The following is a 123,524-nucleotide window of genomic DNA, read 5'->3' as shown; positions in this document are numbered from 1 at the left end:
GTCAACTGCAGATCCAGGTGTAATTATCTCTATAGCAATGACAGACCAGATATGAAATCAAACCATCTTATTCTATTTCATTGGATCACTTTAGGGGACACCTTTATCTTCATATTGTATTTACTACCCCTTTTGCTAGCTTAGGCCCTTGACCAAAATTTGAATCAGTACTTTCTGTTCACTAGCAGTGAGCAAAGGCATTTTATTTGAATGCCATTCTTCCAGCTTCCATTTAGAAATGGCAAGCTATTACTTTTAAAAAAAAAATCAACTTCCATTTCATACAACTATATTCATACCAGTTTCATTTTCCCATACAGTTCCCCAGCCTCCATTTGATAGGTGTCCAGAATGAAATGAATACAATCCAATCGGCATAACATTCCTAATTAGCCCACTACAATAAAGTTTGTTTTGTAAATTTTGTACACTGCTGCAGACTACAAGATATGCAATTTTTATTGAAAAAAAGCACCTTGAGAATTTTCATATTTTTGTTCATCTCTGCAGATCTACATATTTAGCAGTTTTCACAAAAAATCCATAAAGTATCAGTGATTCAATATAACGTAATAAAGTGTTAATTTACAACAGACTCAAATTTTTTTTAGCCAAGATTTTTCTTTTGTGGTTGTGTAATCGTCAGTGGGCCTCCTGACCACAATTAAATGAATTCTGTGGATGACATTCACCTAATAATGTATGTAAGTGTGTAAGGGACTCTGGGAACTAATAAGACTTTTGGGATGAAACTGATTGAACTGTGTACATCAAATTCACTCGGCAAAAAATTCAGTGAGTACTTTACAAAACTCTATCAATGCACAAAATTTACCTTTGGGAAGACAAGTGTGACATGTTCAAATGGAGTCAACACAAACACAATGAATGAGACCAATGTGCTACATTGTTGTTGCATTAGCCAGTAAGAATCTTCTACATAGAAACATTTTTACTTCTGTGTGACTGATGTACAATATTAGTGTTCTGGCAGGCACAGGTGTATAATAATGCTGCTGTTAAGCTAATAGACTGGGGATCCATATGTAAGCCTGGGCTGATAATTTACACACTGGTTCAAATCAGACCATGATCATTTCAAATCCAGTGTAGAAACAAACCTGGAAAAAAAAAATCAAACATGCACACAGTCATAAAAACTCTGGTTTGCTAATATTCTTTAGGGGGAAAACCTATTATCCTTACCTGGTCTGGTCCACTGGCAACTGCAGTATATCACCTATATGATCGATTTAGGTGCCTTCCTAGTATGTAGAACACTTAAAACACCATCTCAGTGTGAAAAATTATGTCCATAACAATGGCAGTGTCAAGACAATTAGCATCACAAGAATGAATTGAAAATGTAGTTTGAAAGGGAACAAGAGCAGACTTTGTCGGCTTGGATGATGAACTTCATACCACCACTGACCTACTTAGTCTAAGCAGCCAAGAAACCAAACAACATTTCCGACCCCAAAGATTACATACTTTGTTAAAGCAAAATAGGACTGTTCACCTCAGGCTGTCAATTGTCAAATGTGATTAGGAGCTTGCTAAGTGCAATACGTCAAATATTACTTGACATATTCAAATAGGTGACATTAATGATTTTAAAAACATTTACAATGGACACGATTAAAAGTTGAACATTTTGAATTGGACACTATTTGACATCAGATGTCTCTAGATGGACTGATCTCAGATTAGCTAGATGGTAACTTGGCAAAGCAGGTTTTATGTTGTACCGTACTTCTCCCATCCAAACAAAATCAAAAACACAAACTTGCATGAACAGCTCCAAGGACTGTAGTGAAATTCACCAATGCATCCATTCCTACACACAAACAATTTGAGAAGAGCAAAATTTGAACATTTTGGAATCAAAATTCCAACAGAAATAGTGAAAACCCAAGCAATTTTATTTCCAAAATTACCAAATCTATAAAATCCTAGTCAATTGTAGTATCAAAATACTAGTAGAAATACATCCATACCAGAACAATGAAATCCTAACATATGCCTTGAAAAACACAACTGTTTTAGTCACAGAATACAAAAGGTACTTTCTTCTGCCATTTTTCAGTATCAATTTTGAACTGTTCTTCTGAAAACTCTAACTTAAGCTGGTATTGAACACCATCCAGCACACGTACATGACTACTTTTCATCCGTGTCTTGATGAGCATTAGTACAGTAACTGGCAAACAAACTTTAAACCTAACAATGCAATGTAGTGAATTTTAGGAAAAAAGATGTTCAAGCAGCACAGATACAAAGAACAGAATTGGCAGAGGACCACTCGGGAGTGACAGCAGGCTCACCACTTCCAATGTTGAGAAAATGTGGGTTAGCAATTTGAAGAGCAAAAAAATGTGATACATACCATGAATAATGGATTACAAGTCTACAAATATCACATGATGTTTTATAATGCATGGAACAATGTCCTGCAATATCAGGTACAATTCTGGTTACATTTTAAAATTGATACAGATGCACTAACAAGGATGCAGAGAACAGCAACAAGACTTACACAGCAAGATGTAAAGTGGATGAGCTATAAGGAAAGATTAGAGAAGTTTACGTTCATCAAGGGAATAAAAATGCTGCATTGTAAAAATAAATATCAACCTTTTGTTAGATTAGCAGGTGTTTAGTGCAAAATAAATTCAAAATAGATCCAGGGATGGAATAATGGATGATAAACTAATGAAATGATCTGTGGAAAAGACAAAAAACAAACACATCAGGACGTTCAAGTCACAGTTAAACATTAGGTTGGATGAATTAAAAAACTAAAAAGGGTCAAACTTAATGGGCTGGTTGGCCTTTTCTTATTCCTGATGGAAAATATTTGATGTCTACCCTTCAAATTGACTTCCATTCTACCCCAAGTTGTCTGACCAATGGAAATAGATCAAAGTATCAAATAACTTAAATTTTACTTTTTTTTTTAAAACTTGAACAGTTGTTTCCATTCATAACTTGTTTTTCCCAAGTGCCAAAAGAATACTTGGAGTTGTCTCCAAAATTTATTTGCTTAAATTGACAAGGCAGAAGAAATTACTTTTATGACAATGGAATTAATATATCAGGTCTGAAATTTGATAGCATTTAGCCAACTGTAAAAACTTTGCTGGCAAATCAGTAATTTTTTGATCTTGAATGCCAATTGACTGCAAAACTGCTCAATATCCGAGTTCATAACCAATATCAGGTTAACAATTCAAGGGGGATTAGCACTAAAAATAAAATTCACTAATTTTTTAAAAAATACTTCACGTCGGAAGCACTTCCCTTATTTCTAGAATATTTAGAGCTGAGGCGAATATAGGTGGAAATAGATTCAAGGCAATGACTATTTATATTTTAAAGAAATTACACTCATTTGAGTCTTATACCCATGACGAAATGATTGTCAGTGTGATGCAGCATATTGTATTCTTCTGAATCACAGGGTCTTGGTTCCAGCATCACGCGGGACATAAAACACACACGCCCTAGACTGATAGTTAAGGAAACACTGAGCAGACTGCTGCATTGCTGAAGGTGAAGCAACAGCTTTGTTAGATGGTCTGCAAAAAAAAAAGAAAATTCATGGTACTGCTTACAGGATGCTCGCCTGATTTCCGGACCAACAAAATCTCCATTAAAAGCAATCTCATTTGCAACCAGCTAACATATTTTGATATATAACAGTTACTATATTTCAAAAGCAACGCATTGATTGTGAAGCACTTTGGAGAGTCCACAAGATATAAAACATATTAAGCAGTTGGCTTTGAGACTGTGACCATGGCGCCATAGAATCTGCTCACTAAATGAGCTCAGCCCTCCAACTCTGAAGGGGAAGGAGGTAGCCATATTAACATTAGAAGACAAAGACCCAGTCTGACGAGACATGCACATAGACTATGGAGGGACAGAGGACAATCTTAATACAGCACTCTCTTTTTCCCCTATTCTGGTCTATGTTCAATGTTTGCCATTTTAGTATACCCAAAGAGGCTATAAAGCTATTTTATATTGAATGCCCTATTCATATTTGTTAACATACATGTGGCCACTAACTTGTCAAACTCTGTCCCAATGTCCCAAATGCCAAACTTGAGATCCTTTATATTAACTTTCAGTGAAAAGACAGCAGTCTTGCACCATAGAACACTGGACCAAAATCCATAGGACTACAACTCTCTACTAACTTACAAACAGCTTTTTTGCAGCTTGAATGTAACAGACGTGGCATCAGTATGTTCGGGACAGATTAAGAACAAATTACACTTTATATACAACTTTTCACTTTTAACATGAAATAAAAAATAAACCACTGGAGCAACAAATAACCAAAAAAATTGAACTATCACTTGTGGAAGTATTGTAACTATTAAAAAAAGCTGGGAACATGTTTCAACATACAAAAGCAGTGCTTTTTGAGGGAAAAATCATACAAAATTAATGCAATACTTAAATGGCCACATTTCTAGTTCAGTTAATAGCAGAACCTCATTTATCAGGTGTCAGTGTATCCATTAAACTTCAGTTTTCACTCAAGTGGCAAAGCAAATCTACCAGATATTACTAAATACTGTTTTATTAAAATGATTGAAAAAATAAAGCTATGTTTAACATATCTGTAATGTTGTATGTATTGCAGACAGAGCAGAAGCTACTTAAAGCTTCTGATTTTTCTTTTGAAGTACACTGGGATGCTCCAATATCACAATGCCGTAAGAGATGATATGAAAGAATATCACAATTTTGGAAATGTGATAGCAGCCACAATCTGATTGCAGTGGTAATCCTGAGAATTCAGAACAAAAAATAACCCTTTTGGTATTAAGTAAGAGGAAGAACCAGTTGAACAGCACAAAAAGCAGCAAAATGTGAATTAAAGTGTAGTCAATTGAGTTGTCACAATGCTAAATTTTTTAAAAGGAGATGTACACTAACTGGTATTGCATTTACCCACAATGTTACTGTGCATTAAAACTATTTAAAGAAAGCTTGAAACTGTATGTATGACTCCCCTTATGTGACATCATGATGTTCTGTCATAAATTGGCTTGTGTTATTGTACAAAATATTAAGATATCACACGAGGTGGAGCATACCAAAAATTACCCATTACCAACCTGCTTCAAACCAGTGGTTTTTAAACACACAGCAGATCGGCAACTGAGACATCAGTAAGCATACAGACACCTAAGTTATTGCTGCGCGCTCTGCATAGTTGAGTACACACCCCTTTAAGGTGATAGATTTGAAGTAACTTAATCTTAACACAAGGCTTGCAATACACTAATTTTTCAAACTTATCACTAGAATCAAAGATGTAATTTACTTTTCCTTTGTCTGTTCTGTTTCAGCAGAGGAACCAGCTTACATCGGTGTTTAGATTGCCTTTGTGTAACAGATCATATTTAGCCAGATTGACTTTAGTGCTTCTTTGTTTTTTAAATTATGATAAAGATCATGATATTGTAACTGATTTTTGTCCCAAATCATTAAGGTATCATATTGAGACATCCATTAAGTACAGTAATGCAGATTGACAGATAATCATAAAAATAAGGTTCTCCCCTCAAACACCACCTTCAATTGATAATAAAGTCACAACTTGCTTTTTTTAAAAAAAAATAAAAATTAGGACAGTTCCAGCCAGTGACCAAAATATAGGTCTTTACTGGTATAGTAGGTGATGAGAATATACAGCAAGGTCAGGCCTGGAACCTGGATACTTCAGAGCCCATTGCTCATAGGAAGAAAATATAAACTATTTGGTAACAAAAGTGTACTATATGTATAATACAAAAAAGGTATGGTGAAACTGTACCTCCACTAAAGCTTATACAAGTTTCTTGGTCCGTAGAAACTATGTTATTTTTGTATGCATTCTCTAGTCTTCTTTACCAACATCCCACCCAAATTCTTTATATCTTGCCCTTGCTTTAAACAGCTGAAAAATAGATTCATTTTAGCTCTTTATAAAGTTTTATACATGGGTGTATTTTCTTAATGTGGTAACACCTCTTGCAGATTATCAATGCTTGACATGTCCACCATCTGAACAAAGGTGATTTCCACAATACCACAAGAATTGATGATACTAGTAGGGGTTTTCTTTGCAGCACTTCAACAGTTTTGCATCCTCTCCCTTCCCAAGAGTTGGTCACTGTCTCTAAACCACTTTAGTAGTTAGGAGACTACCGTTGCTGCTGACGTGACAATAGTTGAGTTTGTGCTGACAGTTGTGTAACTTCCCTCACTGTTTGTGTTCGAGTCATTTGATGCCATCAAGCTGGAATTAGCTCTAAGGATGGCTCCAGCAGCACTGCAGTGTGGTCTTGGTCCAGGTTCTGGTGTGTATGTGAAAGTAAGGCTCGTAGAGTAGATAATCCCATCGTTTCGAACCAGTGTGACTGGGACTTGAACAGGTTGACGTACCCATCGCCAACCCTCTCGGAATGCAGAAATATCTGGAACAACACAGAGCATACTCTCTGCGCACCTTTTAAGAAAATAGGTAAAGCGGTTTAGCAAATGGTTCGTTAAATGATTTTCATTTCAGCTACATCATGATTGTTTTTAAAGGTACAGTATCTGCATTGAACAACAGTTATGCACTGAGGGAATAAAACTTCATTCGATGTCGTTGAAATTGCTTTTATTGTAGGAGAGACTGAGATACCCAAAAATACAAGTACATCCCAAACTGTGACATGAGAATCGAACTGCACCTATTCAAATATTAGAATTCTCACACACAGCCAGTTTGAATCACATAAGAGTACACACCTGAAATATTTATGTCCAGTGGATCAAATGCAACATTACTAGATCCCATTGCAAGAAGTGAAAACAGCTTACTCATTCAGGCTGAAGATTACTTAAAAGTAAAACACACCCAAATCTAAATTCTATTGTGCAATATATAATTACATTAAAAAATAATGAGGTTGCACTGCACCACTAAGCACAGAATATTTCAATACACTTGTTTATTTGGCAGAGGCTGACTGATTTTTTTTTCCAATATTGAGGTTTCATCTTGCTATAGAATTTGCCCAGAAGTGGTTCAATAAAATTCTGTTTCAATTAAATACCGTTGCTATCACACAGCCCCACATTTGTACGCCACAAATACGACACTGCATTGGTATTCTTACAGCTGCAGCTCAGCTTTGAGCAGTTCAGAAGTTGTCTAAGAGATATCAAAAATTCACATTAAAAAAAATACAAAGGCAGAAAAGATGTTTATTTCTGGCTTTGGATAAGTGTGGAAAGCTGGCCAAATTTGCCCTCTCCTCTTGCACTGTGTCAAGATCAGCAGTGCTCTAACATGACTTGATGCCGTTATATGTAAGGAGTGTAGGCAAAGACCAAAGCAACAGACAAATAACTATGATAACAAAGTGTGAGGCTGGATGAACACAGCAGGCCCAGCAGCATCTCAGGAGCACAAAAGCTGACCTTTCGGGCCTAGACCCTTCATCAGAGAGGGGGATGGGGTGAGGGTTCTGGAATAAATAGGGAGAGGGGGGGAGGTGGACCGAAGATGGAGAGAAAAGAAGATAGGTGGAGAGGAGAGTATAGGTGGGGAGGGGATAGGTCAGTCCAGGGAAGACGGACAGGTCAAGGAGGTGGGATGAGGTTAGTAGGTAGGAGATGGAGGTGCGGCTTGGGGTGGGAGGAAGGGATGGGTGAGGAAGAACCGGTTAGAGAGGCAGAGACAGGCTGGACTGGTTTTGGGATGCAGTGGGTGGAGGGAAAGAGCTGGGCTGGTTGTGTGGTGCAGTGGGGGGAGGGGACAAACTGGGCTGGTTTTGGGATGCGGTGGGGAAGGGGAGATTTTGAAGCTGGTGAAGTCCACATTGTACCATTGGGCTGCAGGGTTCCCAAGCGGAATATAAGTTGCTGTTCCTGCAACCTTCGGGTGGCATCATTGTGGCACTGCAGGAGGCCCAAGATGGACATGTCATCTAAAGAATGGGAGGGGGAGTGGAAATGGTTTGCGACTGGGAGGTGCAGTTGTTTATTGTGAACCGAGCGGAGATGTTCTGCAAAGCGGTCCCCAAGCCTCCGCTTGGTTTCCCCAATGTAGAGGTAGCCACACTGGGTACAATGGATATACTGCATCCATTGTACCTGGTGTGGCTACCTCTACATTGGGGAAACCAAGCGGAGGCTTGGGGACCGCTTTGCAGAACACCTCCGCTCGGTTCGCAATAAACAACTGTACTTCCCAGTCACACACCATTTCCATTTCCACTCCCCCTCCCATTCTTTAGATGACATGTCCATCATGGGCCTCCTGCAGTGCCACAACGATGCCACTGAAGGTTGCAGGAACAGCAACTCATATTCCGCTTGGGAACCCTGCAGCCCAATGGTATCAATGTGGACTTCACCAGCTTCAAAATCTCCCCTTCCCCCACCGCATCCCAAAACCAGCCCAGTTCGTCCCCTCCCCCCACTGCACCACACAACCAGCCCAGCTCTTCCCTGCCACCCACTGCATCCCAAAACCAGTCTCTGCCTCCCTAAACTGTTCTTCCTCTCACCCATCCCTTCCTCCCACCCCAAGCAGCACCTCCATCTCCTACCTACTAACCTCATCCCACCTCCTTGACCTGTCCATCTTCCCTGGACTGACCTATCCACTTATCTTCTTTTCTCTCCATCTTCGGTCTGCCTCCCCCATCCCCCTCTCTGATGGAGGGTCTAGGCCCGAAACGTCAGCTTTTGTGCTCCTGAGATGCTGCTTGGCCTGCTGTGTTCATCCAGCTTCACACTTTATTATCTTGGATTCTCCAGCATCTGCAGTTCCCATTATCTCTGAGACAAATAACCATGCAATGAGAATAAAGACGAAATGTTCCACAGGTAAAGATGAAGCTGCACACAGGTATAGATGATTTACAATTGTTTGGCCTGCAAACTAATCCTACTTTTAGTTTTGGCAGTTTTTAAGCATAGCTTCCCAGCTTCAAAGGCATTCTGGATTTGCAAGTCACTAAATTTAAACGTTGCTCAAAATCAACATTTCAGTGCTACATTGACTGAATTATTTTGTTCATTGTGTTTGCTAAATTGAATTACAACATGATCCACTGGTTTAGAAAACTGCAAAATAGCTAAATGTCAAAGACAAAAATTTAATCATGAATTAGATCATTAGACCATTACTATGCAGAATGATGTCAATTGGCTCAGTGCTAATACAGTTGGGCACTTAGGGATTGCTTGGGCATTCAAATGATACTAAAAGTTGCTTACACAATACTTCACCACAACTTCCCTCAAAAAGTTTGAACAGTCTATCCCAATGACTGCTAACACAAATTCAAATGTCAGTATGTCTCCCTGAGCAGTGCTTTCATAAAATTAACATTTAGCAATGGAGATAAGCACAGCCTCCAATTTAACCTGCTCCAGGCTTGATCAGCAAGTATTACTAAATGGTGGTTTAACAAAAGAAAAACAAACAAAAAAATTGCCACAACCTTCAGAGCCAGAGAACAAAATAAACTTTGGTTCCCTTATCCCAAAAAGTTTCTATCCGTTTGATTTCCAGGACTACTTTATGTATTCCATGAATACATAAAGATTCCTCTATTCAATGTGTGTAAACATTAACAATATGAGTGCGTTGACAGACATCGTGCCTATAGCCAAAGAATGAAGCTGACAGAATACAGATGGGAACAGGTTTAAGGACAGAAGAATGAAGTAGCAGCATTGAACAAATAAGCGTTAATAAGATGAACATGAAGGAAAACCAGTAACTCCTTTAAATTAAGATAAAGTGTCAGTGTATATGGACAAGTCGTAAGTAATCAGCCAGGCACTAATATTTAAATCGGACTTGGTTACCTCCAGTGACACAGAAGAGCAAAACAAAGTAAAACAATCTTTTCTCCCCCCACTGAATGCAATACAACCAATTAAACTCAAAGTAACAGTCTATAAAATTTTTTACTAAATTTTTTTACCTGTACATGGTTTCAGCTTCCACATCACCGAACCAAACTCGCAGATTAGGTGTAAAATTCTGTCCCGTGAGCTCAAGCATTGCAACATCCCCACCTCCATTTAACTATAAAAAAAAAACTCAGTTGTACATAGCCGTCTCTTGCATGCACATCCACAAAGAACTGCAAAGTTATGTTACCATATTTAACAATTAAACACATTGCTTTGGGCACCAACAGTTCAGTTTAAGGCCATGAGTAGACTTTGCTAGGTTATACAAGGCTTATTCAAAACACTCACCAGTATTAAAAACAGTAGTTATTCCACCGCTGAAAAACAATCCTTCAGCTCAGAATCAGCCGTGATATAACAGACTCCCTCATAGCCAAGAAAAGTAATTTTGACAATCTCAACTTTGTAGATGCTGTTGCAATAAATTTCTACTTCACAGTAATCCAAGAGGGTGAATCCTGCTGAATTTAAATTACTAGGATTCATTTATGTTTTCCAAACTGCATGGCTTGCGCATTAAAGCATTTTATAGAGAATGCAGGCATCACTGGCTAAGTCAGTATTTATTGCCTATCACTAATTAAACTGGAGGTGGTGACGGGTAAGCTGTCTCCTTAAATGTAGGCATAAGGAGTGCACTTCCTGAAACGAAATTCCAGGATTTCAATGCAGCAACAGTGCACAAACAGCATTACAGTTCAAAGTCAGGATGTTTTATTGCTCAGAGTGGAAATTGCCGATGATATCCCCATGGATGTGCTGCTCTTGTCTTCTTCAGTGGTAGAGTTTTGTGTTTAGAAGGTGCTGTTGGGAGGTGCCTTGAATTGTTGTAGCGCATCTTGTGCATCATGCACACTACGGCCACTGTTCCTTGGTAGTGAAGGAATTGAATGCCGAAGGTGGAGAAAGTGCCAATCACTTAAATGGAGAAAACTTCAGAAAGCTGCAACACAAAAGGAACTTAGAGGCACTCAAACGAAACACAAAAGCTGGAACACTGGTGCAGCAGGTAATCAGGAAGGATAATGGAATTTTGGCTTTTATTTCAAGGGCATTAGAGTTCAAGAATAGCAAAGTCTTACTGCTGTGCAAGGCGCCAGTGAGACCACATCTGGAGTACTAAGGGCAGTGTGGTTGCTTATTTAACTCAACATATTATTTCATTGGACACAGTTAAAGGAAGGTTCAGTAGCTTGATCCCCTGATATGGAGGATCTGTGTTATGAGCAAAACCTAAATAAATTAGCATTCTAGTCTCTGGACTTTAGAAGAATAAGAGGTGATCTCATTGATGGGCCTGATGGGATAAATGCCGAGAGGATATTTCTTCATGTAGAGTCTAGGACCAGAGGGCATAGTCTCAGAAAAAAAAAGCACCAATTTAAGATTGAGTTGAAGAGGTATTTACCAAAGGTTGAAGTGCCTTTGGAACTCCTTGCCACAGAGTTGTGGGGGCAGAGTCCTGTGTATGTTAACATTGAGATAAATAGATTCTGGAATAGTCAAGGAATTGAGGGTTATAGAGGGGAAAGAAAAAGCAGGGAAGTGGATACAAGGAATGATGGATCTAAATACTGAATGGCAGAACAGGCTCAAGGGGACAAACGGCCCACTCCTGTTCCTGTTTCTTATGACCTTTGCTCTGGATAGTATTAAGCATCTCAAGTGTTGTTGGCACTGCACTCATCCAGGCAAGTGGAGATTATTCATTACACTTCCGAATTGCGCCCTTTGGAATCTAGATAAACTTTAAGGAATCAAGTGGCGAGTTGCCTCCTTAACCACAGTATTTATACAGCTGTTCCACTTCAGTTTCTGGCCAATGGTGACCCTGAAGATGTTGACAGTGGTGAACTCATCTGTGGCAATGTCATTCAATGTCAAGGGTTGATAACTGCATTGTCTGTTTGAGATGATTTTGCTTGGCATTTGTGTATTGCTGGATGTTACGTGCTACCGATCAGGTGAGGCCTGAATGTTGCCTAGATCTTCTTAGTTTGGAGCAGTCTTCAGTACTACTGCTGGAATCTTGTCAGGGAACGCAAATGTTGCAGTACCTAGTGATTTCAGCCATTTCTTGATGTTAATTAAAATGGCTGACGACTGCTATCTGGGGAGCTTGAGAGGTGGAGATGGATCATTTACACAGCACTTCCGGATGAAGATGCTTGCAAAACATTCAGTCTTGTCTTTTATACTAATGTGACTCAGTAATCATAGAGTATGGGAATATTTGAGGAGCCTCATCCTCTGCAAGGATTTTAATAATCTACCATAATTCATGCCTGCAAAAACTCAATCAGGCTTCAACAGCACCATTCAAGCCCAGAAACAACCAGAGGAAGGTAAGGGCAGAAGATCTATAGGAACACCATGATCTGCTAGGTCATAAGTCACAAGACACCAGGTTATAAATCCAACAAGTTAATTTGGAATCACAAGCTTTGAGTGTTGCTCCTTCATCTCACCAGACGAAGATCAGCTCTCCAAAAGCTCGTGATTTCAAGTAAGCCTGTTGGACTATGACCCGGTGTCAAGTGACTGACTTTGTTCACCCAGTCCAAACACTGGCACCTCCATGTCATGAACAGCCAGTTCTCCAAATCTTATACCATCCACACATGAAAATGTACTCCCACTCCTTCATTGAGTCAAACCTCAAACGTTCGTAATCATACTATCTGTTGCTCTCTTTGGTTGGTTGGTGTGTGTGTGTGTGTGTGTGTGTGTGTGTGTGTGTGTGTGTGTGTGTGTGTGTGTGTGTGTGTGTGTGTGTGTGTGTGTGTGTGTGTGTGTGTGTGTGGGGGGGGGGGGGGGGGGGGGGGGGGGGGGGGGAGAGGCAGCAAAAGGAAGGTGCAGGCAAGGCAGGTTATTGTCGTCAGGCAAGGGGGTTTCTCTTTGCCCAGTGAAGGCCCCCTCCAGCCCTTTCCAAGATCAGACCCTTGACCTCCCCAACCACATGCTGAGGTGTCCAAACCCAGCCCATCTAAAATACAAAACGGCCTCTGGGCTCAGTCTTGATGACTTTTCCCACAGAGACAGCTTGTGGTCTCAGGAACAGTCAATGATCTACTATACTGCAGCCAATCAAATTTGTCTAAAGTGGAATATTCTCCCAAATGCTTGAGCCTTCACAGCAATTAAGGCTCCTGCCAGGGTAATGTTACTGACAGGTATTCAGTTCTGCATCAGCTGGCTGACAACTTACTTTCCTATCACTTTGAATGAAGGCACATTTACCATAAAATCTACCCCATAAACAAAAGTGAACAATAGTTCTCACAATTCTGACATGAACATCCCTGTGCTGCAGCCTTGTAACAGATTTTGGTTTTTCCTTTCTTCTATACATTATGCCCACAGTTCCAACTAAGATTCATCAAATGAGATCTTATTGAAAAATTAAGAATTTATTTAAATTTGTGACAACAGATTTAAACAGAAACATTACAAGTTTGAGAGAGAGAGAAAAAGAAATTCTCAGTAATTTACTCCATATTCAGAAAGTACCACCTGCATTGCGAAAGAATGACAACAGATGAGGATTCCAGCACACTTTTTAAATTAAAAATCAAAAATCTGTAAAGGGAAATGTCTTATTACATACTCCTTACATCCCTTAGTCATGTTCCAAAGATGCCCAAAAGACAAAATTTAAATAATCTGAAGTTAGAAAAGACTTCGTGAATAACCATAAGTTTATATCAGCTGAGGGAAATTCTGGGAAAAGGAAACCAGGAACATCAGGTTGTTTTTGTGTGTCATGTTTGGACATAAACAACAGATGAATGAATAGGACAAAACAGATACGATATATTAAAAAAACTCAATCCAATAAGACATGGCTTTAAAAGACCCTCACATGAAGCAGGCAACCCAGGGGAACAGGTGCAGAGAGTGAAGTGCGGGCCTGGCCTACATTAACCTGTTACTACAAACCCTGGGTGGGCACTTGCCTATTCTTGGAAGGCATGGCTTTACTGGAGCTTCATACAAGGATTAGGATTACAATTTTAAAAATTGGTGACAAGCAACCTTTTATGTAGTTTGTTTTATCTGGAACATGAAGGTGCAAGCAAGTTATCTTTCCATAGTGTACATAATTTTGACTTGAGCACAAAAGGCAGAGTCATAGAGTTGTACAGTGTGGAAATTCATCCATGCCAACCAGATGTTCTAAATTAATCTAGTCCCATTTGGCAGCATTTGGCCCATTTCCCTCTAAACCCTTCCTATTCATATACCCATCCAGATGTAGTTCAAACCCTCTAATCCTGGTAACATCCTTGTAAACTTTTTCTGAATCCTTTCAAGTTTAGCACCACTCTTCCTATCGCAGGGAACGAAGATTTGAACATCATAATCAAAAACTGGCCTAACCAATAACCTGTACAGCCACACTACCACTCATTTTGCCTGGTATCTACCTTAATTGCTGAACAAAACAACTGCTATTACCCATACATCTGTTACAGTGGATAAAACACCTCTGTGTTATGGTCATCACTGCATTCCACTAACATCTCGGAACAAGTTATGTCACTTATCGTGCTTTCAATGCCTTTGGGCTACAATGTGCATTGTAAATTACAAAAACAGAAGTTGCTGGAAAAGCTCAGCTTCACATCTGTGAAGAAAAGATCAGAATTAACCTTTCTGGTCTGGTGACTCTTCCTCAGAATAACACCTCATTTTCCATTTGGGCACCCTGCAGACCTCCAGACTCTATATCAAGTTCAACAATTTTAGGGCCTAAACTCTCCCATGTCATAGCTCCCTACCCCAGGCCTTGTTATCACACAGTCTGCCATTATATATACCTATTGTTCGTCACTAACAGTCCCCATTAACAGCTGTTCACCCTCCTAGCCAGATTGTTATCAACAACTTTGTCTATCCAACCACTCTTAGGGCTCTACCCTTTATCCTATTGCTTACTCCCTCTCCCATCCCCTACTTTCTGATATAAATTGACATCTTCCCAGCTACCATCAGTTCTGAGGAAGGGTCACCAGGCCAGAAACATTAACTCTGATTTCTTCAGAGATGTTGCCAGACCTGCTAATGTTTTCCAGTAACTACTGTTTTTGTTCATGATTTATAGCATTCGCAGTTCTTTCAGTTTGCATTGTAAATTGGTTTGAGGCTATCCTGCAAAACATGGAGAAGGAAGGGGTGCAATTAAGCATTCGGTGGTCCACGATTAGCTCCAAGCATTAGGAATTTATCTAACGTTTGGAAATTCATCCTAGTAGATAGACGGAAAGAATTTACTGCACTCTGTCATATCTTCTCATTTCCTTATGAACTCTTAGTCAATTCCTCCACATCTGTGCTGCCTATACCTAAGATCCAAAAATGAACCATCTCCACTTTCTAACTCACTCACCTACCCTCAAGATATGTGAATTTGCTTATGGGACAGCTTGCTTTTATCCCATTCTCATTAAACTGACGATCAAACTTCCTCCCGTGTCCAAAATGGTTCTTTCAAATCTTTCAGTTTCCCAAGGTGCTTACCCACCCTCTTAAATCTGACAGCTGTTCTTTTGAATTGCCCATGTTTGCAAACTACCAAAACCCCCAAACTCTATACTCCCTATTTCCATTTCTCAATGAATTTCAGGAATAATGTCTTGAAAATTCTTATCCATTTTCCTGAAACATTAACTGTCTAAACAGGATTTTGCCTTGCTACATTACTGACCATGTCAAAATTGCATGACCTATGTTCTTGCGTCCGTGAGAAATTATCCCTTCTTATTCTCTGCAATTACTGATATCGTCAGTCCTCCTTCAAATGGCATACAGCATTCTTCTGCAATGCCATATCCACTACCTCTCCGATTAGTGGACAGCCTTCATTTTGTTTAGCAAACAAACACAGAAGCATAGGTAGGCCACTCGGCTCTGAGTCTGCTCAGTCATTCTAGATCATGGCTGATCATCTACCTTAATGCCATATTCCCATGCGATCCCTATCTCTGATGTCATTAGTAAATAGGAAATCTACATTTGAACTTGATGACTGAATTTTCAAAACATACTGGAGCAAAAGTCCCTCAATCTCAGTCCCAAATGCCTTGCCTTTTACTCTGAAAGTGCCGCTCCTGGTTCCAGATCCCACAGCCAGGGAAACATCCTTTCTGTATCTCAACTGCAGTCACAAAATTGCTAACAATAGCTTACTTTGCAATGCTGTCTCAAGTTGCTCAATGCATACTCTTGAACATTTATCATTGTCATCCAAATGACAACCTCTGCAAACATGGAGGTATCCACTGATTACATCAACTTCAACATTTTTGCTGCCCATGTTATCTAAATGACTCCCCAACTGCAATACTTCAATTACCTACTATTTCATCCAATTAAGCAGATCAAATTTAAGTTTGAAAACCATTTTTTAGCTCAGGACACTTTTTACCAATTCAGCAAGCCCTTGGTTAGCTGATGACCAAGGTTGCTCATCCTATTTGGCCCGAGCCAAACTTCCAATCATGTATCATCTGTAATAATGACTGATTTCTACTTGTGTAATATTGTCAAATCCCATTCTTCCTTAGTCCATTTGTTTTTAAAACCTTTAATCTTCCCTTTGCCACCTTCAGATTTAACTATTCCAGCTGCCCCTTTGCTGTGCAAACAACATATCCAAAACTGTGTAACTTGTATTTCAACAAGCATGTCCTCCTCATCCAACACTTACCCCAACTGATCTGCCTCGAGTCCTAGCCTCCCCATTATCTCCAATTTAAAATACTCACCTTTGTGTTTCAGTACTTTAATGCATCACCCTTCCTTGTATCCACAATCCGCTCAGGGAAATGGCCATCCTTTTAACTTTGGCCTCTAATTTGCATCCCTCTTTCTTTACTCTACCACTGATGCAATCAGCCAATTAAACTTAATATGCTGCAATTTCCCTTAAATCTCTCCAACCTAATCTGTTCTTTAAATGTCTTTTAAAAACCAACCTTGGAAAGCTTTTGGCAACCAGTAGTTTTTTTTTGTCATCTTAACAATTGATTTTTTCAGATTGCATCTTTGAAGCAACTTGGGATGAGGTCTGTGTTGGAAGATACTATACAAGTGCAAGTTGTAGTCAGTTGTGCCTGCAGGGTCTTTTTGAGGTCAACTGACTTGAGGATAACATGCCTGTTACAGATTAAAGCAAAGTTGTGCATGTGTAGCCAAGTCTGCAATATGATACACAGGCTGAACAAGCACACAACTTTCCAAGGTGCTGCTGACAACCGACCAACTTCCTTGAAGTTGTACTATATCAGTAACAGAGATCTAGGCCTCTTGCCACTTAGTTCTGAAAGCTAATTTGCCAAGTACACTGATGGGCAAGAAATAAGAAGATTGTCACTCCTCTGTGATACAAGCACAAGTTTCAGTTGAACTTCAGAAATACTCAAATATGCAGAACTAGTGTTTCCTAAGACTAGTCTTTTGCCAGCACCTACCCAAGTTATTTATCTTTAAAGACGTTAGACTTGCTGGATCACGTGCAAATAAAAATTGTATTTTTTTTCAATAACTGGGTTCAAAGACTTAAGCATAGTGTTATATTCTGTTTATTGGATATCTGGCAGAGCCAAAAAAATCTTCCCCCGTAAAAGTCAAACACCTAATTTTTTACTGCAGCTTGATTGCCAGTTTCTTCAGGTGATGGCTAGTTCTTCTCAAGCACGCCTTAAAACCATAGCATTTTCAAAAAGAAAATTTGCACTGCACATTAAGGGCAAGAATGTATCAGAGATTTAGCCACTGTAATCTAAATGTAAACAAGCAAACCTATAAATGTTTTACGTCCTGTTACCTGAAGACTTTCTACAACAGGTACAGGTGTCACAGGTGCATGTACGGGCCCCATCCCCTCGTAGAAAGTATATTCAGCCTTATCTGTGCTTATGATTGTCCAAGAGGCTCCATCGTTTATCATTTCTTTGTTTGGTTCTTTTGGACATGGAGTTGCCTGTTAGGGGAGGGAGGGAGTGGGCAAAATTAAATTAAAACAGACAACCGTGACCATGACACACAAACTAAATCCAAGTTGCATTGACTGACTTAATGGAGATAAGTTTTTAAATAATGAAAGATCAGTTCAGTTTTCAAAGTACAAAGTACAGTGGAACTTGTATTATTCACACTCCAATTGTGTCATTACCTTCACTGATCAAAACATACTGTTTCTTTAATTTACCTATGACCAATCTCTGGCATGACAAAAATTAAACTGTTGAAACAGTCATCAATTGGTGTTGTGCTTACTGTGGGTTTTAAAACCATGTCTACTGTCATTGATATACCAGAGTTTTGTAATGTTTTCATAATAGGCCCAATACATGTACCAAATAGTACATGTACACGAAGAGTGTTTTGAGATTCTCAAATGCCTTTTTAATTTCAATTCTGCAACCAAAGTCAATTATGGCACTAATAGAAGTTCCACCGCTAATACACTTGTATGTTTAACTTCACGGAATTTAAATCTACACAGCATAAAACTTTTAAAATATTTCAAAAAATAATTTTGGTGCAATTTCCTGACTGCAAATATGTTTGATGCAATCAGTCATAGAAAGTTCAGGTTAAAAATAAAAAACCTAATGTATTTCAACAAGGAAGCAACAGAATGCATTCTTCCCAAAATATATCCAACTGCACTAAAATCTAAATTTAAGTTGTGTTCGCAGTGACATACCAGCTGCCATCTGTGCCATTCCAAAAAAACAGATGTGCATTCAAATTGCAGCCAATGATTTTAGTTATTAAAAAAGCTAAATTCTGAGCATTAATTTTCATCTGTTAACATCCAGAATTGAAGAAACGATTACCGCAAAGATTTACATCCTTTTGCTTTAGTGATAACATTCTAACATCTGAAAGATAGATTAGATTCAAGATCCATAGCAGGAACTTGAATCAATGATATAGGTCAACATTTCAGCATGATACTGAGGGAGATCAGCATTATTAGAAGCTTAGTATTTGGGCAAGTCAAATCTACAATTTCTGTCTGCCACATGAACAGAAATTTATTCAAAATCCGATCAGCCGGCTCTTTTAACACGTTGCCTAACACTTATTCCCTCAACTACCAACAAAAACAGGCTGGTAGTACATTTTATTGTTTGTGAATTCTTATAATTGGCAATTCATTTGTGTTTGCCAACAAAAGAACAGAGACTGACCATTAAGAAATGATTCTTTGAGACATCCCATAGATTAAGAGGACAACCATTTATAAGGCTTTTTCATATAAATTTACACCCAAGTAGTATTTAGGTGAATTAAGTTCAACAGATTTTTAGGTGGGTGCAGGCAATAATAAGTTATACTGGTAGCACACTTCATAAATTGCATCTTTGTTTAAATGTTCTAATGAATTTCAGAACACTTGTAGTATTTTCAAAAGCCAGAAGTATGCCACATCTCAGATGGAAAACACTGCAATTTGTCAAGTTAGAATCTTAACTTGAGTACTGAGTGAATACAAAGTTCTGAAACCAGTACATTTAACAAGTACAGATAAACCTTCAAAGTATATTGTCAATTCAATTTTCAATTAACCAGGGTTCTGGACCCAAGTTTAAATCGTTTGCAGCATGAATTTATCTGCATCAGTCACAGGGTCCAGGAAAGGGAATGGAATGGTTATGAGAAACAAAGAATCACTATTGCTCAGGTCAAAGGAATGGCACTTTAAAAGCCAGCTCCTTCAGCATTTGAAGGGTGAAGAAAACGGGTGAGATGTAGAGAAAATATAAAATTTGCTACCAGGAAATGAAGGAGTCACCAAAATCTATTGTGACCTCTTCTCATATAACAACCTTGGGCAACAGGGAAAATATGTTAATAAAATGTGAGGCTGGATGAATACAGCAGGCCAAGCAGCATCTCAGGAGCACAAGAGCTGACGTTTCGGGCCTAGACCCTTCAAAGAAAATGTTATTTGCTTGAGCTTCTGTCATGTTACATGGAAGCCAGCAGCTACAAAATTGTTGCCAAACCAAACATTTGAGCCGATCCCTTTACATGGTAACACGGAATTCCTTTTCACAATCATCTGATGACAAAGTAGATATCAGATACTAATTCTGGTCTAATGCAAATCCTTTAATTTGAAAGAAATTCTCACAAAATGTGAGCATTGCTGGCAAGTCAGCATTTATTGCTCAATCTTAGCTGCCATGCATAATTGGCACTGTAGAATAGTGCCACACACTGTACAAACTGGTCTCTTAAAACTACTCAAACAAATCCATATATAAGACAAACGTGTGCTCTTCCCAACTGACCACATTGTCGAGACAAACTTAATTTGAAAATCAAGTTTAGCAAATGAACTACTCTGAACAGTTTGAAATCACAAGTACACCATTTGAGAAATCGTTGTGCTCCTGAGATGCTGCTTGGCCTGCTGTGTTCATTCAGCTTTGTTATCTTGGATTCTCCAGCATCTGCAGTTCCCATTATTTCTGATACAGCAATAACAGCACATTTGGTTTTATGCTGCTAGAACATTAAGCACAAAGGATATCAGTAGCAAAATCATATAGATGCTTTAAGTTTCTACGCTGCCCATTTGTGCATGACATTTAGCAATTTCAGCTGAATGGCTTTGGTAAGAATGGCAATTAATGATGAGTATTCAGTATTTGCAGCTTCATCATTCAATGAAATTATGAACTCTTTCATAAGCAAAAGAACATGAAGTTGAAATGAAAAGCAGCAAAGAGACTCTTTTGCTGTAGTATAACCTTGTGTAGCAGACATATGTATTGGGTTACTGCAATATTTACAACACAGCAGACTGCTACATAATTTAATATTACCAATGTACAAGAAAATGACTTGTTGAGGAAGACACCGTATTTCTGTCCATCTGACTTACAGGGATTGCTCAATTTAACTCTGCTTTTCGATTCAATAATTATTGCTGAGCTATGAGTGGAAATTAGTAATAAAGGCTGATCGTGGTTTGAAAATTCAAGAATAATACTTCATTTTAAATGGGTCATATTTATTTTGTTTGACAACATGACTACCCTGTGCTACATGGTCTATCCCATGACTGAATTAATTTCCTATACATCCAAGAGATCAGTTTTCTCAGGCTGCAATCAAAACAATGAGATGTGTGCTCTTGACATAGTGCTATGTGGCTTGCTTCTAACTTCGCTCCAGAGGTTACATTACCTGAGATGTATAGAATTTCAAATGCAGGGATAATTATCACTTGGAGAACCATAGCTACTGCAGCATGCTTTTGAAAAATACATCAGCAAACATGGCCAACTGATTCATTAATGTAATTTCTCAATTCTTATCATACCCATAATCCAAGATGGATTGAAGAAATATGACTAATTTGCCCAGAGCTAACTACACACAATTGTTTGATATAACAGTCAAAATAATTCATTTTCTTACTTGAAATTGGATTATCCTTTCTTGAGAAAGGCACAGATACATTCTTTCAGTATCTTTCAGGTAAAATGCACACTTATGGAGCTGTGATACTGGGTCATCTGCATCTAATAAAGCTGTTTGTTTATCCACTTTACGAATTATCTGTAAAAATCAAAGATATTTAATGTCAGTTTACTGAATTCTACAGTGATGTTGTGAACATTTGTACATTTGATATCCAAGCATCAGCTTGCTTTTAACTGAAGTAAATATTGTATCACCAATATAAACAATAATAAAAATGAAATAGCCGGTCCTTCTCCAACTTACAGACTACCAGGAGCATTTTGGGCCAGAGCTCCTAATTGTGTAATGATAGTCTCTGTAACACTTGACCTAAGAAGTTTGTAATCAATATGTTGTCAGCATTTATGTTCCATCATCAACTTTGTTAAAGATAAGTTCTATGCTTGAAGAAGTCTCCACTACCTCACCAAAACACAAAATCATCATGGGGTCATGCTCGATAGTGCATGCAGCCATAACTCAGATACATTCAGAGGAAACACTGATCAATAAACCAGGTGAGAAAAGCCAATACAAGTGATGTTCTCCTGCTCACGAAGTATGCTTAGCCTGCTCTTGTTATAACAAACACACACTTTTTTCTGGTAGAACAACAAATCCAAAAACACATGGAGGCTTAAATCCCATGAACAAGTAGGCCATTTGTCCCCTTAAGCAAGCTCCATCAGTCAAGGTCACGGCTGATCTCATTCTGGCTTTAATGTCACCTACTTGCAATAACCTGACTATTCTTCGTCAATGATTTATCGCTACTTAAAAATACTCAACGACTTTACCTCCACAGGTCTCTGGAACTCCCTCTTTCCCCAAGCCCTGAAGTTCAAAAGTTAAACTTGCATCTCCATCTTAAATTGAGATTAGATTAGATTCCTTACAGTGATTGAGATTGGATTGCCTACAGTGTGGAAACAGGCCCTTCAGCCCAACAAGTCCACACTGCCCCTTGGAGCATCCCACCCAGACCCATCCCCCCCATAACACACAAACCCCTGAACACTACGGGCAATTTAGTATGGCTGAGCCACCTAGCCTGCACATCTTTGGACTGTGGGAAGAAACCGGAGCACCTGGAGGAAACCCATACAGACACGGGGAGAATGTTCAAACTCCACACAGACAGTTACCCGAGGTTGGAATTGAACCCAGGTCCCTGGCGCTGTGAGGCTGCAGTGCTAACAACTGAGCCACCCCAAAAATTGAAGACCCCTTTTTTGTTTAAACTGTGTCCCCTAATTCTAATCTCTATATCAAGGGAAATATCTTTACAGCATTTCCACCTTATCAAGTCTCCTTAGGAAATTGTATATCACTTCTTCTGAACACCTTTAGAAATAGCCTCAGCCTGTCCACCTGTTCCACGCAAAATAACGCACGCTGGATTGGGAACAGGACAGTCGTCAGATAATCATAGTCACAGAGTCCTACCGCACAGAGACAGGCCCTTTGGTCCAGCCCGATCCATGCTGACCCCATTTCCCTGCACTTGACCCATATCCTTCTAAACCTTTCTTATCCATATATTTGTCCAAATGTCCAAATCAAGTGAATTTTCTCAGAGCCAATACAATGCACTTATACCCACTCTTAAGACAATCAAAACTCCACACTACTCCAGATGTGGTCTTACTAACATCTTGCATATCCTACTTTAATAATCAATTTCTTTTGCAATAAACAACATACTACTGTTCTTAGGAAGGATCACTCGACCCAAAAAGTAAACTGATTTCTCTCCGCAAATGCTGCCATAGCTGCTAAGCTTTTCCAGCAATTTCCGTTGCTGTTTCCAAGATACAGCATCTGCACTTCTTTTGATTTTTAATAACATGCAATTTGTTTTACCATCATTTGTTGCTCCTGCATACTAACCCTAGGTAATTCATATAGCAGGGCATCTATTTACCTCAATCTTTCTAGAAACAAGCCTACACTTCCCACAAAAGAGGACAATTTCGCATTTTACCTCATCTGACCAAATTTTGCACACTCATTAAACATACCATTTGTGCAGATTCCTTATGTTCTTTGTCCTGCATAGATGAAAATCTGATTAACCTCTGTCATCAATGTCTCAAATCCAAACTAACTGCCAAGGATACGAGGGTCTATTTTTCAGATGAGTACAATATCATTGCCATTCAGCAGATTTGCAGTGTTTGCCACCTGGCTGGTCCTTGAATGTTACAAAAATAAAAAAGTCACATGAACCCTCATAGTAGGAACTGCAGATGCTGGAGAACCTGAGATAATAAGGTGTGTAGAGTTGGATGAACACAGCAGGCCAAGCAGCAGAGGAGCAAGACGACCGACGTTTCGGGCATAGACCCTCCTTCTGGAGGAGGGTCTAGGCCCAAAACATCGGCCTTCCTGCTCCTCTGATGCTGCTTGGCCTGCTGCGGTCATCCAACTCTACACACCTTGTTGTCTCATATATGAACCCTCATCTGGTCACCTAAATATTTTATTTCCTGAATGGTAAAACTTTCAAAACCATTGAATACTTACAATATCCTGGAAGCAACCTTTCTCAAACAGCTGCTTTTGTTGAGAATACGCAACACTGGATTAGTTGTGCCACCTCAGCCTTCCACTGAATTCAGCAACTAATGATTGACAATGAATTGCTGTCACCACACTCCCACATTGCAATGAGTTGTGGATTATATAATCAGTAACAAATGATAAAACTCAAGATTCTCTACGTTTCTGCTACACTCTGCACTGAAAGCCAAATTCACGAACATTCAAGGAAAACTCCTCCAAAAACAAGTTAAATTCAAGCATGCATCCATCCAACTACGCCGTAATCAGAAGTCACATATTTCCACGGTCACTGCAGAAACAGCAATAGGCCAAACAAGCTTGCTCCACCATTGACCAGATCGTGCCTAATTGTTTACCTTAAATGACACTTTTATGCTACTGCCATCTCTTGATGTCATCAGTCCCAGAAATCTATCAATTACTGGTCTGATGTTTAATATTGAACATTCACAGCCCTCAGAGATCCAAAGAATCGCCACCCTCTGAACAAGTTTTCTTCATCTCAATCCTCAATGGTCAAACTGTGTCTATGTTGCTCCCTGGACTTTTTGGGGGCTCACAACTATTTAAAAAAGTCAATTTTACCCCCTTAGGTCAAAAAATACATTGAGGCAAGAATCAGATGAAAAAAGTGACCTTGAACAAATTGCCAAAGTGCTGCATACAGTCATACAACTGTACTGTCCAACATGTTTCACTGCCTTTGATAAAGTGCCAAATATTTAGGCTTGAACACTAAACTATTAAAAGATATGTAAAAAAGAAAGCCACTGTACCAGTCTGGGGAGTGCCATCCCAGTAACAGAACACACCAGCTTCACTGTCTGACCATAATGAATGTATCCATCGCGCACTGTGAATTCTTCTCCCTCCGATTCTTCATCATCCACTGTAGATAATAAATATATTTACCTTACATATTTGGACTACAAATTAGTTTCATACTCAGTTGCTACCATACAAAGAATACATGTGCTGCACATACATGGCTACTGAAGAACAACAAAACATTTATTCTCTTCATGCCAAGAACTAAAAGCTCATAATTGCACTTTGCTTGCAATGAGTATCTTTCACAACCATATGTATTACACTAATTTGCAACTTCACTCAATAAGACAGACATGTTTTAGGGCTAATGTTACATTGCAGGAGCAGATCCACAGGAGAACAAAGACACTGAATACTTCTGATCACAAGTACTTTCCTTTACACATCCAATGGAGTAAGTTTGAAGATAATCACGCAAACTAGACAAAAGGTATGGTCAATCCTTGGAGAAACTTGCTACTTCCAATGTTTTTGTGATGAAACTGATCAGTGCAATTTCAGAGATAACTGTGATTGAATTAGTTACAAAGGTCATGAGGAATTAAAGTATTAGAAGATCAAGTATTAAAAGTAACAAATTGCAGATTCAGAACAGAGTAAGCAATAACGAGCAAAATGGTGTTTATAGTTTATGTTTATTAGAGCTAGCACTGAAATTTGCAACCAGTTTTCACAAAAAGCAAAGGCAAATTAGAATGCACATTATATACAAAACCATGGGCTACTGAGTCGACTGGCTCCTTGTTGTGATGGGTGCTCAAGCCAGTTTTTCCCCACTGCTTCATTTTTCTCCCCAGTTAAATATTTACATGGAATATTTCTGAAAAGAGACATGTTACCAAGACTTTGTCTTGTACTCAAAATAAATATTAGAATGCCAAATTTGAAATAATCACAACAATTTATACTACATGGGGAGAGAGTGCAGAGAACAGCAAGTCTACTCTGATTGGCCAGAGAATTGCTATGGAGGAACCCAGGATTCCAAACTCCAGGGTAAATTAAAATAAAATCTTTTCACTAATTTGCAATGCTTTAAAATCTGTTCTTCTTGGGCATTTAGTGGCAGTAAACATGCCGGAGTCAGGTATTATGATCAACTGAAAAATTTCCTTCTACTCTATCTTGAGCTCTGGACCAGGACCTTAGTAGTAGCAGCCAAGCTGCATTCAATTAATCTAACTTAGACTTGAACCTAGGCCTGAAATAAAGGTCACTGTCTAACCTGCCACATGCTACAGTTTTCTCTTATGATTGCTCAAGCCTTTCCCTCAACTCATTCCCAAAGGACAATTTGCATTATCACATTTTAGTTTTTTTTAAAAACATTATGTAAATTTGTGTCTTTGATATACGCACTGTGGTAGAAGTACACTTAGCAATAAATTTCTATTCTATTCATCCCACTTCAGAAATTTAAGATGTTACAGATCTTAAGATCTAAGATGTTATATACAACATAGCTCACAAAATTACCACAAAGCAGAGGAAAATCAAAAGAAAGACTGGCAAGGATCAAACACAAACATAGAAAATAGGACTGCTTTTCTCTTCCTTCAGGTACCAGGCCTGGTCTACCATTCAATAGGATCAGGACTGATCATCTAACTAATTACTCTGTTCCCACTTTCTCCCAATACCCTTTGATCCCTTGAGGTCTAATAACTATATCCAACTTCTTGACAACATTCAATGTTTTGACCTCAACTGTTTTGTGGTAAAGAATTTCACAGGTTCACCATATTCTGCATGAAGAAATTTCTCATTTTAGTCCTAAACTAAGTGGTTGCTCTTAACCGCCCTCTGGGGAATTAGGGACGGGCGATAAATGCCGCTGGGCCAGTGATGCCCTCATCCCGTGAATGAGGAAAGAAAGACAAACAAAAACAAACAAGCAAACAAACAAACAATGACCTACTCCTGTTTCTTCTGTTCCAATTAAGAAAAAAAATTTTAAATACATTGCCTAATTTCCAAGTAACCATTAAACAGGCTTATACCCCAATCTCTTACACTGAGATTACGTCCTATGGGCCCAGACTCTCCTGCAAAGGGACACAACATTGCCTCATTCTAGTCTGTTTAAACTCCCTTAGAATATAGTATATTTCAATAAGATCTCCTCTCATTCTTTTAAACTCCAATGTTACAACCGACTCAACTACTCCTGAGGGTCCTTCTATACTCAGGATCAGCCGAGTGAACATTCTTCAAGTTGTCTATGATGCTAACATACCTTTCGTCAGATAACAGTCCCAAATCAGTGCAAAGTATTTCAGCTGTGATTTAGCTAGTGCCTCGTATAGCTTTAGCAAAACCTCTATTTGTATACGCATTTCCTTTGCAACATTTGCCTTCTTTGTCACCTGAACTTGGATGCTAGCTTTTTGGTGATTTATGCACTAAGTCTCCTGAATCAGAGTGCTGCAGCTTTCTAAATTTAAACATTCCACTCCTTGATTCTTCCGACCAGAGCACATAACCTGAAAATAGTCCCTTTGTCTTGTTTGTCTTCTATTATGATTAAACCTCCGCAAAAAAAATCTAGGTCAGTGATTATGCATTTATTCTAGTTTTTTTTTAAAACAATTAAATAGGTGCAGGCCTAGTACGCTATTCAGGCATCAAGTTCACTCCATCATTCAACATGATCATGACTGATGTCCTTTGAGTGCCATTCGCACGTTTTACTCCCAACCCTCTGACATCTTTAGTGTTTAGAAATCTACGTTTCAAATACATTCAGTGACTTGGCTTCCACTACCTTCTGTGGTTGAGATTTTGACAAGTCTACCACCCTTCACGTGAGGAAAAGTCTCATCTCAAACCAAACTGGCCAAGCACGTATCCTAAGGTTGTGACCCTTTCTTCTGAACTCCCTAGCAAGGGGAAACGTCCATGTCAAGTTTATCCAGCCATCAGAATTTTGCATGATTCTATGAGATGTCTTCTCTTCTAAATTTTACTGAATACTTGCACACAATAAATCTGCCACTCCTGGAATCAGCCAAATCAACCTTTGTACACTCCCTCTATGACAAGCTCATCCTCCTCTTTGGTAAAGAGGCCAAAACCGCAAACAATACTCCAGGTGTGGTTCACCAAGGCCCTAAACAGTAAAACTTCTGATGCTATGCTTCAATCTCCAGGCAATGAAGGCAGACACACCATTTGCTTTCCTAACTGTTTGCTGAAAATGCATGCTTTTTTCCAATGGCTTGTGTACAAGAACATGCATGTCCAGCTTTATAGCTACTTTGCCCAATCTATCGCTATTTAAATAACAGCCTGCTGTTCTGTTGTATCTGAACGCACAAAGAATTCACAATAAATAGACAAATTAACAGCACATATAGCTGCACATGGGTGCGACAGGATTGTGATAATGGAGACATGACTGTAGAATCACCATAATTGGGAAATTAACATCCAAAAATATTTTATCTTTTGGAAGGATAGCCAAAAGGAAAATGCGGCATGATCTGTAAAAGATTAATTCAATGCAATAAGAGAAAGGATATTGGGCAGGAAATTTAAAAGTGGAACTGGGTTGGCTGGAGCTAAGTTACAAGAACACACCTGGGAAACTGGCCGAACCATGGTTAACAGAAGCACTGAGCAGAACTATAAATTTAAAGAGGAATCACTCAAAGTTGCTAGAGCAATTAAATATATGATAGAGGAAAGCTTGAATACTATGTGTAATTTAAAATCCAGGAGGATCACTGTAAAAAGTGAGTCCAGTAAATTTGCAAAGAACATAAAAGACGGTAAGAACGGCTATAATTGTGTAAAAAGAAAGATTAGTGAAGGCAAATACAGGACCCTTACAGTTTAAAAACAGGTGTATTCACAATGGATAACAAAAAATTGGTTGAGCATTTTGACAATTACATTTGCTCTGATGACGACAAAAAAAATCCCAGAATGCTAGGACAGCAAGTGCCCTTTAGGAAGGAGGAACAGAAGGAAATAAACATTATAAAAGTGCTGGAGAAACTAATGGGACAAAGTGGATAAACCTCCAGGGCATGACAGTCTCCATGTCTAAGTTATAAAAGGGGCGGCAGTGGTGGAAACAGCGGACGCAGTCACTGACATCTTCCACAATTATTATCTGACGTATATGGTAAAGGGACAAATAGAAATATAAAAAATTTGTCTCAATTATTTTCAAATTGCAGTGAGTTGCCCCATATTTGTACTGCAATGATTATGGTTGCTTTTGAAGGAAAATTGGATACACTGTGGCATGAATTACCCAGTAATTATATGTTGTTGTTACGTCAATTATCCTGCTACCAAAGTGGTTGTCCAACTGCAATATTTTGTTTTAGTGTTCATTTTATGATGAAAATAACTTCAGACTATTATTTACCTAGTCTCATTTCACAGATGGTACCATCCTTTTCCCTAGTGATCAATTCAGTCAGGATATACGAGTATGTGCTTAGTGAAATAGCTAAAGTCTCTTTCTGCAAAGCAAATATTTTAAATAACTAAAGTTAAATATAAATCAGAGGTATTCTGTAGCAGTATCATGCATCAATGTGGCAAGATGTTAGGTAAATTTAAATATTATTTGTTTGTCAAGTGTTTTATCTGTACCCAGTATACCAACAAATGCAGTTTTGCTCCTTGTACACCAATATCTGCATTATAATGAGGCTTTCACTGTTATCAATAAACTAGCTAGTACCTGTCAGCACATGTCTTTTTATGCAAGATCTTGATACATTAAGTATGTGCAAAAGGGATTCTACATATTTCAAAAAAAATGAAAATACCATGGACAAACATGCTATTGAAGTTTCATCAAGTCAACTACTTTGGCAATTTCATTATACCATTTCAAATAAAAAGCTCAGATTTTCCAGAAATATACCCTTCATTATCATTCCTGTTTTTAAGTCAGTCAATGTAATTATAAAAACAGCAAAAATGTCAATAAAATTAGAAGATCATTTCTAACTTATAAAATTAAAATCAATTCACAAACATTGAGATTACCAGTGTAGCAAATAAAAATGAATTGAAAGTAAAACTTGCTCACCCAACTTCAATGTTGGTGACATTTACCAACTGTGCATCCAGGAGCCAGTATATTAGGCTAATTTTATATTACTGCTACTCCAATTGATTTGTATTTAAATATTACCTTCAGTGCAATTGATTGATTTCTTTTGTGCAAAGACAAAGAAATTAAAAATTTGATTAAAGTATCTAACTATTCTGATACAAAGAAAAGTTATTAGAAATTAACAAAACGATGGCACTTTCATGATTGACAATAAATGAAGGCCTTCATACAATATTCACAGAGACCCTTCTTAGTGCAGTCTTTACAGTAGCCAAATATTCATTTGTCTTGCAAAATGATGTCAACCACAATGACAACTAAATTGCCACAGTGCTCAAAAACAGTGATTCTTGTTAGGATGAAGGCCAATAAGCAACAACTGCAATATGGTTCCACACTCAAGTGCCCATTCTTCACTTTGAAGCAACGTTAAGAATGTCTGCAGACTGTTGTACTGTTAAAAACAGGACAATAAAGCCCTAAATTGTGCTCACTACATATTCATACTAGCATTTCCTGGTAAGGGGTGGTGGGGGGGGGGGGGGGGGGGGGGGAGTGGTGTGGAGGAGGAGAAGAGAGAAACTGGGCTCACTCAGCAGCAATTAGGAGTGGAAATTATTGTTGATATTTAAAATGTTGAGCTGAAGCCAAAAACGATTGTACTTCAATTGTAAGATAAAATGTGAGGCTGGATGAACACAGCAGGCCAAGCAGCATCTCAGGAGCACAAAAGCTGACGTTTCGGGCCTAGACCCTTCATCAGAGAGGGGGATGGGGGGAGGGAACTGGAATAAATAGGGAGAGAGGGGGAGGCGGACCGAAGATGGAGAGTAAAGAAGATAGGTGGAGAGTGTAGGTGGGGAGGTAGGGAGGGGATAGGTCAGTCCAGGGAAGACGGACCAGGTCAAGGAGGTGGGATGAGGTTAGTAGGTAGCTGGGGGTGCGGCTTGGGGTGGGAGGAAGGGATGGGTGAGAGGAAGAACCGGTTAGGGAGGCAGAGACAGGTTGGACTGGTTTTGGGATGCAGTGGGTGGGGGGGGGAAGAGCTGGGCTGGTTGTGTGGTGCAGTGGGGGGAGGGGACGAACTGGGCTGGTTTAGGGATGCAGTAGGGGAAGGGGAGATTTTGAAACTGGTGAAGTCCACATTGATACCATACGGCTGCAGGGTTCCCAGGCGGAATATGAGTTGCTGTTCCTGCAACCTTCGGGTGGCATCATTGTGGCAGTGCAGGAGGCCCATGATGGACATGTCATCAAGAGAATGGGAGGGGGAGTGGAAACGGTTTGCGACTGGGAGGTGCAGTTGTTTGTTGCGAACTGAGCGGAGGTGTTCTGCAAAGCGGTCCCCAAGCCTCCAAGCGGAAACCAAGCGGAGGCTTGGGGACCGCTTTGCAGAACACCTCCGCTCAGTTCGCAACAAACAACTGCACCTCCCAGTCGCAAACCGTTTCCACTCCCCCTCCCATTCTCTTGATGACATGTCCATCATGGGCCTCCTGCACTGCCACAATGATGCCACCCGAAGGTTGCAGGAACAGCAACTCATATTCCGCCTGGGAACCCTGCAGCCGTATGGTATCAATGTGGACTTCACCAGTTTCAAAATCTCCCCTTCCCCTACTGCATCCCTAAACCAGCCCAGTTCGTCCCCTCCCCCCACTGCACCACACAACCAGCCCAGCTCTTCCCCCCCCACCCACTGCATCCCAAAACCAGTCCAACCTGTTTCTGCCTCCCTAACCGGTTCTTCCTCTCACCCATCCCTTCCTCCCACCCCAAGCCGCACCCCCATCTACCTACTAACCTCATCCCACCTCCTTGACCTGTCCGTCTTCCCTGGACTGACCTATCCCCTCCCCACCTACACTCTCTCCACCTACCTTCTTTACTCTCCATCTTCGGTCCGCCTCCCCCTCTCTCCCTATTTATTCCAGTTCCCTCTCCCCATCCCCCTCTCTGATGAAGGGTCTAGGCCCGAAACGTCAGCTTTTGTGCTCCTGAGATGCTGCTTGGCCTGCTGTGTTCATCCAGCCTCACATTTCATTATCTTGGAATCTCCAGCATCTGCAGTTCCCATTATCTCTGTACTTCAATTGTTCTGGCCAACATCTGATGTAGCAGAGAGCAGCAAGCAAAGCTGACAACAATAGGCCCAAATGGCTTACGTTATGATCCCAGCTGACATTATTGGACAAATCAGATCCCAGATTTAAAATTGGACTTGATAGGTCATCGTGTTGTGCGTTTTGGTTTTAAATGAGGTGACCTTTCACTGAGGTCAGAAGTATGCAAGGTTGCAGATTTTGCTTGGAAAAAACTGTTTATTAAGAAATAAATATGAAATAGAATAAACCTATTTATTTATAATACGAATTCAGAGAATTTTAAACGCACAAAGTATAATCCCAAAACACTTCTTTAAAAGTCACAAAAACATCCCCACTGCTGCACACAACACCAGCCTTTTGGTCAGATTTCACACTAGAATCCCTTCCTTTAAAATTTTAAGTGGTATAAGATAACTGCGAATTTATCATCAAAACACTGATAGCTCCAGAGCCTAAGCTAACTCAACCATTTCAAGGTTTTAGCCCAACATTTCTGGTTTTGGATCAAATTTAATTCCTAACTGAGGCAATCCAGCATCACCATATTCTCCTTTACTCAGCAGCACAAGGACATGCAAGGACTTCAAATAACTGCCTGAAACAAAGTACAACTAAAACAAAAACCGCTGACTCTGAGCTATGGGCATTTCCATTAAGCTTAAAAAATCTCCAAGTCTAAAAATTTCAAATAGGCCTTGAAGCACAATAGCATCTTCAACTTAGCCAAGTGAACCAGAAGAAACAAACATTAGGTTGCAGAAGGAATACCCACAGAGTACTTTAATGGGAATCTCTGCAGCTCCAGAAATACAAGTTAACAATTAACTTGAGAACGATGAGACCCATCTTATTGGCCAATAATTCAAAACACAACTTAAAATAAATATTAGTAAAAATATGCATCAGTTGACGTTTTATTAACTGATATTTGAAGGGCAGATTTACAATTTTTGAATCAAACATTTTAAACTGTCTTTTTTCATACATATATTATGCTCCAAAGCTGGATATAATTTTCTTGCCTATGACAGCAGCTCAGTAACAGAACCAGGGAAAGCTCCCAATCTAAAACTCTCATCTGGTCTTGAAATTTTTCAGATGACGCTGCCATTGAGAAAAACAATGAATAGGCGTAGACATTCTAAGAGGTCACCCAATGCTCCAAAGTTGCTTTTCCTCTTGTAATTAAATTTTATAAATACACTGGGGACATGTCTTTGCCGGATGATGGCTTTGTCTTACGCAACAATTAATATTAAAATGATTTCAAGCAAAACAGACCAAGATAGGTTAATTGTTGTTACGTACATAAATGGATGTAAAAAGCTCCCCACTGTTGTGAACTGGCATGGAAATTTCCTCCTTCTACGTGCAGATAACGTGTGCTGACAGTCTGTGAACGAAGTCGGTTAAATAATGCCACCTTTGTTCCTGATGCAATACATACTGAAGATAAAAGAAAAATAAGCAATTGGAGGATATCACAACAAAATGCAGAGATAACGGTACCTCATTAAACAGTCACAGTACTACAACATTAAGCCACTTGAGGCTGTTTCACCATTTATGGCTGATCAATGGTCTAGCTACATGTACCAGCCTTTGGCCCATAACTCTGAATGAGTTTGCTTAACTAAAAATTCTCTCAGATTTAAAAAAATTAATAAATCGATCCAACTTCCACTGACATTTGTGAAAAATCATTCCAAATACCAACCACTGTGTGTAAAAGTGCTTCCTGACACCTCTCTTGAATGGTCTGGTCCTCACTGTCAGACGATGACCCTCGTTTCAGAATCAACCAGTGCGGACAGTTACCTTTGTTTACCCTTCTCTTCCTGTTAATGCCTTGAAGAATTCCATCAGTTCATGACTTAGCCTCCTAAATTCTACAGAAAACACGCCTAATTTGCGTAATCTCTCCTTGTAACTCCTGAAATCCAGGTATCGTTCTTGTAAATTCACATATTAATTCCTCCAAGGTCAATATATCCTAAGGTGTGGTGCCCAGCTTGCCCCTCAGTACTCCAAATGGGACCTAACCAGGGTTTTGTATAACTGCAACATCATTTCTGCATCGTTATACTCCAGTCCTCTAAATATCAAGGCTAGCATTCCATTTGCTTCCTTGATTCTTTTTTGTTCCTGTTTGAGACATTTTAAAGATCTACGCACTTGAACACCCAAGTCTCCTCTGACATTCACTATAATTTCATTTCATAGAATCTATCCATTTTGGACTGAAAAAGGATAATCTCACACTTGCTTACATTGAGCTCTATCCCAATTCTGCCCATTTAATGTTTTTGTAATCTTATGCTATAATCTACACTGTCCATAACTGAGGTTTCAACTCAAACTTTTTCTCAATTTCTTCTACAAGTGCTTTAGGGTGTAAGCATTTCATGAGATAATTACATACAGTGTACAGAGGAAAGTGGCTATTTTTATTTCAACCAAAATAAATCCAATTTGATTTCACTTTTAACCCCCCCTTTTGCTTTTTACTGTTTTTTGTCCTAATTTGTTCATTGTTTTATCTTCTTTTCATTATCTGTTCCTTACCATTTCAATGACTTAATCTTTTTTAAAACCTCAAACTGAAAGACTACACCTTGATGCTCAATTTTTCAACTGTTCCCACAACGTGAAAGAAAATATTCATCTCTTCCACGATTATTCAATGATTAGCTGATCCCAAGACCAGGAAGGATCTAGATTTGATCCTTTGCCTACACCAAAATAGCTGATCTCAAAAGGCTGCAAATGCAAACATCTTAATTGGACTTGGGGCCAATAATTTAGAAGAAACCAATTATTGTTCCTATTAACAGCTTTGATGCAGGAAATTCTGTTGCAAATAAAAGATGAGACTTCAGAAGGACAGGTCTTGGCTCAGTAGTTAGACACCCACAATGGAACTATTTACTGTTAAGGTTCAAAATGAACAATGGTCAACTTGGATGACAGGCACCCGACAATATCTTAAGTCTACAAAACCATAACACAGTAAGGAATTAATAATTTCACCATGAAAGAACAGAAAAAGATTCACAAAGTAATGCAAATTGCTTGAAATGTGAAATATGCAGCTGATCAGGCAGTCACTACAGAGAGAAACGAAGTTATTGTTTCAGGACAACAACCATTCATTGCCCTCACAGATGTTGCCTGACCTGAACACTTCAAGGATGTATATGGCTTGGAAAATGATTTGCTCCTGAAAAAAAATTAAAGAAATCATTCAAGAATGAACTTAGTATTTCATAGCTTGTCACCAAGGTACTCAAGAACAAGTCAATCAGACTTTTTGGACATGGCCAATCATCTCCCTCAGTTCCTATTCTCTCAGCCAACAAAGCCAAGCTAAAAATTCTTCAGAAATGCATGCAAATCCAAGCCAGATGTGTGGTGCATTAAAGCAGCATGTCTCCAACTGATAAAGATCTTGCTCGATGAATTACATTTGCGCAGTACAACAAATACTAGCTTTATAATTTACCCTCTGCTGGAAATAGAACATAGAACATAACAGCACAGTACAGGCCCTTCGGCCCTCGATGTTGTGCCGATCTGTCATACCGATCTCAAGCCCATCTAACCTACACTATTCCATGTACGTCCAATATGCTTATCCAATGACGACTTAAATGTACCTAAAGTTGGCGAATCTACTACTGTTGCAGGCAAAGCGTTCCATTCCCTTACTACTCTCCGAGTAAAGAAACTACCTCTGACATCTGTCCTATATCTTTGACCCCTCAATTTAAAGCTACGCCCCCTCGTGCTTGCCATCACCATCCTAGGAAAAAGGCTCTCCCTATCCATCCTATCTAACCCTCTGATTATTTTATACAGTTGACTCTATTGGAATTTTTCAACCTCACTGAATGTAAACATCCCAGTTTAGCTTCCCTCTCCAGTCTTCCTACCAAACTATAGGACTGATGACAAATTACTCTTGTAAGCATGGTAAGCTTGAGAATAAACAACTTGTTTCTAAGCGAACCGTTATGCAGGGGTCCAAGTTTAAATAATGAAAAACTGTGTGCGATATTATGTATTGTGCAAGGACATACTACTTGAATGCAAAAATGAATACATACTCACAGTCTGCATTTTTCAAGGACTGTTTCTTCTTAGAAGGTTTGGAGATTACTTTGATCCGCTTACTGTGAAAGACGCCAATGTCGTCACTATTACCATAAAACATTTTTACTGATAACATGAAGTGCTTTCTCTTGTCAGAATCTGATATGTACAATGTTTTGGCTGTGCAATAGTTCTGCAAAAGTAAAAGGACACAAGATTTTGTTCAAATAAAAACAGAAGCAATGTGGCCCACGTGACTGAGATAAGATGGAATTTCATGGAACTAGTTTTAGGTTTTCTGGACATCAATTGCAACATTAAACTTTAGAATGAAAACAGAACGGAACATTTTCACAACAAGCTTGTCAGTTCAGGTTCAGTGCTTTCGAACTGATGAATGAAAATTTATTAATTGTGCATCTTTTCTGGGGGAAGAATAAAAATATCAATTGAAGTCAAACTGATGACTGTCATTACAGTAAAAATTAAACCAAGCAAGCAAAGTGATTAAAATCAAATGCTAAGACTTTGACATGCTACAATCGACTCCAACTTCAACTGACTTCTTTGAGCTCCTTGCCCTACCAAAGCATGGCTGTGCAGTTTAGCACATTTATTTTGCCTCTCATTAAATTTCTACCACTGTCATTTATATTTAACTCAAAAAATATTTGCGTATGCATCTGTGGTTTTATGGCTTCCTAAGTATTAGTCAAAAAAATTGGCTTGAAGGTAGGACACAGGAGGTGGTAGAGGGCTATTTTTCAGACTGGAGGCCTATGACCAGCAGTGTATCACAAGGATCAGTGCTGGGTCCACTGCTTTTCATTATTTATATAAATGATCTGCACGTGAATATTGGAGGTATGGTTTGCAGATGAAATCAGAATTAGTGTGATGGTTTTAAGTAAAAGAGGTTACCACAGAGTACAGCAGGACCTTGATCAGGTGGGCCAAGTAGTGGCAGTTGAAGTTTAACTTAGATAAACGTGAGGGGCTGCATTTTGGAAAAGCAAATCAGGGCAGGATTTATACAGTGAATGGTAAGCCCCTGGGGAGTGTTGCTGAACAATGAGCTTGGGTGCAGGTGCATAGCTCCTTACAAGTAGAGTTGCCAGTAGACAGGTTGGTAGCATTTGGCATGCTTGTCTTAAATTCAATGCAGTGGCCAATGAAGAGTTGGGACATCCTGTTACAGCTGTAGAGGACATCAGTGAGGTCACTAAGACTGCTGAATTCAAATCTGGTCTACATGCTATAGGAAAGATGCTGTTAAACTTGAAAGGGTTCATAAAAGATTTACAAGCACGTTGGCAAGACCAGAGGGTTATAGCTACAGGGAGAGATTGACTCGTCTGTGGCTTTACTTCCCTGGAGTGTCAGAGACTCAGGGGTGACCTTACAGAAGTTTATAAAATCATGAGGGACATAGATAGAGCAAATAGTCAAGGCCTTTTCTCCAGGGTAGGGGAGTCCAAAACTAGAGGGATAGGTTTCAGATCAGAGGGGTAAGATTTAAAAGGGACTTGATGGGCAGCTTTTTCATGCAGAGAGCGTTGAATGTATGGGATAAGCTGACAGCAGAAGTGGTACAATTATGACATTTAAAAGGCATCTGGATGGGTACCCAAGTAGGGAGGGTTTCAGAAGGATATGGGCCAAATGGGACTACAGTAGTTTGGGATATCTGGTGGGCGTGGACGAGTTGGACTGAAAATTCTGTTTCTAGCCTGTGTAACTTCTCAAATAATTATAACTGAGCTATCAGTCATGACCAGCCCTTGCAAAACTTTGCTGACACAGCCTTGTATTCCTATGCACTTTCAGTAGTCCATAATCTCATCCTTTGTAGTAGATTCAAATCTTCTCAACAACCGAGGTCAGGCTAAACAGCCTGTAGCTTTCAGTCTTCTGCCTCCCTCTTTTAAACAGGAGCATTACATTAGCCACTTTCCAGTCCTCTGGGACCCTCACTCCAGTGATTCCTTAAATGATCACCAGCAAGATCTCCACAAATTCCTCAGTTAACAACTTCAGAATTGGATGTAGTCCATCCAGTTCAGATGATTTATCAGCCTTCAGACTTTTTGGCTTCCCCAGCACCCATGCCTTTATGGTCATTGAACTTACCTCTGCCCTCCGACTCTATTCAGTTTCTCCTCCATTTCTTTGATTCCCCCTTTATTACTTCTCTAGCCTCATTTTCTAGCAGTTCAATGTCCACCCTTGTTTATTTCTTACTTTTTAAAGGTATCAAAATAAAACTCCTACAATCATCTTTTATATCACTAGCTAGGTTACTTACACATTTCCCTTGCTCATCCTTTATTGCTTTTAAAGTTATCTTGTGATTTTTAAAAGGCTTCCCAATCCTCTGGCTTCCAACTAATCTCCACCACATTGTATGCTTTTTGTTTTGCTTTTACAAACTGTCCCTGACTTCCGTCATAGTTGCCTCATACTTCTCTTAATATATTTCTTCCTCCTTGGGTTGAATTTCTTCAGTGTCTCCTGAATTAACCAAGAAACGCCTGCCATGTAGATTAAATACCCTATGATATTCTCACACTTACTGAAGCATAGCCACCAACACATATGCCAATTCTAGGGTCACTTCCTTTACTATTCTGGAATGTAGTGTATCAGGCCAGGGGGATTTACGATCCTTTGCTCCCATCAATTTTTCAGATTCCATTTCCCTACAAATCCTGATTTTCTTTGATTTTTCCCCTCAACAATTCCCATTTCCCTAACATTTTTGGGATGATCTTTGTGTCCTCCTTTATGAAGGCAGAATCAAAAATACATATTTAATTGGTCTTCCATCCCTTTATTCACATTTTAACTTCCTGTTTCTAAATGTTTCCACTCATCATTTTTTCTCCATACACCTATCGAAGCTTTTGCCATCAAGTTCATCTATTCCTTGCAAGCTCGCAGTTGTAATCTACATATCTTCTCAAAATTAATCTCTTTAAACTCCTTTGCTGAAATCTAAATTGCTCCCAAACTGGAGGTCTGCTCTTTTTCACTAATTTGTATGTCTCTTCCACTGATCAAATACTGTCCCCAATCTCCCCTGTTAGCCATGGTCAGACCATCTTTTCTGTTTTTTTTTTCCCTGCCAGACAGGAATGAATAATTTTTGCAGTTCATTCATGTGCCCTTTGTTTATCGACATCATCCTTTTAAGTAACATTCCCCAATTTACCAGAGCCAGCTCACGCCTTATACTTTCCTTTATTTAGATTCTGAAATTGGATTGTGAATCAACTACGTAACCCCACATCTTAATTAAGAACTCCAACACATTATGGTCACACTTCCTCACAGAGCTTTGTGCAGCCAGATTGCCAACTATTCCTTTTTCATTGTACAATTCCCAGTTTGGAATGGCCCTTTCCTCAACTCGTTGATCCAAAAACAAACAAACAATTTCCCCACACAGTCCAGGAATTCTACTGTATGTTATTGTTACCAATTTGATTTCTCTAATCTGTGGTTTCCACAGATTGGAGGGTAACAAATGTAACACCATTACGAAAACAAGAAGAAAAGGAACAGTGAGTTATAGACCAATTAGTCTGCCACCATTCATGGAGAAAATGCTCATCTATTATGAAAGATTTAATAGTAGAACGCATGAAAAACAACAACAGGATCAGATAGTATCAGCATGGATATATGAAAGGGGTAGTGTGCTCGACAAAGCTACTGGAATTTTTCAGAGCGTAATTAGTAGAGTTGAGGACTGGCTGCAAGTGGATAAGGTTTAGTTGGACTTTCAGAAGGCTTCACGAGAGACTAGCGTATAAAATTAAGATTGGATACGGAACACTTACATCGATACAGAAATGGTCAGCAGACAAGGAACAAAGAGTAGGATTATACGGGTCTTTTGCTGAATGGCAGGCAGTGACTATTGGAATACAACAGGGATCAATGCTTGGATGCCAGCTATTCACAATATATTAAATGACTTAGATGGAGGGAACTAATGTAATATCTCCAAGTTTGCAGACCCACAAAGACAGGTCGGAAGGTGAACTGTGAGGATACAGCACAGATGCTTCATCATGATTCAGACAAGTTGAGAGAGTGTGAAAATGCATAGCAGATGAAGTATACTGGGAATAAATGTGAAGTTACTAAATTGGGTAACAAAAATAGAGTGGCAGATTGTCCAAAAGGGATAGGGAAGGTGCAACGAGACCAGAGTGTCTTGTGTACCAGTTGCTGAAAACAAACATATGCAACAGGTGATAAATGTGGTGGTGTTTGTACGCCTTCATAGTGAGAGGATTTGAGTACAGGAACTAGATGTCTTGCAATTATATAGGACGTTGGTCAAATGACACTTTGGAAACTGTGAATAGTTTTGTATTCTTATCCAAGGATGGATGCTCTGGCCACAGGGGGTGTGCAACAAAAGTTTACTAGACTAATACCTGGGATGGCAGGACTGATGTCTGAAGACATGGATTGGTAACGACAACATAATTGGAATTTGGAAGAATATGGGGAATTTTCATATAAACCGATAAAATCCTAACAGGGTTAGATGGAGTAATCACTGGAAGCATATTCACAATGACTGGAGAGTTTAGAGCCAGGGGTCACATTTTAAAGGATATGGAGTCGTCATTTAAGACAGAGACGAGAAGAATTTTTTTTCACCTGCAAAACAGAGTATTTGGAATTCTCTGCCACAAAGTGGTTAAGGCCAAATTTCTGAATGCTTTCAAGGACAAGTTAGACATCATTCCCAGGGCTAAAGGATAGGGTTTTGGGAGAAACCAAGAACAGAGTCTTGATTTGGATGATCAGCCATGATCATGATGCATGGCACAGCAGACTCGAAGGGCCTACTCCTGCTTAAATTTCTAGTTGTATTAATTGAGTTCAACAACTCCTCTGGCAGAAATATCACAGTTACCCTAAGAAGAAACTGAATATTTCTACTATTTTCAAAGAATAATGTACAAATTGATGTCAATGAAAACCAGACAGACTTGCAGTAAGGTGGTAAAGGAGGGGGAGGTGTGGCTTTGTTAGTCAACGAAAGTATTACGGTGGCAGAAAGGACATTTGATGAGGAATCGTCTACTGAGGTAGTATGGGCAGAGGTTAGAAACAGGAAAGGAGGGGTCACACTGTTGGAAGTTTACTATAGACCTCTGAAAAGTTCCACAGATGTAGAAGGATTGCAAAGATGGTTCTGGATAGGAGCGAAGTAACAGGGTAGTTGTTGTGGGGGACTTCAACTTTCCAAATATTGACTGGAAATGCCATAGTTCGTGTACTTCAATGGGTCAGTTTTTGTCCAACGTGTGCACGAGGGTTTCCTGGCAGTATGTAGACAGGCCAACAAGAGGCGTGGCCAAATTGGATTTGGTACTGGGTAATGAACCAGGCCAGGTGTTAGATTTGGAGGTAGGTCAGCTCTTGGGTGATAGTGACCACAATTCGGTTACATTTACTTTAGCGATGGAAAGGGATAAGAATATACCACGGGGAAAGGCAATTAGGCAAGATTTAGGATGCACAGGATGGGGAAGGAAACTACAGGGGCTAGGCACAACTGAAAAGTGGAGCTTGTTCAAGGAACAGCTACTGCGTATCCTTGATAAGTATGTACTTGTCAGGCAGACAGGAAGTGGTCGAGCAAGGGAACTGTGGTTTACGAAAGAAGTTGAATCTCTTATCAAGAGGAAGGAGGCTTATGTAAAGCTGAGGCTTTAGGGTGCTCGAGTGTTACAAGTTAGCCAGGAAGGAACTAAAGACAGAACTAAGAGCCAGGAGGGGACATGGCAAGTCTTTGGCAGATAGGATCAAGGAAAACCCTAAAGTTTTCTATAGGTATGTCAGAAATAAAAGAATGACTAGAGTAAGATTAGGGCCAATCAGGGACAGTAGCGGGAAGTTGTATGTGGAGTCCGACGGGATAGGAAAGGTGCTAAAATGAATATTTTTCATCAGTGTTCAAAGAAGGAAAAAGACAATGTTGTCGAGGAGAATACTGAGATACAGGCTACTAGACTAGATGGGATTGAGGTTCAGAAGGAGGTGGTGTTAGCAATTCTGGAAAGTGTGAAAATAGTTAAGTCCCCTGGGCCAGATCAGAATTATCCCAGGATTCTCTGGGAACCCGTTCCCCATCAGCAACGGCGTGAAGCAGGGCTGCGTCTTGACACCAACGCTCTTTGCCATCTTCTTCAACATGATGCTGCAGGAAGCGAAGGAGGGCATCACGAACAGCATCTACATTCGTTTCCACCCGGACGGCAATATCTTCAATCTGCACCGCTTCCTCGCTCGCACAAAGACAACACGGGAGCCCATCATGGAGCTGCTGTATGCGGACGACTGCGCCCTACTCACAAACACAGAAGATGTGCTACAGACTGCAGTGACACGCTTCTCTGAAGCTGCTAAGGCTTTCGGGCTAACGATCAGTCTGAAGAAGACGGAGATCCTGTACCAGAAGCCACCATGCAGCGCATACAACCTAACGCGAATCTTGATCGACGGCCACCCCCTCAACACGGTCGAACGCTTCACGTACCTGGGAAGCATAATCTCCAACGAGTCACAGGAGACGTCCACAATCGCCTTGCGAAAGCAAGTAGCACCTGCGGGCGACTGCAGAAGCGTGTTTGGGGAAACCACTCGACGAAAATCCAGGTTTGCAAGGCCGCGGTCATCACCACACTTCTCTACAGAACCCAGGCCTTGGAGCCATATCGGAAATCGATGCAGCTGCTGGAACGATTCCACCAACGTTGCCTGCACTCTATGGGGCATCACCTGGCAGGACCGTGTCTCTAACAACGAAGTGCTGGAAAAGGCCCGGCTCCCCAGCATCGAAGCGACCCTTTTCCTGAAGCAACTTCGATGGTCGGGTCATGTATCGGACGGACGGACAACACCAGAATACCCAAGACAGTGTTCTTCGGGGAACCCTGCGACGGCAAAAGAAACCGCAGTGCCCCGTGCAAGCGCTACAAGGATCAACTGAAGCAACAGCTATCTCAGGCCGGCATCGCCTCAACAGAATCGCAAAAGCTGGCCTCTGACAGGGACGCATGGCGGAAGAAAACTACGACAGCAACGGAGCAGTTCGAATGTTCAAGGAGAGCAGCTGCAGAGGACAGACAGAAACGCAGGAAGGAGCACTCATCTCAAGCCCCGCTGTCCGGAGCATTCCCCTGCCCACACTGCCCCAGGAGAGGACTCTACAGCCCCAATGGTTGTGCCAACGAAATCGCTGACAAATCTCTTCCCAACTGATCTTCGCAAGCGAAGAATCTGCCTGACCTGACTGAGGGAAAGGAGATTGCAGAGCCTTTGGTTTTGATCTTTATGTTGTCATTGTCTACAGGAATAGTGCCAGAAGACTGGAGGATAGCAAATGTTGTCCCCTTGTTCAGTAAGGGGAGTAGAGACAGCCCTGGTAATTATAGACCAGTGAGCCTTACTTCGGTGGTGGGTAAAGTGTTGGAAAGGATTGAGAGAGAGGATTTATGATCATCTAGAAAGGAATAATTTGATTAGGGATAGACAATACGGTTTTGTGAAGGGTAGGTCATACCTCACAAACCTTACTGAGTTCTTTGAGAAGGTGACCAAACAGGTGGATGAGGGTAAACCGGTTGGTGTGGTGTATACGGATTTCAGGGAAGTGTTTGATAAGGGTCCCCACAGTAGGCTATTGCAGAAAATTCGGAGGCATGGGATTAAGGGTGATTTCGTGGTTTGGATCAGAAATTGGCTGGCTGGAAGAAGACAGAGGGTGGTGGATGATGGGAAGTCTTCATCCTGGAGTTCAGTTACTAGTGGGGTACTGCAAGGATCTGTTGTGGGGCCACTGCTGTTTGTCATTTTCAGCAATGACCTGGATGAGGGCGTAGGAGGATGGGTTAGTAAATTTGCAGATGACACTAATTCGTTGAAGTTGTGGATAATACAGAAGGATGTTGCAGGTTTCAGAGGGACATAGATAAACTGCAGAGCTGGGATGAAAGGTGACAAATGGAGTTTAATGCGGAAAAGTGCGAGGTGATTCACTCTGGAAGGAGTAACAGGAATACAGAGTACTGGGCTAATGGTAAGATTCTTGGTAGTGTGGATGAGCAGCGAGATCTCGGTGTCCATGGGCATAGATCCCTGAAAGTTGCTGCCCAGGTTGATAGGAAGGCATATGGTGTGTTACGTTTTATTGGTAGAAGGATTGAGTTTTGGATCCTTGAGATCATGTTGCAGCTGTCCAAAACTCTGGTGCGGCCACACTTGGATTATTGCGTACAGTTCTGGTCGCCACGTTATAGGAGACATGTGGAAGCATTGGAAAGGGTGCAAAGGAGATTTACCAGGATGTTGCCTGGTGTGGAAGGAAGGTCTTATGAGGAAAGGCTGAGGGACTTGAGGCTGTTTTTGTTAGAGAGAAGAAGGTGAAGAGGTGACTTAATTGAGACATACAAGATGATCAGAGGATTAGATAGAGTGACAGTGAGAGCTTTTTTCTTCTGATGTTGATGGCTAGCATGAGGGGACATAGGTTTAAATTGAGGAGTGATAGATATAGGACAGATGCCGGAGGTAGGTTCTTTATTCAGAGTAGTAAGGGCGTGGAATGCCCTGCCTGCAACAGTAGTAGACTCGCCAACTTTAAGGGCATTTAAATGGTAATTGGATAAACATATGGATGATAAGGAATAGTGTAGATGAGCTTCAGATTGGTTTCACAAGTCGGCGCAACATGGAGGGCCGAAGGGCCTGAACTACGCTGTTATATTCGATGTACTTCAAATACATGCTTCTTGTTTATCTTTGCAGTTGCAACACAAATTCATGATTGTTGTTTAATAGGAGCCTACCTTTCCTTCCAAGTTAAGTTGCTGCATTTCTTGGTCGCTATTTCCAATCCCAATAAATGCACATGGTTGTGATTCTTGTTCGTTGCATCCATCTCGCTCCATCTGATCTTTCTTTTTCTTCCACCCACTGCCCATTAGATATACACATGGAGGAGGGCAGAAAAATCTGCAAAGCATTCATATTCGTTAAACATTTTGAACATCACACCAAATGGTATTTAGTCAGAGCCATACAGCAGAGAAATAGACCCTTTAGACTAACTCGTCCATGCCAACCAAATATCCTGAATTAATCAAGTCTCATTGCCAGCATTTGGCCCATATCCCTCTGAACCTTTCCAATTCATATATACCCATCCAGATGCCTTTTAAATGTAAGATAACACGGTGTGAAGCTGGACGAACACAGCAGGCCAAGCAGCAGAGCAGCGGGAAAGCTTGACGTTTCGGGTCGAGAACAGCCTTTTAAATGTAGGTGTACCAGCCTCCACAACTTCCTCCAGCAACTCATTCCATACATGCATCACCTCTTTGCATTACAAAGTTGCCCCTTAGGTCCCTTTTAAATCTTTCCCCTCTCACCTTAAACCCATGCCTTCTAGTTGCAGACTCTGCTACCCTGGGGAAGAGACCTTGGCTACCCCATCCATGGCCCTCATGATTTTATAAATTTCTGTAACCTCTCAGCTTCTGATACTCCAGGGAAAATGGCCGAGAGGCAATAGGAACTGCAGATGCCGGAGAATCCAAGACAACGAGGTGCAGAGTTGGATGGACACAGCAGGCCAGCTGACGTTTCAGGAAGGGTCTCAGCCTGAAATGTCAGCTTTCCTGCTCCTAAGATGCTGCTTGGCCTGCTGTGTTCATCCAGCTCTGCACCTTGCTGTCAGGGAAAATAGCCCCACCCTTTTCCTTCTATCCTGATAGCTCAACCCTCCAACGCTTGCAACATCCTTGCAGATCTTTTGAGCCCTTTCAAGTTTAACATGCTGCCTGCAAATTGAACACAGTATTCCAAAAATGACCTAACCAACATCCTGTACAGCCGCAACATGACCTCCCAACTCCTATATTCAACACACTGAATAATAAAGGCAAGCATACCAAACGCCTTCTTCACTATCCTGTTGAACTGCGACTCCACTTTCAAGGAACTATGCATGCGCATTACAAGGTCTCTTTGCTCAGCAACATTTCTCAGGATCTTACCATTAATTGTATAAAACCACTTCTGAAGGGTCCAGACACAAAATGTCAACGTTCCTGCTCCTCTGATGCTGCCTGGCCTGTGTTCATCCAGTTCCACACCTCGTTATCTCAGACTCCAACATCGGCAATTCCTACTATCTCCAGGTGTATAAAGCCTGGCCTGATTTGTCTTTCTAAAATGCAACATCTCCCATCTAAATTAAACTCCATCTGCCATTTCTTGGCCCATTGGCCCATCTGATCAAGATCCCTTTGTACTGGGGTAACCTTTTACACTGTCCACTACACCACCAATTTTGGTGTTTTCTACAAAATTACTAACCATATTCCCTAGATTCACATCCAAATCATTTATATAAAATGATAAAAAGCAGCAGGCTCAGCACCGATCCTTGCAGCACACTGCTAGTCACAGGCCTCTAGTCTGAAAAATCAACCATCCACCACAACTGCCCTTTGTCTTCTACTTTCAAGCCAATTCTTATCCAAATAGCTAGTTCTCCCTGTAGTCCATGTGATCTATAACCTTGCTGGCCAGTCTACTTCTTACTGAAGTCCATATAGACAACAGCCACTACTCTGCCTTCATCAATCCTCTTCATTACTTCTTCAAAAAACTTAATCATCAAGACAGTGAGACACAATTTCCCATGCACAAAGCCATGTTGGCTATCCCTAATCAGTCCTTGGAAAGGCAAGGACACATCAACCCTGTCTCAGAATTCCATCCAACAACTTATCCACCACTGGCGTCAGGCTCACAGATCTGTAGTTCCCTGACTTCTGCTTACCATCTGTCTTAAGTAGTGGCAGCATGTTAACTCCAGTCTTCTGGCACTTCACCTGCGGCTATCAATGATACAAATATTTCAGCAAGGGGTCCAGCAATCACTTCCCTAGCTTCTCACCGATCTAGGGTATACATGAATAGATCCTGAGGATTTATCCAGCCTTATGCATTTTAAAATATCTAGCACCTCCTCCTCTGAAACATGGACATTTTTCAAGATGTCACTATTTATTACCAAGTTCTCCAACATCCACATCCTTCTCCACAGTAAACGCGGATGCAAAATATGCATTTAGTATCTACCCCATCTCCTGCAGTTCCGCACATAAGTGGCCATGCCGAACTTTCAGGGGCCCTATTTTCTCCCTAGTTACCTTTTCATCGTTAATGCACTTGTACAATCTCTTTGGATTCTCCTGAACCCAATTTGCCAGTTATCTCATGTCTCCTTTTTGCTCTCCTGACTTCCCTCAAGTATACTCCTACTGCTTTTGTACTCTAGGGATTCACTTGAACCTTGCCATCTATACCTGACATATACTTTCTTCTTTTTCTTGACAAAACCTCAAATTTCTCTAGTCATCCAGCATTCTCTACACCTACCACCCTTGCATTTCACCCTAGCAGGAACATGCTGTCCCTGGACTCCAGCTGTTCCTTTACATGCAAGTAGCCTCTCCCAATCAACTTTTGAAAATTCTTGCTGAATACTGTCAAAATTAGCCTTCTTCCAATTTAGAAGTTTCACTTGTAGATTCGGTCTTCATTTTCTATCACAAATTTTAGAACTGAAAGGATTATGATCACTGGTCTTTAATGCAACTTCCACTTCACCTCCAAAATTTGATCACTTTCTGGCATGTTCATTGTTTTCATGTGCAATAGTCAATTCAAGTGGGTCAAAAATAAAACTGAAAAGCCACTCAAACAATCCTCCGTCCACCTCAGATTATAATATTACCTTTTTTGGTCTCTTCTGATGTTTACTAATTTTGTCAAATCAGTATAACACAATCTTGCATTGCAAATGCTTTCTTCAGAAAATAAACCTAAATTACAATAGCTTTTTTGACAATCACACATTTGAGTGATTTTGTCACGTCTGCACAGCCTAGTTAGTGAACATAAAGCAGAATAGTATAGCACAGATAATGAAATGAGAGGCTGGATGAACACAGCAGGCCCAGCAGCATCTCAGGAGCACAAAATCTGACGTTTCGGGCCTAGACCCTTCATCAGCTCTCTGAAGGAGGGTCTAGGCCCGAAACATCAGCTTTTGTGCTCCTGAGATGCTGCTGGGCCTGCTGTGTTCATCCAGCCTCACATTTCATTATCTTGGATTCTCCAGCATCTGCAGTTCCCATTATCATCAGTATAGCACAGAAATGGGCCTTTCAGCCCACGACGTTGTGCCAGACATGACACCAAATTTGACTAATACCGTCTGTTTGCCCTTGATCCATATGCCTCCATTCCTTGCATATTCATGTATTTATCTAAAAGCCCCTAAAACATCCATATCATACCCACCTCCAACACCACCAGTCACTGCCAGTGCACTCCAGACACCTACCACACTAAAAATATTGCCCCTGACATTTCCTTTGAACTTTGCCCCTCACCTTCAGTGCATGCTCTGCTGGTTTTAGACAATTCAACTCTGGGGAAAAAGATTCTGACCATCAACCCTATCTATATATCTCAATGTTTATAGACTTCTATCAAGTCTCCCCTCAGCCTCTGCCACTCCAGAGAAAACAACCTTAGTTCTTCTAGCCGAGTAGTTCAAAATCTCTAATCCAGGCAACATCCTGGTAAACCTCTTCTGCACCCTTTCCAAAGCCTCCACATCCTTTTTGTAATGTGGCAACTGAACTGAACACAATGTTCTACATGTGGCCTAACCAAAGTCTTAAGCTGCAAAATGACATCCTGACTCTTGCTCCCAATATCCTGGCCAATCAAAGGCAAGAATGCCATTGCCTCTCTACCACCCTAACTACTAGTATGCCCACTTTCAGGGAGCTATGGACTTGAACCTTAAAATCCCTCTGTACATCAATGCTGTTTAGAGTCCTGCTGTTAACCATAGACTTTTCCTTCATATTTGATCTCCTAAAGTGTAGCACTTCCAAGAAACACCATGGTTTTACTAGTTGAACAGCCAATACGACTGGACATTGCTTTACAGTTCAGCAATATGTTGCAGTTAGAGACCTACAAATTTTAGCACTGTCAAACCAACTCACTAAATAAATTATTGTAAGCAGGAATATAACAGCTGTTAATTATGTATTACTTTTCAATATTGTATTCTTTAAACACCCATTTTGCATTTACTGCATTATTATTTCTTATATCATAAAATTCAACTTTCGGTCCCAAATATTTGTAACGTTATGGCAAAATGATGTCATGGTAATTGATTAGAAAATATCTACTTAATCTGTTCAGAAGTGTTATTATCTATCGCTGGAACAGGTGGGATGTGAACACAGGCATCTTGGCACAGAGGTTGAGACACTACCATTACACCACAACAGCATTAATAGTGACTAAGTAAACAAAACTTAAACGTAGGTTAGCTGACCTCAGCAGCAACAGTTTTAAAATACAGCTCATCTCAGAAGCAGTCAGTATAGAGAAAGTGGAGATTTTTTTAAAAAAAATTGTCATTTGGAATACTTTTTTAAAAATATTGAAGATATAGTACTTTGAACACCCGTGGAAGTGAATTTATCCCAACAAAAGAGTGGGAGATATATTAATTTCAAAAAAACTGAAATCAATGAGATGTTCTAACTACTCTGATAGAGGGTAGACCTTGGGTTACCTTTCAGGGTTTTCCGAAAGCATGAATGTGAGGGGGATAGCTACATTTGATTTTAATGATAGGGAGAAAACTTGAATGCTGCAGGTCTAGTGGTGATGAGGAACAAGACAATCTCAGTACAAATCCAATCAAAAATCATGTCAGATCATGGCTGTTAAGAAAGACCAAATTGTTTCTAGATGAAAGGAATTTAAAAGTAGGGAAATTCCACGATCCTGCATCAACTCTTGGTTAGACCACTTATAGCACTGCATGTACTTCCAGTTGTGATAATGCAAAGGAAATAGGAGTACCAGAGGAGAATGCAAGGTGATTTACCAGGGTAAATTCTAGACAAGTCTGGAAGATGGAGGAGTATTCATCCTTGAAAAATATCAACAGGCGGGTCTCTCTCCTGAAAAAAGTCTCAAGAGTGACCTAATGGGATTATTAAAATTAGCAAAGGTTTTGGTAAAGTGGAAAGGGAGAGAGTGTTTCCTCTTATAAGTTCTCAATCACAGATCATCAAACTAAGGTGTTCACAAGAAATTAAACAATGGATTTAGAAGAAAAATTCTTTAACCAAACAAAGAATATGGAATTTGTCACAGTGGGAGATTAGGTTAAAGGACAGGTCAGAACTACGATGACAGTCACTTTAAGGGGATATGTCACAATACAGAGAATAGATACATCTGTCCAAGAAAGGAAAAATTCCAGGGATGGACTACCTATCTGTAGTTAGGTAGAAACGTTAGACGTAATAAAATGTAAAGGCAAGTGCCCTGTCCGCATGGTTTTCAATCTAGGATCTTAAAAGGGGCTAGAGAAATAGTTGAGGCATTGGTTTCAATTTTCCCATAAGTCCTTGGATTTTGGGGAGGTCTAAATAAATTGAATAATAGTGAAAGCAGGGAAACAGAATATGGGAAGCTACAGACTAGTTAGCTGGTGAAAACTGCCCCGATACCACGTGGAATACTGCACACAGTATCAGACACTAGAGAATAATATAAGTGCACTGGAAACCATTCAAGCCTTTACCAGATTAATATATAGAATGAGAAGATTGCCCGGTGCATAAAAGTTGGACAGGTTAAGTTTGTATCTGCTGCAGTTTAGAAGACTAACAGATGATTTAAATGAAACAAGATCCTGAAGAATCTTGACACTGTGGATGAGGACAGGACATTTCATCATGCAAGAGAATCTAAAAGCCAAGGTCTTGCTTAAAAATCAGAGATCACCAATTTAAAATAATGATGAGCTGAGTATTTTCCACCCGCCCCCGATTATCGAGAGTGCTTGAATGTTTCCACTATCTTTTCAGAAAGAGCCAATGAATATTTTGGAGGCAGAGGTAAGTAGATTCTTGTTAATCAAGGGCGGGTCAGAATGTGGATTTGCACTTACATCACAGCAGTCATGATCTCACTGAAAGATGGAGCAGGCTTGAGAGACTGAATGGCCTACTTCTGCTCTTAATTTAAAGGCTTTTATGTTTATATTTAAAATTCGGTGTTCCCAACATAATGTTGTGCTGATATTGTCCAAACTAAAGCTCCTGGGTCCAATTTTCCAGCTCATGGTGAAGCTAAATTTTAAACTTTGTTTTCAAAACTTCTCTTGGCCCTTGATGATCAAGTTTTACTTGAAATTTCCGACACTTCAAAACTAAAATTATTTCAAATGACAATAGTACCAGCAAATCTTTAAGCTTTGCTACAGTGTGAACAAAGTAAAAAATTCTAATAATTCCAAATTACTCACCTATGGTCAAAGGATTTCAATGTAAACTGATTGCTGATTTCCTGCTCACGTTAAATCAGACTACAATAAATTCTTAGAACTTAAATTCTTAAAACTAAGTATTGTGGTTAACCAGCAGAGTCAACTTCCTCCAGAGCGTAAGACAGGTTATTTACACAAGATTCTCATTACACATTTTGACCATTTTAGGCATCTACACTGGAAGTAACAGAAACTCTTTCAAATGGCTTTGTTGCCATATTTCTGAAGCATTTTAAAACTCAATGTTTTTAAAACATTTTCAATTTTTTCCCAATAATAATTTAGTTCAGGGCCATGTATGATTTTTGATCATGTCAAGCATAGGAAACAAGATGGACACTTGCCTAACCCTAATGGTTACAATACTGAACAATTTATTGTCTATTCTGATTGTATACAGAGGCTGTCTTTCTGAAATAAACCAAGCATCAAACCGCTGTTGCAATTATTTTCCATTAACACAATCTGAAAATCCATAATGTTCAGCACAACTGATAACTCCTCTTTAATATGCAAGTGCCACTGGCTAGGCCAGCATTTCCTGCTATTCTCAAATTTCCGTCAAGAACCTAGTAGTGAGCCACCTTCCAGAACATCTGTGTGCCATCCTGCAGTGGTACAGCACAGTACTGTTATGAAAGGAGTTCTAGGATTTTGACACAGCAACAGTGAAGGAACAGCAACATTTTTCCAAATTAGGGTGGTGAATAGCTTGAAGATAATGTTCCAATACATTTTCCTTTTAGGTAGTATAGGTCACAGGTATAGAAGGCGCTGTCAAAGAAACCTTGGCAAGTTGCTCTAATGCTAGCTTGCACATGGCACATGTTTGTCTCATGTGCAAGAGTGGCAATAGAAATTGTGTAAGATGGATGAGGTGCCAATCAAATGGACAGCTTTTATCTTACTTGGAATTCAGCTTCTTGAGACTTACTGCAGCTGCACTCATCCCAGTATTCTTTCATACTCTCAATGTCTGTCTTGCTGATAGTGGGCAGGATTTGAAGAGTCAAAATAAGTTACTTGCCACAGAAATCCCAGATTCTAAACTTGCCAGTGCAGCCATAGTATCGAAGTGAACAGACCAGTTATGTTTCTCGTTAATAGTAAATTCCACGATGTTGCTAATGAGAGATCACTAATGGTAGTGCCATTTAATGTCATGCAAAGCTGATGAAAGTCTCTCTTGCTGAAGATGATCATTTAATGGCACGTGTAAGGCACAAATTTAATTTGTCTTTAAAAACTAAAGTCAGATGGCTCTCAAGTCTTGGTGCACATGGACATGAACTGCTTCCATCATCGAGTTGGTGTAAATGGCACGAAACACTGGTCAATGAGCAGTTTGGCTTTGACCTTATGATGGAGGAAATGCCATTGACAAAACTCACTGAGGATAGTCGGACCTAGGACACTACCCTTAGGAATTCCTGCAGGGATGTCTGACTGAATGGACCGACCCAAACACAACTATATAGTGACAGTCAACATGATTACAGGTAACTTCAACGTGAAGACAGGGCTTTGTCTCCACAAGGGCTGCGCAGTGATCACTACTACCTAAGCCATCATGCACAGATGCTATCACTCAACTATGTTTTTCTGTTCTTATTACATCCCTCAGAAGAGAGCTGCCTTGTTCCAATGTCATCTGACTCTGGATGCAGAGTGGCTCGGACTACTCCGCTCTCAACTAGCATCCTGCAGGTAGAAGGCAAGCCCCTTCCATGACTGGGGGAATCCCATGGACGGTGCTCGCGCCCGCGCAGGGAGTGGAGGACAGCTGGTCCAGCAATGCTACGGTAATGGGCGGTCTCTGGTTGTGTGGTGGTGGTGAAAGGTGTGTGCATGGCAGCGTGCTGATGCAGACCTCTGGCAGAAGTCACAATGTGGGAGGGGCGGGGTTGCAACAAGTGGGTCGATACCCTACACACTGCTGTAAACGATAGCAGCATAATACGTTATAAGACCATAAGACATAGGAGTGGAAGTAAGGCCATTCAGCCCATCAAGTCCACTCCGCCATTTAAATCATGGCTGATGGGCCTTTCAACTCCACTTCCCTGCACTCTCCCCGTAGCCCTTGATTCCTTCTGAGATCAAGAATTTATCGATCTCTGCCTTGAAGGCATCAAACATCCCAGCCTCCACTGCACTCCGTGGCAATGAATTCCACAGGCTCACCACACTCTGGCTGAAGAAATGTCTCCTCATTTCTGTTTTAAATTTACCCCCTCTAATTCTAAAGCAGTGCCATGGGTCCTAGTCTCGCCGCCTAATGGAAACAACTTCCTAGCGTCCACCCTTTCTAGGCCATACATTATCTCGTAAGTTTCTATTAGATCTCCCCTCAACCTTCTAAACTCTAATGAATACAATCCCAGGATCCTTAGCCATTCATCATATGTTAAACCTACCATTCCAGGGATCATCCATGTGAATCTCCACTGGACACACTCCAGTGCCAGCATGTCCTTCCTGAGCTGGGGGGCCCTAAATTGGACACAGTATTCTAAATGGGGCCTAACCAGAGATTTATAAAGACTCAGAACCACATCATTCCTTTTATATTCCAACCCTCGAGATAAACGACATTACATTCGCTTCCTTAATCACAAACTCTACCTGCAAGTTAACCTTTAGAGAATCCTGGACTAAGACTCCCAGATCCATTTGTACTTCTGCTTTACAAATTTCCTCACGATTTAGAAAATAGTCCATGCCTGTATTCTTTTCTTCAAAGTGCAAAACGGTGCATTTGCTCATGTTGAATTTCAGCCATTTCCTGGACCACTCTCAAACTGTCTAAATCTTCCTGCAGCTTCACCACCTCCTCAATACGACCTGCCTGTCCTCATATCATCAGCAAACTTCGCCAGAATGCCCCCAGTCCCTTCATCCAGATCATTAATATATAAAAGCGAACAGTTGCAGCCCCAACACTGAAACCTGCGGGACACCACACATCACCGGTTGCCATTCCGAAAAAGAGCCTTTTATCCCAACTCTCTGCCTCCTGTCAGACAGCTAATCCTCAATCCAAGCCAGTAGCCCACCTCAAACACCATGGGCCCTCACCTTGCTCAGCAGCCTCCCGTGAGGCACCGTATCAAAGGCCTTTTGGAAGTCTAGATAGATAACATCCACTGGGTTTCCCTGGTCTAACCTATTTGTTACCTTTTCAAAGCATTCTAACAGGTTTGTCAGGCACAACCTCCCCTTACTAAATCCATGCTGACTTGTTCTAGTCTGACCCTGCACTTCCAGGAATTTAGAAATCTCATCCTTGACAACAGATTCTAGAATTTTACCAACAACCGAGGTTAGGCTAATCAGCCTATAATTTTCCATCTTTTATCTTAATCCTTTCTTAAACAAGAGGGTTACAACAGCAATTTTCAAATCATCTGGGACTTTCCCTGACTCGTGACTTTTGAAAGATCACAACCAAAACCTCCGCTATATCCTCAGCCCTCTAGGATGTAGCCCATTGGAGCCAGGAGATTCATCAATTTTTAGACCTTTTAGCTTTTCTAGCACTTTCTCTTTTGTAATGCCTACCATACTCAACTCTGCCCCCTGGCTCTCCCCAATTGTTGGCATACTACTCACGTCTTCCACTGTGAAGACTGACGCAAAGTTCTTCAGCTATTTCTTTATCTCCCATCACTAGCCTTCCAGCATCAATTTGGAGCAGCCCAATATCTACTTTTGCCTCTCGTTTGTTTCTTACGTATTGAAAGAAACTTTTACCATCATTTCTAATATTACTGGCTAGCCTATCTTCATATTTGATCCTCTCCTTCCTTATTTCTCTCTTTGCTATTCTCTGGTTGTTTTTGTAGCCTTCCCAATCTTCTGATTTCCCAGTGCTCTTGGCCACTTTATAGGCTGTCTCTTTTTCTTCGATACATTTCCTGACTTCCTTTGTCAGCCCACCTCAGGTAATCTTTCTTTTCTTTGGGATGAACTTCTGTGTCCTCAATTACACCCAGAAACTCCTACCGTTGTTGCTCTGTCTTCCCTGCTAGGCTCTGCTTCCAGTCGATTTTTGTCAATTCCTCTCTCATGCCCCTGTAATTACCTTTATTTAACTGTCATACCATTACATCCAATTTTGCCTTCTCTCTTTCAAACTGCAGACTGAACTCTACCATATTATGCTCGCTGCCTCCTAAGTGTTCCCTTACTTTAAGATCTTTTATAAAGTCAGGCTCACTACATAGCACTAAGTCCAGAATAGCCTGCTCCCTTGTGGGCTCCATCACACGCTGTTCCAAAAAGCCATCCTGCAAACATTCCATGAATTCCCTTTCTTTAGAGCCACCGACAACATTATTCACCCAATCCACCTGCATACTGAAGTCCCCCATGATCACCGTGACCTTGGCTTTCTGACATGCCCTAACTATTTCCCAGTGCATAGAACATAGAACATAGAACAGTACAGCACAGAACAGGCCCTTCAGCCCACAATGTTGTGCCGACCATTGATCCTCATGGATGCACCCTCAAATTTCTGTGACCATATGCATGTCCAGCAGTCTCTTAAATGACCCCAATGACCTTGCTTCCACAACTGCTGCTGGCAACGCATTCCATGCTCTCACAACTCTCTGCGTAAAGAACCTGCCTCTGACATCCCCTCTATACTTTCCACCAACCAGCTTAAAACTATGACCCCTCGTGCTAGCCATTTCTGCCCTGGGAAATAGTCTCTGGCTATCGACTCTATCTATGCCTCTCATTATCTTGTATACCTCAATTAGGTCCCCTCTCCTCCTCCTTTTCTCCAATGAAAAGAGACCGAGCTCAGTCAACCTCTCTTCATAAGATAAGCCCTCCAGTCCAGGCAGCATCCTGGTAAACCTCCTCTGAACCCTCTCCAAAGCATCCACATCTTTCCTATAATAGGGCGACCAGAACTGGACGCAGTATTCCAAGTGCGGTCTAACCAAAGTTTTATAGAGCTGCAACAAGATCTCACGACTCTTAAACTCAATCCCCCTGTTAATGAAAGCCAAAACACCATATGCTTTCTTAACAACCCTGTCCACTTGGGTGGCCATTTTAAGGGATCTATGTATCTGCACACCAAGATCCCTCTGTTCCTCCACGCTGCCAAGAATCCTATCCTTAATCCTGTACTCAGCTTTCAAATTCGACCTTCCAAAATGCATCACCTCGCATTTATCCAGGTTGAACTCCATCTGCCACCTCTCAGCCCATCTCTGCATCCTGTCAATGTCCCGCTGCAGCCTACAACAGCCCTCTACACTGTCAACGACACCTCCGACCTTTGTGTCGTCTGCAAACTTGCTGACCCATCCTTCAATTCCCTCGTCCAAGTCATTAATAAAAATTACAAACAGTAGAGGCCCAAGGACAGAGCCCTGTGGAACCCCACTCACCACTGACTTCCAGGCAGAATATTTTCCTTCTACTACCACTCGCTGTCTTCTGTTGGCCAGCCAATTCTGTATCCAAGCAGCTAAGTTCCCCTGTATCCCATTCCTCCTGACCTTCTGAATGAGCCTTCCATGGGGAACCTTATCAAATGCCTTACTGAAGTCCATATACACCACATCCACAGCTTGACCCTCATCAACCTTACTAGTCACATCCTCAAAAAACTCGATAAGGTTTGTAAGGCATGACCTACCCCTCACAAAGCCGTGTTGACTGTATTTGATCAAGCCATGCTCTTCCAGATGGTCATAAATCTTATCCCTCAGAATCCTTTCTAACACCTTGCAGACGACAGACGTGAGACTTACCGGTCTATAATTGCCGGGGATTTCCCTATTTCCTTTCTTGAAGAGAGGAATTACATTTGCCTCTCTCCAGTCCTCAGGTACGACTCCAGTGGAGAGCGAGGATGCAAAGATCTTCGCAAGTGGCGAAGCAATTGCATTTCTCGCTTCCCAAAGCAGCCGAGGACAAATCTGATCCGGGCCTGGCGACTTGTCAATCTTAATGTTTGACAAAATTTTCAGTACATCAGCTTCCTCTATCTCTATCCATTCCAGCATGCACACCTGCTCTTCAAAGGTTTCATTCACTACACAGGTCGTTTCTTTCGTAAAGACAGAAGCAAAAAACTCATTTAGGGCTTCCCCTACCTCCTCAGGCTCCACACACAAGTTCCCTATGCTATCCCTGATCGGCCCTACTCTTTCTTTGACCATTCTCTTATTCCTCACGTAAGTGTAAAATGCCTTTGTGTTTTCCCGGATTCCTTCTGCCAAGCCTTTCTCGTGCCCCCTCCTGGCTCTCCTCAGACCATTTTTGAGCTCCTTCCTTGCCTGCATGTAATCCTCTCTAGCTGAACTTGACCCTAGCTTCCTCCACCTTATGTAAGCTACCTTCTTCCTTTTCACTAGAAGCTCCACCGCTCTCGTCATCCAAGGTTCCTTTATCTTACCCCGTCTTGCCTGTCTCAGAGGGACATATTTACTCATCACTCCCAACAACTGTTCCTTAAACAATCTCCACATGTCTATAGTTCCCTTACCATGGAACAACTGCTCCCAGTCCATGCTTCCTAACTCGTGTCTAATCGCATCATAGTTTCCTCTTCCCCAATTAAATATCCTCCCATTCTGCCTAATCCTCTCCTTCTCCATAGCTATGTAGAATGAGAGAGTGTTATGGTCACTATCACCAAAATGCTCTCCCACCACAAGATCTGATACCTGCCCCGGCTCGTTTCCGAGCACCAAGTCTAGAATGGCCTCTCCCCTCGTCGGCCTGTCAACGTACTGCGTTAGGAAACCCTCCTGAACACACCTTACAAAAACAGCTCCATTCAAATCTTCTGCTCGAAGGAGCTTCCAATCAATATTAGGAAAGTTAAAGTCACCCATTACAACAACCCTACTGCGTCCACACTTTTCCAAAATCTGTCGACCTATGCTTTCTACAATCTCCCTGCTGCTATTGGGGGGCCTGTAGTAAACCCCTAACGAGGTGACTACTCCCTTGCTGCTCCTAATTTCCACCCATACTGACTCAGTAGGCAGATCTTCCTCGACAATGGAAGCTTCTGTAGCTGTGATACCCTCTCTGATTAGTAGTGCTACACCCCCTCCTCTTTTTCCCCCCTCCCTATTCTTTTTAAATGTTCTAAACCCTGGAATATCCAGCAACCATTCCAGCCCATGAGAAACCCATGTCTCTGTTATGGCCACAACATCATAGCACCAGGTACTGATCCATGCTCTAAGTTCATCACTTTTATTCCTGATACTCCTTGCATTAAAGCAAACACACTTTAACCGATCCCTTGGTTCCTTCCCAGGAAAATCCTTCCCACTAGCTGGTCTACCTCTTGCTACTGCCTCACCTGCATCAACGCTCACCTCTGGTATACAGCTCAGGTTCCCACCCCCCTGCCATACTAGTTTAAACCCTCTCGAACTACTCGAGCAAACCTTCCACCCAGGACATTGGTCCCCTTCCAGTTCAGATGCAACCCGTCCTTCTTGTACAGGTCCCACCTTCCCCAGAAGGCATCCCAATTATCAACATATCTGAAACCCTCCCTCCTACACCAGCTGCGTAGCCACGTGTTCAGCTGCGCCCGCTCCCTGTTCCTCACCTCGCTATCTCGTGGCACCGGTAGTAAACCAGAGAACACTACTCTGTTCGTCCTGCTCTGCAGCTTCCATCCTAACTCCCTGAAATCACTTTTTATATCCTCAAACCTATTTCTGGCTATATCATTTGTGCCAATATGTAACACGATTTCTGGCTGTTCACCCTCCCCTTTCAGAACTTTATACACCCGATCGGAGACGTCCCGGACCCTGGCACCAGGGAGGCAACATACCTTCCGGGAATCCCGATCTTGCCCACAAAATCTCCTGTCGATTCCCCTAACTATCGAGTCCCCTACCACGAGTACTTTTCTATTCTGCCCCCTTCCCTTCTTTGCCACAGTGTCAGGCTCAGTGCCAGAGAACTGACTACTATGGCTTTCCTCTGGTAGGTCAACCCCCCCAGCAGTATCCAAAACGGTATACTTATTGCTGAGGGGAATGCCCACAGGGGATCTCTGCACTGTCTGTCTGTCCCCTTTCCTCCCCCTAACTGTAACCCATCTATCCTCGTCCTGAGCCTTAGGAGTGACCAACTCCCGATAACTCCTCTCAATTACCCCCTCTGCCTCCCGAATGATCCGTAGTTCATCCAGCTCCAGCTCCATTTCCCTAACACGGCATCTTGAGCCCCTGTTCCTGACCACTGTTAGGTCTGTACTCCCATTCTGGTTTTTTTTGCCTTTGTGATTCCTCAACGCCACCCACACAGACTCCACATCCTCTGACCCTATGTCATTCAGGGCCGTAGATTTAATTCCATTCTTAACTAACAAGGCAACACCACGCCCTCAGCCCACCTCCCTGTCTTCTCGATAAGTTGTGAATCCTTGGATGTTTAACTGCCAGTCCTGAACTCCCTGCAACCACTTCTGTGATGCCTACCACATCATAATCATTCAAGATGACTTATGCTGTTAATTTATCTACTTTGTTGTGAATACTACGAGCATTTAGATAAAGTGCCTTAATGCTAACTTTCTTATCATTATTAGAGAGGTTGGAAATCCTAAGATGTCTTAAGTTATCCTTCCTTTTTGCTGTATTCCTAGTTTGCCTCGAGCTTAAACCCACCTGCACACATGCTATACTGTTGCTTATCATTCCATTTAACTCCATACTCCCTGTCACTTTCGCTTTCCCTTCCCCCCCCCAACTCAGAAGTTTAAAGTCCTACTGACCACCCTATTTATCCTTTTCGCTAGAGCACTGTTCCAGATCGGTTCAGGTAGAGACCGTCCTAATGGCACAGATCTCCCCACCACCCCCTCCCCGCCCTCCCCAGGTTCCAAAACTGATGCCAATGCTCCATGAAATGGAATCCCTCTTTCCCACACCAATCCCTTAGCCACGTGTTTACTTCCCTAACTTTCTTATCCCTATGCCAATTGGCACGTGGCTCAGGCAGTAATCCAGGGATTATGACCCTTGAGAACCTGTACTTCAATTTCTTTCCTGGTGCTGCATAATCCCTGAACAGGTCCTCTACCCTAGCTTTGTGTATGTTGTTAGTCCCAACATGGACTACAACAACTGGATCCTCCCCCTCCCACTCCAATATCCTTTCAAGCCAGTCGGAGATGTCCCGCACCCAGGCACCGGGCAGGCAACATGCCATGCGGGACTCCCGATCCGGCTTGCATAGGATACTATTTGTCCCCCTAATTCTCAAATCTCCTATGACAAACACCTGTCTTTTTGCTCCCCCCTCTTGAATGGCCTTTTGCACCACAGTGCCATGCTCAGCTGGCTAATCCTGTCCATAGTCCTTTCCCTCATCCATACAGGCAGCAAGAATCTCATACCTTTTGGTCAAGGGCTAAGGCTCCTGCACTCCTGAACTCTGAATCCCCCTACCTGCCTCACTTACACTCACACCCGGGTGTTGTCCCTGAACACTTTTTGAATTTGAATTACTTAATCTACCAGGTGCGACTGCCTCCTGAAACATAGTGTCCAGGTAACTCTTTCCCCTCCCGGATGTGACGCAGAGTTTGAATCTCAGATTCCAGATTATTTATTCTGAAACAGAGTTCTTCCAGCAACCAACACTTGCTGCAGATGTGGTAGCTGCCGTTCACAATGGGGTCAGCCAGCTCCCACATCATACAGCTTATACAAGAGTCAATGGTGATGAGCTATTCTAATTAGTTACAAATTGAAATGCAGAGCACTTTACTTATCTGCTCTCTTATTGCTATGATTATTGTACTGGGAGCAAACCAAAGATTGTAGCATGGAGGATCTGCTTATCACCTTCTTAGCACTTTGGCCTACACTGTCATTGAACAGGATTATGCCTTATCTTCTCTCTCAACTCCACTCTTACACACACACACACACACAAAATCGAAAATCTATTTCAGGCTTGAAGACATCTCAATGATGGAATCTTCATAATCCTCATGATCAGGTGACTCAATCTCCAGAATTGTTACAGAAATACTGACAACTTTTTCTTGAGCATGGATGAAATTTTAAAACATGGAAGCCAAGTTTAAACCTAACCAACTCTACAGTTTGTAAGCCACAACAGACTATTCATGCAGCCTGGCCGTGGAAAGTCAATTTCCTGTCAAAACCATATAAGCCTGGAATTCCCTGGCCAGATGTTAATAGCCAACTTGTTTCAGAACAAACCATTATTTTACAACGCCAGGGAACTCACTTTGTTAAAAGAATGCTGCACAGATTTGGTGGCACTCAGCTAAGTAGGAGGCCAGAGGCGTAACATAACAAGGGCAGCATTTAACAGTTGAAAAATTTCAAAATTATGCTCTGTGACCTCCAAACATGAAAAGTAGTTACCTTTTTGGATCTTCCTGTGCCCACCCAGTGCTGGTATTGAATTTTAATTAGTGTTCAAAAGGAGTGTAGAGGAGATAAAAGGACAACCTGGCGCCCTAGCTCACACTGCTTTGTGCACCATCCTCAACAGCATCTCCAGAGACTCAGTGAAATGAACCAAAGACCAGAACCAGACCTAGACAAGAGAAGCCCAAATTGATGCTTGCAGATCCTGAAACATCAGCCAACCCTCAAAAGATTGAAGAAAAGCCTGTTCTCTAGTCTTACTGAATGAATATCACCAGTCCTTTCAGACAAACTGTCCAAATAGAGGAAATGGGGCCTGTAGATAAGGTATAGCAAATCCTCAGCAATGTGTCAAAAGTAAATAGCTAATGCAGATGAGAGACCGTTTACTCAGATTTAAGACTGTTCTCTGAAGAGTCTTGTGAAGAGACTGACAAAATTTAACTCAAGTACAATAATATAGTCTGATAAATATTGTTTTTCCTTGATAACACACTCAATACAGTATTCACTGAAGTTGTGGTTGGGCCTTCCACGCCTCGTGGCACTTTTGTCTGTCTCATGCATCATGCGCCAGAGTTAAAAAGGGTTACTGCAATCTGGTCAAGGTTTATCAGGGTACATATACCCTTTTCACTTCACATGACAAATCAATTTTTTGCTGACTTTCAAATACTGAATGTACCTTGCCAATCTGAATCCAGATTCATCCGTTTTGTTGAGAACCACAAGTTATTTTTCTACCATTTCTTGAGCTTAACCCTTTCATGAAAACAGTAGCTTTAAGCAATTCACAAAGTTGTTAATTCCAATGAGCAACTTTCCAAAAAGTGTACAGCTTTGGCCCAATTATTTCAAAAACTACTGCAGACTAAGATAAAGTGTGGAGCTGAATGAACACAGCAGGCCAAGCAGCATCTTAGGAGCACAAAAGCTGACGTTTTGGACCTAGACCCTTCATCAGAAAAGGTGGGGTGGTGGGGGGGGGGAAAGAGAGGATTCTGAAGTAAATGGGGGGAAAGAGGCAGATCGAAACAAAAGTTGCAGTGGGAGAGAGATCCCCTGAGGGTATCCGCCTCCCCCTCTCTTCCTAAATATTTCAGAACCCTCTCCTCCTCCCCCTTTTCTGATGAAGGGTCTAGGCCCGAAATGTCAGCTTTTCTGCTCCTAAGGCTTGGCCTGCTGTGTTCATCCAGCTCCACGCTTGTTTATCTCAGATTCTCCAGCATTGGCAGACTAAGATAACTCATTACATGACTAGCTGCACAGAAACTAGACAACTTGCAGTCAAGATATACAATAACTCAAAATTGCAGAAACAATCCATATTATAAACTATCAATGTTCTGAAGTCTTATCCATAACTTTCATGTGCATAATCTTTCACATAATAAAGTGCTTCAGAGCAGAGTGAGTAATACAAGCTAACTATACAAGATATAGCTAACAAGTCAGGAAAAGACAAAATTATGAGAGGTGGTCAGTTGTCTGGCAAGATACATTTAGAGGTTCTAGCAAGTAATTCTAGAGGATAGATTCACAATATGTTGAGTTGTTGCAACTAATGCTGTTTAGATGAAAACCACTGAATTGTGCAAATGGGAGGGAGGGAGGGAGGGTGTGTGCTGGAAGAGAGAAAGCCAATCCATTGTTACAAGGATCAATTTGGGTGGAGCTATAAAACAGCAAGAGCCTCAAATATTGTTGGAAACTGGTTTCAAATCATTGAACAACAGTGGCAACATACAGCACGATATAAACCTGGAAAACAGAGGTGAAGATAACAAAAGCAATAGAGCAATCATAGGGCCTTCAATCTACATATAGATCAGGTAAACTAAATTAGCAATAATGCTGTGGAGGATGAATTAATGGCACATACATGATGCGTCGAGGAACCAGAAAATGGATCATTATAAATCTGATTGTACAATGAGAAAAGATAATTAGCAATCCCATTGTAAAGGTACCTTTATGAAAGAGTAAACAAAGTAACAATGTAAAATTCTAAGTCTAAAAGTAATATGGTCAATCTGAAATTAAAGCCTACCTCAAAACAAAGAAATCTATGGGTCAATGTGTATTAGAGAGCATGAAGAGCTAATGAAGTATGCTCCAATGGAAACATTAAAGGAGTATGACAGCAGACAGGTAATGGATGGTACCTGAACAACTAATTCACAATTTACAACAAATTCAGATTCATCTGAAGCACAAAAATCCAGCCATGGCAAAGAAAGATTGTTCTGGGTTAAAGGAAGACACAAATGAAGTTGGCAGCAAAGCAATATAAATGTGGATGGAGAGCAGTTTAAAATTTAACAAATGAGAACCAAAAATATTTAGAAAAAATGTAATATGAAAGCTCGCCATAAACAAAGACAATACAGGCTGTCCCCGAGTTGCAAACAGGTTCCATTCTGCACTCCCTTTGCAAGTTGATTTGTATGCAAGTTGGTACTCAATGCAGAACAATGTAAAGCAGTCGCTTCGAAGTACAGTAATTTTTTTTGTATGCTTGGTCGCTAATTACACCCTGTGGGATCACGTTTGTAAGCGCAAGCATTCCGAGTTGGACATTCATAAATTGACAGCCTCTAAATACTTGTACAGGCCTGTAAAATGGAAAAGACCAGCAAGGACTAGCGAAGACAAATATGAGACTACTTCAGGCAGACACAAGAGAATCTACAATGGGGAACAAGGAAACTGTACAGAATCTAAACAAATACTGTGCTTCTACCTTCACAGAACAAGATAGAAAAACAACTCCCAGAAATAAGAGAACCATAGGACTAATGAGAACAAGGACAGAAAGAAACTAGTGGTTTAAAAAAGTTAAACAAGAGAAATAAATGGATTTGTGGATAAATCTCCTGGACCTGTTGATTTGCATCTCAGACCAACGGATGAGGTGACTGTAAAGATAGTGAAAGGGTTGGTGGGCATTTTAAATTCCTATCAATATGAAACAGCTCCAGCAGACTAGAAGGAATCAAATGTCATCTACCTATTGCTAGTAATGCAATAACAGAACACTGAAAATAACAGTAGGATCAGGCAGAGTCAATGTGAATTTACGAAAGGAAAATCATGTTTGACAAACCTGTCAAAAACTTTTTGATGATCTAACTAGCCGAACTGATAATGTGGATTTTCAGTAAGCTTTTGCTAAGATGCTATAAGAGAGGTTAGTAAACCAAATTAGAGCACATAGGAAGGAGGCAGTATAGAATCACACAGAAGAGGACTTCAGCCCATCATGTCTGTACTGTCAAAGCTACACTAAATCTACTACAGTCCTAGATTCTAGCCCTAGGCCCACAGTCTTGAATGTTATGACATTTCAAGCGCTCATCCAAGAATCCTTTAAAGGTGGTGAGATTATCCACCTCAATTACACACCTAGGTAGTGCATTTTAGACACCCATCATCCTCTGCATGAAACAGATTGCCCTCACATCCCCTCTAAATATCTTGCCTTTCACCCTAAAGTCATGGTTACTGACTCTTCAACTAAGGGGAATAGCTGCTTCCTATTCATTCTGTCCAAGCCCTCAATTATACATTTCTTTCTTCTCAACCTTTCCAGACCTAAAGAAAACAATCCAGGCTTATCCAGCCTCTCTTCACAGCTAAAGTGCTCCATTCTGGCAACAAAATTGGATCTTGCTCGAAAAACCCAGCTGTACTGGCAGCTTCTGTAGAGAGAAAACAAAGTGTGGAGCTTGATGAACAGAGCAGGCCAAGCATTTTGTGCTCCTATGATGCTGCTAAGCCTGCTGTGTTCATCCAGCTCAACACTTTGTTATCTCATATTCTCCAGCATCTGCAGTTCCCATTATCTCTGTACAGAGAAAGCAGAGTTACCAGTAATTCATCTTTAAGCATAAACGAGACTCAACTCATTTCCATTCTGAAGAATAGTCACTGGACCCAATTAACCTCTCTGACCTGATAACATTTACCTCCTCTGATAAAGAGAAGTGTCCCAAATGCCTTAACTATTCTATTAACCTGCTTTGCCACCTTTACATATCCATGAATAAACATCCCAAGATCCCTCTGAGCTTCTGAGTATCCTGCAAATCAAGTACTCCCTTGTTTAATTCCTTCTTCCAAATTCTCTCACTTATCAGGGCTAAAATCTACCTGCCACTGATCAGTCCAAAAGACCAATCCATTTATATTCTCCTGTAACCCAAGACCTTCTTCCGCACTGTAAAATACCCAGCCAATCACTGTCACCTGCAAACTTAACGATTCGCCCCAACGCGCTCAACCACATCATTTGTATACATTGGCTTTAATATGCTGGATCGGGAATTGCAGTTAGGAATGATAACAACACAGAAGGAATAAATGGATCACTCTCAGGTTGGAAGTCTGTGACTGGTGGGGTACTACTAGTATCAGAGCTTAGGATCCAGCTATTCACAATCTAGATTAATGATGTGAATGTGGAAACAATATTTCCAAGTGTGCTGATGACAAAAATAGGAGGTAACACAATTTGAGAGAAGGATCTAGAGGTTTCCAGGGATTTGAGGGTCCAAATGAGTGGGCAAACACATGGCAGAACAAATGTGTGGAATAATGTGAAGTTATCTATTTTGCAAGGTCAAACAGAAATGCTGAATATTTCTTAAATGGTAAGAAATTGCAAACTGTTGATGCTCAAGAGGACTTGGACATCTTTATTTATAAAGTCACTGAAAACGAACATTTAAGTGCAGTAATCAACTAGGTAGCCAGTCAATAGGTTGTTCTTGATTGCGACAAGATTTAAGTACAGGAGTAAGAAACTCTTACTCTCATTATACAGAGCCTCAGTGAGGCCTCACCCAGGCTGTGTGTATAATTTTCTTCTTGTACTCCATGTATGGCAACTATAAAGGTTCACAGATTTGATACCGGGAAGTGAAATTATTCTTCAAGGAGAGATTAAAGTGGCTGGGTTTATATCCAAAAGAGTGTTAGAAATGATAAATATTTAAGAATATGAAATTCTTTCAGGGCTTGACAGGGTACAGACACAGGAAGAACATATCTGGCTGTTGTATCTAAAACTAGGGGCACATCCTCAGATTAAGATGTAGGCTATTTAAAACTGAGATGAGGAATTTCTTCACTTGTTCAGTGGTAAATCTTTTGAATTCCCAACTCCACAGGGCAGTGGAATCTTCAAGTATGTTCAAGAGGAAATTGATGACTTTCTAGATATGTCAAGGGATGTGGGAATTGCGCAGGAAATTGGCATTCAAGTGGACGATCAGCCACGATTGAGTTGACTGGCATAGAGGTGAGAAACCGAAACGCCTACCCTGTTCCTAATTTGTATAAAATCCGAAAAGACTGCAGATGCTGTAAATCAGGAACAAAAACAGGAGTTGCTGGAAAAGCTCAGCTGGTCTGGTAGCATCTGTGAAGGGAAAAAAAAAATCAGTTAACGTTTTGGGTCCAGTGACCCTTCCTCAGAACTAATTTGTATTTTTGTATGTTCGTACCTAATTTAGAATAAAACTTAATGTCAAATGATTAGCTGCCAATTTGTGACAGAAACACAAACTTATCAAACTACAAGCTTTTAAGTGTAATAACTACGCAAATCAATGTCCTGCAGGGATCCAACCTCTCTAAACTTACACATTTCAGAGCAGATTGCTAGGAATTTTAGAATCTGAAAGTGTGCTTAATTGTACTTCAGGAATTAACTTGAATTGGTTAACAGGGAGGCCATGATTAAGCATTCTACTGCCTGAAAATCTCATCATTCCATTTAAAGCCACACAGTTATATTATTCTAAGGTGGGAAAAATCTTGAGCTAAGTGTAAGATCTACAAAACTAAACATTAAAGAATCAGTGTATGAGTGCAAGAAGCAACATATATCTGGAAATGACACAGTGCCAAGGAAGGCTAAGTCATTACAAATATGCCATGTAGTCGTTGAAGGGCTGAGCTTCAACAACAGCATGGTAACATTTTGGTACCTAACTGCGCACTGAACTCCACATATATTGGTTCATATATCCATTACTGCTATATTCAAACTTGAGCTAAGTAGTATATGCTGCAATGACATAGGCAGTACACAAGAAAGCACAATCAGTCTAATTGATCCTGCAAAATCTTATTCCCCTAAATCTGATAACTTGCACCAAAATTAAGAATTATCCAGTGACTAGTTGAACAAAAGCTCATGTCACAAGAGCATATCTTGCAGCATGTCCCACACTCCATCATTTATGAGGTTTGCCCTGTCCCACCACGGACAGTTTCCGTTGGGACAGAATAAGAGTTTGAATATAAACTGCACAGTTTATACACCAAATATTACAAGAGGCACAATCAGCCCAATCAAGCTTACAAAATCCTGTTCACTCACATATGGGATCTTGAGCCCTTGGCGTCATCAACACTGACTCTGGAACTCATGACATCAGGTGAAATATACATAAAGAAATGTCAGACAGATTGTAACCTTGCAACCTTTCTTGGCTGATGAATCAATATTCCATTTGAACACTACTGGAAGGGACAAGAACAAAGAATATAATCTGGATTAGGAACTTTAGAGTCCACCACAAGACTGGCACACAGCATCACTACTGACTGAAACAGCTGAGTAAAAAAGGATATTTCTGTCAGACTACAACTATTGCAGGTGGTGAGTGAAGCAACAAAAACAGAAAATCTTATTTCATCTTGGCCTCACCAATTTCACATGTTGCAGATACATCTATGACAGTATTGGTAAGGGGAAAACAATGCACAATGGAGACAAGGTCCTGTTTTCACAGTGAAGGCAATATCCATTCTATCAGGTGGCATTAACACTACATAGGAAGGTTTCAGAACAGTTAAAGTAGCTCAAAATTGAGGAAACAAAGTGCTGTGGGCTATCAAAGTCAGCATTGTTTCCAACCACAATCTGCAAATTCATGGCCAAATATATGCCTCACCTAATAGCCAAAAGTAGACTACCAACTGCATTTCAATGATCGTAGGCATGTATGCAAGGACAATCAACAAGCATACTGAAGAGTGAGGTGCTAATCTGGTGAAATTACAATACAAGACAAGACTTTATGCTAAACAGCAGCAGCTGTATTTCATAAACAGAACTAAGCATGGCACTATTTGATAAAACACTGCTATCCAGAAACACACTTACTACAAAACAGATCATTTTGGCAATGAGCCATCTGTAGTTTATTAGCTGTATAACAATTGTTTATTGACGAGTAACTCTATTTTCTAAAACAAAGTAGTAATCAAAGTAGTTTACAACAATTCCAAAGCATTAGAAGGCAATATAAATGCAAGCTCTACCTTTTCTTTCTGGACAAATGGCAAGCACAATCACAAAAAAAAAGTATCACACATTCAGCTCCTAAGCAACTTACCTTTTCTCATTCCCATAAGATTTTTGTGCAACCTTAGCATGTAGAATTAGTACAGTTTGATCGCCACGCTCCTTAAGATAATTTCGCATTGCTTCCCTAAATAAACACAAACAATGAATTATTGAGTTTACCACAAGTTTAAAATCTTAAGTGAGAGTTAAATCTTAACAGATTTCTGTAGACTGCAAAAAAAAGGTGTGCATGAAAGTTCATTCACCACTTGGTATAAAGTTTGCAAGTATGAAACTGGTTTTTGAAGAAAAAACGGTTTTCTTCAATAAAATAAAATACTTAAACAACCTCAAAAACAGATTGAAATTGCCATGTTGAGTAATTAAAGGTCACAAAAGAATCTAATGTTGTTAATCTAACAGTTATTTACCCAAAAGGAAAAATCAAAGTTGACAGACATTTTACAAATTAGGTCTTTACATTTCTCAATCCACTATTTAATAAACTATACCCAAAATAATTCCATGCCTAAAGCATATAAAAATTCTAAAAAGAGGGAATGCATTCAATGTGCACAATGGCAGAAATAAGGTTTCATAAGTTTATTGACCTATTTTCACAGACTTCATACAACAGTCACCACAGCAAGTTTAGGTATTCAGTGCATGAGGCTGGTTGAGTATAACTTTGGTCCCCAGTATTAAACTTCTAGCATTAAACTATTTTTGCAGTTTTTCCCAAATGTTTTAAAAGTAAACCCATGCTGCACATTCTGTTGCAACATAATAATGTAACTGCATAAAGCTCTCTGGTACTTTTGTCTTTAAACTATAATTGTGATATGACACACCAAACATCACAGAACTTTACCTGGTGAGGCGTTTGGGTTGAGGTCGCTCCCCAAACTTCCTGCAAAGCAAACAATAATAAAAAAAGTGCATTAGAAGATTGTAAATCCAAATTTCAAAACTGCTACAACTGTCATCAAGAACATTTGTGTCCAATAAACACTCTTCACCTCATAAATCAATGTACACATGAATCATTTTTCTTGTCATCAGGACCCAAAGACAAAAATTTTTTACAAGATGCCCCTCTTAATTTCATATCCCAAACTTCCTTGATTATAAACCTGGTATAAACCATGGCTGCAGACAGTCTCAGCTCCATAAATTTCAACCAAGACAATCCACTTGAATAGCAAGTGGAATTACTACCTTGCATGAAATTATTTTTAAATATCACTTTACAATACTGTACTAACAGAATGCATGCAGGGCTCAAACACGATCAATCTGTAATTTTATTGCAACTTGCTACTGCAAAGTAATAGCCAGTTTAAAAAAATAGGCCGAGGTGACAAGTTCGAATCTGTAATAGTCAAATTAAGAACGGATGTCTCACTGCACTTGCACAGTGGACAGACTCTTAAATGGAGTCCAATACATTGGGCATTACATCTCAAAGCGTCACAGCTATGGACCAAATACATGTAGGACAGTTCAGATAGGGATCAGCCATGAGCTAAATAAATTGAGATAAAGCCTATGTTTTGCCCCATTTTGTTTAGGATCAGCAGTCATCTCCACATATGGAGCAATCAAAGCATGGAAAAATGGTTTGCAATGAAGATATTTGCATTATTATACTGCTGAATATACCATGACATCAATTAACGCAAAGAGGACGAAAACAGCTAATTTTATCTCAATTGCATACACTAACCCTGAGCTGCAAGATCGGAGGTTTAAACCGTACTCTAGATATTTGATTTTCCATTTGATTGCAGGAGTAGGAGTGTGTTGCTCTGCTAAATATACCATCTTTCAGAAGTGATGTCAAAACTGAGGCAACATCTGCCCCTCAAGGGTTTGCAAAAGATCCCAGAACATCATTTCAGAAGAGCTGGGAAAGTTTAATCGGTATTCCATTCAAAGAAAATTTCGTAACTAAGATCATTTAAAGCCCATTTTCTGGCTAGCTATCTATTTGCTATTACCAGGACTACATGATGAACAGATCAGTGTCCTTGCTACTTTATATTACAAAGATAGGCGTACGGATGATAGTATAAGGCAGGGGTGGAGGTTAGATAGACCTTAGGTTTAGGGTAGAAGTTCGACACTATTGAGAGCCGAAGGGCCTGTACTGTGCTGTATACTTCTATGCTCTATTACAAGGAATTGGGTTTCAAAAGTACTTCTATTAGCAAAGTGGTGGTACTGGATGACTTGACAACATGAAAACTATTTAGATACAAATCTATTATTCCCTTAATAGCAATTCAAAAGGCAGGTTTTCTTTTTGTAATTTTAGCTTGTAAAGAGCATACCAGAATCAATTTTGCATACCCTAAGTTAGTATTAAAGAAATGGATACAGCTGCCGAAAACAAGGTTAAAAAAGGGAGGATAAACAATGCTGTGGTATGCATTTCTTTCCAATGAAAATTTCAAGGATTATATTAGATTTTCAAAAGATACTTGCATTAAGATGGATGCAGACTTTATGCAAAACAACATTTAGGAAGCTGAAGTTTTCCAAATGGGCATCTTACAAAGAAGTACATTACCAATTCTACATCATAAAGTGGCTTTGAGGTTTTACTCTGGAACTCCTATTGTTCCAAACACTTCACATCTGCTGAGTCTATTTTAGCAACTTGCAACTGAAATATGTCCAGATTCTGGTTTTACTGTTTGTCTCTGCTGCTCTAGATACAAGGCCATGCTATTGCACTCCAGTTGGGACATTAAAAGATTAGTTAATAATCATGGGCGAGGAAGAATTAAATGGCAAAATGCACTTTATCCCAGATTGCCAACATTTGTCCCCTGGTTATAGGAAAGCTGCACATTTACCCAGAAATTATTTTAAAATAAGTTAAAACAGCAGAGTTTTTCATCTTACAATATCAACAGAGTTTACATTTATTTCACATTTTTGGTTTAAAACCAAATACTAACAATTAAGTCAAATGGGAACAAAGAGATTAAAAAGGTTGATCAAAAGTTTGACTGAAGAGAAATGTGGGATGACACAGTAACTCAGTGGTTAGTGCTGCTGCCTCACAGTGCCAGAGATCCAGATTTGAATCCAGCCTTGGGTGACTGTGCAAACTCAAGACTTCGCCCAAAGCCTGCATGGTGCTGTGGTTTCCTCCCACAAAGATGTTTAGCTTAGGTGGACTGGTCATGCTAAATTGCCCCAGAGTGTTTGGGGTTGTGCAGGCTAGGTGGATTTCCTATGGTAAATGTGGGGTTATGAGGATAAAGGGCTGGGTCTAGGTGAGATGCTACCCAAAAAGAGTTACTGCAGCCTCAAGCCAAATGGCCTCTTTCCACATGTAGGGATTGTATGTTTCAGCGTTCTGAAATTCTGAAGAGTGACAGAAAACTTAAGGAAGCAGAATTCCAGAAACAAAAATACAATTGAAAACAATGACAATGGTGGCACATCACTTACTTCTCGTGTTCAGTTTGCAGTTTATGCGAAGTATTAAATATCAACGTTAACACCATGCAGTTATTCTGGGGAGTTCAGCCTCAGCAAGCACACACTAATCAACATAAGAAACGGGCTTCCGGGCAGAGTGGAGATTCACATTTGGAATAATGCAAGAAACTGAGTGATATATAATTGGGATAGATAGAGATATGAAAAAGCAAAGGAAAAGAGATGGCAGAATATTTCAGGAAGAAATGACATTCTTTCCACGTACATCCAATTACATAAAAAAGCATGGTATTTACTGATTTACTGCTTCTATAATAGAAGACCACCCATTATTCTTCTCACTTGTGTCAACTCTTGACCTTCAAGATGTCCTTGACTACAATTCCTCCCGACAACAGGTCGATCCATATTCCAAACTTCCTTGCTCTCTACCTCCTGCATTTCCTACAATTGAAACTGATTTTGTCAACAGCATTTGAGCTATTTTCATCTTTGCAGCCAATTTCTTGTATCTGTGTAATCAGTACTTTTTCACCTAACTGCTTTTTGGTGTGCAATTTAACAATTTTCACAACTTGCGTGGAAGGTCTCTGCAACTATCATTTCTGGGAATCCCTTGTTAATGCCTGAAAGATTCAGTGCTGAATGCCAGTTGAAAGACAAGAAATAATCAAAGCAGAAAATGCAACACAATAGATGAAGTGCCATTAAATTAATAAGAGACATAAATTGCAAAGCCAAAGGGCCTTGCAGGCCTCCTCTTAACAATTCCAGTATGAAAATGCAGCACTGACAGTGAAAACAGGCATAACTCAAGCAATGCCTAAATAAGTCAATTAATTTAAAGTGAATGTACCACATGTGACTACCAGCAACACTACTTGAAATATTTCTAAATACATCAGGACAACTTACATTCTAGGTGAGATAGCATTTCGGCCGAACATCATATTCAACATACACAAAAATACAAAAAGTTAAGACATTTAGCTACAGGAGGCCACTCAGCCACTTGAGCCTGCCGGCTATTTAGATCAAGACTGATCTATCACTGCATTCCATTTCCCACCCTGGTTCTCTGTCCCCTGAGCACCCTCAACAAAAGTCTAAATGTAATTTTGAATTTCTAATTGAACAGTTTATTTCAGATAATTTCTGTTCTTATGCAGAAAATTATAACTGATATTACATCCAAATAATCTAACTCCAATTTTAAGCTCTGTCACCTTGTTCTGAATTTCCCTTCCAGGGAACTAATTTACCTACCATATCAAACCACTGAATGATCAAAACCATCACAATCTTCTGTATTGTACTAAATGAAATTGAAATCTGATCTACACAACCTCTCATACTGATGCTAAAAAAGTTATCATTCTGATGACCATGCTTCTGTTACCAGCCCCCTTCCAACCTTATTTTGTGCACCAATGCACAACATTTTGGGGTATTTCAACAAGTGCGCCCCCTATATATGTTCCTTCATATATTCTATAGAACATTTCAGCCATGAAGAGGGACTAGATAGGTTAGAGTTCCCTCCTGAGAGCCAAGGCAGCATCTTGATTGAGGGGTACAAAATTATGAGACATAAGATAGGAAGACAATTTTCCCCTTTGCAGAGGGAGCAATAAGCAGGGGACATAGATTTAAGATTAAGGGCAGGAGGCTTAGAGGGGTTTTAAGGAAACATTTAGTGGATGATAGATATGTAAAACTCATCACCTATAAAGGTGATAGAGGCAGGAATGATTACAACAATTCAGCAGTATTTAGATGATCGCTTAAAGTGTCATTGCATTCAGGGATATGGACCAAGGACTGGAAAAATTAGGTCCAGGGTACATCAGCATCTGATGTCTGGCACAGACATGTTAGAGAGGAGTCTGTTCCTGTGCTGTAAAACAGACCAGATAAGTATTCTTTTCCTTGTTAGAAGTCCAAAGTGGATGGCTTCATGTAGTGTTTAGTTAACAACTTTGCACAAACTCAACAAATTTAAAAGTGGCGAAAAAAAAGACATTTCTCTCCCAGAAATGAGTGATCTTAAGTAAGCCCTGTGGCTTCCAGCTTGAGAGTCGTACGAGACCATTCAACTGATTGGACAGAAAATTTTACAAAATTAATAACGTGAATTTCCTGTGATCATGACAAAATCCTGCAATAAATTCCCTATTAATACTCCAACATTTGCAGGTAAATGTTTTTTTTTAAATTTGAAAGTTTCACTACAAGGTCCATTACATAATGCATCTCAATTTCAAATCTCTATCATCAGGATTCTTGCCAGAGAGCTACCCAAACAGAAGTTGGTTGGACTCAATGGGACAAATTACCTCCCTTTGAGCCATAAATAATTCAGTGTAACCAGGGCAGAATATTATAATTTAAGAAGTAGGTTAACAGTGAATATATTTTTTCAAACTCCTACTTCTTGACTTTAGCTCTGCCTTCAACACCATATTCCCAACTCCAAGGCCTAGGACTCTGTTCACTCTATGCAACTGGGTTCTCTACTTCCTGACCCACAAACCGTAAAATCAGGAAGGAAAGGCAACACTTCTTACGATAACCCTCAACACCAGTGCCCTGCAAGGCAGCATACTCAGCCCCTTACTGCATTCCTTAGACACTTGTGACTGGGACCAAATTCAGCTCTAATTCCATGTGCAAATTTGCTGATGACACCACTGCAGTGCATCATATCTCAAACAATGAGATAGAACACAGGAAAGAGATGGAGAGCTGAGTGACACCATGTAAAGACAACAACCTCTCCCTCAATATCAGCAAGAAGGAGCTGGTCATCGACTTCAGGAAATGGAATGGAGTACAGGCCCCTGTCTGTATCATTGATATTAAGGTGGAGATTGTCAAGAGCTTCAAGTTCCCAAGGGTAAATATCACCGCTCTGTTCTGGTCCATCCATATCAACACTCCAGTCAAGGGAGCACACCAACACCTCCACTTCCTCAGAAGGCTAGGAAATTTGGCATGTTCTCAATGACTCCCATCAATTTCTGTAGATGCACCATAGAAAACAACTTTTCCAGATGCACCAAAGCTTGGTATCATAACTGTTTTGCCCAACAGCACAGGGAATTAGAGTTGTGAACTCAACCCAGTCCATAGCACAAACCAAACTTCCTTCTATTGACTTCATTCTATTCTTTTCTGAAGGGTCTAGGCCCGAAACGTGAGCCTTCCTGCTCCTCTGATGCCTTTTGGCCTGTTGTGTTCATCCAGCTGGACACCTTGCTTTCTCTCTTACTTCTACTGACTCCTTCTACATTTCCCACTGCCTCAGGAAAGCAGCCAACATAATCAACGACCGCTGCCACCTCAGTTATACTCTGCTCCACCCTCTTCCATCAGGTAGAAGATATTAAAGTCTGAAAGCATGTACTGATGGATTCAAGAACAGCTTCTTTCTTGTTGTTATCAGACTTTATGAATAGACTCTCATATGAGAGTTGATTTTTATCTGCATCTTCCCTGCAGCTGTAACACTATACCCTGCATTCTGCTCTATTACCCTGGTGTATTTATGTAAGCTGTTATTTGTCTGGATAGCACGCAAACAATACTTTTCACTATATTGCAGTAAATGTGACAATAATAAACAAAATCAAACCCAAGTTGATATTAATTCCCAAATCTCATCATTTTAAAGACCCTCGGTTATTGTCTATTTCTGGAAATAAACTCGCACTTATATCTGTTCAAGACCATTGCCATTTCCTTAATCCTATGATAAAAGCAGAGACAGGAGAAATTCAGTGGCCTACATTTACTTCAGTTACTACCTTCCTTTACATATACACAAGTTCTTAGTATATTTTTATATTTCTGGCTAGTTGACTTTGATGTTCCACTCTCTCCCTTTTTAACAACTTTGTTGGTAGCCGTTTGCTGGTTTCTAAAACATTCCCAATCTTCAGACTTGTTACTTTAGTGTTATATAAGCTCTTCTATTAAAATGACATTATCCCTAATTCCATTAGTGAGACATGGAGTCGTCTTTGTTGAGTTTTTATTTTTCAATGGAATGCACTTCAGCTCTAAAATCGGTCAAACTACCATCAACTTGGGACAGCATAAGATTGTATAAACCAAATAATGTGTGTAACATGAACGCTTTCCATCTTTGTTCGAGGAATCAATACAAAGATTTCAAAGCAACTTGAAGCACAGAATAGCTAAGTCCTAGAACTCTTCTTCAAAGTCATACCAAGTATCACAAAATAGTTAATGTTAGTCAATTTTCATGGCAATCGAAATCTGGGATAAACCCATATTTCATCAGAGAATCATAAATTTATAGCACAAAAAGGAATCCATTTGATCTAATACATCTGTGTAAGCCGAACAAGCCAGCTAGCCAACAAAAACAAAAGTTGCTTGAAAAGCTCAGCAAGTCTGGCAGAATCGGCAGGGGTGGGGGGTGGGGGGGGGGGGGGGAGAGAGAGAAGAGATCAGTTAACGTTTCGGGTCTGGTGATTTTTTTTCTTCACAGATGCTGCCAGACCCGCTGAGCTTTACCAGCAACTTCTGTTTTTGTCCCAGATTTACAGCATCCACAGTTCTTTTTATTAAGCCAGCTAGCCAACCCCACTTTGTAGCACGAGTGCATAGCACTTATTAATGCAATGTGGTGAGATTATTTACTTTCCTCAGACACTGAATTCCAAACTGTCCATTACCCTCAACCTGAAAGGATTTCATCTTAATAACTCTCTCTCTAATTCTTTTGTCTATCACTTTAAATTCATATGACTGGTAACTAACTCCTCTGAGGATTAGATCCTTATCTCTCACCCCCCAATTTTCAATTAACTAATGCTTCAAACTCCTCCTGCTCTTATAATCTGTGCCCTTGGCTAATAAAAATGTACAGTACACCCCCTTGTCTATTTGACCTGTTACTTTTGAGGCTCTGCAGACCTGTACTCCAAGGTCCCTATGCTTCCCAATATCCTTTCCTTTTACATATTTCATTGCTTTACCCAAACAATGACCACTTTTCTCAGGATCGAATCCTATTTGCCACTTTTTTACCCACTAGACCAGTCCAGGCCATTAATACCTTCCTAAAAACTGCAATTTTTGTATCATCTGCAAATGCAATAATACCTTTTACATTTAAATCTAAAAGTCCTGTAAACAAACCACAAAAAGCAACAGAATAGTTATGAACCTTGCAACACCCTAACAGAAAAAGCCTTCTAGCCACAAAATGCACTGCCCAGTTTCCTATAACAGAGCCAATTTCAGATTCAATTTGACAGTTGCTCTTGGATCCCATCAGCCTTTATTTTCGTTACAAATCTGCCATGTATAACCTTGGCAAAAACCTTGCTAAGATCCACACATTCGATCAAAAATACTTCCTCCTCAAAATTAAATAAGAATAGCCAGTAAGGTCAAAGTAGTCATAAATAATCACCCCTGAACAAATCCAGGCTGGCTGCCCTCCCTTAATTAATCTAAATAAGCATTCAACTAATGAGAATATCTCCCTTGGGAGTGTACTCTGATCATTAGGTATATGGTTCCTGCAGCCCTCTATAGCTCTAAGCTTGATACTGTCACACAGAAAACTTATTGATACCTTGGTCTATTCTGATGTCATATTACGCGTATTACTGATATTAGAAAGCAAAATCCTTCACCAATCTTTTCTACTTAATTCAAAATCCACAATTTGGATTAATGAATGGGTTCAAATTCAGTTCAAGAATATCAGGAATGGACAGCATATTTGTTGCACAATTAGCTTTCATAAGTAGCTAAATTACTAGAAAAAAATTCCATGTGGAGGGAGAAGACTTGATCAAGGATAGTCAGTATGGATTATTTAAGGGGAAAAATCATCTCTAATAAATTTGACTGAATTTTTTGAGGTAGGCGTGTGGATAAAGATAGTGTAGTTGATGTAGTCTACACTGACTTCAGTAAAGCTTGTGTCAGTCTCACATGGGAGACTGGTTAAGAAGCCATGGGCTTAGGGGACCCAGGGCAATTTGGAATCAAAACTGGCTTAATAGCAGTAAACTGAGGGAAATGATGGAAGGGTGCTTGTGTGACTGGACCAGAATTCAGTGCTTGCTCCCTTGCATTTGCGTGCTTAAAGATCCAGATATGAATGCAGGAGACATGATCAGATGATAAAAATTGATGATGATGTGGTAAATAGCAAGGAAAGCCTTAGACTACAGGACAATAAAGTTGGGCTGAAAAATCAAATGAACAGTGGCAAACAGAATTTAATTTCAAAAGAAGTGTTGGGGATGCATTTTGGAAGGACTAACAAGGCAAGGGAATACACATTGAATAGTAGGACACGAGAAAGTATAGAGGATAAGAACCTTGGTGTGTATGTCCAATAGGCAATAGGACAAGTAAGTAAGGTAAAGGGGAATATGGGATACTTGTCTTTATTAGTCAAACCATTGAATACAACTGCAAGGTGGTAATGATGGAACAGTATTTAACATTAGTTAGGCCATTACTGGAATACTACGTGCAGTTCTGGTCACCAGGCTATAGGATGGATAGAATTTTTTTTTGGGGGGGGGGGGCGCGAGGGGGCTGAAGGATCAGCATGTACAAACAGCCAGAATGTCAAAAAACCACAGGGTAAGGGTACAGATAACCAAACGATTTTGCAGGAAATAACAAGTGCATTACTTTTAGTTATTTATAGACCTGCACATTTACCTAGATCAAAAGTTAAAAAAAAGTTAGAACTCCTTAACCTGCACATTCTAATGAATGAATTTTGGTCTTGCAGTTGCATCTAGGAGTGACATTACTTGTGATAATTAGAGCCATCTCAAAATTGCAGGAAGTGCAAAATCTACTTTGAACAATTCAAAGGAGGAATTTCCTCTAATAATTGCGCATTTGATAAATTTGCCCATGCACAGGTGCTCATAAGTCATTACCACAACATCACATCTCCGTTTACTGCCTTTATTGATGCATAGAAAATATGAAAACACACAGCAATGATTTCTGAAGAATCGTATTAGACTTGAAACATTAACTCTTTCTTTCTCCACAGATAATGCCAAACCTGTTAGCTGGAGAAACCTATCTCCTTCTCATATTTGCAATAAAGTTGTTTTTTTTTTAAAATGCATTCACAGGATGAGAGTCGCTATCAAGGAAGCATTTACTGCCCATCCCTGTTAGGAGTCAGAGATAGTCCAGAGCAGGTAAGGATAGCAGTTTCCTTTCCTAAAGGACATTAATGAACTGGATGCATTTTTCCATTAATCGACAATATATTCATAATCATCTTAATTCTAACTTTAATTCCAGATTTTTATTGAAATGACATTCCACTATCACTCAATGGTGGGATCTGAATGAGAGTCTCCAGAAAATTTATTTGGGTCTCTGCATTAACAGTCAAGATATTACCACCAGGCCATTGCTGCCCGCTCAGAGTACATTTACTGCAGCTACTTGCTTTCTCATGCACGGCTGGTTTCAAGCTGCCATTCTGATTTGCCTTTGTTAATAGGTCGGTCTCTACAGTAGTGTTTAAATCCTTTTCCTGACCAGTAGAGGTATGCTGAACCAATTCTGTTCACCTCCTTGTCAGGACAGCACTGCCTTCAGATGTCAAAATGGAAAGTATTTATTTTGGTTAGTGTGCTGCCTCTGGAGGTAACAATGTTAGCTTGTTTACACAGTTATCAATAACAGAATTGCCACAAACAGCCTTGAAGCATGAAGTACAAGAAACACTTGCACCCTGTCCTTCAGCTTTCCTATGCAAGTCTATAACTTTAATCTGATCAGTTGAAATGTACAATAAGTTTACTCTACACACAACTCAAGTTCTCCAATCTATTTGACCAGGACGCTCGGTATTAAGATTAAACCACATTCTCTCATTCTGTCCTCAGCTAATGCTACTGTTATAAAATATGCAATGCAGCTACTCAAGTTTAAGAACAGTTTTTGCACAACATAAAAGTTAGTGCTCCTTGTTGGTAAGCGGAAATCTGGGACCAAGGAAAAATACTATGCTCATGATCCTGTTTGATGATTTTGAAGTCTGTTATATAGCTGTGAAGTCAATGGGATGGAACATTCTATACATAATATTTCAGAATTAAGCTTAGAAAATTCCTCATAAGTCCAACCAAGCATGAAATATTCTTCATAATAGCTGCAGATTTACAGAAATGTGATGTGCCAATTCAACAACTTCATTTCCTAACTAGGCAGGAGTTTTTCTGATTAAAACCTGCTCTTCATATCTCAAGCCATACTATGTGCACATCCAATAGTTCATGCAGACATGATCTTTGGTTTTGTTTTTTTCCTATCCTTCACCTTCCCACTAAGCTCAGCAGTGGTGGTGGTGGTTTGCCGGGGCGCACTACCAAAATAAAGCTGCAAAGGATGAAACTGGATCAAACATTAACTTATCAATACACTGAACTTAAATCTCTAAAGACATCAGTTCATATACATTTAGTTTTAGGCCTACGGTGAGCATCTAGCAGAAGGAGCACATTGTTACAAACAGTCACAGAAGTAGGGAAAAAGCAAAAATACTGCAGAAGCTGGAAACCTGAATTTAAAATCAAAAATACTGGATACATTCATAAGGTCTGTCAGTATCTGTGGAAGTAGAAACAGTTAACATTTCAGAGCAATCTTTCAGTCATAGAAAACAGAAATCAGGGATAATAGATAACTAATTTATTTGAAAGTCAGAGTATTTTTTAGAAATTAAATAAAGACTTAATTGCATTTACAAGCAAACAAAGAGGACAAAGATCAGCCTTGGCTCAATGTCAGCATACCAACATTTTATTTTCCAACTTCTAGAATATAATCTCAGCTAAGATTATTCCTTGGTTAGACAACGAGAAACACAGAAGATAGGCGCAGGAAGTGGCCATTTGGTCCTTCGAGCCTGCTCTGCCATTTTTCACGATCATGGCTGACCCATCCAACTCAATAGCCTAATCTTGCTTTCTTCCCATAACCTTTGATCTCAATTGCCCCAAGTGAGAGATCCAGATGCCTCTTGAGTCCATGCAATGTTTTGGCATCAACTATTTCCTGTGGTAACGAATTCCACAGGTGAAGAAATAGCTCATCTCCGTCTAAATCATCTACCGCAAATCCTCATACTGACACTTCTGGTTCTGGACACACCCACCATCAGGAGCATCCTTCCTGCATCTACTCTGTCCAGTCCTGTTGCTAGAATTACACAAGTCTCTGAGATTGCCCCTCATTTATCTGAACTCCGGTGAAAACAATCTTTAACAGTGGTTTCATTTACCCTCTCAAATGGATTCAAAACAAAGAGGAAAAAAGAAAAGCACACTACTATTCAGGAGGGTTCTCCCAGTGTTTTAGCCAACATTAATCCTTCAACTGACATCACGAAAAATAATGCACTTACTTCACTGCTGGTGTAGATTTGTATCTAGCAACTCCTGCCCACATTAGCCACAACATTCAAAAGCGCTTTGGGTTGTTGTGATTATGGAAGCATTATATGAAACACATGTTTCTCCATTTAACAATTTTACTGGACCTGAAATAGTATCTGAAATCAACAGTGAATGCAGTACGGAATTGTTTTATAGAAAGCATCTTACATTTCATTATAAAGCAAACTCCCTGATACTTTGCATTCAAAACTACAATCTATGAAACACAAATTGCTCCATTTACTGCCAAAACACAATTTATAACTAGGAAAATAGGGGAGCACAGGAAAATCTGATCAGTCAGGTGCAGAAATCAAAAATGTTGTACTTACTATGCCTCATTAACACGATGCATGTGCCCAATAGCTTTTACTTTCAACCACACTGACTTAAATGCAAGTGAAATAATAATTCTACAAACCAAAGTTGGTCCAACCAGCCTGAACTATTTTGAAACTTAACTGTTTTTAAGAGAACTGCTTATATTCCAAATTAAAATCTTTTCTATAAATTATTCCTACACCACAAGCCAAAAGAAAAATGCCATACCGACTTCCCCTTCATTAAACAATACAAATTTAGAACTAAGACACCATTTTCTGTAATTTACCGTTTCACAACCTTTGAGACAATTTCCATATTAATGTTTGAAGGCCAAATTCATCTTAGGAAACTGCAGCATTTCCAAGCTCAAGTGCTTTGGAAGACATGTACACATAAATCTATGGTCCAAAACTCTTTAGTACATAGATCCAGCATTGAAAACCAAAAATGAGATAGTAACAGAGATAATGGGATCTGCAGATGCTGGAGAATCCAAGACAACAAAATGTGAGGCTGGATGAACACAGCAGGCCAAGCAGCATCTCAGGAGCACAAAAGCTGATGTTTCGGTCCTAGACCCTTCATCAGAGAGGGGGATGGGGTGAGAGTTCTGGAATAAATAGGGAGAGGGGGGGAGGCGGACCGAAGATGGAGAGTAAAGAAGATAGGTGGAGAGAGTATAGGTGGGGAGGTAGGGAGGCGATAGGTCAGTCCAGGGAAGATGGACAGGTTAAGGAGGTGGGATGAGGTTAGTAGGTAGATGGGGGTGCGGCTTGGGGTGGGAGGAAGGGATGGGCGAGAGGAAGAACAGGTTAGGGAGGCGGAGACAGGTTGGACTGGTTTTGGGATGCAGTGGGTGGAGGGGAAGAGCTGGGCTGGTTGTGTGGTGCAGTGGGGGGGGGGGGGGGGGGGGGGGTGAGGGGACCAACTGGGCTGGTTTAGGGATGCAGTTGGGGAAGGGGAGATTTTGAAACTGGTGAAGTCCACATTGATACCATTAGGCTGCAGGGTTCCCAGGCGGATTATGAGTTGCTGTTCCTGCAACCTTCGGGTGGCATCATTGTGGCACTGCAGGAGGCCCATGATGGACATGTCATCTAAAGAATGGGAGGGGGAGTGGAAATGGTTTGCGACTGGGAGACCTTGATTAGCATTCCTCCCCCAAAACACTGCAAACTGTCCTACAAAATGCCAAGACGACAACAGTCCACAATACAGAATGCCTAGTCAACCACTATCAAATATAGGTGAAACTGGGCAGGAACAACCACATGCTGTCCAAGGGTATTAATGTGGACTTCACAAGCTTCAAAATCTCCCTCTCCCCCGACCACATGCCAAAAGCAGTCCAGATAGTCCCCACCTCCCTAAACATTCCTCCCACCTCAAGCCCCACCCCAATCTCCTATGTACTGACCTCATCCCCACCCCCTTGGCCTGTCCATGCTCCCGGGACTGGCCTATCCCCTCCCCAACTCCCCATCTATATTCACCTTCACTGGATCTAACACCGCCTCTTTGACCTGTCTGTCTCCTCTCACCCTATCTTCTCCTTTACCCACCTTCTATCCACCTCTCCCAGTCTCCCTATTTATTTCAGAATCCCCTTCCCCCTCCCCCATTTCTGAAGGAGGGTCCCGACCCAAAACGTCAAACTTTTCTGCTCCTCTGATGCTGCTTGGCCTGCTGTGTTCATCCAGCTTCACACTGTGTTCTCACAGCATCAACCATATATATTGTCTTTCTAACAGAGTATGTTAACACAGAGGTACAAACGGAATGGAATACACTTCAATGATTGCAATTTTTCTTCCAAAAGCAACTGCTCAGGTGCCATAGACACCAGTTTAAATGTAAACAAAGTACAATAAAATCAAATAAATTTCACAAGTTCTAAGCCTCCCCTGTCAAGGAATAACAATTGTATTTTTGGCAAGAAAACCATTTAATTTCAGGAAAGCAGTTTAAAAAATACATTGAAAGTTTACAAAGACAACACTGATATTACAGTATCCTGACAGAAACTTGACAAAGTTTAACAAAACCACACAGAAGCACACCTTTTCCTTACATTTAAGCCGCTCAGAAGCAATATTTAACAACATATCCAAAATTAGCTACATATCTACAAACTGATGACTATAAAGTTGACTTTTTTTTCTATGGATTAAATAAAATTACATATAAACAATAATAAAATATTCAGATAAACTCAGTTTCATGCTACTTATTGCTTCATTACTACTTGAATGAACATCTAGTACTACTCGGGAAAAGCAATATTTATTTCTGCAATTACATTTGATGAGAAAGTTCTAGCAACCTGGGACCAGAAGAGAAAGAATCAATCCTTGGGCTTGACTAACAAGTAAGCATTTGTGAAGTAATTGCTTTAAAATTGTGCATGGTGGTGAAGAAGCATCAGACTTTTACTTTACCAAGTAGTATTCAGCAAATCTTGAATTCCATTTATCTATGGGCTGAGAGATGCAACAAAACTAAATCCTGTCCCCTCTTGGTCTTCAACAAATGCAGAACCGTTGCAACTTTCATTAACCAAAAGAAAATACCTTTGTGGTCTCAAAGGCATTTCCTTTTGTCTCAGTCTTGCAATCCAAATGTGATCACAGCGCAATGCAAAATTCTATCCAATGCATTATGGCCACTAAACAGTAGTGAGATTGGGAACAAGGTCATGAACAAAATATCGGTGCATATTCCTAACTTTATTAGCTTTGCATAAACTATATGGCAAGAACAGATTATAAGCAATCTGAACTTTTTTCCTTTAGCAATCAACAACTTTGTTAATCCAAACATCTTTCAGACCAAAACCTTCAAGGACCATAAGATCATAAGACATACAAGCAGAAGTAGGCCATTCGGCCAATCGGTCAATGAGATCATGACTAAGCTGATTATCTTCAGCTTCACTTTCTTGCCTGTGTCCCATAACCCTTGATTTCCTTGTACAGTTTTTTTTAAGCAAAACCTTACTACTTTTATACTTTATTTACCTTTGAAATAAAGACCAACATTCCTTTTGGTTATCCTATTACCCACTGAGCTTGTATGCTAACCTATTGAGATTCACAGACAGGGGCTTTACTGTATGAATCTCATGACCATAATTCAAGGTTCACAAGGAAAAACTTGTTTTTAAAAGAATAATTTTATGTTCTTGGTATGTTGACCATTCCAACATTGACCAAATGGACAGCTCTTCTCTAGGCAGCATTAGTGAGTGCTTTTGCAATTACACAAACATGTGAATTGAGAGGAGTGGGCCCCTTGAACCAGTTCCACCATCCAATTAGATCATGACTGATCTATTATTCCTCATTTTTACCTAACCCTGATAACCTTTCACCCCTTGCTTAAAAGCATACGTGAAGACTCTGCTTCTACCACCCTTTGAGGAAGTGTGTTCATGACTCATTATGAGAAGAAATTTCTCCTTACCTCGGTCTTAAATAGATGATCCCCAGTTCTGGATTTTCCACCAAGAGCAAACACACACCGCATCCACCCTATCATGACCCCTACCAGGTCTCACTCTTCAAAACATCAGTGGATAAGAAGCCTAATTTGTCCAACCTTTCCTCAAGACAGCCCATCCACTTGAGCTAATAATCTAATAAACCTTCTCTGAACTGCCTCCAATTCATCTTTGTCCTTACCTTAAATAAAGTAACGAAGTGCAGATGGAGTATTCCAGATGCAATCTCACCCGTGACCCGTGTAACTGCAGCATAATCTCCCTACTTTTGACTTCAATCCCTGTTGCACTAAATAATACTACATGAAAATATGGAAAATTAGAGGCAGCGGCCAAAAGGCCCTTCAAGCCTGGTTTACCATTCAATATGATCATGATTGATTGTCCAATTCAGCACCTGTTTCACTTTCCTTCAATATTGTTTGATTCCTTGAGCTCCAAGAACTCAGAGTGGCAGTGTCTCACCTGATTAGCCCTGCCTCACAGTGCCAGGGACCCAAATTCGATTCCACTCTTGGGCAACTGGCTTTGCGGAATTTCATATTTTCCCCATGTCTGTGTGGGTTTCCTCTGGGTGCTCCAGTTTCCCTCCCAAAGATGTCCAGGCTAGATGGATTAGTAATGGGAGATGCAGGGTAACAGGGATAGGGTAGACGCGTGGGCTACTCTGTCTGGACTCAGAGGTTGAGTGGCCTGCTTCCGATGTAGGTATTTGACGATTTAATATCTAACCCCTTCTTGAAAACATTCAATGTTTTGGCAGCAACCACTTTCCAGGGTAGAGAATTCCACAAGTTCACCACCCTCTGGGTGAAGAAATTTTTCATATCAGTCCTAAACGGCCTACCCAGTATCCTTAAACTGTGCCACCTGATTCTGGACTTTCTGGTCATCTGGGATATCTTTCCTGCATTTACCATTCAATCAGCTACCCTGTAAAAATGAATAATTTCATATTTACCCATATTTTACTCCATCTGTCATATCCTTACCTGCTCACTTGTCGATATCTTTTCATAGTCTCCTTTTGACCTCATTGTAATTTATCTTCGAATCAAACTTCAAAACATTATTTTTGGTTTCTTTATTCAGGTCATTTCTATAAATGGTAAAAAATAAGTTACTGCCCACTGACTTATGGGACAAAGGCAGATACAATCCTGAAGGCTGCAACTTCAGGTATGCTTCCTAATCAACACTTCTTGGTGCTCTGAAAAAGTGGCCCTGGCAAGTCACTACTCCCGTTCCTAGAATACCTTACAGCAAAATGCCGTCCCTACTAACTACCGCGAGAGTTCACCTCCGACATCATCCTGACAGCAGTCTACATGCCACCCAATGTTCATGTGATGAATGCGCTGGACATGATTTACACCACCACAAACTTCCCCAAGTCATTATTCATTGCGGTTAGCAACTTCAATCAAGCCAACCTCAAGCCTGTGATGCCAAAATACCACTAACACATCTCCTGCCCCATCAGAGGATCAAACATTCTGGACCACTGCTGTACACTATTAAAAATACCTAACACTCCAGCCCCTGCCCAAACTTCAGAAAATCCAATCGCAGCACCGTGTTCCTCTTCCCAGCTTACCTGCAGAAGCTGAAACGGGAGAATCCTTCACAAAAAGTAGTATAGTGCTGGCCCAAGGCAGAGAAAGACCACCTCTGGAACTGCTTGGACTCAGTGGACCAGACCACGTTCAAGTGTTCTACAGAAAACCTAGACGCCTATGCCACCACCATCACAGACTTCATTAGCAAATGCCTGAAGTACTGTGAACCAAAGAAGTCAATCTGAATCTTCCCTAACCATAAACCTTGGATGAACCAGAAAACCCACTTCCTACTGAAGACCAGACATGCAATAAGTCGGGCGACTTGGACCAATGCAGAAAATCCAGATGTCACCTCCACAAAGCCATCAGGGAAGCCAAGCAGTAGTTCTGGACCAATTTAAAGGCTCAGACCTACCAGATTCCTGCCATCTACAGCAAGGCCTAAATGACATTATGGGATACAAAATGAAGCAGCCTAAGATGGCAGACAATGACACATCCCTCCCTGATACGCTCAATGCTTACAATATTCAGTGTGAGCAGAATACCACCGGCATGTTGACACCTGTCCCGACAACCCCGCACACACATGCTCCCTTTTCACCACTTCAGAAGTCGGATCAGTCTTCCTGGGAATCAACCCAAGAAAAGCAGCAGGCCCAGACATGTCCCTGGCTGAGCACACTGATCCTGTGCAGACCAACTGGCAGAAGTATTCACTGACATTTCAACCGCTCCCATGAGGGAAAGTCCCCACCTGCTTCAAGACGACAACCATCATGCCCATACCCAAGAAAATATATGTAGTGTGCCTGAATGATTACCACCCAACTACTCCGACTTCAATAATCAGGAAGTGCTCCAAGAGGTTGTTCATGGCCCTCATCACCTCCAGTCTCCCTGCGTCAATTCCCTACAGTTTGCCTACCAACACAACAGATCCACAGAGGATACCATATCCCTAGCCCAGCACATATGCCTGGAACATCTGGACAAAGACACCCAGATCAGATGCCTGCTTGTTGATTACAGCCCTGACTTCTAAACCATTACCCCTTCCACACTGACCTCGGTCTTGCCTCTGGCATCTGAAACTGGATCCTCAGCGTTCTGACCCAAAGGTAACTGCACCTCCTCCACAATAAGACTCAACACTGGAACCACACCCCCACCCCCCCACCCACTCTCCCAGGGATGCATCCTCAGCCCCTTACTCTACTCCCCACACACCTATGAATGGCGTTACCAAATTCCAAGAAAACACCATCTGCAAGTTTACTAGCAACACCACTGTAGTAGGACAGATATTGAACAATGACTAACCATTGAAGCGACAGAGCGCTTAGTGGTTAGTCATTGTTCAATATCTGTCCTACTATGGCGCAACAAAAACAAACTAAACAAAACAAAAAACACACAGTCTCTCAACATAAAAACTAAAGAACTAATCATCTTCAGAAAGAAAGAAACAAGGAGAACACACCCCTATCTACATCAACAGTTCGTCAGAGCAATGATAACTGATAGTGTGTCCTAGGCTTCCCATATAAATGCGACAGGGCAGCAGAACAATGCCTCTTAAGGTCCCTCATCAGCTTCTACTGATGCACCATTGAAAGCATACTGTCGAGGTGCATAACAGCCTGGTACGGCAACTGCTCTGCCTAGGACTGTAAGAAACTACAAAAGATGTCTGGGCTGTGCATACCAATCACAGAAGCCAACCTTCCATCCATGGACTCCATTTATGTGGCTAGCTGCTGCAGAAAGGTAGCCAAAAATCAGACATCTACCACACCCTAGTAATGACCTCCTGCAACCTCTTCCATCGGGCAGAAGACACAGAAGCCTGAGCACACGCATGAGCAGGTTCAGGAACAGCTTCTTTCCGGCCATTATCAGACTGTTGAATGGGCTCCAGAGTCAAAATAATATAGCATGCACTGTAACCTATATGCCTCAAAGCCTTTTTGATCTATATGTCCTTGGCTTGCTGTGATCTGCCTGTGCCGCTTAAAGCTTTTCACTGTATTTTGCTGCACATAACAATAAGTCCAGAAGCCTAATCTTAACTCAACAAGTTTCTGTTTCACTCAATATAAAACAGATACTTAATCCATAACCCATATAACAGACAATAGTTATAATCTATAGAAATCAAATTAAACCACCTGTAAAAGTCATATTTATTTCAAAACATCATAGAAATAGAACTGTACAGCACAGAACAGGCCCTTCAGCCCACAATGTTGTACCGACCATTGATCCTCATGTATGCACCCTCAAATTTCTGTGACCATATGCATGTCCAGCAGTCTCTTAAATGACCCCAATGACCTTGCTTCCACAACTGCTGCTGGCAACGCATTCCATGCTCTCACAACTCTGTGTAAAGAACCCGCCTCTGACATCCCATCTATACTTTCCTCCAACCAGCTTAAAACTATGACCCCTCATGCTAGCCATAACATAATATCCCATTTTAAAATAAACAAATAGGTGAACAAAATTAAGAGTATGGCTATGGATATCCCTTCTGGTGACACAACAAAATTAGACTGAGATTCGGAGAACCTTAAATTATAATATTTCCAAAGAGTATGTTCTATTTTCCGAAGTTACTTGCTGAAACAATGATCAAACTCTGAACTGTACTTAGCGACTAATCTTTGCGCTTGTAAAGGAAATTAGCATTCAAAATAAATGTTGTTAGACAGGACATGCTGTGAATACATAACCGACTTTTGAAGCAACCATTCTATTCAGACATTGCCTGAGAATCCCAGAAGGATAACAAACAGCATAAGGATGCTCCCAAAGCTTTCATGGAAATGCCAAACATACTTACTAAGTCATGGAAAACCCTAGTTTGTAGTCTATCAAAACAGAGGCAAACTTGTGGAAAGACATTGCCAAAAACATGCAGAGGTAAACTCAAAGGAGGGAGGACACAAACCTCCACAGTACCACCTGCTTCATGTGGCAACGTCTTGAGAACACAGATTGCACCAGCCATTTCAGAACCCACTGAAACAGAGCATAAGCATTTCAAGACTCTGCCCAGAAACAAAGGTTTTCCCAGCAGAAAGCTTTTTTATCCCCCCCACATTCCCTTATAAAATATAAAAAATCTCATTCTGATTTACCTCATGCAATCCCATAGGAGGTCAGCCAAACTCTAAACCTAAGTTCTGCATCCATTACCACAATCTGGTGGTCACACTTCAAAATGCTACACTTAAATGTCAAACTAGCAGAGTGATATCATCCTCACCGGAATCAGAATGTATCATCAGGTACCACGAGTCAAGACCTAGGCTACCAGCCCTGTGAAGGAGGATCACAACAATAGGCATGCATGCCCTATTTTGTTCTAGATATTAAGATCCCACTCACAGACATCAAGATCCCATGGATTTTATTCAAATAGCAGCGAGCTATTTCAAAGTTTGATCAATATTTATTCATCCCTCAACGAGCATTACTGAAAACTCTCTAGTCCTTTAACTGAAAGATATCAGAAGGAATTTGCCTGCAAATTTGTCAGATTCTCTGCACATTAGAAGCTACATTTCAAACCTATTAATTTACACTAAATCACCTGGAAAATCACAGATGTATGGCTTCCGGAATGTGAACCACTTTCTCCAAAAAATGTAAATAGCATTCGCTGACCTGCAGCCTGATACTTGTCTACAGATTAATCTACATTTAATCGTCCATAGTTCAATTTAAAATAGCAACAGTTACGTATAATTTTAGACACTTTCAATTGTTAAATAACAAGAGCCAGTATGAGCCAAATGGATGATGATACCATGTATTTCACTTCATTTCCAACAGAACATTGCTGAAATTTTTCATTGTTGAGGATAAGGAGAAAAGTAACATTTATAACTCAGCTACAATAAACTATTGTTCCACATCAGTATCGATATAGTTTGAGCAAAATATGGTTCCATGGAATTACTTCACCAAAACACTCCATGCTACCTCACATTCCTAACTTTGTTATATTGCTTCAATTTTATCATTCCTTTGTGGAAACTCACTATCGTTCACATGAGATTACTTTATATGGTTTATATTGACAAAGCAAATGTCTATGCTATGGCAAACAGTTAATTTCATAGTTGGATTCCCACTCATGGAATACACATGACGTCAACCAACATCTCTGATTCAGGGTTATGTATGCAGTTTCGGTCCAGAGGGGTTTTCAGGAAGTAATTATTTTAATGGACTGCCTAGACTTTTACCCTCACACCAAAATTATTTAATATAAAAAGGTTACAAATTCAAGTAAATGGTGAAATATATTGGAAATCAAATAGAGGTTTCTTGACCACAGCCAGATCTCACCTTGTAAACTCAGTAAATGACAAAGAATATCCGCAAATGTTTTAGTGTCTGTTATAAATGGAGATTATGCTTTAATCATGACACAAGGTTGTCTGAAAAATATTGCATTTCCACACTAACTTAAAAACTTCCATCAAGTTAGATGAATCTAGAAACTACTATAAACCTTACACATCAATAAATGATATATTTAAAACAGGCAGCAGTGTGCCAAGAAGAAAGCGTAGCAAAACTGGAATCAGAAGGGCAAACTCTCGGCTGGTTGCAGTCATACCTGGCGCATAGGAAGATGGTTGTGCTTGCTGGAAAAAAAAATCAGTCATCTCACCTCCAGAATATCTCCGACAATTTCATCAGGCAAGATATTTTCCAATCAACCATATTCAAGAGATGTCATTATACATTTCTGGAGCAGATGAGACTTGAACCTGGGCCTCCTGGTTCAGGAGGTACGGACAAGACAATTGTGCCACAAAAGCCCTGTAGTTGCTTGGGATAATGTCCGAGGCCCAACAATTTTCAGCTACTTCTTCAATGATCTTCCCTCCATAAGGTCAAAAGTAGGGATTGTCCAATGTTCAGCACCAATCATGACTCCTCAGATACTAAAGCAGTCCACGTTCAAATGCAACAATATGTGGACAATATCCAAGCTTGGGCTCAACAGTAACAAGTAACAACTGTGCCACACAAATGCCAGGCCATAACTTTTGCTACTAAAAGACAATATAACTAGCACCTCTTGCTTTTTAATAGAATCACCACTGAATCGTCCACTATCATCATTCTGAGGTTTATCAATGACCAGAAACTCAACTGGACTTGCCACATAAATACATTGGTTACAATGGTAGGAGGTAGGAGGCCATGAATACTCACCTGGCTCCCCAAAGCTTGACCACCATTCACAAAACAGAAGTTAGCAGTGTCACGGAAAACTCCCCACATGCCTGGTTGAGTGCAGCTCCATCAATACATAAGAAGCTTAACAGTTTTCAAAATAAAGCAGTCCGCTTGATCGGCACCACATCCATTACCTCCACCACCATTTAGTAGCAACAGTGTGTATGATCTATCGACAAGATGCTCGGCAAAAATTCACCAAAAATCCTTAGGACCTTCTACAACCGTGACTGCTTTCATTTAGAAAGTCGTGGGCAGCAGATACAAGTGAACACCATCTATATGTTCACATCCAAGCAACTCACCACATGACTTAGAAAAATATAATTCTTCCTTCACTGTCGGGGTCAAAATGCTGGATTCCCTCCCAAGGGCACTGTGAACCACCTGGAGCATGTGGACTTCAGCAGTTCAAGAAAGCAGCTCACCACCAGCTGCTCAAGTGCAACTTGGGACAGGAAGTAAATGTTGGCCAGCCAGCAATGCCCCCATCCATCCCACAAGAGAATGAAATATGCCAACAAGAAAATTGAAAAAGGGGGAGCCGATTCAACCTAACTGACCGTGTACTAACAAGTTTATCATCTGTTCTCAATTTCATCAGAGCAAGAAAATGTTACGTACGAATTTAGAATCTGCTCTGCCAACATTATCTGTTTGAAGATTTTTCTTCGTACATAAGATTAATTTGCGCAATGAAATTTAATCTCTCAGGTAATTTACTTTTCTAAAAAAAAAATTTATTCAGTTCCTAAGCTTGTGTTCAATTTCACAAAATTGAACAACATTGAGAATCAGTTCAAGTTAAAAGCAGGAGAGGTCGCCTATTTGTTTAAGTTTTCATTTGAAAGATTAGAGATGGGAGGTTACATGAATACCTGAGGCAAGGTCCTTTGTTCCTCCTTCATGTCCTGCAATGACACACAATGTGTATGCAGCTTCCTAAACTTCAGCTGAATTATTTCTATTTGCAAGTCTTATCTCAAATCACTACTTTGAGATGGAATAGATCTTCTTACAGAAATCTGACAAATTTGTTAATCATGTAATTAAATTCTGAAGTCCAGAACTCAAGATAAAAAGCAAGATTATCCTCATTCAGGTACTCCTCAAATTTAATGCTGACAGCTAATAGCTAAAATATTGACATCACTGATCCCTCGTCACATCTACAATATATAACAAGACTTTTTCCACATGAATATGGAATAAATTCAACTTGCTAGCCCATCCCAAGTTATGGATCTAATTAAACAAATGTCACTAACAACATTGCCCAGTAGAAGTAGCCACAGATATGACAACAGCTACACCATGTAGGAAACTTTAGTACAAAACATCTCCACAAAGGTAAATACATTAAATGTTTTTAAGATTTAAAATCAAAGCAAAGCTCTTTCACCAACCTGGAATTCAATGTTGAATTCAGCAGGTACCACTCTCAGCACAGCTTTCAGGTCTTTCTCCTAATAGGTAAGCATAATTCTGATGATTTCAGTGTGACTGCTGAGAATGTTAACTCAAGTCATACACTAGGTCATCCCACACCTTGATCTAGAACACAGTTAAGTGTCACTGATTGGGTTTTTCTTTCTTGCACTCGTCTGGAAAATGACTATTTCAGTTAGTCATGCTGACAATAGTTCCTCTGAAAGGATTTTTGGTATTTCCACAGGGCCAAAGTCTATGTATTCACCCATCAAATACTATGTTAGCAGATAAATAAGTACCCAACAGGGACCAAATCAAACTTGAAAACTCTGCTTTTCATCTAAGTTGCTAGATTTTATTGCTCCTACAAAGTTTCACTGCAATTTTAAAATAAGTTCAAGCATTATGGAGCACAATGCCGCAAGGGAAGCTTCCAACTCAAAATCTATTCATCTAAAATTCTGTCCTTGAGACAGTCAGAACTTCAAACTCTTTAAAGTCAATTCCCAGAACAAATAACTGATTAAATATGACTCTACAATCATTTGAATAAGGAGTACTAATTAGTGTGATTCCAAAACTCTTTCCACGCCAACAGCACAATGTGGCTCAAATCCCGTGTTGCCCACCTCCCAGATTTGCATCAACCAGGTCATTTAAAATTTCAATAGAAGAGTAGTCATCTAGTTAGCGTTTCTAATTGACATCTGACAAGGTCTTCCTATTTTCTTCAAAATTTTTCCAACCAACCTGTTCAGAGATGTTACTGCTCACTTCTGGAGCAAGTGGGACTTGAACCCACTGGAACTTGAACCCAGGCCTCCTGACTCCAAGAGAGGGCAATTACTGTATTACAAGAGCACCTGGGTCTTCCCTTCTTCAAAAATATCATATAACGAGCCCAAGAGTTCTTGGTTGGATAAAACAAACCTCTAGAAATTAGCACAAGCTAAATTGGATTAAATTGTGGACCTTTAAAACTGGTCACAACTGCCATTAACTTTACAACAATAAGTTAAAGTATTAAATATAACAAATTTAAAGCCAGCTGGAGCTCTGCACTAAAAGGTAGATGAAGTAAGCAAGACAAAATTTGTTGTTGTACTGTAGCAGTGCCATTAACTGAAGATGTACCACTCCCCATACAACTACAGCGTGTTTATTCTTTACTTTTGATGCATTGTGGTGCACAGGAGAGCTTCGTTTAGTTTTGGCAAGGACTTTGATGGTTGGAGCCAGTTCTAGAAAAAGACTGCAGGGCAGTGTAGAAGAAGACAGCGTTATAGGGCTCTATAGCACAATAAAAGACCTTTTAGCCCATCGACTCCTGGCCGATGAAAAGCATCTATTTTAATTCCATTTTCCAGCATTCGGCCCATAGTCTTGTATGCCAAGTGTACACTGAAATACTTTTTTCAATGTTATGAGGGTTTCTGTCACTACCACCCTAACAGGCAGTTAGTTCCAATTACCAACCAGGCTCTGGGCGAAAAAGTTTTCCTCGCATCCCCTCTAAATTTCCTGCCCCTTAGACATTATGCCCCCCACCAAGAGAAAAAATTTTCTTCCCATCTACCATCTATGCTCCTCATAACTTTATACATCACAATCATGTTTCACCTTCAGTCTCCTTTGCTCTCAGGAAGGCAACCCCTGTCTATCCAATCTCTCCATATAAGTAAAACTCAACTACAGTCCTGGCAAAATCCGAGAAAAGTCCTCTGCACCTTCTCCAGTGCAATCACATCCCTCCAACAATGCTGATTCCAGAACTACACACAATACTCTAGCCTGGGGCCTAAATAACATTTTATATAGTTCCAACATCATCACAGTCCTCTTAAACTCTATGTCTCAACTAATAAAGACAAGTACATCACATGTCTTAACCACTTCTACCTGTCCTGTTACCTTCACAGACCAGTGGATGTGCACAGCAAGGTCTCTCTCAACCTCAGTGGGTTGTCAAGTGTTACCTTTCAACCTGTATTCCCTTGCTTTGTTTGTCTTGTCAAAGGGCATCACCTCCCACATATCTGGCTTGAATTTCATTTGCTTCTGATCAGCCAGTCCATAAGCTCCTCTATTCTAAGGCTACGCTTCTCACTAGTTATCACCCGTGAATTTACATATCGACCTTCTTATATTCAAGAGGAGATCATTGTTGCGTGTACCACATTCAGCAAGGGCCCCAAGCGCTGATCTTGTGAAGTCCCTGTAGACATGGCACACAAAAAAACCCTTGACCATTACCTTCTGCTTCTTACCAATACTGTATCTAATTTGCCAAATTTCCTTGATTAAATGGGCCCTTAACTTTGCTATTAGTCTTCCACACAGGACTTTGTCATCAAAAGTGCTGAAGTCCAAGTAAACTGTGTCAAATGCATTGAAGTTTTGAAGAGCTAACCAATCAAGTTGATCACAAGTTACCTCCTCTTACCAAAATTAATCCCTCCAAGTGCAGATTAATTCTACCCCTCAGATACTTCCAACAGTTTCAAGGCTATATTATGTCATGTTTTTTGGAAACAAACTGCAAATTCTAGATAAATGGATATTTAGGTCTTTAAGGTTTCATCTGAGCCATAATCTCCAATGAGGAAAAGTGGCCCAGCTTTCCAGTCTACCTTATGCAAACATTCTTACACATTTCATACTTAAATGGCAACAAAAAAGGACATTACCAGTCAGCAAGTCTGCAACAGGTGATGAAGGAGCCAAGAGGAAAAACATACATGACCCCAGCTACAACCATGTGTCTGTTACAGAGGCATTTGTCTATGACAGTATCAATAAGAGTGACCACTGCAAAATCCATGAGAGCTGAAATCCTATCTTCACATTAAGGGTAACCTCCATAACTTTGCCTGGCACTACAACAGTGCTAAATGTGACAGACCTAGAAACTCAAGACTGGGCATTCATGAGGTGCTATGGGCCACCATCAGCAGAATCGTAGTCTTAACACTATCTACAACTATATAATCCAGCATATTCATTACTCTACAATGAACATCGAGCCAGGGTTCAACCCAAGGTCATTGAGAGTGCTAGTACATGCGCCAGGAGCAACACCAGAAGCACCAGGCATACCTAAAATTAGTTGTGAACTTGGTAAAGCTACACAGGACTACTTACTTGCCAAACAGCACAGAGACCAGGTGACAAGGTTGAGAGATTCTACAATGAGAATTAAACACTGCATCCCGTCACTTCCCGTAGCAAACGGTGGCGGACAATTAAACAACTCTGAGGAAACAACTCTCAAATACACCATTGGCCATAATTGGAAATTCCTAAACATCAATGCAAAAGATAAGGCTACAACATTCATCAGCCAGAAGTGCAAAGTTAACAAATTTACCTTGTCTCCTCCAGAGGACTCCAGCATCACAGATGCCAGTCTTCAGCCAATTTAAATCACCCCTCATGATATTAAGAAATGACTGAAGGCATTGGATGCCACAAAGACCACAGACCCTGGCAGCATTCCAACATTACACTCAAGACATGCTCTAGACATGCCGCCCCCCCTCACCAAGACAAACCAGTGAATCTATAACACTTGCATCTACCTGACATGTGGAAAATTGCCCAGGTATGACCTGCACACAAAAGGCAGGACAAATTTATCCTGCTAGCCTCAATTATCAGCAAAGCGATAGGAGTCATCAGTTTATCAAGCATGCTTGCACAGCAATAACTGATGCTGAGTTTGAGTTCTGTCAAGGTAGTTTAGCTCCTTACTTCATTTCAGCATTGTAGCCATGTTTGGGCCAAAAAAGGTGAATTCCAAAGTGGGAGATGAGAGTGACTGTCTGACATAATTGGACCAAGTGCCAGATCAAGGAATCTTAAAAACGAGGGTCAACAGGAAACAGTAAGAAAACTGGTGGATTCAAATCTAGCTGAAAGTAGAACAGCTGAGGTTTTTGAAGGTCAATCATTTCAGTTCCAGAACATGATTGCAGAGTTCCTTCTGTTAGTGACCTAGATCTAACCATCTTCAGTTGTTTCAATGACCTTCCCTCCATAAAGGTAAGAAGTGGGGATGTTCGCTGATGTTTACACAATGTGGAGCAGAATTTATGACTTCTTAGATATTAACACATTCCAAACACACGTAGCAAGACATAAACAACATTCAGGCTTAAGCTGACAAGTAACATTCGCAGCACACATGCCAGCAATGAGCATCTCCAGGAAGAGAGAATCTAACCATTGTCCCTTGACATTTAATGGCACTCGTGTTAATGAATTTCTCTCCACTATCAACTCCTTGTGAATTACCACTAGATGAGCAGCTACAAGAGTTCAGAGATTAGGAGTTCTACAGTGAGTAATTCTCCATCTAATCTGCAAAGCCTCTCCAAAATCTACAGTGGTGGAATATCCTCCATTTGCCTTAATGCATGCAGCTCCAACAACATCCAAGAAGCTTGATATCATCAGGGCAAGGCAGTTTGCTTAACTAATATCACATCCTTGAGCAGTCAGTCCCTTCACTAACAAATACAGTGGTAGCAGTGATTGTCATCTCCAAGATGCATGGCAGAAATTTATCAAAGCTCCTTGGGCAGCACCTTCCATACCCACAATCATTAATATTTAGGAAATCAAGGGGACTAGATACATGGGAATATCACTTGCCAGTTCCCCTCCAAGCCATGCTGTTACTTCACTTTCACTAGATCAAAATCTTGCAACTCCCTAGCAGCATTGCAGATATACCTGCACCAAATGAAAGAGAGCGGTTTACGAATGCAGCTCACCAACAATTCTCAAACGCAACAACAGAAGAGCAATAAATGCAGACCTCAATGTTAGTTCACACTCTAACTGATTAACAGAAGTAAAGTAGCCCGATTTTCCTTTAAATGCACTTGCTGAAGGATAGATAGTTTCCATAACATGAACTTACTGTTGTGAAATGTCCCGTGAAGCACATTTACGAAAGGATGAGATGAGTCCTATAGTTAGGATCTCATCTGAAAACAGAATTTCAGGACCCAAAATGTCAACTTTCCTACTCCTCTGATTCTGCCTGGCCTGCTGTGTTCCTCCAGCTCCACACTATGTTGTCTCCAACTCCAGCCTCTGCAGTTCTTACTATCTCCTCTCACAATGTAGTATACCATTAGTTTTAGACTATGGTGTCAATCATACTCAAACTTGTAACCTAAAATTTAAGGCACAAGAAAAAAATTACTCGGCAAAGAGAATTCTCCCCTCTGTCAAAGTTGTTTTTACAATTACTTCACAGCAGTAAATTAAAATTCCTATGCACTGCATTACCATGAATAACACACTAATACCAAGACATTTGAAACAGATGTTTTCTTATCTAACAAGATCCTGGCCTAACTACATTAACCCACTGAACAAAACGTCCCAACTCATTGACTACAGAAAGCCACCTTCTTAGATCTTCCAGCCAAGCTCAACACAGTAAATTAACAGAGGCTACCACCAGCAGCACAGTCTCAGAAGCCTTAGCATTTTATGAATCCAATATTGAAAAATCTATTTGAGATGCTCAAAAGTAATTGTATCAAAATTATCTGAATGTTAATTAAATGCATAGTTAAAAATAATGTCACAAGAGTCAATTCATGAGTGGATGTCAAAGACACCTGTAGTATTTGTGAATAAGGCGTGGCACAGCAAAACCCTATACTTACACAACACCTTTAATGTAATAAAACATTCCAAGGTACTTCACAACAACAAGCAGAATTTGAGACCAAGCCACTTACAGTGGTGTTCCCGGACAACAACAAGTGCTGGAAAAATTCTACAGGTGTGGCAATATCAGTGGAGAGACAAAGAGTTAACATTTTGAGTCCAATATGACTCTTCAGAAGTCAAGACATCCATAAGCTTAGGCAAAGATTTTAAGTCATTTGAGAGACAGTTGCTTAAGAAAGGAATTCAATCGCCTATGGAGTTGGAGGTATAAGGCAACACTTAAAACTTGGCATACTCAAGAGGCCAGAAATAGACAAGCACAGATATCTTAGAACATTGTAGAACTGGAGGACAGTATTGAGATTGGGATGTAGAAGATGTGCAAACAATGTCGAACATTCTAAAAATCGGAACATTGCTTACCAGGAGTCATTGTAACTCAGTGAGCAGGTGAATGTTGGGTGAACTGGGATTCATACAAATAGGACACCGGCAGAATGGAGAGTGACATCAAGTTTTGAGGAAAGAATATTTTTGGGGAGGAGCAGCCAGCAGTGCATCAGAACGGTCAAGTTTAAAAGGAATGAAGACATGAGTGATGGTTTCAGAAAATGGCGAGATGTGGTAGAGCCAAGTGAGATCACAGAAATGGTCATAAGTTAACTGATGGTGCAGATGTGTGGTTGGGAGCACTTCTACATCAAGACCTTTAACTTAAGATGAGCTTAATAATTTTCATGTATTAACAGCATGTAAGACAGCATTACAGATTATGGCAACAAGGAGCCTTTACAAATTGAAGACAGTGCAAATCAGGAGGTGAAACTCTTTTGCTGCGTAGAGTCATACCTAGCACAAAGGAAGACAACCATGTTTGTTGGAGGCCTATCATCATAGTCAAAATACATCAACACGAATACTCTACATGTGTCCTGGGCTAGTCATCTTTATTCACTTCAACAACTGCCTTCCCTATAATACACATTCACAAATGGGGGTATTCACTGACAACTGTATGCTGTTCAGCATCATATGCAACTCTTCAGATAGTGAAGCAATCTATAACCTAACAACACAACTCAGTTCTACTCCAGGCAAAGCAGCCTGTTTAACTGGCACTGTGTCACAGTATCATGGAACATTTTTTCCCCCCACATGTTTATTTATCCTGAACTAGTCATGAATAAAGTGTCCACATATAGATTACCTGAAATAAATAGGATGCACAGAATAAGTGCCATTTCAGATAACAGAAATAGCAAAAGTAGTTAAAATAACTGCCACGAATTTTCAACCCTGAATTTAATTTTTTGGAAAAGTTTATCCATTTTCTCAAAGGAGATTTAAGCTTGAATCATGAGAGACAGGTTATCTTCAAGGTGAGCTTTGCTGCAGGAAAAGGCGACCACATAATAACATGTTTAAAACACTCAAGTGTAGAGAAAACTCAGCAGCAAAATGCAACTACTGCACAATAATATCAGATTCTAGAATATACAACACAAGTTGCAACATCCCCTCTGCAGTACCTTATTTACTGCTCATCATTCTTAAGTATGGAAGGCTTCAATAGTGGTGCTAGATATTTTAGTGATTATACCCCTGAACTAATTACTCAAAGGCAAGGACAGTTCAAATCCCACCACAGCAGTTTGATCTTTCAGAATTAGTTTTACTAACTTGGAAATTTTTTTAAAAAGTGTTTCCAATAGCAATTGTCATTGAACTGTACGATTGTCAGAAAAGCCCAAATGATTGATTATATCCCAAGGGCAGGAAATGTGCTGACTATCATCTTCAGGGCATTTGGGAATCAGCAAAAAATTCCGCCCCTCCCCCATAACACTATCACTGAGAATTAATTCTTAACTTTACAAAAAGTGATAATTTCAGAACATGAATGCATAATAATAAATCATGTTGCCTTGCACTGTGGCTCACATACGCACAAATAAACAAGTTTCGGGGAAGACTCTATTGACATTAATAACGTTTAGCCGGGGGAAAAAAGTTGACGCTGACCTACTAGTTTAGCAATACAGCATTTAGCAGGACTGACAGCACTACGACTGAGTCTCAGTAGCTGTACAATGTGAACTGTCTTCAGATGAATGTGAACCACCAAATACATTCACGGCAATTTGCGGAAACAGCTAACAGAATTGCGTTACCAGTATTCTCGTTCACAAAGGGAGGACGTTAAGTGGAAAAAGAAAGAAAAACTCCCAGAGGACGCAACAGTTTCTGGAGCAATTCCCTGTAGATACCCTGATGCGTACAAGCACGCATGTTTGCGCCACAGGCGAGTAGCTTTGATTCGCTTGGCTGGGGTAATCCGCAACCAGCTGCGTCTTTTCACCACGGGGACGGTTAGACCAGGCGATATACAGTAAAACAGTGACAAAGCGCTGAGGCGATCATTCAGCAGAAAAACAACATCGACAAACACCACAAAAATGTCAACTCTCAAACTGCCTTCTTCACCGTAAGTGGAACATTAGGAACAGGAGAAAGGGATAGAATATTTTAAAATCCCCAAAACACCAGAAACAGGAATCACTGTCAGAGAGAAACATGGTCTCAGCAAACGAGAAGGGAGCAGGGTGGGGGTGGGGGTGGGGGGGGGGGGAGAGAGAGAGAGAGAGAGAAGGGAAGAAAGGGGTGGGGGTGAAGTGTCGGACAGCAGATACTGAGCACTTTAGGTCCTAAACAAAGTTGGTCTGCCTCCTCCACTGTGCGGGGGAAACGGTGCATCTTCTGGCCGGCGCCCCGGGGACAGGACTCACTCCAAAAATACGTAAACAAACATCCCGAGGATCAGGCCGAGCCGAGCCGAGCAGGAGGGGAGCTGTCCCCGGACAGGGAGCTGACGAGGCGTCCCGAGCCGGGCTCACGACCTAGGCTGTGGAGCCAAGCAGCAGCCCGTGTCCTCACCAGCCACTCCTACACTGAGCTAACCAGCAGCTCCCGGGGCGGACAGTCCGGGCCCGGCTGACGGCCGACACTCGGGGACCTGGAGTCACAAAAAAAACACAGGCAGCAAACAATAGGGACCGCGGGCCATACGAGCGGCTCCTCCCGGACCACCGCCGCCACCTGACCGTCTGGGCCGCCTCCCGTCCTCCGCGGCACCAGCTCCGGGGACCGTGGCAGCGAGGCCGGTACTCGTCAGCGGGCGGCGGGCAGCGAGAGCCCTCCAATCGGACACTCACCCTGTCACAACAGGCGCCATCTTCCACAAACTCTCAGCCAACTCCAACTCTCGCGAGACTCCGCCCCATCCCTTTCACGCCTCTTCACCGGGTTGGCAGTGGGAGGGGGAGCGGGAACTGTCGGGGGGAATATCTCGCGAGATCCTGCGGTGGGTGCGTCGCGAGGTTTTGCAGGGTTTTGGGGAATTAGAGTGAGAATGATAGGCAATGTAAAATAGGGAATAAGAATATAAATATAGTAGTAAGAATAAGAATAACGAGGCGGTGAGGATGAGTGAATTTCCCAGAGGACAAATAACAGTCGACCACGTTACTGTGGGTTTGGAGTCACGTGTACGCCAAACTGGGTAAGAATAAGACCATAAGACATAGGAGTGAAAGTAAGGCCATTCGGCCCATCAATAGCAGTTTCCTTCCCTAAGGACGTTGATGAATCAAATAGATTGTCGTGAAAACTTAACAGTGGTGTAACGGTCATCATTAGGTTCTTAATTCCTTCTTTTTTCTGTGAATCAAAATTCTCTATCTGCCGTGGTGGGATTTGAACCCCAGACCCCAATAACATCATCTGGGTCTCTGGAATAATAGTATAGCAATAATAACGACAAAGCCATTGCCTTACCTGAATAGTTAGGAGCGAGAATGACGAGGATGAGGAAAAAGAGACAGTGACAATGAGTGGGAAAGAGAGGGAAATAGAAACAGAGAGAGAGATAATGTGGCAGGAAAGTAAGAAAGTGAGAATGAGCGAGAGAAATGGAAAATGACAGAGAAGTAGAAACATGAGAATGAGGAGTAGCAAGTGAGAGAAAAACAGCAAAAGTGACAGAGAAGTAGGAAATGAGAATGTGAAAACAGGGACAATAGGAATGAAGCAATGCAATAGAAATAACAGAAATGTGGGAGAGAACTAAAAACAGAATAAAAAGAAAAATGATGAGAAAGAAAGAAATGGGGTGAGGGAGTGAGAATAAGTATGAGAAAAAGTAGAAGCTGGAAGAATAATAAGAACAGAGAGTGAGAGAGAAATATAAGCAGTGAGTGGAGTCATATAGGGACCTAAATATGCAAGCTACGGCAGGATTTGTGGAAGAATCATGAGAAGTCTGTCAAGGCCTATTGTCATCAAGGGTGACTCGCTGCATCTTTTATGCATTGTACAGTGCTAAGGGAAGCAGCAAGTTGCCAATTAAGGGGAAACTACTACTTGTTAAACACCTCACTAATGCTACAACTCGTTTCATTAATATATAGCTTCCAATCTGACCGAATGCACCAACCAAGCTGGAGATCGAGAGTTCTTGATGTGGATATTAGAACAGATACCTGGCTACTTTAGCTCTTCTCTGATTGTAAGGAGCCTCCATGTTGCTCACCATGCAACAGCATGTCAAGGCATGATCCATATTCACCAACTGTACATATGCCTGTATCTCACACTTGCCAACTGTCATGGCTCCTCTGATTGACTTGCAGGCAACTTGGGAACACAAACTTGTATTGTAGGGCATTCTGGCAACCAACATTGAAAGGTTGCTGCAAGGGCTCTTTATGTGCAAAGACAGAAACCCAATTATGGATTGGACTAGACTGTGTTTCAGGACTACTTGCTCTTTCAGCATTCAATCACTTAGCACCTACCTGCACCTGTGCAGTATCCATGCATTGCTTTGCCATTGCCTGGTAGCAAATTGCAGCTTCACCCGGAGCTAAAGGCTATCAATACTGCTTTATAAGTATTCTCTTTGTGTAGACACTCAGTCTAGAGCTTATCTCTGGAGACAGATGTTGGCAGAAGATTAATGTTTGTGAACGATGTACAAAGACATTAATCCAACACCTACTGCACATGCCAGCTGCCTGTGTGGCAAATGCACTGCACATTTATTCAACCATTTGGGCAGAGGAAAGGTGCTGGGGGGAGGTGGCTGATAGTCAGGGGTTCCCCAAATCATTAGTAACGTGCACAATCTGCACACAGCCCAGAGGCTTGGCCACAGTCAGTTATCCTCTTGTGTTGCTCACGGTCAGGGTACCTGTCCAATTACAGTCCAGGGAATGGACGAAGGTCAGTCACGTAGGGCCAGCACCGGCAGTTGGGAATTGTATGTTGTTATGCAGGGAGGCAAAGTCTATTGTGGTGGGTCTCCATGTGGGGGTGATGGATGGAGATGGGTTTTTGGGGTAATATGAGCTGAAAAGGGAAATGGCTGTTTGGGGTTTGTGCAGGGGAGGAGTGACACAGTACAGACTATCTATTGTAAGTTGTGTTTCCTACTATCACTTGCCTTTCTCTAGTTGCAAAATGCAACTGGAAAATTATGAAGGTGGATATACGGACTGTTAAGGGATCTCTCAGTTATAGACCTACAAGTGCATCAGAACAGTGAGTGATGCCATCTGTGTCAGATCACACTGGTTCATTTCCCAATTACAAGGTCAGAGCTGCAGCCTGGGCAGTCAGATTCAGAAACATAGCTGGCTTCCTACAGTTACTGGGCGCCATTGACTGCAGACACATTGCATTGCAAGGGTTGTAACACAACTCTACAGAATTCATCAAGAGGAAAGTGCACCATTCAATTAATGTCCCGATGACCTGTGATCATTGTTACCACTTCCTGGAGGGATGTGCCCGCTATCCTGGCAGCTGCCACGACTCCTGCATTCTGGTGCACTCCCATGTGCCTAGTATGTTTTGAGGCCCCAGGTGCCTTACCAGTCTGAATAGATATATCTGTTACAACTATGGCTCATGCACCATTGCACAGCACACTAACTGATGAGGAGTACAGAGACGATTTGCTCATGCTTTGACCAGGGTCATGATTGAGCAGACAATAGGGCTGCTGAAAATGGTTCCACTGCATGGACTAGTTTGCAAAGGGGTCCATTAGCATAGTCTGGACAGAATGTGCTGCATCATCCTGGCATGCTGTGCTATGCACAATTAGAGTAGACAACAAGACAATGTGATAGATGCTGAGAAACTTTGAAAATGGGAGCAATCTTCCAAGGAGGAGGATGAGGTCACTGGGGAGGAGGAAGCTGTCCTTGCCCATGAGACAGCTCAGCTGTGTCTGTTGCCATAATCCAGACAGGACTTCCTTGTCTCCAGAACTACAGTGGTCACCCAGTTCCAGTGGATGAGAGCTAGGTGCAACAAGCCATCATAGAGTTATACAGCACGGAAACGGACCCTTTGGTCCAACTTGTGCACACCAACTGGACATCTCAATCTGACCTAGTCCCATTTGTCAGCATTTGGTCCATATCTCTCTAAACCCTTCCTAATAATGTACCTATCCGGACACTTTTAAATTTGTCATTGTGCCCATCTTCCTCTGGCAGCTTGTTACACACATGCACTACATGTGAAAAAGTTACCCGTCAGGTCTTTTTTGAATCTTTCCCCTGTCACCTTAAACATATGCCATCTAGTTTTGGACTCCTCAACCCTAGGAAAAAGACCTTGGGTAATCTCCCTATCCATTTTCTGCACCCTCTCAATTTTAACAATATCTTTCCGAGAGAAGGGCAACTAGAATTGTACACAGTATTCTAAAAGTAGCCTTACCAATGTCCTATAAGCTGCAACATGACATCCCAACTCTTACACTCAATGTTCTGACCAATGAATGAAATGTAAAATTGCTGATGGTTAAGGTTCCAGCTTCTGATTTTCCTGTGGAGGCATCTTGCAGGCTTTATGTTGTTTTTGTGTTTGCCTTTAGTCGCTGTAATAAAAGCTCTTGCTTAGAATTTTCTGGCCTGACCGTATGTGATGTTCCCCTACTGGACAATGACAAATTCTATGTGTCATGTGGGCATTAGGGAGAGGGTAGTGGGGACCCAGAAATAGTGTTTAGACGGGATGTAGCTAATGACAGTGTGACCTGGTGATGAAACAGTGAATAGTGTGCAAGAATGCAATTGTATTTGCAAGACAGTGTCAGCCATACCCACTATGTGCCCTTGAGCAGTGTAGCTTTGGGCTGCTGTGCCACTACACTGCCAGTGAGAGATATCGCTAGGTTGCCAGCTCTTGGACCTAGTGGTATTTTCGCTAGTCTATTAATTCAGAGACCCAGCTAACGTTCTGGAAATCTGTGTTCAAGTTCTGCCATAGCAGAACAAGGAATTTGAATTTACTGAAAATCTGGAATAACAATCTATTGATGACCATGAAAGTATTGACAATTGTCAGGAAACCCTTCAGGAAATGAAAATGCTATTCCTACCTGGTCTGGACTTCATGTGCTTCCAGAACTACAGTGGTTGACTCATAACTGCCATCTGAAATGTCTGAGCAAGCTACTCTATTGTAACAATTGCTAAAAACTGTCCAAAAGAAATGAAGTCAGACAGACCATCTGGTATCAAACTAGGCACCAGAAATGACAACAGTGAAAACAATGCTGTTGACCCGTAAAGTCCGCCTTACTAAAATCTGGGGACTAGTGCCAAAACACAGGGAGTTCTCTAACAGATTAATCAAGCAACAGCCTGACATAGTTATACAAAATCAACCATACAATGTCCCAGACACCACCGTCACCATCACCATCCCGGGATATGTCCTGTCTCACTGGCAGGACAAGTGGCAGCACAGTGAGTTACAGTTGGGAGGGAATTGCCTTGGGAGTCGTTGACATTGACTCTAGACCCCATGAAGTCACATGGCACTAGATTTAACATGGGCAAGGGAACCGATTGTCACATATCATTCTCCTTCGGTAAGCGTATCGGTGTTTCTTCATTTTGAATAACAGTTGGAGGAAGCACTAAAGGTGGTAAGAGTGCAGATCCAATTTTAACGTCCACAACCAAGAGTGGCTTGGCAGCAGTGCTACTAACTGAGCTGGTTGAGTCCTAAAGCTAGTAAGCTGGGTCTGCAGAAAATGGTGAGGAAGGCAACGAAAGGAAAAATCATATATAATCTGATCCACACCAGTCCTCCTGTTGCAGATGCAACTGTCCATGACAGTAAGAGCGATCACTGCATAGTTCTTGTCAAGATGGATTCACGTATTCACATTGAGACTATCTCACATTATGCTGTGTAGCATTATCACTGTGCTAAATGGGATGGACATTAAACAGATCTATCAACTCAGTGAGCATCCATGAGGCGGTGTGACCATCAGCACCAGCAGAATTGTACTCCAACACAATCTGCAACCTTATCACTCAGTATATCACCCATTCTAGACAGGAAATCAACTCTTGTTCAGTGAAGAGTAGGGGAAGGCATGCTGGATCAGCACCAAGTATACTTAAGAATGAGGTATCAACATGGTGAAGCTACAAAACGGGACTACTTGCATGTCAAATAACATATGCACAAATGACCGATAAAGTTAAACTATTCCACATCCAATCGATCAGATCTAAGATCTGCAGTGTTATCACATCCAGTCATGAATGACGGTGGTTAATAAAACAACTCACTGGAGGAGGACTCTCCAAAAATAGCCCCATCCTTGATGAGATAATAGGAACTGCAGATGCTGGAGAATTCAAGATAATAAAATGTGAGGCTGGATGAACACAGCAGGCCAAGCAGCATCTCAGGAGCACAAAAGCTTTTGTGTTCCTGAGATGCTGCTTGGCCTGCTGTGTTCATCCAGCCTCACATTTTATTATCCCATCCTTGATGATCGGGATGCCCAATAAATTCATGCGCAGGATAAGACTGAAGCATTTGCAACAATTTTCAGCCAGAAATGCCGATTTGAATGATCCAACATGGCCTCCTCCAGAATCCCCAATATCACAGATGCCAGTCTTCATAAATGATTGGAGGTATTGAATACTGCAAAGGCTATGGGCCCTGATAGCATTCCAGTAAAGGACAGAAGATTTGTGCTCCAGAACTTGCCAGTTCCCTCGCCAAGCTCTTCCAGTTACAACACTGGTAGAGAGAAAGAGAAATTGTAAATAAGGGAGCTTGCAATAAACAGAAGTAGTAAAAATAAGAACAGAGTATGAAAGGGAATGAGAAATACTGTACATGACAGAAATGAATGTCCAAGACAGTGAGAAATATTTTTAAAAATGAACATATGACAGTAGTAGAGATTATTAAATAGTGAGAGCAGTAACATTATGGTTAATCACTGCACTCTTTTCCAAGGCCAGTTATGGTTTCCTCAGATTTCATGCTCAGAACTGTCCACAATACTCCAGCTGATGCCTAAACAAGGCTTTGTATTGCTATAGTAAATCTTTGTCTCTATACCTCAATCCTATAGATACAAGCCCAACATTCCATTAGTCTTTTTAATTCATATTTATATTTGGCCAGTATTTTAATAACCAATGATTGAGGAATCCTACATCTCGTTGGACGTTTCACTCTTCCTGGTTTTACACTTTTAATTGTCTCTCCACCAGATGGTTTATTTCATACCTAGTTGTGTTGAAATCCATCTGCCACATTGTTATCAGAGATCATGGGAACTGCAGATGCTGGAGAATCCAAGATAACAAAGTGTGGGGCTAGATGAACACAGCAGGCCAAGCAGCATCTCAGGAGCACAAAAGCTGACATTTCGGGCCTAGACCCTTCATCAGAAAAGGGGGATGGGGAGAGGATTTTGAAATAAATAGGGAGAGAGGGGGAGGCAGACTGAAGATGGATGGAGGAGAAGAGGCGGAGGCAGCGGAAAAACTGCTCGATGTCCAGACATGCCTGGTTTGCTTCAGGACATGGTCGAGCAGTTTCAAGGCTGATGAGACGACAAGAGAGTTGCAGTGGGAGAGAGATCCCCTGAGGTTGGTCCGTCACTTAATCTATCAATGTCTGTGAGATTTTATGGATGCTTCCATATGTTAATAAGCCATATTTCACTGTATCATCTGCAAACTTTCTATTGTATTATCTATGCCAGGAATAAATATAGTGAATATTTGCAACCAAAATGTTAATGATTAAACATGGAAGTTATCCCTTAGTCACAATCTCCTTTGAAGAAAAAAATACCAATTTGGAAAAATGTTTCAACTTTAGTTATGTCTCTTCACTCATTAGCTGTCCAAACTAACTAAATTTTTCTCCATAACCTCATTTACCTAGGGAGAAGCAGGTAATTAAGGTCTATAAGAAATTGTTGTAAATAGTTTCATTAGTGACTGAGAAATTGGGAATAGCAAAGCCATATTGAGGTTGAGTTGATGGCCATGAATATTTACCAGAGAGGGTACAGGGCAGGTAAAGTTGAGACAAACAAGACAGCAAAAGAACTCAAAAGTCAAATCCATGAGAATGAAGGCAAGATCTTTACTACTTAAATGTTCGTTCTCTTTGACACTCAGTTACTTGTGACATCCTACCATTTTCGTGTGTCACCTGGCAAGAACAAATTACGTTGAGTGCAAAGACGTTGTCTTCAAATGAATCCTTTTGTTTACCTAATTGCTTGATTCTCAAGGGTGCTCTGTCTTATGAAGCAATATTGATGTTAACATTGCGCAAACCAAAAATGATACACGATAACTCATCTTGAGATGTGACTTTGTTACTGAAGAATTATCATTCACATAATTTGCATCAAACCAAATAACATGTCTAACTTTTGTAATTGGAGACTTAAACATATGTGCTTTTAGAAACATTAACATTTCTTCTGCACTATCCATCGTTATTATCTTAAAGATGCTTTAGATTAGTGGATTATGTTTAGAATTATATTATATGGAATTACATAGTGCCCGTTGTGGTGTAGTGGTAGAGTCTCTACCTCTCATACAGAAGATCCAGGTTCCATCTCTCTGCTTCAGAGATGTGCCAAACATATTGAAACAAATTGATGAAAAATCACTACACACCTACAGAAGAGATAATGGGAACTGCAGATGCTGGAGAATCCAAGATAACAAAGTGTGGAGGTAGATGAACACAGCAGGCCAAGCAGCATCTCAGGAGCACAAAAGCTGACATTTCGGGCCTAGACCCTTCATCAGAAAAGGGGGATGGGGAGAGGATTTTGAAATAAATAGGGAGAGAAGGGGAGGCAGACGTTTCGGGCCTAGACCCTGCATCAGAGAAGGGGATGGGGAGAGGGTTCTGGAATAAATAGGGAGAGAGGGGGAGGCGGACCGAAGATGGAGAGAAAAGAAGATAGTGGAGGGGAAAGTATAGGTGAGGAGGTAGGGAGGGAATAGGTCAGTCCAGGGAGGACGGACAGGTCAAGGAGGTGGGATGAGGTTAGTAGGTAGGAAATGGAGGTGCGGCCTGAGGTGGGAGGAGGGGATAGGTGAGAGGAAAAACAGGTTAGGGAGGCGGGGACAAGCTGGACTGGTTTTGGGATGCAGTGGGTGGAGGGGATGAGCTGGGCTGGTTTTGGGATGCAGTGGGGGAAGGGGAGATTTTGAAGCTTGTGAAGTCCACATTGATACCATTGGGCTACAGGGTTCCCAAGCGGAATATGAGCTGCTGTTCCTGCAACCTTCGGGTGGCATCACTGTGGCACTGCAGGAGGCCCATGATGGACATGTCGTCTAAGGAATGGGAGGGGGAGTTAAAATGGTTCGCGACTGGGAGGTGCAGTTGTTTATTGCGAACCGAGCGGAGGTGTTCTGCAAAGCGGTCCCCAAGCCTCCACTTGGTTTCCCCAATGCAGAGGAAGCCACATTGGGTACAGTGGATGCAGTATACCACATTGGCAGATGTGCAGGTGAACATCTGCTTAATATGGAAAGTCATCTTGGGGCCTGGGATGGGGGTGAGGGAGGTGGTGTGGGGGCAAGTGTAGCACTTCCTGCGGTTGCAGGGTAAGGGGCCGGGTGTGGTGGGGTTGGAGGGGAGTGTGGAGTGAACAAGGGAGTCACGGAGAGAGTGGTCTCTCCGGAAAGCAGACAAGGGTGGGGATGGAAAAATGTCTTGGGTGGTGGGGTTGGATTGTTGTGGTAGTGTCCTTTACCTCTGAGCCAGGAGGCCTAGGTTCAAGTCTCACCTTCTCCAGTGATGTGTAATAACATCTCTGAATGCATGGATTGGAAAATATTTAGCAATAGAAAGTATTTGAGCTAACCTAGTAAAGTCAAATGTTCTCAAGACCACAAGACATAGGAACAGGAATAGGCTATTTGACCCCTCAACCCTGCTCCACCATTCAGTAGAATCATGGTTGATGTGCCATTCCTCACATTCACTTACTGCATTTTACCATAAATCTAGATTCTCCTACTGATCCAGAAGCTATCTATCTCAGCCTTAAGTATGCACAAGGACTCTGCCTGTGCAGCTATCTGTGGCTAGGCATTCCAAAGACTTATAACCCTCTGAGAGAAGAAATTCCTCTTTATCTCAGTCTTAAACCGCCATCTCTTTATTCTGAGACTATGCCCTTCGCTCCTAGCCTGTCTATTGTGGGGGAACATCATCTCAACATTTACGCTGTCAAGCACCTTAAAAATCTCTTACGTCTCAATAAGTTTATCTCACGTTCTTCTAAAGTCCAACGAGTAGAGTCCCAACCTGTTTAGTCTTTGCTCATAGGATGATCCCTCAATACTTGGGATAAGCCTCCTGAACTTTCTCTGAACTGCCTGCAATAAAATGATATCTTTCCTTAAATAAGGAGTTCCAAATTACTCACAGTACTCCTTTTGAAATCATTGACAGTCCTACTTTTCACCACCCTCCTGGGCAGCCAGTTCTAGTTCGAGCCAGTTACTGTTTTAGAAAAAGACCTCACATAACTTCTGAATCACTTGTTCAGAACTTCATACCTGTCTAGTCTTGTCCTTGTATTATCAGTGAATGGGAACCATGTTTCCTTGTCTACTTCATAGAAATCTGCCAAAATATCGTATACCTTTGTTAAATCTGTCTTCAATCTCCTCTACTCCAAGGACAACAACAAATTCTCCAGCTGTATCTTGTTGCTAAAATAAGAACCCATCTCTACAACCATTCCTGCATCTTCTCAAACATTTTCTCTAACCCTAACCATATCTTCTCATGGAACCTTGCATGATTTTCTTAAAGAGTAATTAACAGAACTGGGTACAACACACTAGTTCAGGCATAACCAGAGATGTAAAGTTTCAGCATAACATCCCTGCTTTGTACTCATTATCTCTATTTTCTTAAGTCCAAAATCCCAGTTCATTCATTACTGTCTCAGCATGTCTTGCTGGCTTCAGGAATCAATGCATGTACACCCCAGCTTATTACAACTGCATTATGATGTCTATATTGCCTCTCCCTATCTGTCAGGAATGTAGTTCTGCTGAGTGCACCAGAGTGTCATTCCAGCATCCCCACTAGGCAAGGCTAAAGCCCCTTAGGGGTTTCTCGGATCATTGTTGGGAACCCCATCAGTTGAGATACTAAATATTGAAAGCAGACAATAAAGTGCATAGACAATCTTGATTGACAGGCTATTCAGACAATGATTTCTGTTGTTGTGAACAATAACAATGATTGGTTGGGTCATGTGCCACATCCCTCAACCATCTTTCTTGCCTAACTTGTAAACATCTATTTAGGTCTTGTCATCCTTAATCTTTTCCTTGTACTGCTGCTATCTTTGTCCTCAGATGTGGCGGGTGTCTGTGCAAGGAAAGGTTGGTGACAATGTTTGTAAGCAATTTCCCCTCAGTCTGATAATTAACCACTTTCCTGGTAAAGTACAGAATTGACTTCTCTATTTCAAATTCTCAATTCACTAGAAACAACTTCTGGGCTATGTTCTGATTTAAACCCACCCATCATGGTCTCTACCTCTTCTTCTCCCGCTTCTGTGCATTTGACCAATTTTGTCAACAGTTTGAGCTTAGATGCCACTAGAAAAGAAATTGACAGCATGAGACATCAGGCAACTTGAGGGCCACCCCCCCAAAAGGAAAAAAAGAGTAAACTTTTAAATGACCCATATTGGTACAGAATATCTTGTATATCTCTGTAGCACTATAGTACATTAACTTCCAAGTATAAAGGGTTTTACCTCGAGGCAGTTTTGGCCATAATTGGAATTTGAGTCTGCATTCAAGGTCTTTCCAGTTAACTGCAAAAAAAATTGCATTCTTGAAGCCTGGCTATGATCGATGACTTACCATGAAAAGTTATACTGCCAATATTTTTAACTTGAATGCATCATCCTTACATGAAAGCTGTATCAGCAAGTCCTTCTGCCAAATGGATAATAATAATTTAATTTAGTGCAGAATCTACTGCAGATATTTTGCATGCAAGAGGAAGGTTTGGAAGCCCAAGGCTGAAGACACAGCTGCTGCTCTTATACCAATAGTTAGAAGCTTCTTACTTATTACTGACGTTCAGGAGAATGTTCTGGAATCTTTAGCTTCAGCATTGGGAAGAGATGGACATTTTATCAGAGTTCTCAGCTATAACTTCTCCAATACAGGTCAGGCACAATTTCCTTCACAGGTTGTGTTGGTTCTGGTTCAGAATGTCCTGTTGTAAGCTTTTTAATGTTCCTTCCTAATGTTCCCCTCCAGACCTTTATCATCCCTTAGATGTGTGTGAGTGCAAGGAAGAGTCTTGGCTTGTGCATAGAATCAGATAGAGATACCAACTTTTGGAAACTGTATTTAAACATCTCGTGCTTCACTTATCATTCATTCTGGTAACTCAAATGATTATTACAGAGGAAATGATATAGCTAACACATTGTTGTCAAGCTCCAGGTCCTCCACAAAGCCACTGATTCCCATAGCTACCTTCACTCCAGCTCATCACACCCCATGTCCTGACTTTTCATCCCACCAATCTCCGCATTCAAAGGATCATTCTCTGCCATTTCAGACAACTCCAGCAGAATGCCACCATCAAACATATCTTTTCCCTCATTTCCCTGTCTGCATTTTGCAGGGATCGTTCCCTCCAGGACACCCTTGTCCATTCCACACCCTGGCACCTTCCCATGTAACCGCAGAAAGTGCAACACCTGACTCTTCACCTCCTCCTTCACTGCCCCTTCTCTGTTTTAGTGAATCACAATGCACACTGGAGGAACAACATCTTATATTCAGACAATGCACTTTACAGCCTTCTGGACTTAATATTGAGTTCAACATCTTTGAGTTTTGATACCATTACTTCCCTTTAGAACATAGAACAGTACAGCACAGTACAGGCCCTTCACCCACGATATTGTGCCAAACGTTTACCCTAAACCTAAGGTCTCAACCTAAACTCCACCCCTACCTCACACTATCATCCATATGCCTAATGGCTGCTTAAATGCCCCTAATGAGGCCAACTCCGCTACCCTCTCCAGCAATGCATTCTATGCCCCTACCACTGAGTAAAAAATCTACCTCTGACGTCTTCCCTATATCTACCTCCATTCACTTTAAAACTAAGCCCCCGCATAATAGCTGTCTCCATCCTCGGAAAAAGTCTCTGGCTGTCTACTCTATCTATACATCTGATCATTTTGTACACCTCTATGTACAATCGAACCCGGGTCCCTGGTGCTGTGAGGCTGCAGTGCTAACCATTGAGCCACCATGCCACCCCAATAGATGATAATGGGACATTACATTCAAAAGAAATTGGAACAGAAGTAGGCCATTTAGCTTCCCAAATCTGCTCTGCCATCCAATAACACAATGGCTGACCCAATTGTAGCGTTAATTCCATTTTCTTGGTTGCCACACGTACCCAACCTGAACAACACTGCTTTAAAAATTATTTGATGGATCCGAGCATTGCTGGCTAGGCCAGCATTTAGCCCCCACCCCTAATTTCCCAGCAGGCAATTAAGTGTCAACCATATTGCTGTGGGTTTGGAGTCGCAAGTCAGTCAGAACAGGTAAGAATGGCAGATTTCTTTCCTTAAGGGGCATTAGCAAATTAAAATGGGCTTTTACAGCTCTCAGCAATGGATACATGGTCATCATTAGGGCCAGCTCTTTGTTCCAGATTTTCACTTTCATGGGCGTAGATTTAAAAGTGATTGGCAAATGAAAGTGTCATGCCTCACATGGTAGGATCAACTCACCACTTGGCAAATGCATAAAAGGTGCAGTGAGCTTTGTTCGATGTATAAATCTCGACAGACTTCTAATGCAGTTCTGCCGCAAAACTTGCCACAGCCCACATCACTCAGGCCCCTGTAGGATACTGCCCAATATATTTAGTATGTGTAAAATAAGCATTAACATGCATAAAATATTTCTTAACATCCTTGGAGGAAATATGTTTTTATCCCAAAGATATCAATACAAATCATTTGTTAATCAATTTTTTGAATAATTTTAAAACCTGGAATATAGGTGAAAAACACACCCATCCAATTAACAATTTTCATTGCAAAACTGTATGTACAAAAAGAAAAGCTAATTTTCTGCAAGAAATTGTTTATTTTCAACTTACCTGCTACAAAACAGGAAACCACAAACAATAAGCATTGTTAGTATTGGTTAATTGAAATGCGCTCAAAATGCAACAACGAAATGAAGGTAGAAATTGGTATTTGCTGCAACTACGTTTCAATCTAGAAATTGGCACAAAATATGTACACATCGCAATGTGACAGCAAACTACGATTCATACAGGCATCAGTTTTATTGCTGAATGTGTGGACGTCTTTTCTATGGTTGACAACTAAAGTAGGTATTAGGCCCCTGAAATATGTTATGAAATCCTGTAATAATGAATAGATGAGTCAAATGATTTGCATTGATATTTTGCTGCACCCTACATTCCCATCTGTGTCCTGGCGATAGTGCAGCTGTAGAAAAAATGTTGCAAGAATAATTTTTTGGTAAACATATAGTAAATTTATATTCCAGAACAGTGAAGTTCAGAAATGTGGTGAATTACTGCTGAGTTTGCTTAATTACGTATTGTAGTCAGTGACTGTGATGAACTAAAATACAAACATAAAAATGTTTCAAAAGCATTTTGCTTCTAATTTCATCCACAAATAAATTAGACTTTATCAACATATTTTGCACTGTAAAGTATGCAATGGGTGTACATTGTCCTCTTCAGGAGTATCTTTGGAACCTGTCTAGTTAACATTTCAGTAAACAATTAAAGTGCTCAATTTGATGAGTTTGCAAGTACAGTATTGAGCTATTGTAATAGGAAATTACAGGGACTCCACCGTCTGCTTTAAACAATGTGACATGGCACATGATATTAGTTCTGGATCATTGGTGTCCCTGCACCACCATCTGCTGAGGTCAGAGTATGTGTTAGATTTGGCGTCTGTTACACTTAGTGTTGTGTGTGCACTGGACCAGTTATATCATGCATTCGTATAACTGAGAAAGATCTATTTTCTGTATGAAGTGAAAGATCATAAAATCCACAGCACATTCAAAACTTTGTGTAATTGCAAGAAAATAGCAATTGTCATATTTACAATGCACTAAGTTATTATGGAAGATATGACATTAGGGTCAGCTAAGAGAAGACAAAAATACAATTAAATATATTCAATTTGGAGTTGCTTTAAATTCAACTGTTTCTGTTAAACCAAACTTTGCAGGGACTTGTGGTTAATTTAACTGACAATCACAAAGACATGCAAGTTTGGTTAGAATCTATTCAACAGATAAATTCAGTCTTGTGAATGATATAGGTTTTCAACTGATCAGGCTTAGATGATTGTAATGGTGAACATCTGTGGTAACTGTAGCCAGGTGCATTGCATAAAAGTGCCCTTATATCATTGATTCACCACTGACATGTAAAGAGCAGTTAAGTGCAGTTTTGCAAAAATGATATATTTTTATTAGCACATTGCTATAATAACAAACTGAAATAATGGAATTGTGTACTTCAGGAAAACAGATTTAAATTTGATTTTTAAACAGTTTCATTAAAGAAAAGTGTTTTCAGTAAACACAGAAAGTACCATTTTAATCTAGGTACAATCAACTGTGACATACTTGAGATATTATAAGTGAATCCTGACAAGAGTAAAGAATAGATGGTGCAACTCTGCACATGTCGCAATCTGTGTGAGGCTGAAGTTGACAGATGGATACACAAAAGAAAGTGGGAAGAAAGAGAGTTAAATAACGCAGTGAGACAGAGGGCCATACCAAAATGAAACAAAAGGGAAGAAACAGACAGTGAGAGGTCAAGGTCTCATCCAAAAACATGTAATTTGATCATATTGTCAATGTTGAAAACCTTTATGTATCTGTTGTGTGTTTCATAATAAAATCAGAATTAGCATATACCCATTTTTACAGATCTCTGGACATAATCTTTCTGTGAATATCCTGCAAGCTGGCAATCAAGATGATGAGACGTGTAAAAGTTGGTGGAAATAATTTCGGACTGGGGGGGTTGTCAACTGCCTAGCGTACACAACAGAATAATCTGGAGCTTTACTTCATTCTCTTTGAGTCTGAACCTCCTTTCTGGGACTCAGCTAGCTGCCAACCAGACTGTTTGAATCTGGCAAGGTGCCTGTTTGAGTGGATAGTGCATCACTTCTATTTAAGTGTGACGGATGTGAGAAATGGTTCTGCTCAGCTAACCTCCATCTTCCAGTGGTTGCCTGCTCAAATGAGCAACTAAATTTTCTATGACTCATAGTTCACCTGATGCTAAACATATGCAAACATTGCAAAACAAGTATCAGTAAAGAAAATATAGTGTTGGCCTTCATAGTCTTAACCATGGAAAACAAATTAAAACAAATTTCATAGGGTACTGTTCATACTGCACCTTGAATACTGCATCCAGATCCATCTGGCAAGAAATAAGAGAAATTCAAACATTGGAAACATGAAGAACCATGAAAGAGACCCCCTTGTGCAAAGAACAAAAAGCTATGAGGAAAGACTGAAGAAACTTGGGTCTTCTGTCCTAGAGGGAAAGTGTCAGAATGGTGAACTTTTAGCAACGCAAAACACTAGCAAGGGGACAGAAAAAGTTAACTTGAGGATCACTTCACATTTGACTGCAGAATTTAAATATGGGATATATATTTCAATTAATAAGAAGTAATTTTGTAGTTGATATTGAGAAATTATCCTTCACATAAATTATGATCAATATGTGGAAGAAATTTTCTGATAGAATAAGGGAGATAAAAATTCTCATATCATTTGAGAAATAATTTGGATATTAAAATAAGAGGGTGATATTGGGATCTCCAGATGGATAAATTAAGATGGACTGAATGACCTTCACCAGGGAAGGGATGGGGCAGAGTGGAAAAGTTCGAGCAAATTATTTGATTCTTCTCTTTGCTGACTTTCCCCAAGGTAATCTGAGTCTAGATAGTAAGTAATTTCAAAGTCGTTAAGGTGTTGAGATGATTTAGCACACAATACTGGATTTTCTAGGCATGAAGGCTTTATTCCTGAACTGTCAACTTCTCAGCGTCATTATTGTGCGCACACTGCAGCAGGAGCTTCTTCAGTGAAATGGACAAGCTGTGAAGATTTTCGTCAGTCATGCAGAAGTATGATAGTCACGGCCATTCGGAGACTACTTTCACAGCACTTTTTTCTCTCAAAGAGTGCTTTTGCTGCTTTATAGACAGTTGCTAACTTCATAGAAGACACTTCACACAACTTCAACTGCATTTACCCACTGCAAACCTTCACTGTGGCATGAGAGCTATTTGTGCAGCTGAGGGTCATGAACAGAGATCACATCTCCACCAATTGTTTCTGCAACACCAGCAACTGCGGCAAAGCCAGCTTTTTTTATCCTCAGTTCATATGACCCTCACAGGACAGGTAGGATGAACAGTGAGATTCATCCTTAAGGAGATGAGAACCCTTACACAGGGTCCACTAGCAGAAGATAATAAAATGTGAGGCTGGATGAACACTGCAGCCAAGCAGCATCTCAGGAGCACAAAAGCTGACGTTTCGGGCCTAGACCCTTCATTTCTCTCTCTCTCTCTCCACTAGCAGAAGGTTGGCTCACTTGACACATCAGAGCACCAGTAGCTCAGCAGATTCCAGCTTTCATGGATCCCTCTCCAAGTGGACCAGGAAAGACATACAATATCAGTGGTTAACAAGATCTCTGTCACAGAAGGCTCACTCCTGATGCCTTCCTTCATCCTGTACTTCTGCTTAGCACCAAGTTCTGGGCTCTCTTCTCCCACAAAGCAAGAAAGCAGAGAGGTGTAAGAACTCATAAAGATTGTACACGGAGGAGAAAATGCATCATTTTTAGAGGGTGACTGTGAGGTGAGTCGCAAGAGACTAAGGCTAAAGTTAAATGTGAGTGTTTGGCTGTTCAGATTAGTGTACACAGTACCAGCAGAGAAAGGCATAAATGGAATTACAAGTTTGTTGACTTGATAAATATTGTGTAGCAGAACACTGTGCATTTCTGTGTGTCATATTTTGTACTTGAAGGTGTTATTCCTCTCATCTTTCCTGCCCTCCTAAGGCCTTGATCCTCCAGGTGACCATTTGGAGGGAATACAGTTCTGTGGTTGCCTACCTCAGTCACTCAGTTGAAACAGGGAGTAATGGAAACACAAAATCAGCAAAGCAAAACAGGCTCCAACTTTTAGGAATTACTTGGAGGAGCACTTGAAGTGGGCCTATTGCAGGAATGTTTGGACTAGTGTAGGTCGTAATATATTTTTGGGAGTACTGACTTGATGGCCTCTATGATTCCAGTGACCCAGAACTCTAGGAGAAGAAAGCAAACAAACACCAACTGTGCAAACCACATTACCAGCAAACTATTATGATGGAGAGTCCTCAACCAAGTACCAGCTCCGAATTCAAGAAACACTCGAGAACCCAATCCAACATTGTTAGCCCTTCATTGGAAATAAACAGGAGTGGGCAGTATAGTTACGGCCTAATGTTATTAAAGCCAATATTAGAGATAGAAGTTTGCAATTTTAAAAAGTTTTTCCAAGGGATAAGGGTATCATTGTAAGGCCAGCATTTATTGTCCATCCTTAATTGCCCTCAAAAGGATGAAGGTGAGCCATTTCCTTGAATTCCTGCTGTCCAAATGTTTTCTTTTAGTTTTTTTTGTGGGATGTTGGCATTGCTGGCAAAGAATGTTCATGTTGCATCCCTAATTGCCTGTGAGCTAAGTGACTTGCTAAGACACTGCAGACAACAGTAAAGAGCCAACCACTCTTCTAAGGTCTGGAGTTCACAAAGACACCAGAGTAGAGATGTGGATTGTAGATTTCCTTCCCCAGAGGAAATTATTGAACCAGAGGACATTTTATGACAATCAATCATAATTTCATTGTCACTATCACTGAGTTTAACTTTAGAGTCCAGATTTGGTGAAGGGATATGAAATCAATTCTGTAGAATATTAGCCTGGGTCTCTAGCCTACTACACAACCATCATCCCTTTTGGAAGGAAGTGCCACAATTTTGTTTTATAGGGAGTTCCACGATTCTGGCCAAGTGACATTGAAAGACCAATCTATTTTCACATAAAGATTATTTATGACTTAGAACTCCCAAACGCCTGCTTGCTTTGTTCTTCAAGGGCCCTCCTTTAGAATTCCCTATCTCTGTCTTTGGCTTTTTATTTTGGTCCAGTGAAGGTCTACACAAACTCTGAAAACAGCACTTTATCCTATTATTAGGCATTTCACACTCTACCAGCTTCAAATCTGCTCCTCCATGTTGAACATTTGGAGTAGATACTGAAGGTGACAAGGGTGCAGAATGTTCTCTGGGTGTGAGAATTCAGCAGCAGATCAAGCTGTTCAGGTTATAAAGGACATAGATGCCAGATTGGGTCTGTGGCAGGTGGTGAGGGAACCAATAAGAGAGAAAAACATACTTGATCTCATCCTTACCAACCTGACAGCTGCAGATGCATCTGTCCATGACAGTCGCGGTAAAGAGTGACCACCTCATTGTCCTTTTGGAGATGAAGACCCATCTTAACATTGAGAATACCCTCCATTATGTTGTGTGACACAATCATTGTGCTAAATAGAACAGATTTAGAACAGATATAGCAACTCAAGACTAGCCATCCATGAGACAGAGTGGGCCATCAACAGCAGCAGAATTGTACTCCAGCACAATCTTTAACCTCATGGTCCAGCATATACCCAACTCAACTATGACTGTTCAGCCAGGAGATCGATTCCTATTCAATGGGGAATGAAGGAGGGCATGTCAGGAACAGCACCAGGCATACCTAAAAATGAACTATCAACCTGTTGAAACTGCTAAACAGCACTACTTGCATGCAAAACAGCATAAGCAGCAAGTGAAAGACAGAGCTAGGCAATCCCACAAACAACAGTTTTAATGTCTGCAGTCCTGCCGTATTCATTCTAAAATGGTGGTGAACAATTTAAAAAACCACTGGAGGAGGAGACTCCACAAATATCCCCATCCTCAATGATGGAAGAGTCCAACACATAAATGAGAAAAATAAGGCTAAAGCTTTTCCAGCAATCTTCAACCAGAAGGGCCAAGTGGATGATCCATCTCAGCCTCCTCCAGAGGTCCCCAGCATCACAGATGCGAATCTTCATCCAATTTGATTCACTCCACATGATATCAAGACACTGGATGCTGGAAAGGCTACAGGCCCTGGCTACATTCTGGCAATAGTGCTGAAGACTTGTGCTCCACAACTTGCCATTCCCCAAGCCAAGCTGTTCCAGTATAGTTTCAACACTGGCATCTACTTGACAATGTGGAAAATTGCCCAGATATGTCCCATACACAAAAAGCAGGACAAATCCAACCCAGCCAATTACTGCCCTTTCAGTCTACTTTCAATCAAGAGTAAAGTAATGGAAAGTGTCATCAACAGTGCTATCAAGCAGCACCTGCTCAGCAAGAAGGCACAATAGCTCAGTGGTTAACGCTGTTGCCTCACAGTGCCAGGGACCCAGGTTTGATTCTACTCTTCGGTGACTGTCTGTGTAAAGTTCACACATTCATTCGTGGATTTCCACTGGGTGCTCCAGTTTCGTCCCACAGTCCAAAGATACGCAGGTTAAGTGGATTGGCCATGCTAAATTTCCCCAGAGTGTCCAAGAATATGCAGGCCAGGTGGATTAGCCCTGGGAAATGCACGGTTACACTGACAGGATAAGGTAGGCAGGTGAGACTGGATGCGCTGCTCTTCAGAGGGTCAGTATGGACTTGATGGTCCTAATCTCCTGCTTCCACATTGTAGAGGTTCTATTCTATGAATAACCTGCTCAGTGATGCCCACTGTGGGTTCCACCAGGACCACCTGGCTCCTGCCCTCATTACAGCCTTGGTTCAAACATGGACAAAAGAGCTGAA

General features: G+C 40.8%; 1 protein-coding gene across 1 annotated transcript; it reads right to left on the bottom strand.

The window, feature by feature from the left end:
• Window positions 1–1,904: 1,904 nt before the first annotated feature.
• Window positions 1,905–103,409, bottom strand: rbpjb (recombination signal binding protein for immunoglobulin kappa J region b). Its single transcript, XM_048532442.2, has 11 exons — window positions 103,314–103,409; window positions 70,275–70,313; window positions 69,453–69,548; window positions 45,030–45,195; window positions 36,172–36,346; window positions 33,370–33,507; window positions 24,819–24,931; window positions 21,433–21,573; window positions 17,816–17,971; window positions 9,996–10,099; window positions 1,905–6,511 (listed from the first exon to the last, which is right to left on the bottom strand). The coding sequence occupies exons 1-11, from the start codon at window positions 103,331–103,333 to the stop codon at window positions 6,199–6,201; spliced, it is 1,461 nt and encodes a 486-aa protein (XP_048388399.1). The 5' UTR covers window positions 103,334–103,409; the 3' UTR covers window positions 1,905–6,198.
• Between the last annotated feature and the right edge of the window lie 20,115 nt (window positions 103,410–123,524).

The sequence above is a fragment of the Stegostoma tigrinum genome, chromosome 1, assembly GCF_030684315.1.
Source record: "Stegostoma tigrinum isolate sSteTig4 chromosome 1, sSteTig4.hap1, whole genome shotgun sequence".
Classification (NCBI taxonomy): Eukaryota; Metazoa; Chordata; class Chondrichthyes; order Orectolobiformes; family Stegostomatidae; genus Stegostoma; species Stegostoma tigrinum.
The sequence above is the reverse complement of the archived record's forward strand: the minus strand, read 5'-3'. Positions and strand labels throughout refer to the sequence as shown.

What these genes read in the sequence shown, in the direction of transcription:
- rbpjb (XM_048532442.2), bottom strand. Translation starts at nt 103,333, where the DNA reads ATGGCGCCTGTTGTGACAGG. An exon ending in CAACCCAAACGCCTCACCAG is followed by an intron (nt 69,549 to 70,274) that starts GTAAAGTTCTGT and finishes GTGTTTATTTAG; the next exon opens with GGAAGCAATGCGAAATTATC. An exon ending in AACTTAACTTGGAAGGAAAG is followed by an intron (nt 36,347 to 45,029) that starts GTAGGCTCCTAT and finishes TTACTTTTGCAG; the next exon opens with AACTATTGCACAGCCAAAAC.